The sequence below is a fragment of the Coregonus clupeaformis genome, chromosome 10, assembly GCF_020615455.1.
Source record: "Coregonus clupeaformis isolate EN_2021a chromosome 10, ASM2061545v1, whole genome shotgun sequence".
Taxonomy (NCBI): domain Eukaryota; kingdom Metazoa; phylum Chordata; class Actinopteri; order Salmoniformes; family Salmonidae; genus Coregonus; species Coregonus clupeaformis.
The window spans coordinates 64,474,619-64,618,797 of NC_059201.1; the positions used below are offsets into that span (position 1 = coordinate 64,474,619).

Genomic DNA, 144,179 nt, shown 5'->3' on the forward strand with positions numbered 1-144,179 from the left:
CCTACAGGGATCACCAGGCCCAGTGGGCCACCTGGGGGCAGACGTGAGTAACTCTTAAATAATGGAGCAATTGTAGGTGATGGGAAGGAGCAGAAGTCAAACCCGCTTTTCATCCCTGGTTGTGTGTAATGGGGGAGTGCAGGAATAAGAGTTAAGGAAGGTTGGGGTTTGGCGCTCGTAGGGATGGGCGAGTGTGGGGTGGGCTGGTTTGATGAGGTTGGTCAGAGGTAAAAAAAAAAATGTGACCTCTCTGTTCCTCAGTCACAGGGGATGTGTACTAAACCTTATCATAGTGATTTGTGTCAAACAGGTCAGCAGTCAACACTGCTTACCCTGAATGACGACAGTGTATATTTCACTCCCTTAGATACCAGTCACAGACACACACACGCATGTACACACAAACATACACGGAAATGGACAGTCACAAGATTCTCCTAAATCTCCCTGTAATGCATTTATCTGTCTCAGGAATGTGAGATCCTGGAGGTCATTCAGAAACTCTGCTGTAAGTATATCAAGTGCTCAAAATTCAGTCATACCTTAATTTGAAGGGAGTGGTTATTTTCCAGATGAACATTGTGCTGTGCTGAACATGTTCTTGTAGTGAAACAAAACTTTACTCAACATAGATTTAGAAGACGTGTCAGTGAGACTGAACACAGTCCCTACCTCAACTGCTAGAAAATGCCCCTGCACTAGTCATCTGAACACGTCTCCTTTAAAGGCTAAAATACGACTAATGCATAGTTTATCTTCCTAGCTAAACAGTTCCTTTGAAGCATAATTTATCCTGGGTTGAGTTTGGGACAAACTTTGTGAAAGAGATGCAAAACGACACACACACAAACACTCACACACACACGCAGGCAGGAAGGCACACATGCACACACACACACACACACACACACACACACACACACACACTCACTCACACACACACACACACACACACACTCACTCACACACACACACACGCACACGCAGATACACACACACACTCAGGGGGACACATCATTGTGGCGGTAGCTGTGGATGTAATGTAGATATAAGAATTCTGTAGTTCAGTGTTGTGTATGTTTAGAATGCAAGTGTTTTTAAATGATGTGGCTGCGATCAAAGACATCAGTCAGGGTGGATCTTGATGTAATGTCTTTGTTTTTCTCTTGTAGCGTGCTGTGGTAAGTTCCTGGACCCATACAAAGTTTTAGCTCTTAACATTTACACATGGATTTATTTTACATCCTTAAATGACCTTCAATTAAAATTTTCAAGATTCAATTTTACTCTGTATGCCAGCGAGAGACTCTGAGAGACACCAACTGACATCCACAGTATGTATTGTAAATAGTCACATAGATATACAGATGTAGGATCTTAAATTGAGACAGTTTGCTACAGCAGGAAAATAATCCTGCAGCAACAGGGAATGTGAATTATTATGTGGATTATAGTTAATGGGCATTTTTTGTAGGGGTAGATACATTTTTCATTAGGGCAAATCAAGTCTGACATTTTAAAGTGGAAATTACAAACATTAGAAGCCTTTTTAAACCTCGAATACACTACAAGTTTGCATTTCCTGCTGTGCAGAAACATTCTCAGCAACAAAAGAGTGATCAAATTAAGATCCTTCATCTATACTATTCATATGGTGTATGATGCTGAGAATATATCATGATATTATTATAATGATAATGTAACTGGCATTCACAGTGTGCGAGTGTGGTCCGGTGAAGCTCCTCTTCGTACTGGACTGTTCAGAGAGCTTTGGGCTGCAGAACTTCACCCTGGAAAAAGAGTTCATAATTCGAATCATCAACAAGATTACCAAGTTCAGCAAAGACAAGGTGGGTGAACGTTTGTCCTGACTTCCCTGGGTGAGAGAGGGGCCTTAACTAAATTGTGTTTCTCTGTGTGTGTTTCTGTTTGCAGAAGGAGCTAGGATCACGAGTGGGTGTAGTTCAGTACAGCCATGATGGCACCCAGGAGCTGGTATCTATGGAGGACCCCAAGATCACCACAGTAGCACAGCTCAAAAGGTTAAAAACATAACCAGATAATAGTCAAAAGTCCAAAGTATAGCAGTTACCTGATATCAGTTGACTGACTAACTGTTGTGTTTGATGCCCCCTACTTGCAGTGCGGTGATAAACATGCGCTGGATTCCGGGTGGTACATACACGGGAGAGGCGCTGGATTTTGCCCGGCAGGCATTTGGCAGCTCCCAGCTGGACGCCAAACCGCTGTCCTCCCTCTGCTCTGTGCCAAATATAATGGTCAGGGATGGCAATGGGACTGGGCAATGGGATGGGGAGAGTGGGCATTGGGCTGAAGGACATGTTTAGGTTGGGGGTGAAGAGATGAATGCAGGACTAAGGGTCCATTTCATTAGACATAAAGATAACCATCTCTCGCTCCTCCAAGTCAGCCATTTTGTGTCAAAGCCTCAGTATGTCCTCCATCTTGGCTCCTCAGGTGGTGGGCATTGGCATTGGAGACATCTTCAGACGGGCGTCCTACGCCACCATGCTGGAGGAGATCACCTGTCTGGGCACAGCCTCACCTGGACTCTACCTGAAGATTACAGAACATGCGCAGAGAGTGGAGGTGCCCTTCACTGCCAGGGTTGAAGATGTCCAAACGGGGCTAGCGGCTACGCGCTACATGGACGGGGCCACCGACTTACCGGCTGCCCTGGCATTCCTGTCCTCCACCCTCCAGAGGGAGGGCCGCTCCGTTGTTGCCAGGAAAGTGGTGGTGTTCACAGACGGCAGGTCTGTGGCCTCTGCCCGGGCTGCTATCCCCAGAGCCGCCGCCGCCGCCCTGGCAGAGAACACACAGCTGCTGGCCGTCACTGTGGGCGAGGGCTTTGATGAGGAGGGCGTGTGCCAGCTGGTGACGGGACAGGCGAACATGTTTGATTACCGCGTTGTGGATAGTCGTGTCCACCGAGTGGCGCTGTACAGTGACCTGGCCAGACGGGTTGTCATGCAGAGTCTGTCTAGAAAGCTCTCTAAAGCTCTCTGAAGCTCTCTAAAGCTTTCTGAAGCGCTCTAAAGCTCTGTAATGCTCTCTGACACTCTCTGAAGCTCTCTAAAGCTCTGTAAAGCTCACTGAAGCCCTCTGAAGCTCTTAAAGACCTCCCTGTTACTGAAATGTCTATGCATTGTCCTGTAGTGTCATGTATTAGACCCTTAAGAAATAAGATAGATATGGTGGGCATGTTATACTTTTTGTGTTTTCCTTCTGCCTTTGAGGGCCTCCTGCTTTGCATGTGAAATAAAATGAATATGTTTGTCATAAGAAGCACTTGGGTAGATTAATAAACATTACACTGTAAGTTTGGCGATAAGATTAACAGTTTTCTTTTGCTCAAATTTGCTGGATGTGTTGAAAAAGGTTTCAGAAAAGAAATCAAGGAAATATTGGACAAAAAACAAATTCTGAATACAAATCAATTTAGGATTTTCAAAATACATGCAGGCCAGCAGGGCCATTTAGTGAAAGAATGACCCAGACATGTCAATAAAATGCACTAGAGGGCAGTAGAGCAAAGAGGTCTGAGTAGATGAGCTCTACCACATACAGTTGGAAAATACTGCTATTCTGTTAGTGATAGTTGTTGTAGAAGGACCTTTTACAGATCTGTCCAAAAAGACACTAGCCTTCCCCTCGTACTCTGTACTTATCTGAGGGTGTTGTGCTACTGACCTCAGGATGTACCCAACTTCAGCACCATGGACAGAGTTAGAAAACCACCTGTTTGAAATCCCAGACACCAATCAGTATACTCATTCATTCCTTTATGAAATAGCATGTATTTACTCTGAGAAAAACAAGAAGCAGGGATCATGAAAACATTTTATTTTCTATAGCTGTGTTTTGTTACCGTGAAAATGAATCTGTAATGATCTGAAAATAGGGATAATGATCTCAGTGACTGTAATGGTCAGTGGGGTCCTCTATCTCAGAGAGCCACTTCTGAATCTCTTCTTCTCTGTCTCCTCGCTGCTCTTCTTCTCTGTTTCCTCACTGCTCTTCTTCTCTGTCTCCTCGCTGCTCTTCTTCTCTGTCTCCTCACTGCTCTTCTTCTCTGTCTCCTCGCTGCTCTTCTTCTCTGTCTCCTCGCTGCTCTTCTTCTCTGTCTCCTCACTGCTCTTCTTCTCTGTCTCCTCACTGCTCTTCTTCTCTGTCTCCTCACTGCTCTTCTTCTCTGTCTCCTCACTGCTCTTCTTCTCTGTCTCCTCACTGCTCTTCTTCTCTGTTGCCTGGATCCTCTTCATGTCATCCCTGCAGCGCAGCTCCTTCAGCTTCCTGTAGTAGACCCTGCAGCTGAAGCCCTCCATAAAGCTCAGGGTGATGTGTGTCTGCAGAGAGGACAGGCTGGGGTAGTACCACAGGCAGCTGGCACACTTATACAGCAGCTCCCCATTGAACTTCTCCAGGGCAGAGGAGGCTCTGAGGAAGCGGAAGTCTAGGTGGTCCGTGACCGACGGCTCCTTGGGCGCCACTGACCTACTGCCTCCCTTCCTCACTGTGTGTCTGTAGGAGATGTCTGCTGGCTTCAGGGGAGGGCAGAGAGCGTGAGGGTGTTTTGAGCCAAGTATACTAGTGGGTTCTGCTGCTCTTATTGCCTGAGCGTGAGAAGGACTCCACTGAGTACCTGGTGTTAGAGATAGAATGGGGTCCTGCTGTCACACTATGGCAATCCTGATTCATATTTACTGCAAATCAAATGGGATGTAAATAAATGTCATGATAGTGCTACGTTTGACAAAAATACTTCAAAGCGCTTACCTGTTTTCTTCCTTAGCCTTTCAGAGACAAAAGGTTATCTTAAGAACATTTGTGAGGACTTCATGTTTTTACAATAAATGGACCATGGAACCATTGAATAGAACCTAGCCAAGTGAATGGGTCTTGTGGTTTTGCAAATGTTCTAGAAATGATTGGAATTCCAAATTCCAAAAGCAATGATGTCATAATGATTTCTTTGTGTATGATGATGAACTTCAATCCATTCATGGTTCTGTTGATGTTATTAATAATAATATAAAAATGTATTAAACTTTTATAGTGCTATTCATTACATAAATAAATATCAAAGCGTTGTAAAGCAACAACAAAAAACAAGCAATTTAAAAACAACAACATAATTAATCATCATGAGTAGATCGACATCAAGAGATGGTTTAGTTTAGTTTATTAGGATCCCCATTAGCTAGCTACTGTGATGAGGTGGTGTTGAAGGATTCAGGCGCAGGAGGGTAAATCACAGAATAACAGGCTTTAATCCGCAAAATACAGGTTTACGCAGAAATGTGTCAAACACACTCCAGGGCACAAAACAGGTGCACTGGAAAATACAAGGCACACAGGAAAATACTCCCATCGAACAAAATACACAAGCTCCAACGAGCTTCACTAACCTTCACAATAAACAATCACCCACAAGGACAAGCGGGCAGAGGGAACACTTATACACAGACTAATTATGGGATTAGAACCAGGTGTGTGATAATGAGACAAGACAATTGTGATGATGATTGGGGCGGCAGTGGTTAGTACTCCGGTGACGATGAAAGCCGACGCCTGCCCGAACAAGGAGGGGAGGCAGCCTCGGCCGAAGTCGTGACAGTACCCCCTGAGGGGCAGATTCCGTGTCGAGAGCCAGACCCGATCCCCCGGTACGAAAACCGGGGCCTCACTGCGGTGACGGTCAGCATTGGCCTTCTGATGAAGCACGGCACAATGGAGGTGAACGTGGGCAGCGTCCCAAGTCTCCTCCGCGCGCTGAAACCAGTCATCCACCGCAGGAGCCTCGGTCTGGCTCTGGTGCCAGAACCGGTTGGTAACCTGAAACACATTGGAATGGTGTTAGGTTAGTAGAGGAGTGGCGGAGAGAGTTCTGGGCATATTCTGCCCATGGCAAGAGCACCGACCACTCCCCCGGCCGGTCCTGGCTGTAGGACCGCAGGAACCTACCCACATCCTGATTTACTCGTTCCACCTGCCCATTTGACTCGGGGTGGAACCCAGAGGTCAGGCTGACCGAGACCCCCAGATGTTCCATGAACGCCTTCCAAACCTTGGACATGAACTGGGGACCTCGGTCGGACACGATATCCTCTGGCACCCCGTAGTGCCAGAAGACGTGAGTAAACAGGGCCTCCGCAGTCTGCAGGGCCGTGGGGAGACCGGGCAGAGGAAGGAGGCGGCAGAACTTGGAGAAGCGATCCACAACGACCAGGATGGTGGTGTTACCTTGGGAGAGGGGAAGATCAGTCAGAAAATCAATACTAAGATGAGACCATGGTCGTTGTGGAACTGGTAATGGTTGTAGCTTACCCGTTGGGAGGTGCCTAGGGGCCTTACTCTGGGCGCACACCGAGCAGGAGGAGACGTACACCCTCACGTCCTTAGCCAAGGTAGGCCACCAGTACTTTCCGCTCAAGCAGCGCATTGTACGGCCGATACCTGGGTGACCAGAGGAGGGTGACGTGTGTGCCCAGAAGATCAGACGATCACGGATAAGAGCAGGCACGTACTGTAGCCCAGCTGGACACTGAGGTGGAGATGGATCTGTGCGTAATGCCTGCTCTATATCCGCGTCCATCGCCCATACTACCGGCGCCACAATGCAGGAGGCCGGTAGTATGGGGGTGTTGTCTCTGGGCCTCTCCTCTGTGTGATACAGCCGGGACAGTGCGTCTGCCTTCACGTTCTTCGTACCCGGAATGTATGATAGTGTAAAATCAAACCGGGTGAAGAATAGGGCCCACCTGGCCTGGCGAGGATTCAGCCTCCTCGCTGCCCGGATGTACTCCAGGTTACGGTGGTCCGTCCAGACGAGGAAAGGGTGTTTCGCCCCTTCGAGCCAATTCCTCCACACGGTCAAGGCTCGGACAACAGCCAACAGCTCCCGATCACCAACGTCGTAGTTCTGCTCCACCGGGCTGAGCTTCTTAGAGAAGAAGGCACAGGGGCGGAGCTTGGGTGGCGTACCAGAGCGTTGAGACAGGACAGCTCCTATCCCAACCTCAGACGCATCCACCTCCACTACAAATGGTAGTGATGAATCGGGGTGGGCCAGTACTGGGGCTGAGGTGAACAGACCCCGTAGTTTGCTGAAGGCCAGGTCAGCCTCAGCAGACCAGCGGAGCCGGGACGGCCCACCCTTCAACAGGGAGGTAATGGGAGCTGCGACCTTGCCAAAGCCCCTGATAAACCTCCGATAGTAGTTGGCAAAGCCAAGGAACCGCTGCACCTCCTTAACCGTGGTTGGAGTCGGCCAATTACACACGGCTGAAATGCAATCTCCCTCCATCTCCACACCTGAGGTGGAAATGCGGTATCCAAGGAAGGACACGGACTGCTGAAAAAACATACACTTCTCTGCCTTAGCATAAAGGTCATTTTCCAACAGTAGGGCCAGCACCTTGCAATTCCCACGGGGGGCCAGTATGAAAAATAAAAAAATAATGTATGCACTCACTAACTGTAAGTCGCTCTAGATAAGAGTGTCTGCTAAATGACTAAAATGTAAAATGTAACACTGACAGTTTGGTCCACTTTCCAAGATTATTCCGGTTAAAATATTGGTTTGGTGTGGGGGTTGTTTCAGACCCTAATCCACAATCTAGGGTTTAGATTATGGCTGTAGGCAGGAATCATGTACTGGTGACATCAAATCAAAAAATGTTGTAATTCTTTTTCTTTTTTTATGGGGGGTAGATCAGCTTAATATTGCAGATAGATTGTAACATCCATCAATGTAATTGTCTGCATCACTTCCAATCCCCCATGTTTTTATATACAGTGGGGAGAACAAGTATTTGACACACTGCCGATTTTGCAGGTTTTCCTACTTACAAAGCATGTAGAGGTCTGTAATTTTTAGCATGGGTACACTTCAACTGTGAGAGACAGAATCTAAAACAAAAATCCATAAAATCACATTGTATGATTTTTAAGTAATTAATTAGCATTTTATTGCATGACATAAGTATTTGATCACCTACCAACCAGTAAGAATTCCGGCTCTCACAGACCTGTTAGTTTTTCTTTAAGAAGCCCTCCTGTTCTCCACTCATTACCTGTATTAACTGCACCTGTTTGAACTCGTTACCTGTATAAAAGACACCTGTCCACACACTCAATCAAACAGACTCCAACCTCTCTGACTCCAGCTGTGTTAGGACATCCAGCTGTGTTAGGACATCAGGGATAAAATTGTAGACCTGCACAAGGCTGGGATGGGCTACAGGACAATAGGCAAGCAGCTTGGTGAGAAGGCAACAACTGTTGGTGCAATTATTAGAAAATGGAAGAAGTTCAAGATGACGTCAATCGCCCTCGGTCTGGGGCTCCATGCAAGATCTCACCTTGTGGGGCATTAATGATCATGAGGAAGGTGAGGGATCAGCCCAGAACTACACGGCAGGACCTGGTCAATGACCTGAAGAGAGCTGGGACCACAGTCTCAAAGAAAACCATTAGTATCACACTACGCCGTCATGGATTAAAATCCTGCAGCACACGCAAGGTCCCCCTGCTCAAGCCAGCGCATGTCCAGGCCTGTCTGAAGTTTGCCAATGACCATCTGGATGATCCAGAGGAGGAATGGGAGAAGGTCATGTGGTCTGATGAGACAAAAATAGAGCTTTTTGGTCTAAACCCCACTCGCCGTGTTTGGAGGAAGAAGAAGGATGAATACAACCCCAAGAACACCATCCCAACCGTGAAGCATGGAGGTGGAAACATCATTCTTTGGGGATACTTTTCTGCAAAGGGGACAGGACGACTGCACCGTATTGAGGGGAGGATGGATGGGGCCATGTATCACGAGATCTTGGCCAACAACCTCCTTCCCTCAGTAAGAGCATTAAAGATGGATCGTGGCTGGGTCTTCCAGCATGACAACGACCCGAAACACACAGCCAGGGCAACTAAGGAGTGGCTCCGTAAGAAGCATCTCAAGGTCCTGGAGTGGCCTAGCCAGTCTCCAGACCTGAACCCAATAGGAAATCTTTGGAGGAAGCTGAAAGTCCGTCTTGCCCAGCGACAGCCCCGAAACCTGAAGGATCTGGAGAAGGTCTGTATGGAGGAGTGGGCCAAAATCCCTGCTGCAGTGTGTGCAAACCTGGTCAAGACCTACAGGAAACGTATGATCTCTGTAATTGCAAACAAAGGTTTCTGTACCAAATATTAAGTTCTGCTTTTCTGATGTATCAAATACTTATGTCATGCAATAAAATGCAAATTAATTACTTAAAAATCATACAATGTGATTTTCTGGATTTTTGTTTTAGATTCCGTCTCTCACAGTTGAAGTGTACCTATGATAAAACTTACAGACCTCTACATGCTTTGTAAGTAGGAAAACCTGCCAAAATCGGCAGTGTATCAAATACTTGTTCTCCCCACTGTATTAATATATATATATATATATATATATATATATATATACATACATACATACATACATACATACATACATACATACATACATACACACATACATACATATACATATACATATACATATATATATATACATACACATATACACACATACACACACACATACAGTGGGGGAAAAAAGTATTTAGTCAGCCACGAATTGTGCAAGTTCTCCCACTTAAAAAGATGAGAGAGGCCTGTAATTTTCATCATAGGTACACGTCAACTATGACAGACAAAATGAGGAAAAAAAATCCAGAAAATCACATTGTAGGATTTTTTATGAATTTATTTGCAAATTATGGTGGAAAATAAGTAGTTGGTCAATAACAAAAGTTTCTCAATACTTTGTTATATACCCTTTGTTGGCAATGACAAAGGTCAAACGTTTTCTGTAAGTCTTCACAAGGTTTTCACACACTGTTGCTGGTATTTTGGCCCATTCCTCCATGCATATCTCCTCTAGAGCAGTGATGTTTTGGGGCTGTTGCTGGGCAACACAGACTTTCGACTCCCTCCAAAGATTTTCTATGGGGTTGAGATCTGGAGACTGGCTAGGCCACTCCAGGACCTTGAAATGCTTCTTACGAAGCCACCCCTTCGTTGCCCGGGCGGTGTGTTTGGGATCATTGTCATGCTGAAAGACCCAGCCACGTTTCATCTTCAATGCCCTTGCTGATGGAAGGAGGTTTTCACTCAAAATCTCACGATACATGGCCCCATTCATTCTTTCCTTTACACGGATCAGTCGCCCTGGTCCCTTTACAGAAAAACAGCCCCAAAGCATGATGTTTCCACCCCCATGCTTCACAGTAGGTATGGTGTTCTTTGGATGCAACTCAGCATTCTTTGTCCTCCAAACATGACGAGTTGAGTTTTTACCAAAAAGTTATATTTTGGTTTCATCTGACCATATGACATTCTCCCAATCCTCTTCTGGATCATCCAAATGCACTCTAGCAAACTTCAGACGGGCCTGGACATGTACTGGCTTAAGCAGGGGGACACGTCTTGCACTGCAGGATTTGAGTCCCTGGCAGCGTAGTGTGTTACTGATGGTAGGCTTTGTTACTTTGGTCCCAGCTCTCTGCAGGTCATTCACTAGGTCCCCCCGTGTGGTTCTGGGATTTTTGCTCACCGTTCTTGTGATCATTTTGACCCCACAGGGTGAGATCTTGCTTGGAGCCCCAGATCGAGGGAGATTATCAGTGGTCTTGTATGTCTTCCATTTCCTAATAATTGTTCCCACAGTTGATTTCTTCAAACCAAGCTGCTTACCTATTGCAGATTCAGTCTTCCCAGCCTGGTGCAGGTCTACAATTTTGTTTCTGGTGTCCTTTGACAGCTCTTTGGTCTTGGCCATAGTGGAGTTTGGAGTGTGACTGTTTGAGATTGTGGACAGGTGTCTTTTATACTGATAACAAGTTCAAACAGGTGCCATTAATACAGGTAACGAGTGGAGGACAGAGGAGCCTCTTAAAGAAGAAGTTACAGGTCTGTGAGAGCCAGAAATCTTGCTTGTTTGTAGGTGACCAAATACTTATTTTCCACCATAATTTGCAAATAAATTCATTAAAAATCCTACAATGTGATTTTCTTGAGAAAAAAAATCTCAATTTGTCTGTCATAGTTGACGTGTACCTATGATGAAAATTACAGGCCTCTCTCATCTTTTTAAGTGGGAGAACTTGCACAATTGGTGGCTGACTAAATACTTTTTTTCCCCACTGTACATACATACACATACATATCCTTTAAAAATATATATATATTCCCCTTTATTACTTTCCAACCCCGCCACCCTTTCCCCACTTGGAGTAAACTAGTGAACAACAACGCCTAGGCCTCTACTTCCAGCCCATACCCACTATCAACATTTTATGGACACAGTCAATTTTACAGTAATTACATTTTGTTTGTTCTTTCTCCTGAACTTCTTCTACTCTCAACCTCTCCGATCATTTTCATGATGTCCATCCGGTTTGCTTCTATATGCCATATCTTTCTAACTGTGCTCCTTCAAAAAAGCTCCCAACCTACAACCCATACACTTATTATGGACACAGCGTGCCTACATTATTAGTTATCTTGTTATTGTTTGTTGTTAGTTGTTATTAGTCCCATCCTTCAATTCCATTCAACACCTCCCATCTATCTTTTAACACCATCCATATAGGATTTCTATTTGCCATATATATTTCAACTGTACTGTGATGTCTTACAAAAGTTCTGAACCTTTCTATTCTCATTGTTTCTACAGATTGTGAATTGAAAATAAACATTATTATGTTATTGATCGATTGACTATGACTTTTCAGATCACCCAGTAGTGCTATCTGCAGGGTTAGCTCCAGGTAAATATTGCAATCCTTTAGCCATTCCTGGACCTGTGTCCAAAAACAAGCTACAAATGGACAGTACCAAAACAAATGATCTAATGATTCTGTCTCTTCGCAGCAAAATCTGCAGAGCTGGGAAGATTGTATCCCCCATATAAATAACATTCTATTGGTAGCAAGAATTTTATATAAGAATTTAAATTGAAAGATTCTAAGTTTTGAATCCGGTGTCATTTTGCGTATCAGTTCATAAACAAATACAAATTTTACATGACATCATTAAGAAGCAGTGGGCAGAGATATAATGTTATTTAATCTCCCCCTGGCTCCACCCATATGTAGGATGACAGCGCTTTGTGTTAGAGGGACTGTCACACATTGTGACTCTGGTGAAGATACACAGCAGACAGCACAGCATGGCAGCTTTTGTCTCGGTGAGTTCCTCTCTTCCAGGCATTTACACAACTTTGTTGACTCTCAATGCTTTGATACAAGCATTGTTTGCGAGTTGATCATTTGGGAGTTTGGTAACAGATTGTTGAATTGTGCTAAGTAAAGAATGTATACTTCATTTTATCGTTTCCATGGTGAATTGTAGGATTGTTTGATAGAAGAGGAAAATAATTGAGGCCTAGTCTTATAATTTAGCAATGTTTTTCTCTTTCCACAGAGACAACATATTACTGTAGGCTACTGTAACATTTTCTGAATGTATCATGTTATTCTTGCTTTATTTGCATATGACACAAATACTATGCATAGAACCAAAACATATAGTTATTATAAAAACGTAAGTTATTGTTTAATATTTTTATAAACTATGCTGAGGAAGAGTGAAACACTTTTCTCCGTAGAAATGTCATTTAAAAAATGGTGGCCAACGTAATGTGGTGATAGCCTTTAATCCAGTGTGCGACATACAGTGGGTTCATTTCATACCCCCCTCTAATTGACTTACTATGTTGTCCCACCTAGCTATCTTAAGATGATTGCACTAACTGTAAATCGTTCTGGATAAGAGTGTCTGCTAAATGACTAACATGTAAAATAAATAAGCGTGTCCTGGTTTAGAAGTAGGTCTATGATGCGCTTGATGCTCTCCAGACTCTAGAGAGCTGTCCTGATATCCTATTGGTGGAAGGAAGTAATTGACAGTTGGCTAGGGCCAACATGTGTGTTATCACTTCTGAATTTAGCCTTGTGTTCTTTATGGAGAGAGGCCTCTAGGGTCTTGTGTTACTTTTAACCAGGTCTACTGGACTTTAATTTTTACAGGGAGGAGCGTGGCCAGCTTTTAATTATTTGTTTATCATCCTCACCCACTTACTTTCCTCAACGTCCTTCTTTGAATGTCTTTGGGAACTGTCTCAGCATGTCTGTAATGTTGAATAGCTAACCCCTATGGCAGTCTCTTTTACATTGACCTCTACCCTTCCTTACCTCTCTCTCAGTTGGCCACGTGTCACCACTGCAGTGTATCTTCCAGACATGGCCTTGTCTACAGGGAGTCCATGGCGGCTCTATCCAGGAATGTCATGGCTCCCAGTTACACCAGGAGGCATAGTTCACTGGTTAGAACCCTGCCACTGAGAGCTAGGGGAAGACTTATCCCCCAGAGGCCTGTTGGGGAGGCCAAGCCTCACCCTAGAGCTCCAAGGTAAACCTCTTACTCTATTACCTAGTATTATAGAGATGTTTGGGTTTAATGGCGCATGTTTTGAATTGTTGAATTTAATAGAAGTCATTTACAGTGTATCTTTAATGTCACCGTTTTTTTTTTGTCCGTCTTTAAAATGGCATCAAACTTTTAAACTCTCTCTTCAAAGGCCCAATCCTCCAGAGTTCATTGCCGTATCTTCCACCAAGCCAGTCAGCGTGAAACATTTTGTATTTGTGCACCTAAGGAAGCTCTTTTCATTGGGTGACACCCAGAGGCGCAGAAAGAGTGGTCTGAAGCTTTCCTCCTGAAGTATTGCAACTATAATTGGATGGTAAACATCAATTGGCTTGATGATCCACAAGGTGACGCTCCAGTAATTCAGTTGGAAAAACAATTGGTGGAGGAGTCAGCAGGAAGATGCTCAACTGTCAAGACAAAGACATGCAGGTACTCAGACCTCTCTCACCTGAGAGGGATTGAAGTGTGGTGACTGCTGGCAGTATGGTGACTGCTGGCAGTATGGTGACTGCTGGCCTATACCTTTGGCAGGAGTCTCCATGGCGACCAGTAGGCATTTGGGTGAGATGGTTCTGGCATTTTCTTGATGACCAACTAAGTGTTGGATGGAATGCAAGGCAATATTTTTGCAACACTTTAGCTTTCTATATATTTATTGTTCTGAGGTATGATGTGCAAAATCAGACATACTATTTCATTTAGTCACATGGTAGAACACTTTTATCAGTATCAACTTTTAATGTGATTACGTTTTTGAAATATAATTGAAAGTCTGTAGAGTCATATCATATTGTTGCCTCCAGCTCAGGCGAAGAAGAAGCCATTGCGTATCCTGTTTAACAGTAAATTGTATTGGATTAAAGTGTACGCTTAATGACTGTATTATTATTGTTGTCAAATGTTGAATGCAATGTTCAGCAGTATAATATACCCGCTTGTTTAGAAATAATTATGAAATCAGAGTTCTATGCAGAAACTCATCTAATAAAGACTTTAAAGCTATTTGGATAAAAATACATGTTTTAGATGCGTTTCAAGTTTTGTTTCAAATTATTACTGAACCTACTCAGACACTAGGGGGAGACATAGGATAGATGCTAAAACATTGATTTGGCTCAACCAAAAACAAACGTGTTAAATGGTCCCCTGAGCCATGGCTGGCAGTTTTTCTTATTTTACTTGTCCAATAGCAATAAATATCTTCATTTTTACATGTTCAGAAATTATATTTAAAATTACATGTATTTTTAATTAAATGTTACAACAGGTGGCTGAAATATATTATCTCCCCAATTTCGTGATTACGATCTTGTCTCATTGCTGCAACTCCCCAATGGGCTCGGGAGAGGCGATGGTCGAGTTATGCGTCCTCCGAAACATGACCCACCAAACCGCGCTTCTTAACACTAGCTCACTTAACACGGAAGCCAGCCGCACCAATGTGTCGGAGGAAACACTGTTCAACTAACAATCGTTGTCAGCCTGCAGGTGCCCGCCCCGCCACAAGGAGTCGCTAGAGCACACTGAGCCAAGGAAAGCCCCCCCGGCCAAACCCTCCGCTAACCCAGACAATTGTGCGCCGCCCTATGGGACTCCCGGTCATAGCCAGTAATGACACAGCTTGGGATCGAACCCCAGGCTGTAGTGATGCCGCAACACTGCGATGCAGTGCCTTAGATCGTTGCGCCACTTGGGAGGCCCTTGAAATATAAATGTTGATCCAACTAAGGTCACCTTTGATGTTCAGAGAGAGAAGCAGGTATTAAGTCACCTCCTACCTGTAGGAAGAGAACCCCTAGTGAGCGTTTCTAATGCCACAGCATCACTTCCAGTAACTGGCTATAGAAATAACCTGATACCAAGTTAAGGGGATTACAATGTTTACAGACTCTGCACCTTTGGTCCCTAGAGGGTTGCCTCCCAGCATGTGGGGACCAATCTTATTAATCAGTAGACACGCACACAAACACGCATGCGCACGCACACACACACACTTGTATTGCCATCCTGATTGATCATTGGGAATGCATGCGGCAGTGGACATCTACATCTGACACCTCTGAAGTGGTTTCCATATCAGTGGATAATCTAATGACATTCTTTTTCCTTATCTGTTGCAATGGAATGGAACCCTGCGCCACTCGCAGCGGTCTAAGGCACTGCATCTCAGCGCTTGAGGCGTCACTACAGACCCCCTGGTTAGATTCCAGGCTGTATCACAACCGGCCGTGATTGGGAGTCCCATAGGGCGGCGCACAATTGGCCCAGCGTCGTCCGGGTTTGGTCGGTGTAGGCCGTCATTGTAAATAAGTATTTGTTCTTAACTGACTTGCCAAGGTAAAATAAAAAAACTTTACAAAACTACTCTGTTTACATAGTCCACGAGATGATGATGATCAGAAGTAAACATGTATTTTCATGGGACTAAAAGTGCTCAGATGACTTTTATATGTAGGCCTGTTTTATGCACTTTATCTTTTGACTTTCTTAGAACAACTGTGCTTACTCTAAGAGGTGACACAGCGATTGATTGTTTCTTTTTTAAGCCACTATGAGCATATATTTCCGAACAGAGTTTTAAAAAATTGCTTTTCAATGACTATTTCTCAAATACAAACCCTGTTTGACTATTCTAAGGAGATTCAAACTCTAGCCTTGGGAACAATAATGATCTTGAAGTATTGAGGTAATCTGTCAGGATTATGCTGCCAACTCAAACATCAGGGGGCAAACTCTACATGAATATGAATCAGTTAATCTCTCATAAACTCCTTACAGGCACCAAATACATGTAGTTACTGATGACAGATTCCCACCATATGCACCTTGTTAGAGTGGCTTTAGGAAGCATACTTACAATAAATTCAACGTCACTCTTGGAAAATGTATATAAAGTGCTGTTCAGATTTTCAAAGGTGGGGTCAAGTGTCTCAGAAAACCAATATGAGTTAGTGCTCACTATTTTGTGTTACAATCAGATGAACTCATGTGCCAAAAAGCTTGACAGTAAAACCAGAGATAGGCCATATAGCTAAATCAATAGCCTTGGCATGGCTTTGGTAAAACATTTTACATTTTAGTTATTTAGCAGACGCTCTTATCCAGAGCGACTTGTTCACAGATACAGCATCATACTTGTAGCACAATGTAATGACCAGACACTGAATCAACACAGCATCCTTGCTCTTTGTCACTAGCCCCTCCGGGATAGGCGTGTCGTACACGCTCATTTGTATTTTCCGCTCTTATCATTGGTCAAAGGAGACCGGCTAATGGATATGAAAGGAGAAGATAAACTGCCAATCAAAATAGGGCGGGTTATGCTCTGAATGTAAAAATCGCAACGTTAGGTTAGTAAAAATGCCAGTCAGGCGTGTTAGTGGCCGTGACACGTCAAAAAGGGGTATTTCGGTATTCGATATTCAAATTCTCCCAGAGGATAGGGGACAGAAATTTGGACAAATGGAAGAAGAGGCAAGTGAACAGATGCGACCCCTCTTGACATCAGTAAGTACCAAGTTGTGGTCACGTTTTTTGTTTTGTTAACCTTTTCTAAAGTTTCTGGAAATGACTTGTTAGCTTGGTGGCTAGCAGTTCAGTTGAGGGCGCATTTCTCAAGAGAAAGGAATGGGCACGAAATGGGGGTGGGGGTTCATTTACGCTTTGCCACCAAGGCATATCGAGATGGAAGTGACACTAAACTTGTAGTTAGCTAACTTACAGTAGGAAACAACGTCCTTGCTGTTACTTCATACGTGGTATAAACGTGAGACATAGGTATGCAAATATGTTTTCCTTCGTAATTGTTGTTGGGTACCATGTGTGTGCCAGGAAGTAGCCTAGCTGTCGTCGGTCTCTCTAGCGGTGATTCAGAGGCAAAATATGTTGAAACGGAGAGAAAAACGTTTTATTATTATTATTATAAGGACATGTGCGCGCGCCCGGGGTGGTCAGAGGGTATCACCTCGTGGACTCTCAATCTCTCTCTGTCTCTCATGTCTTCCCCTCTCTCTACCGTAGCTACAGGACGTTTAATATAGATAAAACTTATTATGGTACATGTCAGTGTTTAAATCCACCGTTTCATCACTATTGGATCCCTGACCTCAAATTATTTCGTTGAAGATACTGAGTTATCTGAAAGGCAGTTTCCCATGCTGTCCCCACAGGGGGATATTTCCATGTTCTCCTCCTGACATAAGAGTTCAGCAGTGTCATATTAATTCATTATTTTCTGTTGCAAAATGTTTTGCTACAGTGTGCCCTAATGAATAAGACCCTGATGATTGTGTGCAGTTGGGAGAGATGGACCATATCCGGGCCAGAACTTGGTCGAGTTGACTGGACCACATCATAGTAGTCAGTTAACATTACCTTTATGAATTATGAAACCTTTGTGCTTTGTGTTTTTTTTTTTTTAATTACATGAATTCATCAAAATTCACAAAGATTGACATTAGCTGATTAATATTCTCATAGAACAAAACATATATAAGATCTCCTAAGCCTGTGTTTGCAACAGATCCTTATTTTCGGTGTTTATGCAAAAACCGCAATTAATTTCCCCTATAGGCTTTGTCCAACGAACCAATGGCGGAGTTAGTGCCTACAGAAAGACGCAATTACTATTTCTCTCAGTACAGCCTCAAATGGGCTATAGACCAGAAAAGAGCCCAGCTGGTAACTTGGGGTTTTACCGCCACATAACCCCACTTGTACTAAGTAAGCCTAGGCCTAGATCATATGGTCTGTTGCAGACATGTCAAATCGCTAATAAAGAACAGGACCAGACTTGTTATAAACCTACACATAGCCTACACCTGGGTAAAAAAAAATTCATTAATTTTTTTTTTTTTATTGTCACATACACGGTGCAATTACAGTGAAATGTGTTGTTTTCAGGGTCACCCATAGTAGTAGAGCGCCTCTGGAGCAAATTAGGCTTAAGTGCCTTGCTCAATGGCCCGTAGACAGATTTTTCATCTTGTCGGCTCGGGTATTCGAACTAGTGACCAACGCTCTAACCGCTAGGCTACCTGAGTAGGTGTGGTGGGAAATTATAACCCCATTTCCCACACTTTGCCATGTGAATGTATGACGCAGCACCTTTCCTCAGATCATATATTCACCTGGTTTGAATATAGGTTGCTATTGGTACAGTAGACCGTTGTATAGTAAAACGATGCTGCCGATTACATGTAGTTTGTGAATGAGTATTGGAATCCACTGTGTTCTGCCTCCTTGGTGATGCTTTCTGATTACGTTTGTGGGACTGCACTCTTGTGACAACCTTATCTCTAGTGGGTCATTTGGAGAGGGCGAAAGGACAATTGAAAACAAACAAGGCCTAAACTTAATGTTAGGTTTACACAAAGCAACTTTCACACCACCTGCTCTGATTCTCCTCACCTTAGCACACATGCACTCCCTCACGCATACACCGCCGCAACTGCTGCTACCAGAATCTTATTATGTTTGCTGAATACTGCACAATGTAAACACTTGCCCCCTTCCCAAAAACACGTGTAAATATTGGACTATAAATTGTGCCTTCCTGTATTATACTTATGCAACAAAACAAACAAGAAATTCTACTGAGCCATTTACTTTGTTTGTATTGATGTATTTTATTTCTTATTATTGTTGTTGCATTGTTGAGAAGGAACCTGCAAGTAAGCATTTTGTTGGAAGGTGTATACAAGCCTTTTACAAACGAGGGGTCGCGACCCCATGCGGGGTCGCCTGATATGAAAAGGGGGTCTCGTGAGAATTTAAACCCCCCCAAAAATCGTCTTTGTATCTCAAAATCATAGTAATGTGCTTAACCTTACAAATCTAAATCAACCAGAGATTGCCCTTAGATCGTGGGAAAAGGCCACAATTGACCGCTGTGCTTGAATCGGAATGATTCAAGTGCAACAGTCAAGTAGGGCCTTTCGAGCTGTTGTGACCGAACGCTGCAGACGACGCATTCACGGGTCACTACGGAGGAGTTTTGGTTCCTGACTCAAAGGGAATAATACTCTGCCGTCTCCCTCAGCGCATTCAAACTCATGGTACCCTTCGCCAGCTCATATCTGTGTGAAGCTGGATTCAGCAGTGCTCTCGTTCATTAACACCACCAAATATCGATCCAGGTTGGATCGATCCAGAGATGAGGTGCTCACTGTTGACCACGGCCCCTGACTTTGAGAAGCTCTGACGCGACAGGAAGCCAGTTTTTTTTTTTTTAAGGCTACAGAGGACCACATCAAGCACACCCATCTCATTAGTGGTGGTGAGATAATGGTCCTTTCATGACAAGACAATTACATAATTATTTTCACATGGTTAGGGAATTTTCAGATATCAAAATGGGGTCGTGGACGAAAAAAGTTTTGGAACTCCTGGTATATACCATGTATATCCCGTGCATACGACTAGTAAAACTTGAAACTTGCATCCCTAATGAGTTTGGTCTGCCTCTGCTGCAGACCTGTTTGGCTGAGGTAGATACCATAGCAACCCAAAGACGCTTCCTTGCTGTGTAGACTCTGGGGCGTCAAAGCTTTTCTTATTGCGTGTGGAACCTGACCTGACCTCTACACGACACACAACAACATGACAGTGTGTGTGGGGCATGTTATGTAGTATCACTGTGATTGTCTTTAAAGTTTGAAGTGCTCAATGCTGTCACGTTCAAGACAAGGTTCCATTACTGACGCTGTCTGGACTAGACATTGAATTATCAGACTAACTCGATGGTAACTGTGAGATTTTTAGTAGTCTCAATCTCTTAACGTTGTTGATATGCAGACTAGTTACTAGCTAATTACCAGGCTCAAGGCTGCTTTATTACAGTGGGCATCATCTGTGATTGCTAATCCCACACTACAAACTTTACCCTTTACAACTCTGATTTGGGTCAAAAGTGTTGCTGTAAATGGGTGGGTAAGTGGGCACATGTAAAGCCCTTCCTAAAGGGAGCTTTGACACCAGGAAGCATCATTGTGCCTGTCTGGACACTCAGCAGCTCTGGTGCTGGCAGGGCTGAGCAGACAAAGGCAGGGGTAAAGCCAGCTGACTGGCACCAACACACTGGGAAAGTCAGCACTCAGTCCCACACACACTGGGGACTGGTGGACACAGTCATGAGCTCAGCAGGTTGAGGCCTACTGCAGTCTGGTGCTCCATTCTTTTACTTTTAGGTAGTGTGTGTTGTGGTGAATTGTTAGATATACTGCACTGTTGGAGCTAGGATCTGCTAAACATGTGTATGTGACAATTAAAATTTGATTATTAGAATCTCAGGTGCGCTAGATTAGGGTTGGAGTGAACCTACAGGACGGGAGGGTTTAGAGCCCTGCTTTAGAGACCTTATTGGGACAAATCAAAACCAAATGTTAGTCTATTAAAAGAGGTGACAAAAAAGTTTTTTTTTACTTTCAGAAGAGGGTGAATTGCACAGAATGAATTCCACAATCACACCTTTCCTATCAGATGTAAATGGGGTCTCTAATGGACTTTCTATGACTCACACAGACCTGCCTCATTCAGGATGTCACTATGATTGGAGGCTCAGAAAACTGCCTCTACAGGGACCCCTTGACCTGTTATTACACTGTAGCTGAAGTGGACATGTTCGTTGTTTCATGGTCTATTGAGTTACGTTTGGTGTATTAAGGTTAGGCTATGTTTCCCACGGCGGAGGCTGCTTTCTATCTGTCTCATTTGGTTCTTCCTCTGACTGTTTTCAGTTCCCTGTTGAGTACAGTGAGTCGTCATGCAAATTAGTCTTACTGACTTCCCCCTGTCGCAGACAGCATGCAAACACTCAGAACAAAGAGGGTGAGAGGGAGCAAGTCTAGGGTTTTCTGTACCACTCGTCAGCAAGTGACAGAACCTGTTAGTAGTCGATTCACACTATTTCAATTTAATCCTTTCCAGAAAAGTTTTTCTTTCAGGATGCATTGGCAGTGTTTAGACAGGCAGCTAATTCTGATCTTTTTTTCACTGATTGGTCTTTTGACTAATCAGATCTGAAAAAGATGTGAAAAGATCAGTGATTGGTCAAAGACCAATTAGTGGTGAAAAAAATCAGAATTGGGCTGCCTGTGTGAACGCAGCCATATTCACCCATGATATTTATTGCTCCTTTTTAAAAACATGTACTCTTTTACTTTTTCTGCATGGTGTTGAACGTCTCCCTCACACAGACTTAGTGCGTCCCTGCTATCAGGAACGGAATAATGAACCTATTGAGAGACTGGACCCTGAGGAACTCCATCTCTCTCTCTCTCTCTCTCTCCCTTTGCCTTCTTCCAAAGCCCCCCTCTTTTCATCTACCTCTTTAATGGCCAACCCCCGCCTTTATCTCTCCCTCTCTCTGAAGTGGAAAGACCGTGTGTGTAAGCCAGACTGAGATGGAGATTGGTTGATGGAGGACATTAGAATATCATAGAGCCTGACTGGATTGGTTGCTGAGCGAGCAGCCGGTTACTAGAGTGCATCGGTCTGTCTCCTTTTTTCCATGCACCTCTCACTCTTTCTTTCTCCACCTCTTCTCTCACTTGTGGGATGCTCTTTGGGAGATGCATAGATTCTGAAACGCACATAAGCACAGTGGAAGCTTAACACCTAGGATACACTTACATTCCTACCCATCCAGGGAGGGCAGGCAGTAAGAACAGAAGTAACCCTGCCTGCGGTGATTCTTCCCCGTTATGGAGAAGGGGGAAGGAGAGCATGTGCTGCAGACGGTAAGTCTATTTACGTCTGTGAGGAGAGAGGAAGAGCGATCGGGGGAGACAGGAAGCAAGAGAGGGGAAGATAAACAAAAGAGGTGGGTGGCAGTAGTGTGAAACGGAAAATAGTTTCTATTCAGCGTTTGGTAGGTTTTGCTACATCCTTGAGTCTACCTTTCACGGTTAATAAAATGCTTCACTACCCTTTTTTTTATTTAACATTTTATACTATGTGTGTGTGTGTTGTTTAACTATCCTTGTGAGTACCAGAAGTCATCACAAGGATAATAAAACAAGGACATTATGCTGGTCCCCATGAGGAAAAATGCTATTTTAGGTATAGGGTTTAAGGTTAAGGGTTAGGTAAAGATTTAGGGAAAATAGGATTTTGGAGGGGAATCAATTCTTTGTTCCCCACAAGGATAGCAATACAAAACCGTGTGTGGCCTCAATGTATTACTATATAGGCCTAGATTGCAATCTACAAGTAGCCAGGAGTTTACACAGTGGGTTCATGTTGGGTTTGTATCAATTTCTCTTCAGCTGGCTGTCCTAAAATGGAACCGGGGATCGAGTGAGAACAAGAGAGAAGCAGTTTGAGTAACTTGGTTGGTTTACTGACTAGCATGATACAGCACTTGTTTCACAGTGAATGGTTCAATCTGAGCCTTTGAGGATATGACAGGTTGTGAGTGTTTGCGCTCGCCATTTGTTCATATTCTGATATCTCAGATGGCTTGGTGGTGATGGTGTGTTTGTCTTTGCATGCCTTTTATATAATTATCCTGATCAAAGCTAGGGTTCTCCACCTTGGGTAGGTGGAAGGTTCTCAGAACGTTCAGATTAGGCATCAGGAGACTGTCATCAGTAAAGGGAAGGGAAAAGGGAACACCTGGTCAGTTGGCCAACTCGATGCATTCAACCGAAATGTGTCTTCCACATTTAACCCAACCCCTCTGAATCAGAGAGGTGGTGGGGGGCTGCCTTAATCGACGCCCACGTCATCAGCGCCCGGGGAGCAGTTGTTGGTTAATTGCCTTGCTCAAGGGCAGAACGGCATATTTTTCCAGCTTGCCGGCTCGGGGATTCAAACCAGCAACCTTTCGGTTACTGGCCCAACACTCTTAACTAACAGCGTAGCAGTACAGTAGAACGACTTTCATGTTTTCTTCCGCTGTTATTTTTATCAGAGTGGTTTAGACCTACAGTTTTGTGTATAGGCCTCTTTAGTGTTATTGCGAAATGGGTGTGTGTAGGCCTACATGATTTGTGTATCACCCAGGCCTACCCAGAGCGAATAAAGTGTCAGCAATAGCAGCACCGGTGGGTCGTAGCCTGGAGACAGAGCTAAAGAAAGCCCCATGGGTTGTCCTTCTGACTGCTTGACTGAAACAGAATAAAGGGATCTCACAGGGGACAGTATCTCATTCATAGGGTGTTACATACTCTCATAATATATATATATAAAAATACAAAACAGAAACCTTATTTACATAAGTATTAAGACCCTTTGTTATGAGACTTGAAATTGAGCTCCGGTGCATCCTGTTTCCATTGGTCATTTAACATTTAAGTCATTTAGCAGACGCTCTTATCCAGAGCGACTTACAAATTGGTCATCCTTGAGATGTTTCTACAACTTGATTGGAGTCCACCTGTGGTAAATTCAATTGATTGGACATGATTTGGAAAGGTGTGTGTGTGTGTGGTACCAGTGTGTGTGTGTGTGTGTGTGTGTGTGTGTGTTACCAGTCAAAAGTTTGGACACACCTACTCATTCAAGGGTTTTTCTTAATTTTTACTATTTTCTACATTGAAGAATAATAGTGAAGACATCAAAACGATGAAATAACACATATGGAATCATGTAGTAACCAAAAAAGTGTTAAACAAATCAAAATATATTTTAGATTCTTCAAAGTAGCCACCCTTTGCCTCAACCAGCTTCACCTGGAATGCAAGCCGATGTCCTATGAACGAGTGGCTGGTCCATTGAGGAACGTTAGCTACCTGTTGACACCCATTCTCAAACGGATACACCTCAACAGGGGCGGTACCACATCCTGAAATCGCTATGAATTCTGGATCTTGTGGTTTGCTTACAATCAGGGATTGTAGATGGTGAGATGCAGAAACGCTCGTATTTGCGTGTAATGAAGACATTTAAAAAAAATCTGACGGATGTTAATAACATATTAATGGACATATACAGTGAAAGCGCAGGGGAGAAATGTCCCTTTAACACGGGGAGGCAATGGAACTATTATGTAGGCTATACCAACTTACGGGAACTAACAATAAATTGGCAGTTGAATATGTGTTAGTAGGTCTACTGACGGTCGCCAGTGATGTTGGCTAATATTTAACATGACAAAAAGAAGAAACTGAAAGTCTGGGTAGCCTGTAATTAAGACATTCGAGAGGGCCCATCCCTGCAAGTTGAAAGGCCTTACAATACAAATTCTGCATAATGGCACAGTGTTTCATACACTTTCCTGTGGGAAAGTTGATATGCTTCAGTTTGCTGCGATTTGACTGGTTTCACATTTAGTCTCCAGCGATTTATAAGGTAAAATATATCTAAAACAAGTGTTATTTATATTTAAAATTCCATTTATCCAAACAAATTACTCATTTACCAATGCTCTTATCAATGGCTCTTATCAAGTTGTAAATTACAGTGACTAAAGAATTGGTGTTATTTCTATTGGGGGGGAAAAATCAAAGTAGATGCTTTTTCTACTTGGAAACGGTACGTTCGCTAGACCTTATTCATGGTTTCCTTGTGCGTAAAAGTGGTGGAATTATTAGGAAATTAAAGTCAAGGTCAGAATACGGCTTATCTGTAGACCAGTGGCGGTCGGTGCCGTTTAAGATGAGGGAGGACGATATAATTTTTTTGTTTTTATGAGCATGGCCTTATTTCTATTAACTGCATATTGGATGACTGTCATTCATATTCCAATCACCCAGCTCAATGTAACATAAATGGGTTTAAGCTACTACATGATACTCAAATGTTCTCTATACCAATCATGACGTTGCTACAACCTAGCCTACGAATGAAAGTTTACAAAGTAGGTGCACAGGTCGAGAGACATTTTAATAATCAAGGTGACAGACCGTGACACATTCAATACCGCCTTGCACACTCTTGCTTGCATCTAGCAGATCTAAGGTGTAATCATTAGTCCAACAGTTGCAAACGAGAGTTTCTATTGGACAAATCCAGTAATGTTTATCCCCGTTCTGTTTGCTTCTGTTTTAAGAAATGTTTTTCAACAGAATCGGCGGAATGAAACACCCCTGATCACCCGCAAACACATTTCACTTTCATAGTAGCCACATACAAACAGCATGATCACTTTTCTCGTTGTATAATTCCTTCTCGCATCTACGCGTTCTCCTCCTCGCACCTTTTTCCTTCGCTTGTGGACTTCATTGCACAACACAACCGCTGTCTGTGACCAGGCGAAAAATAGACTTTCCAAGCCAAACCTTCATACCATAATCGCTAACCACTACACACAGTCTACATCGTTGTCACCATATTAGCTAACGCCATAGTCAACATAGCTACTAGAACTAATGTGTTAGTAAACCTAATACAACCGTGCAGTTTAGCAGTTACACCAGCGGGCCCCGGGGGCATTAAATTAATAAAACCAAAAGCTTACCTTGACTCGGAAGAGTTCCATTGTTGGATAGCCAGCTAGCTAACATGGCACCCTCTCTGTTTGAGTAGGCTAAACTAGCTAGCTGCATTCGCTAGCTAACGAAGTGAAAATGAAAGAAATACAGCGAAATATATCTAGCTCTCTCTCTTGCTTCTCCTTCATTTTTGGAGAAATTAATTTGTTCAAATCTGTTTAAACTACTGTCTTAATCTCTACTTGAGTCAACTACTCACCTCATTTTATGCAGTGCTAGCTAGCTGTAGCTTATGCTTTCAGTGATCCTTAGATTGGGTGGACAACATCCTCCGGAAGTTGTCATAATTACTGTGCATGTCTATGGAAGGGGGTAAGAACCATGAGCCTCCTAGGTTTTGCATTGAAGTCAATGTACCCAGAGGAGGACGGAAGCTGTCCTCCGGCTACACCATGGTGCTACCCCAGAGAGTGCTGTTGAGGCTACTGTAGACCTTCATTGCAAAACAGTGTTTTTAATTAATTATTTGGTGATGTGAATACATTTTAGTATAGTTTTATCTAAAAAGGAGAACTTAATGTTTCACAATTTTTATTCGATCTCGACCCAAAACGAATAGCACGCTATTCTCATGCTTACGTTCAAGGTCAGAATACGCATAGAGAAAAGTGCATTAAAAAGGGCATTGCATTCCATTTACGCGCACTTAACTCAGGTCGGAATCGGGCCCTAACAGAATGACTGCAATTGAATTGGCTACAATGGGAATTCATAGTAGTCACAAACCAACTGTGGGTCACCTGCTACGGTCCTCCCTTCCACTGGCATACTGTTATGTTCAGCTCAACAGTTTTTTCTCTGTGTCTTGTGGTGGTCAAAGCACGAGTGTGAAAAACAGTCTGGACAACCTGTCTCTCTCTCGTTAATGTCACCTCTCCCGGCTCTTATTGACACCTACCCATGAGCCCCCCCCACCCCCCTTTCCATTTACTGTAACCAGCCCTCACCCACTGTGGACCGGATGTCCATGGATGTTGAAAAGTAGTTGAAATTTGGTCATTCCAAATCTCAACCAATCATATTTGTACAGTAGAGCACAAGACAGTAAATAAAAGTAGAGTCCAATTTACTGTACTGAACTACACTGAGTGTACAAAACACCATGCTCTTTCCATGAGACTGACCAGGTGAAAGCTATAAGCCCTTATTGATGTCACTTATTAAATCCACTTCAATCAGTGTAGATGAAGGGGAGGAGACAGTTTAAAGAAGGATTTTGTTAAGCCTTGAGTCAATTGAGACATGGATTGTGTATGTGTGCCATTCAGAGGGTGAATGGCCAAGACAAAATATTTAAGTGCCTTTGAACGGGGTATGGTAGGAGGTGCTAGGCGCACCGGTTTGTGTCAAGAAATGCAAGGTTGCTGGGTATTTCACGCTCAACAGTTTCCCCGTGTGTATCAAGAATGGTCCACCAACCAAAGGCCAATTTGACACAACTGTGGGAAGCATTGGAGTCAACATGGGCCAGCATCCCTGAGGAACGCTTTGGACACCCTTCTAGAGTCCATTCCCCAACGAATTGAGACTGTTCTGAGGGCAAAAGGGGGTGCAACTCAATATTATGAAGGTGTTCTTAATGTTTCGTACACCTGTATACTCTACTGTAATGTACTGAACTATGCTGTGCTGTACTGTGAACGCCAAACTTAGACGTCTATGATTGGTACGGATTTGGTCCGAACCAACCAAATTTGGTCTTGTTTGGGGGCAGAGCTTATTAAAATAATAGCCAGTGTTTTCAATAATACCCAAACATGCAAAGGAGGATACTACATTTTTCTACCTTTTTGTACCTATTAAGGATACATCCCCATGAAGAGAACGACAATTTATAATTCTGCTTTTCTGTATAGTACAGATCAGGGAGCCATGATGTCATTCTGTTACCGGGTGTTAATCCACTTCACTTACTGTAGTTATATTTAATCAAACTCAATGTGTCATATCATCGCTGACACCCCATTCTTTCTGCAGACGTCTTTTGAATATTAATTCAGAGTAGATATTTAATGTGAGTTTTAGGAAAAATAAACATTTTCAGTGGAATTTAGGGGTGTAACGGTACACCTATTCTTACCGAACCGTTCGGTACGGGGACCTCAGTTTGGTCCGCACTGTGAACCCGAATGAATACATACAAATGACTATTGAGTAAATCTGAGCTGAAAAAAACATTTCAGGCTATTCCATTAAAACAACTAGAGCCTATGCACATGTTGTAATCAAAATTCTAATCTTAATTTGCGCATTTCAAACTGTCCTTTCGTGAGGTGCAGCCGGGGACTAGTTCTGTACGATGGTGAGTGGTAGGGTATATTTAAACCTGAATTGGAGGATCCTCCATTGTTTAAATCACCAGTTTGGGAACATTTTGGTTGTAAACGTTAACAGTAAAATAATAAAACGTTAACAGTATCTTGTTAACCAGTAGCCACGCTCAACAAGACGAGCCTATGCAGCTGCCAACACCTTATACAGTGCATTCGGAAAGTATTCAGACCCCTTGAATATTCCAAATTTTGTTACGTTGCAGCCTTATTCTAAAATTGATTAAATAGTTTTTTTCCCTAATTAATCTACACACAACCCCATAATGACAAAGCAAAAAAAAATACAAGTCTGGGCTCAGGCTGGCTCCAATCAAGGACATTCCGAGACTTGTCCCGAAGCCACTCCTTCGTTGTCTTGGCTGTGTGCTTAGGGTCGTTGTCCTGTTGGAAGGTGAACCTTCACCCCAGTCTGAGGTCCTGGGCGCTCTGGAGCAGGATTTCATCAAGGATCTCTCTGTACTTTGCTCCGTTCATCTTTCCCTCGATCCTGAGTAGTCTCCCAGTCCCTGCTGCTGGAAAACATCCCCACAGCATGATGCTGCCACCACCATGCTTCACCGTAAGGATGGTGCCAGGATTCCTCCAGACGTGACGCTTGGCATTTAGGCCAAAGAGTTCAATCTTGGTTTCATTAGACCAGAGAATCTTGCTTTGTCATTATGGGGTAGTGTGGGGGTGTGTGTGTAGATTGCTGAAGATTTGTATTTATTTAATGCATTTTAGAATAAGGCTCTAACGTAACAAAATGTGGAAAAAGTCAAGGGGTCTGAATACTTTCCCAAGGCACTGTATGCCCAGTATACAGTGCCTTCAGTATTCCGGAGCAAGACGGAAACGCAAATACAACACAACATCGCCTCCCTTCTGCATTCAAGCAGCCCTTGGTAGCCTACTCTGACCGGGCCAAAGAAATTACAAGAGCGACAGGTAGGCTATGTTTATATTTTTTGTCTTTGGTTTATAGCTGTGGATATGCACCTCTGCGTTTGAGAATAGGGGGTTTCAGCACCTTGTGTAAGTGCTCGAGCAACGTTTACGAACTTCCCTCTTGCACCCATTTCAGCAAACGGGTAGGCCTAGTACCTGCTCTGTATAAGCAAGCCAAAGTTTTCAGTGAATTGGCCAATACACCCCGGAGTGGGAGATGTACCGTGCTATATACACTCCCCCTTTATGACAGCCACAAGTGCGCATCTGGCACTAATGGAGGCAGTGACATGGTGCGTTTGTAACCAAGATGGAAGTGAGAATTTGCCACATACAACTGGGAAAAATTCACACTCGTAATTTACTTGTGTGAAACTCGTCTTTAATCCTGAGCACCCACTTACATTAACATTTTAGTCATTTAGCAGAAGCTCTTATCCAGAGCGACTTACAGTAGTTGAGTCCATACATTTTTATTACTTTTCTCCCACATGATGACCTCTGATGTCACCCACTAAGGAAATGGCCTCTATAACAGCATTTTTGGCAGTTAAATGCTAAAACAATGTAAAAAAAATAATAAAAAGCAATCTATTAATGTGGATTTTGAACTCTATAATTTGGTTACAATCATGATAGCTGTACTTTTTAGTTAATGATTGACGCAGCTTGTTAGCCATTAGCCAATCAGCGTTACTCAACAAGTTCAAATCACATGAATGCATCCAACTGGTATTTACGACTTCACAACTGGTAAATTCCCACATGGTTACAAACGTAGCGTCAGAGTGGAAACTTGAGGCCCACCATACAGTTGAAGTCGGAAGTTTACATACACCTTAGCCAAATACATTTAAACTCAGTTTTTCACAATTCCTGACATTTAATCCTAGCAAAAATTCCCTTTTTTTTTAGGTCAGTTAGGATCACCACTTTATTTTAAGAATGAGTGATTTATTTCAGCTTTTATTTCTTTCATCACATTCCCAGTGGGTCAGAAGTTTACATACACTCAATTAGTATTTGGTAGCATTGCCTTTTTTAAATTGTTTAACTTGGGTCAAATGTTTCGGTTAGCCTTCCACAAGCTTCCCACAATAAGTTGGGTGAATTGTGGCCCATTTCCTCCTGACAGAGCTGGTGTAACTGAGTCAGGTTTGTAGGCCGCCTTGCTCGCACACGCTTTTTCAGTTCTGCCCACAAATGTTCTATAGGATTGAGGTCAGGGCTTTGTCATGGCCACTCCAATACCTTGACTTTGTTGTCCTTAAGCCATTTTGCCACAACTTTGGAAGGATGCTTGGGGTCATTTTCCATTTGGAAGACCCATTTGCAACCAAGCTTTAACTTCCTGACTGATGTCTTGATGATGCTTCAATATATCCACATAATTTTCCTTCCTCATGATGCCATCTATTTTGTGAAGTGCACCAGTCCCTCCTGCAGCAAAGCACCCCCACAGCATGATGCTGCCACCCCCGTGCTTCACGGTTGAGATGGTGTTCTTCGGCTTGCAAGGCATCGCCTTTTTCCTCCAAACATAACGATGGTCATTATGGCCAAACAGTTCTATTTCTGTTTCATCAGACCAGAGGACATTTCTCCAAAAAGTACGATATTTTCCCCATGTGCAGTTGCAAATCGTATTCTGGCTTTTTTATGGCGGTTTTGGAGCAGTGGATTCTTCCTTACTGAGCGGCCTTTCAGGTTATTTCGATATAGGACTTGTTTTACTGTGGATATAGATACTTTTGTACCTGTTTCCTCCAGCATCTTCACAAGGTCCTTTGCTGTTGTTCTGGGATTGATTTGCACTTTTCGCAGCAACGTACGTTCATCTCTAGGAGACAACGCATCTCCTTCTTGAGCGGTATGACGGCTGTGTGGTCCCATGGAGTTTATACTTGCGTAATATTGTTTGTACAGATGAACGTGGTACCTTCAGGCATTTGGAAATTGCTCCCAAGGATGAACCAGACTTGTGGAGGTCTACAAAAAAAAATTCTGAGGACTCTTTAGATTTTCCCATGATGTCAAGCAAAGAGGCACTGAATTTGAAGGTAGGCCTTGAAATACATCCACAGTTACACCTCCAATTGACTCAAATGATGTCAATTAGCCTATCAGAAGCTTCTAAAGCCATGACATCATTTTCCAAGCTGTTTAAAGGCACAGTCAACTTAGTGTATGTAAACTTCTGACCCACTGGAATTGTGATACAGTGAAATAATCTGTCTGTAAACAATTGTTGGAAAAATTACTTGTGTCATGCACAAAATAGATGTCCTAACCGACTTGCCAAAACTATAGTTTGTTAACAAGAAATTTGTGGAGTGGTTGAAAAACGAGTTTTGACTCCAACCTAAGTGTATGTAAACTTCCGACTTCAACTGTAACAATCCTGTCACAACAGACAATGACAGGAACATTGTGAATGGCATTTAATTTTCCTGCTGTACTGAATCGAACCGTGACCCCAAAACCGCAATACGTACCTAACCGTGGGTTTGGTGAACCGTTACACCCTTAGTGGAAATTGTTAAAAGTAGTCCTTGTGAATAGTTGTATGGTTTGTTTAACTTTGCAATCAATGTACATTTTTTGGCATACTTTTTAAAGTAACAAATCTGAGTCTCTGTCGTTCTGTTACTGTGGAATTGCCCAGACCCAGACTTGTCAGCCCTCCAGACATTATTCCCAGAAGAATGCTCTGCTTCCTGGGCCCTCCCCCTCCTATGGATTGCCTCACTGTTTGTTTTGGGCTACCATGGAGCCTAAAAAGGTGTGTGTTTTTGTGTGAGAGTAATGAAATGAAATGAGAAATGTAAAACCGACTAATAGTCGTCTGTCTTGATTATCAAAGCCATCTGTTGTTTTGGAGCTGGACTGTTTCCTTCTACATTGTTTTCTCAGCATGGACGCCTTGGACGGTTATGTGTTTGGAGGATTACACCGAGATGTCAGCGTTGGGTCACAGGGCACATGAGGACACTTTGGTTTCTGACTGTAGCTTATTGCTTTCACTTTCTCCCATTCTTCTCTGCAGATCCTCTCAAGCTCTGTCAGGTTGGATGGGGAGCGTTCCTGCACAGCTATTTTCATGTCTCTCCAGAGATAATAATAATAATAATATGCCATTTAGCAGACTCTTTTATCCAAAGCGACTTACAGTCATGCGTGCATACATTTTTGTGTATGGGTGGTCCCGGGGATCGAACCCACTACCTTGGCGTTACAAGCGCCGTGCTCTACCAGCTGAGCTACAGAGGACCACAGGAGATGTTAGATCAGGTTCAAGTCCGGGCTCTGGCTGTGCCACTCAAGGACATTCAGAGACTTGTCCCGAAGCCTCTCCTGCGTTGTCTTGGCTGTGTGCTTAGGGTCATTGTCCTGTTGGAAGGTGAACCTTCGCCCCAGTCTGAGGTCCTGAGCGCTCTGGCGCAGGTTTTCATCAAGGATCTCTCTGTACTTTGCTCCGTTCATCTTTCCCTCGATCCTGACTAGTCCCCCAGTCCCTGCTGCTGAGAAACATCCCCACAGCATGATGCTACCACCATCATGCTTCACCGTAGGGATGGTGCCAGGTTTCCTCCAGACGTGACGCTTGGCATTCAGGCCAAAGAGTTCAATGTTGGTTTCATCAGACCAGAGAATCTTGTTGGCAAGCGGGCTGTCATGTGCATTTTACTGAGTGGCTTCAGTCTGGCCACTCTACCATAAAGGCCTGATTGCTGGAGTGCTGCAGAGATGGTTGTCCTTCTGGACGGTTCTCTCATCTCCACAGAGGAGCTCTGTCAGAGTGACCATCAGGTTCTGGGTCACCTCCCTGACCAAGGCCCTTCTCCCCCGATTGCTCAATTTGGCTGGGTGGCCAGCTCTAAGAAGAGTCTTGGTGGTTCCAAACTTCTTTCATTTAAGAATGATGGAGGCCACTGTGTTCTTGGGGACCTTCAATGCTGCAGAAATGTTTTGGTACCCTTCCCCAGATCTGTGCCTTGACACAATCCTGTCTCGGAGCTCTATGGACAATTCCTTCGACCTCATGGCTTGGTGTTTGCTTTGACATTCACTGTCAACTGAGGGACCTTATATAGACAGGTGTGTGCCTTTCCAAATCATGTCCAATCAATTGAATTTACCACAGGTGGACTCCAATAAAGTTGTAGAAACATTTCAAGGATGATCAATTGAACCAGTATGCACCTAAGCTCAATTTCGAGTATCATAGCAAAGGGTCTGAATACTTACGTAAATAAGGTATTTCTGTTTTATTTTTAGTACATTTTCTAAACCTGTTTTCGCTTTGTCATTATGGGGTATTATGTGTAGATTGCTGAAAAAAACTAAACTTTTAATCCATTGTAGAATAAGGCTGTAACAAAATGTGGAAAAAGTCAAGGGGCCTGAATACTTTCCGAAGTGCACACTCATTTTGATTCTGGCTAGTGGTCTACCAGACTAGCATAAAACACCCTAAATATCCCTCCACATTGGATTTGATAGGTACAAAACAGTTAACAATATCACAGTTACAGATGGCTCAAATGCAACAATCTATATCTTCCCGATGATTGCCTTACATTTTGGGTGCAACAACCTACATTTAGTATAACCTAATGTTCAAAATCCCATGTAGCCTACCTTTTTTAACTGTAAAATTATTTATGGATTGATTTATTAGCACCCCAAACGTGGCACGTGGACTAATTTACTTCAGACCGGCTGCCCCCACAGTCGCCCCACATGCTGTTCATTTATATCACCCCCCCCAGCTCTCTCAGGACACACCCACAGCTAAAAATAAAAAATCATATTTGGAACACCCTCCTGAAAGCAGACGCAAATTGTGAACACACGTACTTGTACACACTCCACGCATTAGAGGACTATTTGGGCACCCACCCCATAGACTGTCTGCTCAGACCTGTAGGCCTATTTGTGTTCACTGCCACCTCGATTCCCTACTCAAACCACCCAGTCACCATCCAGTGATTTGAAGCAGGACTTGGGTGCTCTTTCGTTGTGGGGGGGGGGTTCCGCCACTCTGCGGAGTCTGCCAGCCATGGATTTCTGGGGAGATGTTGTCAATTTGAAGACCACCACAGCAGCCAAAGCTCCATGTGTGGTATGTGTGTTCTGGTCTGTATTGGGAATAGGCATGTGCTTTTTTCATAGTAGTGTGGTTTTTTAAAAAGTACTTAAGTTTTGAGAGCCTATTACTGTACCAGTGATGGAAGAGTAGGAACCCAAATAACAAGCAAACCATCTCCAAAAGTTAAACTCACTGAATTACTCAACCATCGTCTTTTAGCTATTTCAGTAGAAGCAGCACTTGCTAAATGGGTAGTTCTCTAGAAGTTCCCACCATATGGTTTAGCTACCAGGCCCAGCAACCGTACAACCGCTAAATGAAACTTTCCAGTTCATGAACTTGGCTATTAGGCCATATTGTTTCTATTCTCTACTGCAGAAAAATTCAACCTTTAGAAACCGTGGTGGTAGGAGGCTCCTACTGACTGGATTGTTGCTGCTTTCCAGAGCAGTAGCACTGGACCACATGGCATATTTCATCATCAGGAGGTAGCCTATCTGTCTATTTCACCCTGTATGTCAAATTCTATTTACAAGGCACTCCTTGGTTGTACAAAAACCTTTGGCAGCTATTTTTAAACTCTCATGTAGTGCCCTGAAATGGTGCACAGCGTCTAGACTAGCCCCGAACATGACTGGTCAGTCAGTGGCATATATCATATGTGACAGGAGGCTGATCTGCCTAGAAAGTTAGTGAAATGTTCCCAACTGCCACTTACTTTTTAATGTCGTCTGTTGAGTTGGTCTCTAATAAATAGACCTACTTCGGGTTCATTAGGTTCAGTCTAACTTTTCTTGGGTTCATGGTTGTTACAGAACAATTGTCCCTGGTTAGGAGGAGAATGCAGAGTGATGTAGAGACCGAGAGAGAGCTAGAGAGAGGGAATGCAAGCTGGAGAGATGGATAACACAAACTTGTAAAGTATGGGTAACTCAAATCTAAACACTGTATGTGTCTGTGTCGTGCTACTAAGACAGCCTGTCTTTGGACTCGGGGCTTGCTGGCCTGTGCCCAACACAAATATTTACCTCAGCGCTCACCCCCGCAGGTGCTGTCCAGCCGCCTAGGCTTTATTCAGCAGGGACATCCCTCTGTCTGAGTCATTCCCCTTGGCTATAGCGTTCAAAGGCCTTTCTCCTGTTTAGGCCTATAGAGTAGGCTACAATGTCTCTTATAATTAACCTATCGTAGCAGGCGTAAGAGAAACACCTGAAACTAGATCCCCTACATACTAGTCTTGACAGGAAGAGAAAGGTTCTCTTCTGCACTGTTCAACCAATCCAGTAAATGTGGAGGAGTTAAGATGGGAGTGTCACCTTGTTAACGTCCAAAAAGCGGAAGTCTCGTCACAGGCTCTTTTTTGGTCCATTTCCCCTGAAAACCAGAACATCCAGTTGTTGGGGACTCGGCAGAAGCTACTTTTAATTGGAATTCTATCCAATGGTAATGGCATCTCCTATATCAACTGAACGATGACAGTTTGGAGTTGTTCTTGTACGTGGTGTAGTTAGCCTATAGTGTATGGAAAATGCAGGGTCTTTCCCATGACTGTTTTAAGAGGCTATCAGAATAGACCTATGATTAGCCTATAGGCCTATTTCTTTGTTAGGTCTAGTCTTGAAGCAGATGAAGCTCTACTATTACACTATTGCCTGTGTGGTCTTAGTGAGATGGCTGGATTAGGGAGTCCTATTGAATTTGACTGCTGTGTTAAAAGGTGTAACCTAATAGGAAGTGTAAAACCAAGAACAGGAAGTTAACTTCACACTGCTCCAACTGCCACCCAATGTGACCTGTATTACCCTCTTCCATTGTGTATCTCTGACGCTGTGCTTTGTGGTCAATAGGATTGACTACGTAGGCCCTTGTTTTTTTTTAAGAGCCTCATTATTTCCTTCCTACCCTCTAGTGTCTAGGGTGTGTTGTACAATTCTATCAATGCTTAAAGATGCACTATGCAGAAATCGCTCTGCCATTTCCTGGTTGTTAAAATTCTAATAGTTCGCCTAATTTCAGTTTATGTGACAAAACAAGCAAGTATAGTGTAGAGAATCATTGTACCATCTAAACCGCTGTGAAATATTTTCCATAACCAAAAGTATTGTGTTTGCAGCTGGTGTACAAAACCGAAAGTAAAAGACGCAAAAACGAAACTGAAGAACGGGAAGCATAGAAATAGTGCACGTAGAACAGATCTACCACTTCTTAGACTTGCTTTTAGTGAGAATAATAGATCTATATCTCACATTTCTATGCGAATTTTTTCAGGTCGCACAAAAAGTTACATATTGCAGCTTTAAAACAACTTGCTCTTTGGGAACTATGAAGATTTAGGCTATTGAATAAATATCCTTTCTCTCTGCATCTCCACCATATGTACATTCCGTTCTCTTTTTGTGTTTTGTTGAAATCTGTCCACTGATTTGTATTTCTCCTTGTCGTCTCCAGGGGAACGATGAGGCGGTGGTGGACCTGGGGAAGACGAGCTCCACCATTCACACCAACTTTGAGAAAGAGGAGCTAGAGAGTAAGTCTGATTTTAGTGTTTATATATACACACAAAGTATCACATGTGCCCGGATCCTATTCATGTTGACAGTATACACCGAGTCCACACAGAGCAGTATCAAGGAAGCCCATGTGGAATTACATTGTTATATGGCCATGGGACAGAGGGAATTCTACAAATACATGCTCTCACATATACACACACACACGCCTGCACGTTTTTACTCATGCACTGTAATATCATGAAAAATCCAGAGTCACGTTTGTCTGGCTTGATCTGGTAATTGAGGTATGCATGATGTCCTCCCACATTCCACAGCTCTGACTGCAGTGGGGAAAAGAAAGGGGAAAAGCCCTGGCACAGTTTCTAGAGTTTATAGGGTCCACAATGGAATTTTAACAATTTATCTCCCACACACATTCATTTGCATGCATGCGCGCGCACACACACACACACACACACTGTAGCTGCATCCCCTCCCAAGAAGCTGCTTGGGGAGACCAGGCTTTGTGAGGTGAACTTGAACACAATAACTTGTAACCCCTGGCTAATGAGGTAGAGAACAGTGTAACTTGTAACCCCTGGCTAATGAGGTAGAGAACAGTGTAACTTGTAACCCCTGGCTAATGAGGTAGAGAACAGTGTAACTTGTAACCCCTGGCTAATGAGGTAGAGAACAGTGTAACTTGTAACCCCTGGCTAATGAGGTAGAGAACCGTGTGAGAATGTCATGCATTAGCTGCTCCTCCCCCCCACCCTAGTGCCAGCTCTAACAGCATTACTGTGGACTAGCCTGAAGCTCTGGCCTTCACTAATTTAATAGAGCCTGCTCTTTCACTCCCCCTTCATTCTCTCTCACTCTCTCTAGAACACTAGAACTCTATCTCACTCATTCACATAATCACACGGTTGGTACAGGCAGACCCAACCTCCATGTTCCCGTTCCGCTACTCTGTCCCTCTCTCCTCTCTCCTAACCTCCACACTTCTCTAAAGTTAATATCTGCTTGTGTTTTTTCTTATACATCATGATCAATGTTCCCCCCTAAGCTGTGTGCGGGTGCTCTGCTCCCCCAGGACTGCCTTGCAGAACAAATACCAGCCCGCGCAGAGACTCACGAGATTGAACTTCACTCTGCTAGTTTTCCCTGTTAGTTTACACCATCAATGTTTCCCTCTACTGTGGGAATTGTGACCAAATCAACATTTTTAAATGCAACATAACGAAACAAACCTAACTATGCAAGACCGTCTGTGATTGTTTTAGGCACATCGCATCAGAGGAGGATTCTATTGCATTGACCGGCACGAGTGGTCGTGAGTAGATGCGCTTGTTTTGAGATCAAAGTGAAGAGCCACGTGTGCACACAGTGCGTTATTAGCCCAGTTATAGCAATTTCTGGTCAGCAATGGGGAAGTGATAAGTGATTGCTTCCTACGAGCACAAAACGTATAAACATCTAGCCATCTTTGAAAAGCCAGTCGGGTAAAGAGCTTTATTATATTTTAATGGGGCAGTGATGTATTTTGAGACAGGCTTGAATAAGCTAAGTAGTCAATAGGCAGAGGGTAGCATACATTTTTGTCTGATTCTATGTTCAAATGTTATGGGATGCATTTTCTCCATAGTTTTTTTTAATGCTCGGGCACTGTGACGATTGTCCTATGTACTCCGTCACATAAAGCTTTTGATAAAGGACCAGACATGATTTACAGTTTATGAGAAGGACATTTATTGATGATAATAATGTGGGGCAGCGATGTCCTTTTTGTTGGTTGATCACCTGTGAACGAGAAGTAACAAGTGTTTGAGTTGGGAGCACCGGCTATTGGTTTTTGTTGTGAGTCTCAATGTGAATATCGGCTCTTTCTGGTCGTACTTTCAGTTATACGAAGTTCTAGCTACAATGTGATATTGTTTACTCATTTAAAACGTGAAGGTAGATAGTCAGAAATGTGTATGATTACCTTGTATGTCCTCGTTTTATTGACCAGGGTTCTGTTCATTTCCTGTTCAGAGAATTGACGGGGCAAATGGGGCTCGTTTGAGCGCATAGTTAATGAATGGTACGGGTGGTGCGGTAGGAGCTTAAACCCAGGGGACGTAAATTTCTATATCCCAGATAGTATTTATGCTCTAAAGCATGAGTTTAGCACAGTTATTGATGTGTGCTGGTATAAATGCAAATGTTTATCTGAACATGTATGGTACTGTATTTAATGTGCTTTGAATGTTAATTGACCAGATATGTGTAAGGGTTTCCCATTGTTCCGTTGCATCATGGGTATTGCTATAAGAAGCCTGTCCTCTCATCTTTGTGGGACGGGACAGGGAACAGGTCGGCATGCTGCTGGGTTTTGTTTGATCCAGTTTATTTTTGTAAATACTTGTGCATTTCGTCGGCTATTATCTTCACTTGCATGTAAAAAAAATCGGACTTGTTGCCTCTTCACTGTAAAATCCTACCGCCGGGTCTCTCAGAGCCACTCTGGTAGGCCTACATTATGATCAATGGCCACGGTAGCCTACTTGGCCACTGTTAAAACTGTAACTTAAAGCAGGTACAGCCTCAGTGTTCATAGTAAACGCATAACGTTCAAGTTTACGCTCAGCAGACCTGAAATTCGCTCAGTGCCGGAAAGAATTTGAGGCAGCGAACATTGATCATGAGTCTGCATAAGAACCTAGTCTCACAAGTCAGACGATTGTTTCCGAAATATGAAAGACTGTAAATTGTGGATTTATTTGTTGTTGTTTTTTGGTCTCTACTGGTTGTCCATAGTTGGAGGTAACAGGTGTTGATGGCAAATCAAACATCTGTATTGGCCACATGCTACGTAGACGAGGTGTAGACTAACAGTGAAATGCTTAATTACAGGCCCTTCCCAACCATGCAGAGAAAATATAATATAAAAGTAATAAATACACTAAATAATGATAACTTGGCTATATTCAAGGGACACCAGTTCCGAGTAGATATGCATGGGTACGGGGAAGGCCTAAATGGGAATTGATGTGCACTATGTCTCAGTGGAGACCTTGACAGCCTGCAGGAGACCTGAGCCCAGCCAGCGGCAGTGTTATGGAGACAATTGTTTATCTACTGTGTGTGTGTGGCCCAGGGACGACTCCTACTGCGCAGAACATTACAGCTGACAACCAGAGGTGCTAATGGAAACCACAGAGGAAAACCTCTGACCTGAATGTTATTTATTCCTAGGAATGTCCAGGGATACAATAAAGATGTTAGCTGGAAGCCTGGAACAATAAAGATGTTAGTTGTATTATTAGTGTTGTTGTGCATCTCTGTCATCCATGTAAACGAAAGGAACTAAGTACTTTTGGACAGGAAACCCTGCAGGGGTGTGCAGCTGAGTATCACAGTTGGACCTTTTTTAGATCATCCAGAGAGGAACTGGGTGGATTAGGTAGTGTTGTTCTCTATGTAATGCTCCCTAATGCTAGGCTCACAGCTCACCTTTAACACCCACAGCATGGGACACTTCATTTAGGGAGGTCACAACTTCTTAGGTCTTAGAGATTTATTACTGAAAAATCCAGGCATAAGAAGGGAACTCATTTAGGGAGGTCACAACTTCTTAGGTCTTAGAGATTTATTACTGCTAAAAACTCCCCATGGCTAATAATAGGAAAAACATTTTAAGACGCAGGCCCCCACTCACAAATACTATGTTTTTGTAGTTTTTTTTTTGGTATTAATTCTTTCCCCATTGGACTTAGTAGGCTATAACATATTACATGTCTGTAACAGGGGTGTGATGAAGACCCACCACGCTGTAGTCCTCACCTCCCTCCTGGTCCGTTTATCTGCTCTGTCCAGACTGACGTCAGTAGGATGCCATACAGACGGGTTTAACGTTCCCAGTGTGTTTATAAGCACAAAGAGCAGCCTGCACGTCCTGCTCCTTCTTTAGCCTTCTCTCCTTTCCCCATGTCCTGACCACCAGCAGTGAGCAGGGAGCAGCGGGTCTTAGGCAGGGAGCAGCGGGTCTTAGGCAGTGAGCAGGGAGCAGCGGGTCTTAGGCAGGGAGCAGCGGGTCTTAGGCAGTGAGCAGGGAGCAGCGGGTCTTAGGCAGTGAGCAGGGAGCAGCGGGTCTTAGGGAGGGAGCAGTGGGTCTTAGGCAGTGAGCAGGGAGCAGCGGGTCTTAGGCAGTGACTTCCTTTCTATCCATTCTTAGTTGCTGTCAAAATGGCACGTACTCATCCATTCATTTAACGCTTCAGGTATGGCCACTTGATACGACAGAAATTGAGAGGAGGATCAGAGGAAAGGTTTACCAGCATGTGTGACGCACGTAAACGACAAAGGGAAGACTTTTTTTTTTTTTGTGTGGGTGGGTTAGAGTAGGTTTCCATAATGTGGAGTCTGATGGTGACTCAGGAAGGCTGCAGTGTATGAAAACAACCACATTTGTCTCATGCAAGTTTGGGCCTGTGAAGAGAGGCGATCTAAAGATTGGAGAATGCTAAAATCGGACTATGTATGTTACGAATAACCATATTGACATTACCAATTTTTTAAATGCCGTGTGTATATACCCAGCCCTACTGCAGATAAGACTGTTAAACGTGATAGACTGTGATTGACCATGCCTCTCTCTACCCTGTCTCCAGGTCACAGAGCGGTCTATGTGGGTGTCCATGTTCCTCTGGGCAGAGAGACCAAACGGAGACACCACCGCCACCGCGGCAACAGACACCACCGCAAGAGGAGAGACCGCTCGGACCGTGAAGATGGACGAGAGTCTCCTTCTTATGGTAGCTAAGACTAGTTCCCTCTCCCACCTCAACGTCTGCTTTAGCTTCACTGTCCTCAGATCAGCTCTGTTGTCATATCTCCATTCTCCAGCCCTGTTTCCTATGCCAAACCTTTTCTGGGGTTTTCTGCTGATATTCTCTTTGCTGTACTACCTTACCCATCTTCCACACCTGTACCCCTGTGTTCCAGACACCCCGTCCCAGCGGGTCCAGTTCATCCTGGGGACAGAGGATGATGATGAGGAACACATGCCCCACGACCTGTTCACTGAGCTGGACGAGCTGTTCTTCAGGGACGGACACGTCTACGAGTGGAGGGAGACAGCCAGGCACGAGACACACCCTTCCTCACTACTCCTAGTGGATATTTCCTCATCAAACAGCTCCTTTAATCCTGTGTGTGTGTGTATAGGTGGTTAAAGTTTGAGGAAGACGTGGAGGATGGAGGGGAGCGTTGGAGTAAGCCCTACGTGGCCACGCTGTCTCTACACAGCCTCTTCGAGCTCCGCAGCTGCATCCTCAACGGCACTGTCATGTTGGACATGAGAGCTAACACTATTGAGGAGATCGCCGGTGAGCGTGTGTGTATGCATGTCTCTCTGCAGACATTTGACTGTTTTACTAGCTAGGTGTGTATGGTTGGGTGTGTGAATGAGAGAGTTTTGGCTATGAGTGAGTCTGAAAGTTGAATGTGTTGACCATGTAACAGTTGAATAAACCATGTAACAGTTGAATAAACCATGTAACAGTTGAATAAATCATGCGGTCTACCCTGTACCCCCCATAGACATGGTGATAGACAGCATGGTGGCGTCAGCTCAGCTGGAGGAGGGGTTGAGGCAGAAGGTGAGGGAGGCCATGTTGAAGAGACATCACCACCAGAATGAGAAGAAGCTCAGCAACCGCATCCCTCTGGTGCGCTCCTTCGCTGACATCGGCAAGAAACAATCTGACCCACACCTACTTGAGAGAAACGGTGAGAGCCCTCGCTGCACTTCTCCTTTTCTCTACTGCTCGCTATCCCCTCATTTCAGCTTTTCACTATTTTTTCTATTAAAGAATGTTTTATTTACACCCTTTTTTACTAAAGTTTAGCCATGTTTTGACAGATTTAATGTATGCACTATGGAGGTGTTTAAAAAAATAAAATAAAAAGTGGGTTGGGTCTTTAAAGAGCCATATGGTGTCAGTTGGCTGAGGTACAGAGTGACAAGACGATGGGCAGGCTCTGATTGGTGCATGGGTCTTTTGCTGGCATGTGATTTGCCCATTGTGACTGTTCTTGAACACTGCCGTGATAAGTCTGAGATGAGTTTGTTTTGTGCACTGGATTGTGTTTTCTCCTGGAAAGATGGTTTTGTGTTGAACTGTTGTAGTAGGCTAATAGTTAATAACTTATAACCAAAGTAAATCTGTGCACATGTCATCATGTAGCACTTAAATCACAGTTGAAGATTATTGGTCAACTTCCCCTTGCTTGTGATTGGTCCGTTTGAGTGACCTATAGTATATCCTTATTAAAGTGTGATATAACCGTGGGATTTATTTAGTTTTTGTAACATTGCACAATGGTTGCTAAACAGTGTTTTTGTATGTGTTCTGAACATGTTCGCTGCTGTTTGTGGGCGGTTGGCATTATGACAGATGTTAATTTGCCTTGACTTAATCTCTCCTGGTTTAGTGCGGCTTCATGTACAGTACCAGTCAAAAGTTGGGACACACCTACTCATTCCAGGGTTTTTCTTTATTTTTACTATTTTCTACATTGTAGAATAATAGTGAAGACATCAACACTATGAAATAATAGATATGGAATCATGTAGTAATCAAAAAAAGTGTTAAACAAATCCAAATATATTTGATTTGGACACCCAAATCCAAATATATTATAGTCCCACTAAGCCCAAACCAGATGGGATGGCGTATCGCTGTAGAATGCTGTGGTAGCCATGCTGGTTAAGTGTGCCTTGAATTCTAAATAAATCACAGACAGTGTCACCAGCAAAGCACCCCCACACCATAACACTTGACCTCTGTGAAGCATTTATTTGGGCTGTAATTTCTGAGGCTGGTAACTCTAATGAACTTATCCTCTGCAGCAGAGGTAACTTCCATTCCTGTGGCGGACCTCATGAGAGCCAGTTTCATCATAGCGCTTGATGGTTTTTGCGACTGCACTTTTTGCGACTGACCTTCATGTCTTAAAGTAATGATGGACTGTAGTTTCTCTTTGCTTATTTGAGCTGTTCTTGCCATAATATGGACTTGGTGTTTTACCAAATAGGGCTATCTTCTGTATACCCCCCCCCCCACCTTGTCACAACACAACTGATTGGCTCAAACGCATTAAGAAGGAAATAAATTCCACAGATTAACTTTTTAAGAAGGCACACCTGTTAATTGAAATGCATTCCAGGTGACTACCTCATGAAGCTGGTTGAGAGAATGCCAAGAGTGTGCAAAGCTGTCATCAAGGCAAAGGGTGGCTATTTGAAGAATCTCAAATATAAAATATATTTTGATTTGTTTAACACTTCTTTGGTTACTACATGATTCTTAATGTGTGATTTCATAGTTTTGATGTCTTCACAACCCTTGAATGAGTAGGTGTGTCCAAACTTTTGACTGGTAGTATACGTTCTATGTGATGTTTTGGGACGTACTGAATATGCCCCTGCTGTTTGTCTTGGACTTCCACTAACAAGACACTTCCAATGCCTGGGCTTGTTAGCATGAAGAGCATCGTTCCCAACACACATTTAGGATTTCTACCCTTCTCACCTTGATTTATTTTTCCTCTCCTTCTTTCCTGCTTTCCTTTTTCCATCCTGTCTTATCTCTCCTTTCCCAACTACCCTTGCCCCCTCTATAGGGAGTCTCTCCGCCTACTGCCCCTCCCTCCTGCGACACACCTCCACCACCCCTCCCTCCTCAAGGGAGTCCAGGGGGTCTCAGTTCCTCAACCACCTCAGCCGCCTCCTGCTCAGGGCCAGCACCCATTCCTCCCCCCTCAGCACCCCCCAGGACACCCCTCCCCTAGCCAGACACAGAGCCTTCACCCCTCCCTGCCCGTCCTCCACCCTTCCCTGCTCGTCCTCCACCCCTCCTCTGACTGACCCAGACCTAGACCCAGAGATTGGGTTGGCATCTGGGGAGGGCAAGAACTGGAGTATCCCCAGTGTGGTGGTCCATGCTCCAGATGGGGAGGAACTGAAGCTCCAGTCCTGTCTAGTCAATGACCACAAGGAGGAGTCTGAGGGTGCAGACCCCGCCCACCTGGTGCAGCTCCTCACCCCACCTCCAGCAGGTTCAATATCCTGCAAATAGCATGAAACCCTTCCTCACCTTACAAAATCTGACCCCTCTCCCTCTCGGTCCTTTACATTGTGTGTGTGTGTGTCTGTGTGTGTGATGACTTGTGAAGCACATATGTTTTAGGCTTAGTTATAGTGAAACACAGCAATTCTGGTCTTCATTTTGACAGTTCGTTGCAAAATAGATATATTTTGGTCTTTTAGTAGTAAATCTAGCTCTTTTTGCCCCCAGCGGTTCAACTCTACCATTGGTGATGTAGAGGCACCTTGAGAAGGTTCAAGGGAGGGTTTTGGTATGAAATAAACTCCCTTCTAGATGTGCTTGGTGGTACCACCTCAAGGCTTACTATAAAAACGGTGACGGCGTGCCTTATTTGGAAATGGTCTTGGTAAGTGGAGTGGGCCAATATATTTAGCATGAGGCTTCCTTGACTAGACTACTGACATTACACAAAATTAAAAAGGCAGTAAGGCACATTTCCGCATAAATCAAATTACATTTTATTTGTCACAATACAACAGGTGTAGACCTTAACGTGAAATACTTACTTACAAGCCCTTAACCAACAATGCAGTTTAAATAAAAATAGAGTTAATTCCAACGATTTTACTGAGTTACAGTTCATTTAAGGAAATCAGTCAATTAAAATAAAATACATTCAGGGCTTCCTGAGTGGCGCATTAGTCTAAGGCACTGCATCGCAGTGCGAGAGGCGTTACTACAGACCCGGGTTAATTCCCGGGCTGTGCCACAACCGGCCGTGGCCGGGAGTCCCATAGGACGGCGCACAATTGGCGCAGCGTCGTCCAGGTTAGGGGAGGGTTTAGCCGGTGGGGCTTTACTTGGCTCATCACGCTCTAGCGACTCCTTGTGGCGGGCCGGGTGCCAGTAGAATGGTGTTTCCTCCGACACATTGGTGCTTCCGGGTTAAGCTGTTTAAGGAGCATGGTTAGGCGGGTCATGTTTCGGAGGATGCATGACTCCACCTTCGCCTCTCCCGAGCCCGTTGGGGACTTGCAGTGATGAGACGATCGAAAAAGGGCACAAAAAAAAAGATACTAATTATGCCCTAATCTATGGATTTCATATGACTGGGCAGGGGCGCAGCCATAGGGGGCCTGGGCATAGGCCCACCCACTTGGGAGCCAAGCCTAGCCAATCAGAATGAGGTTTTCCCAAAAAAAGGGCTTTATTACAGACAGAAATACTCCTCAGTTTCATCAGCTGTCCGGGTGGCTGGTCTCAGACGATCCCGCAGGTGAAGAAGCCAGATGTGGAGGTCCTGGGCTGGCGTGGTCTGCGGTTATGAGGCCGGTTGGACGTACTGCCAAATTCTCTAAACGGTAGAGAAATTAACATTCAATTCTCTGGCAACCACTCTGGGGCACATTCCTGCAGTCAGCATGCCAATTTGCACGCTCCCTCAACTTGAGACATCTGTGGCATTGTGTTGTGTGACAAAACTGCACATTTTAGTGGACTTTTATTGTCCCCAGCACAAGGTGCACCTGTGTAATGACCATGCTGTTTAATCAGCTTCTTGATATGCCACAACTCTCAGGTGGATGGATTAACTTGGCAAAGGAGAAATGCTCACTAACAGGGATGTAAGCACATTTGTGCTCAAAATGTGAGATAAATAACATTTTGTGCGGTTCTCAGGAGCTGAAACATGGGACCAACACTTTACATGTTGCATTTATATTTTTGTGTGTGTACCCAAGACAAATCTGAGTTAATTTGACCAAGAGCTACTGCATACAGTGCATTCGGAACGTATTCAGATCCCTTCACTTTTTCCACATTTTGTTACGTTACAGCCTTATTCTAAAATTGAATAAATTATTTGTTTTCCTCAATCTACACACAATACCCATTTTAATGACAAAGCAAAAACAGGTTTTTAGAAATGTTTGCAAATAAAAAATAAAATAAAAACAGAAATACCTTATTTACATAGGGGATTTGAACTTACACCGCAAGGTGTCAGGAACTTGCCACCTTACCACTGTGCGCTAACTGTCCAGAGCCATATTTTCTCACGATGCACATTATTTTATTATCAGAGCATGCCAGTGGACTTCTAGTAAGTATGCTTTAGTGACAAAGTGTTGGGATCAGGTACAACTACGTTTACCCACCCCCAAAAATGAATATTTATTTATTCCCCTGCCACCCACAACTTCTCACCTGTAAATGTGAAGGGTTTGGGCAAAGGCTGAAATTGGAGTTGAGAGATACCCTTTAACAAAGTTTGGTAACTATTTTACATTAAGTTGCCCCCATGTTATTGTAATCCGGCACTATTACCACCATTACCACTGGCTAATAAATGATGTCATGGTTAATATGAGGCATGCTCCGGTTTCACACACACACACACACACACACACATACACACACACACACAGACGCTGCACAGTATTACGCAGAGTGCGTTCTAGAGCAAGTCCTAGTTTCAGATGGCAAGGCTCATAGACTGTAAGACGACAGGAGGTCCAAATACGTTTTTATAGCAAGAGGATGACGTGTGTGTGTGTGTGTCAACAAGTGCGTGTGTTCAGTTCAGTTTTTCCCAGCTTTAAATGAGCTGTCTAAGTGTCTAACTGGACCATGTGGTGTATCTTGGCTGAGTGGGCTGACTGATTCAGTAAGATGCAGGGTTTGACGCAGGCAGGCAGGGCCCCATTGGAACACATTCCACCATTAAAAACCTCTGAAACCGCTCTGTCCAACCACAACACTGAGAGGATGTATATGGATGTCTACCTAATTTATCCCCCCACTGTTTTGTTATTTCTACCATCTCTAATGGCTTTGTGTTGCATAAGTGGAGTTTCTCACCCAGCATGTGCTGAGCAGCTGCATGTCTGAACAATCTCTCAAACTCACAGAGTCACACATACATAGCCCCCTTCTCAGACACATACAATTTGTAGACGTACACAATTATACCAATCCCCAATTCATATCGGCCATACACAGTTAATTTTTACTGTTCAATTGACCACTGGTTTCTTCTACCCCTCCCCCATCCTCCTCCTCCCCTTGGGCAGGCCTCCTGGCGTCTCCCCAATCAGCTCCTGGGAACCTGGAGAACAGTAAACCGAGTGAGAGCCGCATCAACGGAGGAAGCAGAGAGAACAGCACTGTGGACTTCAGCAAGGTAACGTCTCCTCTCCTCCCACTGCTGTGCCTTGTGTAGACCCACCGCCACGAGGACAGAGAAGTAGAGCTCTGTTACCCGACCCGGGCCCGACTTTACATTTTAGTCATTTAGCAGACGCTCTTATCCAGAGCGACTTACAGTTAGTGAGTGCATACATTTTCATACTGTAACAAGTATTGTAGTTAACAGTAATAACTCATAGTTACAATGTAATAACAAGATAAACCTGGTAGTAATTGCGGTCTGTAATTACAGAAGTATAACAGCGAATGCTTGTTACAAATGGGCAGGTTTCCACTAAGTTCACTAACTTATACAGTACATTACATCACCCATTCTGACAACCTGGCCCTCATTTTCAAGCTTCTGGAAGTGCGACCCAAGTGGGAGAATAAATCCACTAGTACACCATGTAATATCTGCAGAAGTACAATGTAATTACTAGGTGTTACACTTAATTTTAACTAGCCAAATCCTGTGTATCTTGAGGGGTACTTACTTGTAATTATAGTGTACCGATAGCCAGTGCTGGAAAGTGCCCAATTGTCATACTTGAGTAAAAGTAAAGATACCTTAATAGAAAATGACTGAAGTAAAAGTGAAAGTCACCCAGTAAAATACTACTTGGTTTTAAATATACTTATGTATCAAAGTAAAAGTATAAATCATTTTACAGTCCTTATATTAACCAAACCAGACAGCACAATTGTATTTGTGGATAGCCAGGGGCACACTCCTAAACTCAGACATAATTTACAAACAAAGCATTTGTGATTAGTGAGTCCGCCAGATCAGAGGCAGTAGGAGTGACCAGGGATGTTCTCTTGATAAGTGTATACATCGGGTACGGGCCGAGTAGGGCCTATTTATTTATTTTTAATCAATAACTAGGGTTACGGGCATGGCTCGTGTATCACTAAATTGATCACTAACATTTTGAAGCTGAGCCATAGTCATATCTGACTAAGATCATAATGGTGCTTCAACCTCGTCAAATATAAGACATGAGAGATTATTTCACAGAAAATAATGTTCCTTGAGTTTTGTTAGCTGTTAGCTACTAATAATGTTCCTAGCTACTGTTAGCTACTACTCTAACTGCTGTCATGTCAGGTAGCTTAGTGGTTAAGAGCGTTGTGCCAGTAACCGAAAGGTCGCTGGTTCTAATCCCCGAGCCGACTAGGTGAAAAATATGTCTGTGCCCTTGAGCAAGGCTTCTTAACCCTAATTGCTCCTGTAAGTCGCTCTGGATAAGAGCGTCTGCTAAATGACTAAAATGTAAATGTCTCATCATTGACCTAGCAGAGCCGTTGCTATGGATACTCCCAGACTCGGAGCCACCGTGATCAGAGTGAGCTGCGTGCAGGGAGTGACTGACAGGAGCAGCTAATGGAGGAAGTTATTTCTGGTTTCGGTCAGGGCCGGGGCTTTAATTTGGTAAAAGCAATCGGGCCTGGGTAGGGCCTGAATGTCGACGCATAGGTAGGGCACGGGCTTAAAATTCATGCCCATGCAGGGCTCTACAGAGAAGTCAGACTGACTGCACAACCAGATGCAGCAGCTTTCACATGAAACGTATATTAAATAACCAATGATGTGTATAAACCCTGGATGACTGACAGGGGGCGCTGTTTTGAGACCACCTCGCAGCCATCTTGGTACTCCTCCATTTGTAAAAAATATTTTGGAAGGTATAGAAATGCATTTATTAATGTCTACATTAGTTTTGACATGTATATTCTATTATAGACTCCTTAATGCATACTTTTAAATGATATATTGAACTGAACATAATAATACAAATATACAGTACCAGTCAAAAGTTTGGACACACCTACTCATTCAAGGGTTTTTCTTAATTTGTACTATTTTCTACATTGTAGAATAATAGTGAAGACATCAAAACTATGAAGTAACACATATGGAATCATGTAGTAACCCAAAATGTGTTAAACAAATCAAAATAGTAAAAATAAAGAAAAACCCCTTGAATGAGTAGGTGTATATCTCTATCTCATTGGAAATAAAACATGGTGGCGCTGGAAACTGAACAAAGTGACTGGGTTCCATGGTTCCACTCCATGGGGGGGACTGATGGGTAGGTGAACAGTGTATTATGAGGATAGTGTTGTTATTATTAAAGGGGTGACATCGTGGATCCAGATTGTACCCCATGCTGAGTGTGTGAGCTGAGCTTGTGGTGTGATCTGAATTAAGTTGTGCCCCTGTCTGTATCCTGTTTGTCCCGCCCTCAGCAGACTTGCCACTGTAGTTGTGGTTCCCGGGGAGGGGGTGCCAGGAGGCCTGCAGTAAGTTGTGTAGTCCCTGGCTGTTCCATGAGACTGTTATACCGTGACGTGATTGTACATGACATGTTACTTGTCAGTGCCGTGTGTGTTAATGTGTGTGACCACAGTGCCGTGACTGTGTTGATCTATCTGTAGTGGTTTGACCGTGGTCCAGTGAGTCTGTTTTGATTCTCGTTTTTTGGCTTGTTTTTTGTGAAGCAGTACGGCTGTCAGAAGCACAGATATACAGTGCTATGAAAAAGTATTTGCCCCCTTTCTAATTTTCTCTACTTTTGCATATTTGTGATACTGAATGTTATCAGATCTTCAACCAAAACCTAATATTAGATCAAGGGAACATAAGTGAACAAATAACACAACAATTACATATTTATTTCATAAACAAAGTTATGCGACACCCAATTCCCCTGTGTGAAAAAGTAATTGCCCCCTTACACTCAACTGGTTGTGCCACCTTTTAGCTGCAATGACTCCAACCAAATGCTTCCTGTAGTTGTTGATCAGTCTCTCACGTCGCTGTAGAGGAATTTTGGCCCACTCTTCCATCCAGAACTGCTTTAACTCAGTGACGTGTGGGTTTTCAAGCATGAACTGCTCGTTTCAAGTCCTGCCACAACATCTCAATTGGGATTATGTCTGGACTTTGACTAGGCCATTCAAACTTCAAATTTGTTGCTTTTTAGCAATGTTCATGTAGACTTGATTGTGTGTTTTGGATCATTGTCTTGCTGCATGACCCAGCTGCGCTTCAGCTTCAGTTCGCAGACGGATGGTCTGACATTCTCCTGTAGAATTCTCTGATACAGAGCAGAATTCATGGTTCCTTCTATTAAGGCAAGTCGTCCAGGTCCTGAGGCAGAAAAGCATCCCCAAACCATCACACCACCACCACCATGCTTGACCTTTGGTATGATGGTCTTACTGTGGAGTTCTTACTGTGGAGTTTGGTTTTCGCCAGGCATTACTGGAACCATGTCATCCAAAAAGTTATAATTTTGAATCATCTGTCCATAGAACGTTCTTCCAAGAGTCTTGATGATCATCCAGGTGCTTTTTGGCAAACTTGAGTCAACTTTTTGGACGAGATGGGTCCCACTATGCCTGGCGAAAACCAAACTTTCCATTCCACAGTAAGAACATCATACCAAAGGTCAAGCATGGTGGTGGTGGTGTGATGGTGATCCAATGATCCAAAACAAGACAATGATCCAAAACACACAATCAAGTCTACATGAAAATTGCTAAAAAGCAACAAATTTGAAGTTTTGGAATGGCCTAGTCAAAGTCCAGACCTAATCCCAATTGAGATGTTGTGGCAGTACTTGAAACGAGCATGTTTTGAAAACCCACACGTCATTGAGTTAAACCAGTTCTGCATGGAAGAGTGGGCCAAAATTCCTCCACAGCGACGTGAGAGACTGATCAACAACTACAGGAAGCATTTGGTTGGAGTCATTGCAGCTAAATGTGGCACAACCAGTTATTGAGTGTAAGGGGGCAATTACTTTTTCACACAGGGGAATTGGGTGTTGCATAACTTTGTTTATGAAATAAATATGTAATTGTTGTGTTATTTGTTCCCTTGATCTAATATTAGGTTTTGGTTGAAATAAATATGTAATTGTTGTGTTATTTGTTCCCTTGATCTAATATTAGGTTTTGGTTGAAGATCTGATAACATTCAGTATCACAAATATGCAAAAGTAGAGAAAATTAGAAAGGGGGCAAATACTTTTTCATAGCACTGTAGTTCCTGCAGCAGCAGCACACATCTATGTGATTTATTAGGCTATGTCCTGTGTGATGTAATAGTCCAACCCCCAACTACCCGTTTTCACACATATCCTCAGTAACTGACCATGTTACCAAAACACACAACTTATGTTTTTCCACAGTTTATAACATTTGAGAATTTTGTGGTAATTTGGCCCAATTTGGCAAACAATAGCATCATAATGCAGTCATAAAAATCCTGGAAAAGTCATGGAATTTACAATGGTGTTTTCCTGGCCTGGAAAAGTTTTGGAAAATGATCAAATCTGAAAAGTCATGGAAATGTATTTTAATAATCTCTGTTAATGTAATTTCTTTAGGCACAGTTTTTAAATATTTTATAAATCACCGAAAAATCTACATATCAGCCAGGATCGGAATATGACACTTTAGTGCATCTGTGTGTGTGCATGTGGGCCATTGCTCAAGGAGAGGTCTATAAAATATGATAGAGAACAGACTAACTAGGTAGCCAATTCAAAACATATCTTGTAGCCTAGCTAGTTATCGCTCTAGTTAACTGTTCAGTGTTTCCCCTATATGATCTTTGATATATTGAATGAGCAAATTATTTGATAAAGGCATAAAATATATTTGTTTGTAATGTTTTACATCAAGGGTGGTCAACCATCCTCCAGGAGAGCTAATGAGAGTGCAGGCTTTAATTCCTCTAACAACACATATTTTAGGAATGAGCTGCTGAACCGAACCTTGATAAACTGACTCTGACGTGTTTGAGCAGGGCTTGATCAAAAGCCTGCACACCCAGCAGCTCTCCAGACTGAGGGTTGACCACATGTGTTATACAGTTGCCTAACAGGGATTCTACTTTGTGGGGGGTTAAGTGCCTTGCACAACGACAGGAGATGGTAAATGGGATCAGAGAGCAGCCTCCCAGTGTTGATACCACATTTCTGCCCAAAAACATATACGCCACCAATTGTTGGTCATAGGAATTTGGTTTAAACAATACAATTCAACTTCAGGAACATCCAAGCAGGTATTCTTCCTGTTTAACCCTGTGACCTTCGACCTCCCAGGTGGACATGAACTTCATGAAGAAGATCCCTCCGGGGGCGGAGGCGTCCAATGTGCTGGTGGGAGAGGTGGAATTCCTGGAGCGACCAATCATAGCCTTCATCAGGCTGTCCCCCGCCGTGCTGCTCACTGGTCTCACTGAGGTCCCCGTACCCACCAGGTAACACAGTATGCACACACACACACAGAGGCGTACACACACACACACACACACTTATCTGAATCGTATGACAGGCAGTGAGTTATTTTGACAGTGAAGGAGTTATGGCAGTAGATGACAATTTTGGAAAAATATATTGTGTGTTGAGGGGGGTGTGTGCTTGGATGGACTCAGATTCTATCCTGCTCTCCTATTGGTCAGGTTCCTGTTCCTGCTGCTGGGTCCGTTTGGGAAGGGTCCTCAGTACCACGAGATTGGCCGCTCCATCGCCACGCTGATGACAGACGAGGTGAGGAGCACTACAACACAGCTCTGGATTGGTCCAATTTCAACCTTGGCCAATCACCAATTGGTTCCATTTTCTGTGGTGTCAGAAGCAGTGACATTTCGTTTGAGAGACTGCTGTTGTTGTCCTGTGCCAGATCTTCCATGATGTAGCGTACAAGGCCAAAGACCGGAACGATCTGCTGTCGGGGATAGATGAGTTTCTGGACCAGGTGACCGTCCTACCCCCAGGAGAGTGGGACCCTACGATACGAATCGAGCCCCCCAAGAGTGTCCCATCTCAGGTGAGAGTTCTGGAAGAAGATAGTGGTTGGCTGGTTGCTGACTGCTGTTGAACATGTGAGACATGCCGATGGGTAATATTGTAAGAGAACTGTTGTGGCCATGGTGTGTGTACAGTACGGATGGTTAGAAAGTTGAGGGCTGTGCAGTAACCTGGCCTGGCCTTTGGGGGGTGTTTCTCTACACAGGAGAAGAGGAAGATGCCTTCCGTGCCCAACGGCTCTGCCCATAATGAGTCCTTCAAAGAAGACCAACACCAAGCAGGACCAGAGCTACAGAGGACAGGGAGGTGGGTCACACACACACACACACACACACACACACACAATGGGTTTTCTTTAAGTCCTTTTAGATGAAAAGGAGCTGCCAGACTGAGTGGTCACCTTGGCAGCTCATTATAAAAGCATTATAAACATGAGAGCTATTCAATAGAGGTTTGGAAAGCCTTTCATGTGTCTGCTGTAGAGGCTGAAGAGGTCTACTACAGCGTTTTCATCTAGCGCCACTTCACCAGTACTCCACAGCCCCACACCGTCTACACATCAAGCCAGAGCTAGTCACTAGTCACCAAGCAGGGTTAAACAGTCAGACCGTTCACTCTCCAATAATACTGAGACCACTCCATAGTGTATGTCTAGTTCATGAAAAATACAAAATATACTAGATTTCTTTCTGAATCCTTACTTTTACTAACTGGGCTTCAATTGTAGCTTATTTCATGGGAAAGTAGAGTTGTATATTATTAACCAGTAGATACTGTGTAATGTGGACCACTAGATACTGTGTAATGTAGACCACTAGATACTGTGTAATGTAGACCACTAGATACTGTGTAATGTGGACCACTAGATACTGTGTAATGTGGACCACTAGATACTGTGTAATGTGGACCACTAGATACTGTGTAATGTGGACCACTAGATACTGTGTAATGTGGACCACTAGATACTGTGTAATGTGGACCACTAGATACTGTGTAATGTGGACCACTAGTTACTGTGTAATGTGGACCACTAGATACTGTGTAATGTGGACCACTAGATACTGTGTAATGTGGACCACTAGATACTGTGTAATGTGGACCACTAGATACTGTGTAATGTGGACCACTAGATACTGTGTAATGTGGACCACTAGATACTATGTAATGTGGACCACTAGTTACTGTGTAATGTGGACCACTAGATACTGTGTAATGTGGACCACTAGATACTGTGTAATGTGGACCACTAGATACTGTGTAATGTGGACCACTAGATACTGTGTAATGTGGACCACTAGATACTGTGTAATGTGGACCACTAGATACTGTGTAATGTGGACCACTAGATACTGTGTAATGTGGACCACTAGATACTGTGTAATGTGGACCACTAGTTACTGTGTAATGTGGACCACTAGATACTGTGTAATGTGGACCACTAGTTACTGTGTAATGTGGACCACTAGTTACTGTGTAATGTGGACCACTAGTTACTGTACTGTGGTCCACTAGCTTAGCTGGTAGGAGCACTGTTACTGTGTAATGTGGACCATAGGTAGTGTGTAATGTGGACCACCTAGTATACAAAAGTAATGTGGACCACTCAAGTCAGCTAGTCACTAATGTGGACCACTAGTTACGTGTAATGTCAGACCGTTCACTGCTCCGATAATACTGAGACCACTAGATAGTGTAATGTGGCACTAGTTACATGTAAAATACATACACTAGATTTCTGTTGTGGATCCTAGTACTGTTACTAATGGGCCAATTGTAGCTTATTTCATGTGGACAGTAGAGTACTGTATAATGTGAACCAGTAGATACTGTGTAATGTGGACCACTAGATACTGTGTAATGTGGACCACTAGATACTGTGTAATGTGGACCACTAGATACTGTGTAATGTGGACCACTAGATACTGTGTAATGTGGACCACTAGATACTGTGTAATGTGGACCACTAGATACTGTGTAATGTGGACCACTAGATACTGTGTAATGTGGACCACTAGATACTGTGTAATGTGGACCACTAGATACTGTGTAATGTGGACCACTAGTTACTGTGTAATGTGGACCACTAGATACTGTGTAATGTGGACCACTAGATACTGTGTAATGTGGACCACTAGATACTGTGTAATGTGGACCACTAGATACTGTGTAATGTGGACCACTAGATACTGTGTAATGTGGACCACTAGATACTGTGTAATGTGGACCACTAGTTACTGTGTAATGTGGACCACTAGATACTGTGTAATGTGGACCACTAGATACTGTGTAATGTGGACCACTAGATACTGTGTAATGTGGACCACTAGATACTGTGTAATGTGGACCACTAGTTACTGTGTAATGTGGACCACTAGATACTGTGTAATGTGGACCACTAGTTACTGTGTAATGTGGACCACTAGTTACTGTGTAATGTGGACCACTAGTTACACCGTGGTCCTCTAGCTCAGCTGGTAGAGCACGGCGCTTGTAACGCCAAGGTAGTGGGTTCGATCCCCGGGACCACCCATACACAAAAAATATGCTAAATGGCATATTATTATTATTATTATTATTATTATTACTGTGTAATGTGGAGTAATTACATTCTGCCCAGTGAAGAAGATAGAGTTAATAACTGTATGGCATTAAGGGTGACATCACTTTAAAGTGTTTATGTAGGCTTTGAACATGCTGTACTTGACCCCTCTGAAACATGACCTGAAGAGGTCTGTACTGGAGGTGTGTGTGTGTGCGCCCCCGTCCGTCCGTCCATATTCCACCTGCCTTCTACACATAGTCTGTCCAGTTTAGAGTTGTCCCCAATACTAAAGGTGCAGAGATGATATCACATCTCTCTAGCAATTAAACTATTATTAAAACTCCCCCACTGGCTTCCCCGCTCTCTGTTTTTAAACTGCTCTCTGACGTCTTCTCCCTCCCTCTCTCCTCCTCTGTCAGGATCTTTGGGGGCCTGGTGATGGATGTAAGAAGAAAAGCTCCGTTCCTGTGGAGAGATATTAGGGATGCTCTGAGCCTGCAGTGCCTGGCCTCTGTACTGTTCCTCTACTGCGCCTGCATGTCCCCTGTCATCACTTTCGGAGGCCTGCTGGGCGAGGCCACCAAGGGAAACATTGTGAGTGATGTCACCAAAAAACTAATGGGAAATATTGTGTATTTGTCAACAGTTATTGATGAGTTTGTGATAGAAATGTTTAATTACTCACCATCTTTGTCTAATCTCCCCTCCATTCCACTCCCTCTGTCTCTCTCCTCTCTCGCTCCCTTCCACACCCAGAGTGCGATCGAGTCGTTGTTCGGGGCGTCTCTGACGGGCGTGGCCTTCTCCATGTTTGCGGGCCAGCCACTCACCATCCTGGGCAGCACTGGGCCAGTCCTGGTCTTTGAGAAGATCCTCTTCAAATTCTGCAGGTGAGCGTCCAGGCTACTGCTGGAGCCGTGTCCCAACTGTCTCAAGCACCTCCTCAGGGTTCGTATGGTCATGGAAATCCTGGAAAAGGCATAGAATTTTTAAATGGTGTTTTCCAGGTCTGGGAAAGTTTTGGAAAATGATCAAATCTGAAAATGTTTTTCAAACGTCATGGGAAAATTAATTTCTGTTAATGTAATTGTTTTAGGCACAGTTTTTAAGTATTTTATAAATAAATAAAAAATCGACATATCAGCCAGGATCGGAATGACACTAGCGCATCGGTGTTTGCGAGCATCACCTGCATAGTGCTAGACTAGTGGGCCGTTGCTCAAGAAGAGAGAGACTGTCGGACATTGCAGAAGCAGGTAGGCCTAGCCTATAAAATATGAGACAACAGATTAACTAGGTAGACAATTCAAAATATGTCTTGTATCCTCTAGTTAACTGTTTAGCTATTATTAGCATGTATTAATGTTTTAAAATATTTGTAGCCTACTATAGCCATTTGATCTTTTGATATATTGAATGAGCTAATTATTTCAAAAGGCATAAAATATATTTGTTTGTAATGTTTTACGTCAAGGGTGGTCAACCATCCTCCAGGAGAGCTAATGAGAGTGCAGGCTTTAATTCCTCTAACAACACATATTTTAGGAATGAGCTGCTGAACCGAACCTTGATAAACTGACTGAGATGTGTTTGAGCAGGGCTTGATCAAAATCCTGCACACCCAGCAGCTCTCCAGACTGAGGGTTGACCACAAGTGTTTTATACAGTTGCCTAACAGGGATTCTACTTTGTGGGGGGTTAAGTGCCTTGCACAACGACAGGAGATGGTACATGGGATGATAGAGCAGCCTCCCAGTGTTGATACCACATTACGCTGACTTTTTTATACATGCATAGAGACACCGCCAATTGTTGGTCATGGAAATTTTGATAAAAGTCATGGAGAAGTCATGAAATTCCATGTGTCAAAATGTGTATGAACCCTGCCTCTTTCTCTCCTTTTCTTTCCTTCTCATGTCTCCTTTCCCTCCTAAGAACACCTTCTCTTGTCTCCTTTCCCTCCTAAGAACACCTTCTCTTGTCTCCTTTCCCTCCTAAGAACACCTTCTCTTGTCTCCTTTCCCTCCTAAGAACACCTTCTCTTGTCTCCTTTCCCTCCTAAGAACACCTTCTCTTTGCTCCTTTCCCTCCTAAGAACACCTTCTCTTGACTCCTTTCCTTCTTGTCTCCTTTCCTTCTTTCATCTGGAAGGATTTGATGAGCAATATGATGGAAACCTATCCAGCCCAGCACTAAAACATCAGATTCAACTGTGGTCAACAACTTGAAAGTCTGTCCACATTGTAAGGCTACAGGGCTGGTGGGCCATCCCACTGTAAACCAGATCTGGAAATGGTGTTACTATAGCGCCATCTGCTGGTAAGGAGAAGACTGACACCTACACTCAACTGAAATGGAAGAGGACCAACCGTCTGTAATGAAATTGCGGTGTATTATGGTATTAGGCCCTAGTGTTCAAAGAGGAAAGATCATCCCAAGAGTTAAGATAAATTATCTTTAATCTACTGGAAAATAACTTATGTTCCCACTGGAGGTAAAATAGTCATAAACGCCCAGTCTAATATGCGGAATAAGCAGTCGTTCACCTCAATGTTATTTTTAATTCAGTCAATGATTTAACAACAGTTGAAAACAGTGGAAAACAATGCTACTGTGTATGTACACCTATGTCTCTGGCTGCTCTGGCATGGGGAAGAGGAGGGATGAAGATATATGTCTCTGGCTGCTCTGGCATGGGGAAGAGGAGGGATGAAGATCTATGTCTCTGGCTGCTCTGGCATGGGGAAGAGGAGGGATGAAGATCTATGTCTCTGGCTGCTCTGGCATGGGGAAGAGGAGGAAACCGCTGAAGGTGCTGTGGTGGTTGTCGTTGTCCCAGACCTGGGTGTTGGCCCACAGCACCATTTGCAGACTGTCTCCCTCCTCCAGCAGTAGAGCTGCTCCATAAGACGCCGTGTCGCTGCCCTCGCCGGACAGATTCTCGTGAGCAGCCAGAATGACTTGGCCACCGTGCTTATACAGCATGGAGCTCAGGGTGAAGTCCGTGGGACCGTTGGCCGTGAACCGGATGTAGTAGACTCCACGAATCAGGGCCGTGAATTCACCTGAGAGAACAGGGTTGTTTTTAACAGGGGAAGAATGAGGAGAGGGTTCAAGTGTGTGTGTGTGTGTGTGTGTGTGTGTGTATTACCTGTCTCTACGTTGTATGCACCACCAACATTTGTCAAGACCTTTTTGTAGACCAGCTTTTTGTTGAAGTTGCCTGTCTTTTGGAGTCCATCGCCTCCCAGTGATGCCGCGAACGCCACCTTAGGAATGTCTGTGGAATGCACATTTCATTCATTTATCAACACAATATTCCAAATCACACACCAGTGGTTCTCATTGTCTATGCGTCTACGCATGTGTGCAACCTCACCACATTCTTATCAGTTACAACACTCCACAGAACCGATGATGCATCTTTCTCACCTTTCAGTGCCTGCAGCTCTTTCTCCATGGATTCCATTCTCTCTTTCATAGCTAGAAACAATGAGAATACACTCACTTTCATTGTACAGAGATCTTTCTTTATACACACTCCCTCTCTTCCACTACACATGCATAGTGGCATTTCAGGCTTACACACACACACACACACACACACACACACACACAACCTAAATCGTCACAGCATAATTCATGTTTCCCAGGTCCATCTTACCGAGCACGCTGGCTGTTAGGTCAGACTTTTCCTTCAGCTCTGCCACAGTGTCCATGATCTGTCTGAACATGGAGGGTCCCCCCGGTGGGCTGAGCTGTGACCGACAGAGACAGGCAGGCCAGGGCCAGCAGTGGAAGGCTGCAGGGTGCCATTATCTCTCCCCTCTGTGTGTGTGATCAAAAGGGTCAGAGAGAAGAGGAAGACTGTAACCGGGTCCACTCTCCTGGGCTCTTTATAGAGACACACACACACACACACACACACACACACTGATGTTGCAAGCAAACAGATTCCCTGAGTCATTGCTTTTTCTAAACCTATTGCCGTTCTTCTATAAGGTAAATAGTGTATGTCTCCCCCCAGTATGGAAATCCAGACCTTGTTTACCTGGTCATGGTTCAAGGGTTGTTACTTATTCAGTTTTAGGATTCCTACTTCTGTAAGTTTGAAATTATTTCTCCTTTTTGTGACATATCAGGGTTGTGTAAGACCAATGCCAGTACTTTAAGTTGTCCATATTAGTTGTTTTAGTATTGTGTGTGGGTCTCCCTAACCCTCTGTCTCCCTCTCCCCTTGTCCAGTGACTATGACCTGTCCTACCTGTCCTTGAGGACCAGCATCGGCCTGTGGACGGCCTTCCTGTGCCTCGTCCTGGTTGCCACGGACGCCAGCTCCCTGGTCTGTTACATCACCCGCTTCACGGAGGAAGCCTTCGCAGCGCTCATTTGCATCATCTTCATCTATGAGGCCCTGGAGAAGCTGGTTCACCTGGGAGAACTCTACCCCATCAACATGAACAATGAGCTGAACAACCTCACCTTCTACACGTAAGAACACTGAGCTACAACCTCACCTTCTACACATAAGAACACTGAGCTACAACCTCACCTTCTACACGTAAGAACACTGAGCTACAACCTCACCTTCTACACATAAGAACACTGAGCTACAACCTCACCTTCTACACGTAAGAACACTGAGCTACAACCTCACCTTCTATATGTAAGAACACTGAGCTACAACCTCACCTTCTATATGTAAGAACACTGAGCTACAACCTCACCTTCTATATGTAAGAACACTGAGCTACAACCTCACCTTCTATATGTAAGAACACTGAGCTACAACCTCACCTTCTATATGTAAGAACACTGAGCTACAACCTCACCTTCTACACATAAGAACACTGAGCTACAACCTCACCTTCTACACATAAGAACACTGAGCTACAACCTCACCTTCTATATGTAAGAACACTGAGCTACAACCTTCTACATAGTTCAAAGGAAGTGTACTCTGCACATCCAAACTACCACAGGTGTTTAGTTAGAAGGTCAGTTCTAGAAGGTGAACGGTGTAGAGGTTAATGTTCCGTCTCTGTCTCAGGTGTCAATGTTCTCCGCCGGTTAATGCCACGCCTGAGATCCAGCAGGTCTGGAACCACAGCCAGGTCGCACCAGAATCAATTTCTTGGACCCAACTGGATGTCACAGTAAGTGGTGTGTGCAGGGGCGCAACATGTCCCCCCCCCCCACCCGATGTTCTGAAATTACATTTTTGTCCCGCCCAGTTTTATCATTGAATGTGATACAAAACTAGGCAAAGGTGTGCTTTAGGACCATGCGGACGCCGCCGAGCGGTAGGGTAGGCTGTTTGGAGTGTTTATTCTACTGGATAAAACATTTAAAAATAATGATGTCCCCTCCCCCACTTCTAAAACCAAAGTTGCACCCCTGGGTGTGTGTGTGTTTGCGTGCACGTGCTTATGGGGGGCGTCCATGGTACATTTTTATTGTTGTAATCTGTCTCGTACTGTTTTCCCATTTCAATAGTAAAATGTATTGATGTTTTCATGCATGGACATAACATTTATTTGGATTTTGACAACCCTCAACTCTCCCTTCCCCCGGTCTCTGTGTTGTAGGAGTGTTCTAGGCTGCGTGGGGAGTTAGTTGGGCCAGCCTGCAGCCACCACGGTCCCTACATCCCTGACGTCCTCTTCTGGTCCGTCATCCTTTTCTTCACCACCTTCTTCCTCTCCTCCTTCCTCAAGCAGTTCAAGACCAAGCTCTACTTTCCCACCAAGGTTTGGCATTAGAGTAGGAATGGTGTGTGTCTGTCAGGGTTGTTTACTAGTGAGTTTAGGCCCGTACCACCCTGCTCTTTCCCTTCGTTTGATCCTCTATACTTGAACCTTTACCTCGTTCTCACTCTCGGTCCTTCTGTGTTCCAGGTACGGTCGACCATCAGTGACTTTGCGGTCTTCCTGACCATCATGATCCTGGTCCTGGTAGACTACCTGGTGGGCATTCCCTCCCCCAAACTGAGTGTGCCTGACCGCTTTGAGGTACGTATTGGTTTCAAACAGTTAACTCTGAATTTTGTTTAGTTCGGGGCTTTAAATTGTTTTAAACTGTAAAAAAAAAAATCTAAATGGTTATATCTGAATATCTCAGATATTGGAAAAGGGTCCATTGAGAATTGCATACAGTACTCCTAGATACTGCTATTATTATTAGGGTGTTAGGTGACACGACAAACAATGGACGCTATGCGAGAATTGTAAAAAATAAGACTACATGTCAATGTGGTCATCAAAATACATCATAAATCATTTGAAAACATTAACATGGCAATTGTTAACCATGTCTAAAAATCACAATACTGAATGTGACATTTACGGGGTATAAGCCCAAATGTAAAGCAAGTGCCATGCTAAGAACGTTCAAATCTGTGGGACAGCCCATCTTGTGAATCCCGCGAAATCGGTGTGTTCATATTTGCTCTTGGTGGAAGGTATTCCTCAACCTATCAGAGTAAGATCGATGTTACATTGTATTGCTAAGAAGTATTGGAAAGTCCTGACTGTGTTTCATGGTCATCGGATGTATTTTCACTGAAATGTAAGTTAAAACGTTTTTCGCTTCGCTTCTGTCATTCAGCTGATTTCAGAGACATGGAAAAAAACATTGCAGGTTACAAAGTAGAGCTTCGTAGCTATGTTTATGGGTTGTCAGGGATTGGTCCAAATTAATGTTTTGCCGCCCCCATTTCCATGATTGCTAGCTGTGTGGGAATGCATGACTCAGTTTGCTGAGGCATTGAGCCATGTGAGAGGCAGCACTGCTCAGCAGTGGCTGTAATGTGCCAGTGGCAAATTTTGTGATTGGTTTTATTCTTTCAAGTAAAAACTCAGTGGCTACAGCCCGACAATCGATGAAAAACATAGTTAAATACCAGTGAATTAAAAATGTCCCATCTATCTTTCTATGCCTAGGCTAATTATTTTCTGCAGTTTATCTTCCCATCACCAAAGTAACTCATCAACACCAAGAATAACATTACAATGTAACCTAACTCCAGTGTAGGCCTACCTTTTTAGAAGTAAGCCATGTTATTACACTAGTAGCCTTCTGTGTTACAGTTCAGACTTAGTGTGTGTGTTGGTGGGGGTGCTGTGTGAGTATGAGGATGCTGAGAAGTGTTTGTCTATGTTAGGCTGAGTGTTGGGGTGGGTGTGTTAAGTATCTAATTTGCATAAAGTAATATAAAAAGTTGTATTATAATTTCATAAATGGTTTCAAATTGTTACTGTTTGCATAAAGCATTAAAATGTGTTAATAATATGACCACCCTACCTTCAATTATTGGGCTTAAATTACTGTAATTATGTATTCCTGCTAAATGACTAAAATGTAAAAAGAAATGTATTCCGTATTGCCTAATTAGCATACAGTGAGGGGAAAAAAGTATTTGATCTCCCTGCTGATTTTGTACGTTTGCCCACTGACAAAGACATGATCAGTCTATAATTTTAATGGTTTATTTGAACAGTGAGAGACAGAATAACAACAACAAAATCCAGAAAACGCATGTCAAAAATGTTATAAATTGATTTGCATTTTAATGAGGGAAATAAGTATTTGACCCCTCTGCAAAACATGACTTAGTACTTGGTGGCAAAACCCTTGTTGGCATTCACAGAGGTCAGACGTTTCTTGTAGTTGCCCACCAGGTTTGCACACATCTCAGGAGGGATTTTGTCCCACTCCTCTTTGCAGATCTTCTCCAAGTCATTAAGGTTTCGAGGCTGACGTTTGGCAACTCGAACCTTCAGCTCCCTCCACAGATTTTCTATGGGATTAAGGTCTGGAGACTGGCTAGGCCACTCCAGGACCTTAATGTGCTTCTTCTTGAGCCACTCCTTTGTTGCCTTGGCGGTGTGTTTTGGGTCATTGTCATGCTGGAATACCCATCCACAACCCATTTTTAATGCCCTGGCTGAGGGAAGGAGGTTCTCACCCAAGATTTGACGGTACATGGCCCCGTCCATCGTCCCTTTGATGTGGTGAAGTTGTCCTGTCCCCTTAGCAGAAAAACACCCCCAAAGCATAATGTTTCCACCTCCATGTTTGACGGTGGGGATGGTGTTCTTGGGGTCATAGGCAGCATTCCTCCTCCTCCAAACACGGCGAGTTGAGTTGATGCCAAAGAGCTCCATTTTGGTCTCATCTGACCACAACACTTTCACCCAGTTCTCCTCTGAATCATTCAGATGTTCATTGGCAAACTTCAGACGGGCCTGTATATGTGCTTTCTTGAGCAGGGGGACCTTGCGGGCGCTGCAGGATTTCAGTCCTTCACGGCGTAGTGTGTTACCAATTGTTTTCTTGGTGACTATGGTCCCAGCTGCCTTGAGATCATTGACAAGATCCTCCCGTGTAGTTCTGGGCTGATTCCTCACAGTTCTCATGATCATTGCAACTCCACAAGGTGAGATCTTGCATGGAGCCCCAGGCCGAGGGAGATTGACAGTTCTTTTGTGTTTCTGCCATTTGCGAATAATCGCACCAACTGTTGTTACCTTCTCACCAAGCTGCTTGGCGATGGTCTTGTAGCCCATTCCAGCCTTGTAGGTCTACAATCTTGTCCCTGACATCCTTGGAGACCTCTTTGGTCTTGGCCATGGTGGAGAGTTTGGAATCTGATTGATTGCTTCTGTGGACAGGTGTTTTTTATACAGGTAACAAGCTGAGATTAGGAGCACTCCCTTTAAGAGTAATCTTTGATTGAGAGGGGGTCAAATAACTCATTAAAATGCAAATCATTTTATAACATTTTTGACATGCGTTTTTCTGGATATTTTGTTGTTTTTCTGTCTCTCACTGTTCAAATAAACCTACCATTTAAAATTATAGACTGATCATTTCTTTGTCAGTGGGCAAACGTACAAAATCAGCAGGGGATCAAATACTTTTTTCTCTCACTATATTAAGTGCCTAATTTGCGTAATATAGCTTTTTACTTTTATTTGAATAATCTCTGTGTTCTACATCAGTCCTGAAAATGTCATTACAGTAGCTAGGTTTCCGTGGCGGCAGATTTTCATGCAAATATTCAAAAATCTGCAAAAGAAAATACGCACATTTTCCCACCAGTGGTGTTTGATGTGCGTGATGACGTAGTGCACACAAAATGTACCTTTTCCTTTTCATGTTCCGAATACAAATCTAAAGTTCAATGTGTTTCCATCGCATTTTCAACTCTACCGGTAGTTTTTCACAGAAACTGTCGCGTTAAATAGCAAATGTGCCTACTCTGGTCTTCGCACGTGTGCTCCAGCCAACAGCTCTGATACAGTATGGAAGGTAGTATTTGATACACCGCCGATTTTGCAGGTTTTCCTACATACAAAGCATGTAGAGGTCTGTAATTTTTATCATAGGTACACTTCAACTGTGAGAGACGGAATCTAAAACAAAAATCCAGAAAATCATATTGTATGATTTTTAAGTAATTAATTTGCATTTTATTGCATGACATAAGTATTTGATACATCAGAAAAGCAGAACTTAATATTTGGTACAGAAACCTTTGTTTGCAATTACAGAGATCATACGTTTCCTGTAGGTCTTGACCAGGTTTGCACACACTGCAGCAGGGATTTTGGCCCACTCCTCCATACAGACCTTCTCCAGATCCTTCAGGTTTCGGGGCTGTCGCTGGGCAATACGGACTTTCAGCTCCCTCCAAAGATTTTCTATTGGGTTCAGGTTTGGAGACTGGCTAGGCCACTCCAGGACCTTGAGATGCTTCTTACGGAGCCACTCCTTAGTTGCCCTGGCTGTGTGTTTCGGGTCGTTGTCATGCTGGAAGACCCAGCCACGACCCATCTTCAATGCTCTTACTGAGGGAAGGAGGTTGTTGGCTCAGTAAGACCTCTACATGCTTTGTAAGTAGGAAAACCTGCAAAATCGGCAGTGTATCAAATACTTGTTCTCCCCAAAGTATGAGAGCAAGACCTGTTTTTATTTGCCAAACATTGACCATCATGTCACCAGAATAAGACCCCCGCTATTTATTGGAAATGAGCATCAAGCTCCTCACCGTGCACTTTCACCAACTTGTGAAGTTCATCCTAACTTATTTCATCTGTAGCCTAATAAACTGCATGGTTTCCTGAGTCGTAGTGGGAGGACCACACACCATCTCATCGCGACTCCCAAGTTTACTTCGATATGACGATTATTATTTAAAAATTTGCACAGAAACACGTTTCCACCCCCATTTCTCGCATAATTAATTTTACCGAAACAAAAAGATCCCACCATGTCGAACGAACAAATTATCTGTCGGCATTTATAAAATTGTACCAAAACTGTATAACACTAAAACCAAAGTTTCATTTAGTCCCCTAACAGCCTGCTATTATACTGTACGTCAGGTTACCAACTAGATCAGTTAGGTGTATGTGCCAAGTTCACTAAACTATAACAGGCAGGAGCCTGTGTGTGTCTTTGTGCTTATCTGGGTCAGAGTAGTTAGTTTAAAGTATTTGTGTTGGGGCTCTAACAAACCTTGACACTCTGAATAGATAAAGAATGTCCTATATAGACTAGATAAGATAAATAATCATGTCCTGATTATCAATGGATTTGATTGAGTGAGATCAAGGTAAGGAAAATATTAACTCATTTATTTTGTCAACTTCCAGTTATAAAAAAAGAGAAACCTGGATAGCACTGGCCTAATTTTAGAGTATTATCAACTTGTTATTAGAGACTCTCTGGTTTACTGTATGTGTTGTGACGTTCTTTCCTGACCATGCCTGCTCCTCTAGCCCACATCTAAGAACCGTGGCTGGCTGATCTCCCCGCTGGGTACCAACCCCTGGTGGACCATGCTGGCTGCAGCCATCCCTGCCCTGCTCTGCACAATCCTCATCTTCATGGACCAACAGATCACCGCCGTCATCATCAACAGGAAGGAGCACAAACTCAAGGTGAGAGACAAAGACTAGAAGACAGAAACTAATATGTAGAGAGCGAGAGGGGTTGTGACAGAGGAAGACAGGCTGATATTTAGAGAGAGGGGGGGTCTACTTGAACCATGACCAGGTACACAAGGTCTGGATTTCCAGACTGGGGTGAGGCCAACACTATTTACCTTAAATAACAATGATAGGTTTAGAAAAATCAATGATTTGCTTTCAACATCTGCGTGCGTTTCGAGAGAGTTTGAGCTTGGGAGATACTAGTATCATGGACATCCTTTGCTCTGTATTGTGTCCTGGTTGGCCTCTCCTGACTGTCTCACCCCCTCCCTGGTTGGCCTCTCTCCTGACTGTGCCCCCCCCATCTAACAGAAAGGCTGTGGCTACCACCTGGATCTTCTGGTGGTGTCTGTGATGCTGGGGGTGTGCTCCATCATGGGCCTGCCCTGGTTCGTAGCAGCCACTGTGCTCTCCATCTCCCACGTCAACAGTCTGAAGCTGGAGTCTGAGTGCTCGGCCCCCGGGGAACAGCCCAAGTTCCTGGGGATCAGAGAGCAGAGGGTCACCAGCTTCATGATCTTCATCCTCATGGGCTGCTCCGTCTTCATGACCTCTGTGCTCAAGGTGAGATGAGACTCTGTTATAGACTGGTAGGATGTTCCAAATCAAGATGAGACTCTGTTATAGGGATCATTCTTGAATTGCGGTGGTAAATGCTGTCCCTTGACTTTGGTACCATGTAGAAAGACTAAAATGACATTTTTATATATATTTTAATGAGGGAAATAAGTATTTGACCCCCTCTCAATCAAAGATTTCTGGCTCCCAGGTGTCTTTTATACAGGTAACGAGCTGAGATTAGGGGCACACTCTTAAAGGGAGTGCTCCTAATCTCAGTTTTTTACCTGTATAAAAGACACCTGTCCACAGAAGCAATCAATCAATCAGATTCCAAACTCTCCACCATGGCCAAGACCAAAGAGCTCTCCAAGGATGTCAGGGACAAGATTGTAGACCTACACAAGGCTGGAATGGGCTACAAGACCATCGCCAAGCAGCTTGGTGAGAAGGTGACAACAGTTGGTGCGATTATTCGCAAATGGCAGAAACACAAAATAACTGTCAATCTCCCTCGCCGGGGCCCATGAGTCTCTCGTGGAGTTGCAATGATCATGAGAACGGTGAGGAATCAGGCCATAACTACACGGGAGGATCTTGTCAATGATCTCAAGGCAGCTGGGACCATAGTCACCAAGAAAACAATTGGTAACACACTACGCCGTGAAGGACTGAAATCCTGCAGCGCCCGCGAGGTCCCCCTGCTCAAGAAAGCACATATACATGCCCGTCTGAAGTTTGCCAATGAACATCTGAATGATTCAGAGGAGAACTGGGTGAAAGTGTTGTGGTCAGATGAGACCAAAATGGAGCTCTTTGGCATCAACTCAACTCGCCGTGTTTGGAGGAGGAGGAATGCTGCCTATGACCCCAAGAACACCATCCCCACCGTGAAATGGAAACATTATGCTTTGGGTGTTTTTCTGCTAAGGGGACAGGACAACTTCACCGCATCAAAGGGACGATGGACGGGGCCATGTACCGTCAAATCTTGAGTGAGAACCTCCTTCCCTCAGCCAGGGCATTGAAAATGGGTTGTGGATGGGTATTCCAGCATGACATTGACCCAAAACACACGGCCAAAGCAACAAAGGAGTGGCGCAAGAAGAAGCACATTAAGGTCCTGGAGTGGCCTAGCCAGTCTCCAGACCTTAATCCCATAGAAAATCTGTGGAGGGAGCTGAAGGTTCGAGTTGCCAAACGTCAGCCTCGAAACCTTAATGACTTGGAGAAGATCTGCAAAGAGGAGTGGGACAAAATCCCTCCTGAGATGTGTGCAAACCTGGTGGCCAACTACAAGAAACGTCTGACCTCTGTGATTGCCAACAAGGGTTTTGCCATCAAGTACTAAGTCATGTTTTGCAGAGGGGTCAAATACTTATTTCCCTCATTAAAATGCAAATAATTTTATAAAATTTTTGACATGCGTTTTTCTGGATTCTTATTTTTTTAATTCTGTCTCACTGTTCAAATAAACCTACCATTAAACTTATAGACTGATCATTTCTTTGTCAGTGGGCAAACGTACAAAATCAGCAGGGGATCAAATACTTTTTTCCCTCACTATATATATATATATATATATTAGTTTTGTTTTTTTACTAGTATATTGTGTTTCCCTCAGTTTTGTCATTGGTGTTACCACCTTGAAAATCACTGATTTATTAAGATATACAGTTGAAGTTGGAAGTTTACATACACCTTAGCCAAATACATTTAAACTCAGTTTCTCACAATTCCTGACATTTAATCCTAGTAAAAATTCCCTGTCTTAATTCAGTTAGGATCACCACTTTATTTTAAGAATGTGAAATGTCAGAATAATAGTGATTTATTTAAGCTTTTATTTCTTTCATCACATTCTCAGTGGGTCAGAAGTTTACATACACTCAATTAGTATTTGGTAGCATTGCCTTTAAATTGTTTAACTTGGGTCAAACGTTTCGGGTAGCCTTCCACAAGCTTCCCACAATAAGTTGGGTGAATTTTGTCCCATTCCTCCTGACAGAGCTGGTGTAACTGAGTCAGGTTTGTAGGCCTCCTTGCTCGCACACGCCTTTTCAGTTCTGCCCACAAATCTTCTATAGGATTGAGGTCAGGGCTTTGTGATGGCCACTCCAATACCTTGACTTTGTTGTCCTTAAGCCATTATGCCACAACTTTGGAAGTATGCTTGGGGTCATTGTCCATTTGGAAGACCCATTTGCGACCAAGCTTTAACTTCCTGACTGTCTTGAGACGTTGCTTCAATATATCCACATAATTTTCCTTCCTCATGATGCCGTCTATTTTGTGAAGTGCACCAGTCCCTCCTGCAGCAAAGCACCCCCACACCTTGATGCTGCCACCCCCGTGCTTCACGGTTGGGATGTTGTTCTTCGGCTTGCAAGCATCCCCCTTTTTCCTCCAAACATAACGATTTTCATTATGGCCAAACAGTTCTACAGTTCTATTTTCGGTATGACTGCTGCGTGGTCCCATGGTACAGATGAACGTGGTACCTTCAGGCGTTTGGAAATTGCTCCCAAGGATGAACCAGACTTGTGGAGTTCAAAAAATAATAATAATAATTCTGAGGTCTTGGCTGATTTCTTTTGATTTTCCCATGATGTCAAGCAAAGAGGCACTGAGTTTGAAGGTAGGCCTTGAAATACATCCACAGGTACACCTCCAATTGACTCAAATTATGTCAATTAGCCTATCAGAAGTTTTTTAAGCAATTACATCATTTTCTGGAATTTTCCAAGCTGTTTTAAGGCAGAGTCAACTTAGTGTATGTAAACTTCTGAGTTCACTATAAGTGAAATAATATGTCTGTAAACATTTGTTGGAAAAATGACTTGTGTCATGCACAAAGTAGATGTCCAAACCGACTTGCCAAAACTATAGTTTGTTAACAAGAAATTTGTGGAGTGGTTGAAAAACGAGTTTTAATGACTTCAACCTAAGTGTATGTAAACTTCCGACTTCAACTGTACAAGGACATTGAGCATTCCCTCTAGTGGCAAACTGCTATCAGGGGAGTGGTCTATATTCAAGAAAATTATTAGCCAATCGCACACACCCTTTTAGTATTATTGGTGTTACTACTCCAACTGGTGGCACAATGTTATCATAATGGTAAAAAATATTTAAAGTCATTAGTTTATTTAGAATTTTTTCCAAAATGCCATGCCCAAATGCCACCTTAATTCAAGAACAATCCATAGCCTAGAAGCTGGTGTCCAATTCTAAATCAAATCCTCAACATCCTTTCACTGTTTTGGAACATAATTTCCTTTCGATACCAAAAAGTGATGAGGAAAGGGAAGTATTATTTAGCACACTAGTGGTTTGTGGGTAAAGAAATTAGAAAAAGTTTAAAAAAAAAGTAGCTTCTGTCCCCTGTGTTGTCTTTCTAGTTCATGCCTATGCCAGTCCTAAAACGTAGCTTCTGTCCCCTGTGTTGTCTTTCTAGTTAATCCCTATGCCAGTCCTCTACGGGGTGTTTCTCTACATGGGTGTGTCCTCACTCAAAGGCATCCAGGTCAGTCTGTGTGGTGTTATGCCATGTGATCAGTGAGGTAGGTTTGCACTGCAGTGTCGTCTCCCCCCCCCAGTTGTTTGATGCCATGTGTTTGATGCCATTCCATTCGCTCAGTTCCAGACATTATTATGAGCCGTCCTCCCCTCAGCAGCCTCCTGTGGTCTGAACATGGTTGTGTTGTGGTTGTCCTCTCCTGTAGTTCTTTGACCGTATCAAGCTGTTCTGCATGCCAGCCAAGCACCAGCCGGACCTGATCTACCTGCGCTACGTTCCCCTGTGGAAGGTCCATGTGTTCACCCTGGTGCAGCTCACCTGCCTGGTACTGCTGTGGGTCATCAAGGCGTCCGCAGCCGCCGTCGTCTTCCCCATGATGGTAAGAATACGAATATGCTGTTAGTAGGGGGCTTTCTTAGCTAAAAACAGAAGTAGAAACTGAAGACAGAGAGAATATGTCAAGCAAAAAGACGGCGCAGAACTAGATTGTCAGGATGACGCCATTTTAACTAAGAATTAAAAGTACAACTCACTGATTTATTTTGGTCTCTCTAGGTGTTGGCCCTGGTGTTTATACGGAAGCTGCTGGACTTCTGTTTCACCAACAGGGAGCTGAGCTGGCTGGACGACCTGATGCCTGAGAGCAAGAAGAAGAAGGAGGACGACAAGAAGAAGAAAGCCAAGGAGGTGTGTCCAACTGTTCTTATGGACTAATGCAGAGAGCCGCCGCCGACGGTCCCACTGACACTTTCCCTCTGTTTCCATGGTTACAGGAGGCCCAGCGCATGCTGGATGTGGAAGAGGGCATAGCACACCCCTACGACGGGCCGGGCGTCCTCAAGACCCTCAAAGTCAGGTTAGTGGTTGGGGACAATTTTTGATGCAGTATATCAATGTCCTTTATACTTGGAGAAAGTCACAGCCCATTAACCATAGCCCATCAGTACTGTTACTCACTGGTTCTGTAATGCAATGTTGGAGGACTATGGAGTAGTATATTCATGTAACAGTTACAAGGGAAAAGTAACCCCTTTTGAAGCCCTGACCCGTCTCTTCCAAAGCAGGTGTGACAGCCGTGAGTTCGACATGCCACACGACGCAGAGGAGAGAGCAGGGGTTGGTCTCTCAGTCAGTCTCACCATGCACCCCTCATACAGCCACTCTCCCACCTTATGGTTAACTGCCCATAACCTCCTCGGACCGGTTTCATTCCACACCACTGTTTCCTCCCCTCTGAAGAGCCTATGGGAGTGGACAGCCTTCTGGAATGAAATACAGCCCTCGTGTTTGATTTGTGTTGTTTAACATGTCCTTCATTATCACAGAGTGGATGCATGACCCCCCTGACCCTCAATCCCATAACAACCACAAAGACAACCACCAGAAAAACAACCAATCACAGACTGTCCTTGCAGTCAAGCAACTATTATACTAAGTTGCTAATTTCCCTTAGTATTGCAGTTTATAATGGTTATGATAGATCGTTTTTTTAAGGGTCCTCTGTAATACTGTGTTGACTGCAGCCAAGCAAAGATCATTCATGAGTTTATGTTTCAGAAATGAGACCCACACTGGGGGTGTGTGTGTAGTGTGTCCTTGAAAATGTGTGTTTGTGTACGCCAGCTGAGGGTGTTGTGATGTGTGTGTTTCCCCTGCAGTTTGGACCCCTCTATGGTAAACATTTCTGATGAAATGGCCAAAACCGCCAATTGGAAATCTGTCTCCATGAACTCTGACAGTGCCAAAGCTCTGAAACATAGTGCCAGGTAGCTATAACTCCTACTCAGTATGGTTCAGGTGTTCATTCTTCCTCGCTGGCTGCTGGGGCCAAACCCAGAAACATGCTCCCATCTCGCTCAGAAAATCACACCATCTGATAATCATTTTTGACAAAATATTTAAACCAAAAAAGAAATACTTTTTCATTTAAATATTTTTGAAAATGCATTCTCAAACTATTTTAAATTTTACATTAATTTCATGCATGTCGATATGTCTCAATCACATGCTTTTAAGTGTGGAGGAATATTGATGAAACCTTGTATAAGGCTATTATTGCTTACTCTCAAGATTGGCGAGGGCCAGAGAAGGGAGCAAGTGTTCCCTTTTGGAATCCAGCCTCATGCTTCTATGCCTCCACCCTATTTTCCTATACAGTCCAGAAGTTGAACCCATACCTTTTCAATGACTGGAGAGCGTGAAGGCTAATTACAGTGAGGGAAAAAAGTATTTGATCCCCTGCTGATTTTGTACGTTTGCCCACTGACAAGGAAATGATCAGTCTATCATTTTAATGGTAGGTTTATTTGAACAGTGAGAGACAGAATAACAACAACAAAAATCCAGAAAACCGCATGTAAAAAATGTTATAAATTGATTTGCATTTTAATGAGGGAAATAATATTAAATAATAAAATGGTATTTGACCCCCTCTCAAGAAGCACATTAAGGTCCTGGAGTGGCCTAGCTAGTCTCCAAACCTTAATCCCATAGAAAATCTGTGGAGGGAGCTGAAGGTTCGAGTTGCCAAACGTCAGCCTCGAAACCTTAATGACTTGGAGAAGATCTGCAAAGAGGAGTGGGACAAAATCTCTCCTGAGATGTGTGCAAACCTGGTGGGCAACTACAAGAAACATCTGACCTCTGTGATTGCCAACAAGTGTTTTGCCACCAAGTACTAAGTCATGTTTTGCAGAGGGGTCAAATACTTATTTCCCTCATTAACATGCAAATTAATTTATAACATTTTTGACATGTTTTTCTGGATTTTTTTGTTATTCTGTCTCTCACTGTTCAAATAAACCTACCATTAAAATGATAGACTGATCATGTCTTTGTCAGTGGGCAAACGTACAAAACAAATACTTTTTTCCCTCACTGTATAACCACTCCCACCCACAATAGACATGCTATGAAGCACCAACTCGCAAATCAATAGTACTGTATGTATGGCAAATGTCTTAGAACTGCCAATATTTTCAAAGAAACCAAAGATAAGAGCATTTGGGTTCACCTGCGGTACGTTCAGTCTTACGATGTTGCATTTAAACAGTTTGCAACATTGCACGTTGTGTGGCAAAGGGGTTCATACTTAGTGTATTGGGTTGTCATTTGTTGAATGGGTTTGGAGGATTTAACTTACTGAAATTCAAGTTTAATTCATTAATTGTGAACAGATATCTTTAGATATAATTGGCATTTTTCAATGAATTAACTGAATTTCAGTGGTGGTGATGATGATGATGATGATGGAGTTGTTCTGTTCCCAGCCAGGCGAAGGTGTCCTGTGTGAAGATAAACTTGGAGAACGACCAGGGGGAGATGTATGGGGATGCTGAGACCTCCTTATGAACGAGGGACAGGAGGAGCAGGGAGAGTGCCACGTCTGCCCCTAGCCCACCAGATGGCGTTGTCCTCCCACACAGCAGGGGGCAGTGTCCTTAATGGCCCTGCCCGCTGCCCTAACAGCTGCTACCATACCAACGCCAAGGGGGCAGACAGACACAAGCAGTTCCACTTAGCCATGTTTCTTTAGTTCTTATTGTGAAATTAGTCAGAGGGAAATTTGTCTTTTAATTTGATCATCGTTTTAAGGTGAAAAAACATTGACTTTATATTCAGGTGTGCCTTTTTAAGGAACCACTGGGTCTTATTGGAATGACTTTCATCAGGCTTTTTACCAACATGTCCATAGTCTGTCTCTGTGATATGTTGTACAGTCTGTGCTCGTAACACTTCCTTCGAGTGCAATGCATTACGAATGCATATAGTGGCCTCTATCGCCCTTAGTGCATTATATTATAAGAGTTGCTGTAAGCATTTAAAACCTGTCAACTGTCCCCAGGTGGTTCATAGGAAGCGGTAGGCCTAACTGCAGTCCAGTAGGCCTAACTGCAGTCCAGTAGGCCTAACTGCAGTCCAGTAGGCCTAACTGCAGTCCATGCACTCAGGGTGGCTTGAGCACAACGACGGCACTCTTATCTGGCTCACTCTGAACAATAGACAGTTTGTTTTTAAATTACATTATGTTTGAGAAAGCAGGTGATGCTCAACAAAAGGTCCAAATACATTTAGAGCACATATTATATTTAATTTGTGTGTGTGTGTGTGTGTGTGTGTGTGGGCGCGCGCATGGGTGTGTACAGTAAAGTGTAAGAAACTGAAGAGCAGCTTAAGATGGCTTTTCACAATATCAGAGTCATGAAACCGTGATGTGTACGATGTGCTGTTGATTCAGATTATCAGTCATAGTAGGTTCAAAGGCTAAAATCTTCTGTCAAAATGAACATGACAGACCATAGCATAGCCCACAGTTTGCAGAATATTTCTTGAATTAATTGCCAAACATCTCTTACTAACCTTAAACAATCCCAAATTGGAAACTAACTATAATAAGATGAAGTTTCAAAAACAAAATGTTTTCACGTTTCTCGAAAGAGCGGTCTTGTTCTTTTGGAGTAATGGCGAGGGTGTTGCCTGCAGTGTCCATGTCCATACATACATAATGGTGGACTTGAAAGGAAGAAAATATGTATAGAGTAAGTTTATAAAACTGATGCCTTCTCCAGGGCAGGTTTAAAGCTGTTCAATAATGTTAGTGTACATGGCTGTGGTAGCCTGGGTTTAATCTAGTGTAGTGCACCTGCACCAAGGAAGTCTTACCGGAGCTGTAGCTACACTTGGTTATGATGACGAGGGGAAACCCACTTTTATCCAGTTAAACGGTTTACATCCAATGGAATATTTTCTGTTATGGGGTATATATTTTAGATTGTTTTATATTGTTGTTTTTTTAGCATTTTTATCTATATCATTACAATATGTAATGCATTTAATTTATTTTGAATTGGTCAATGTTGCAGAGTTTGGAAGGGGGCAGGAGGAGACAGCAGGGTCGTTGTTTGTTGCTGGCCGGTAATTCATGTTCTTTATTTCCTGTATTTATATCTGTGCACTTTAGAAACGCCTGCCGGGGGGTGGGGGCTATATGTACCTTTTTATATAAATGTATCTATTTAGATCAGTCTCAGGAACCAATGGGCTCAATGAGGCCCTTGTCTCTCTCTCTGTGTCTCTGTCTCTCTCTGTTACTCTCTCTTTCTGTCTCGCCCTCTCTCTCTCCCACTCACTGTCTCTTTCTTGCTCTCTCTCACTCACTGTCTCTCCCTCGCTCTCTCTCACTCACTGTCTCTTTCTCGCTCTCTCTCACTCACTGTCTCTCTCTTTCGCTCTCTCTTTCTCACTCACTGACTCCCTCATTGTCAATCTACTAGTGTTGCTAGAAGATGTTGCTGTGTTTCTCTCTGCCCCTCCCTTTCTTTCAGCTGTAAACCCTTGTCTCCTATTTGACACTGGACAACACTGTGATTGGTGGGTTTCTATACGCTCTTCTTCTATTGGCTGTTGTTCTGTTGTAGACAGATTTTTGTAAAAAAAAAAAAAAAAAAGTATAATCTTCAGTAATTTTTGTCCCGTGGATTTAGTGCTAATGAACAGCGATGCTTTTAGTTGATAATCCAATATGGATAGTGTTACTGGAGTCCTACTGGGAAAGGTGTCAATCTGCTGTTCATGGCTCTGGGATTTGAGTTTAATTCATGAGTTTGAATGATGTGAAATTACATTGAATTAGTTTTACTTAAATCTATAGTGTTATACAAATATCCACGCAATGCCCCTCACTTGAATAGGTGTTACACACCAGGTTATGAAACATTGGGTGTAAGTCGTACGGGGTGCAAGAATTTGTTTTGACTTCAATAAAGAGAGGAGACTCCTCAATTTCAATAATTGTGATGTGACTGACAGTTTCCATCTAAACACCTTGATGACACAAAAAAGTAATTTCAAGAAAAGGTGCATCAGTTCTCGTCATAGTATCCTATGATACAGTTTAGAAATGAACAGCTTTAACAGCTGTTCTTTTGCCCTCTGGGTAATAATGGGCCCCATACGTATGAATGTTTTGAAATTGACGTACGTACTTGTTCTTTCTGACTTTGCGCTGGCTTGGTGCGCATGATCTCTTGATAGTTGAGTACTTAAGCAGGCTGGGACTAGGAAACAGCCTACTGGGGAGCTTGTTAAGAGCTGTCCAAGGTGCCTTTTCTCAGCATCTTCCCTACGCTGTACAACAATAGAACACAGAATAAACTGTGCTATAGTACTGTTATGTGAAACTCAGAAACCAGTGACGACCACTGAGGACAGGCGATCTTTCAGCACCATGTGACTAGACATTTAATTCCCCTATCAAGTGGATCTGATTGGCCTCATTTTGACATTTGGTTTGATATCAGTGAAGTTTTTAATGATTTGTTCTTAAACTGTACAACAAATAGTATCTGTACTATTCTGATGAGGTTGGGAGGGGGAAACCGGGGGATAACTCAAATTAACATTTTTTTATGGAAATGAAGTTGTTAAAGGAAAGCAATAAAGGTTACTACATTGTAGCAGTATTTGTTGGCCTCAATCATTGACAAGTTGTTGTTGCTGCATTGCTTGGTGATAAACAGAAGTGTGATCTACACTAAAATTCCAACAAAACACAGCGCACATTGCAGACTGAAAGTAACCATTTTGATTTAAAGGGGCAATCTGCCATTGCCTCATCCATTTTTTGACTTTTTAAAATGAATATATCCATTGAGTCTTGAAGAATAACTTATAAATGCCTCATGCGCTTAGTTCAACGGTCATACCCCATCAGAAACCAAAAGCTTGTTTTAGTCCTTTGTTTGTAAACAATATAAATGTAACTGTTATAGCCTCAAAACATGGTTAAAACTATAATTTTGATATCATGGATGGTCAGTCCTTGTATCCATAGCTCTGTCCATGAATTTGAGTGGTTACATTTCTCCAGCCCCAATCCTCATTGAACAATAACAAACTGCAGATTGCCACTTTAAAATGCTGCAGCAGTCTGATTCCCTCTATTCTAGTGACTACATCTGGTTCCCCTTATTAATACCAAATAGGCTTCTCTGCACAGATTCAGATTTAAGTGTTCAGATGACAGTTTGGTTTGTGGTTCTTCTATGGAAATTGTGTGCACAATGATTTGAATGCTCATTTACTATTCAAAGTGACTGTTTGTGGTAAACTTTTTGGTGTTGATGGTAAAAACCCCTTAAAATAAAGCCCAATCACCACCATGTTATACTATAATATACTTCAACCTGGTAGACTAGGGGCACAAAAACGACAGTTGTGCCATGCATTATGAAGACAATGTTGCACAAGCATTTAAAACAGGTGGGGTCAACTCTGTTTCATTTTGTAATGTTAAACTGTTTCAAACTGAATTTCAACATCAAAGTGCCGACCATGTAGTAATGGCAACAAGCTATGAAATGGAATTGAATGTGTCATAGTGCAGGTGCTATGACCATTTTACTTAACAAAACCTTCCCTTTCTGTCACCTTTCACCCACACACACATCCCAGTCTTCCAGGCCTCTGTCTGCTTCCAATGCAAAGAGTTGTCAAATGTCAAGAGTTTGACTGTTAAATGTGTCTTAATGTGTTTCCAAGGAGGAAAAAGCAAGACAGTTTGACTAGAGTGAGTAAACTGCGGGAAGGTGAAGAGTGTTTCTGCCCGAAGGTAAGAGGATACTGACTGTCTTTTATGCTTCTACAAATATAGCATACCAATGTTAACTCTTTTTTTTTTTGAGAACTCAGTTATATTAAATAACTAGTGGATAATCCGTAATCATACTTAAATAAAAAACAATTAAGAAATATAATACATGAAAAGTAATGAACAAGAGCTCAGAATTAAGTTTTATTTGTATCACCTGTCTTTTTCAAAATGCTGAATTTACAGTACTGTTTCTGAATCAATGCATTTCTGAAGAGATACCTAAATCGATATAAACCAGCAATCAGCAGTTGAAACAACAAGGCCAGATCCCCGCCCCTGTTTCAGTAAAAAGCTGAGGGATGGGGCTGGAGAAATGTAACCACTCTCAAATTCATAGACAGAGCTATGGATGCACCATGCATGATATCAATATTATAGTTTTAACCACGTTTTATAGCATATAGTGTTTGTTTACATTTACTTTGTTTACAAACTTTGGAGTAAAACAATCTTATATTTTGGGTTCTGAATGGGGTATGACAGTTGAACAAAGCTCAAGGCATTTATAAGTTACAGTTGAAGTCGGAAGTTTACATACACTTAGGTTGGAGTCATTCAAACTCGTTTTTCAACCACTCCACAAGTTTCTTGTTAACAAACTATAGTTTTGGCAAGTCGATTAGGACAAGGTATAATCTTCGTAAATGATATCATCGGTAGGACTGGTGGAGTTATGTCGCACATGCAGCTAACAAAAACATATGGAAATGTCTGCTCTACCCAAAATTACAACCAAATAATTGCAGCCTTACCGCAAAAGTGGAAGAGGAAAGTTGAAGGGGGAGAAAGTAAGGAACTTGTCTGTCGGCCTTGCATTAAAGAACATAATTGGTTAAGGAAAACTGTGATAAATAAAAAAGTATATCAGTTTCACTTAAGGACCAAAGGATTGACAGCCGTCCCATATAGATTGCAAAATAGTTGGGAAGAGATCTTTGACGTACCGATCCCATGGCATAGTGTTTATGAACTGACACGCAAAACGACACCGGATTCAAAAATTAGAATCTTTCAATTTAAATTATTATATAAAATTCTTGCTACCAATAGAATGTTATTTATATGGGGGATACAATCTTCCCAGCTCTGCAGATTTTGCTGTGAAGAGATAGAATCATTAGATCATTTGTTTTGGTTCTGTCCATTTGTAGCTTGTTTTTGGACACAGGTCCAGGAATGGCTAAAGGATTGCAATATTTACCTGGAACTAACCTTGCAGATAGCATTACTGGGTGATCTGAAAAGTCATAGTCAATCAATCAATAATATAATAATACTTTTAGCAAAAATGTTTATTTTTAATTCACAATCTGTAGAAGCAATGATAATAGAAAGGTTCAGAACTTTTGTAAAACATCACAGTACGGTTGAAATATATATGGCAAATAGAAATCCTATATGGATGGTGTTAAGAGATAGATGGGAGGTATTGAATAGAGTTGAAGGATGGGACTAATAACAAATAACAACAAATAATAACAAAGATAGCTAATAATGTAAGCATACTGTGTCCATAATAAGTATATAGGTTGTATGTTGGGAGCTTTTGGGAAAGAGCACAGTTAGAAAGATATGGCATTTAGAAGCAAACCGGATGGACATCATGAAAATGATCGGAGAGGTTGAGAGTAGAAGAAGTTCAGGAGCAAAAAATAAAAAATATATATATATATAGATATAGATATAGATATAGATATAGATATAGAATTATTGTAAAATTAACTCTGTCCATAAGGTGTAGATAGTAAGTATAGACCGGAAGTAGAGGCCTGGGCGTTGTTGTTCACTAATTTACTCCAAGTAGGGAAAGGATGGTGGGGTTGAAAAGTAATAAAGGGGAATATATATATAAAAAATAAAATAAAACATGGGGGATTGGAAGTGATGCAGACAATTACATTGATAGAAGATGCAATCTATCTGCAATATTAAGCTGATCCATCCCCCCGAAAAAAAGAAAGAAAAAAAAGTCGATTAGGACATCTATTTGTGCATGACACAAGTAATTTTTCCAACAATTGTTTACAGACAGATTATTTCACTTATAATTCACTGTATCACAATTCCAGTGGGTCAGAAGTTTACATACACTAAGTTGACTGTGCCTTTAAACAGCTTGGAAATGTCCAGAAAATGATGTCATGGCTTTAGAAGCTTCTGATAGGCTAATTGACATCATTTGAGTCAATTGGAGGTGTAACTGTGGATGTATTTCAAGGCCTACCTTCAAACTCAGTGCCTCTTTGCTTGACATCATGGGAAAATCAAAAGAAATCAGCCAAGACCCCAGAAAGAAAAATGTAGACCTCCACAAGAAGCTTCTAAAGCCATGACATCATTTTCTGGAATTTTCCAAGCTGTTTAAAGGCACAGTCAATTTAGTGTATGTAAACTTCTGACCCACTGGAATTGTGATCCAGTGAATTATAAGTCAAATAATCTGTAAACAATTGTTGGAAAAATTACTTGTCATGTACAAAGTAGATGTCCTAACTGACTTGCCCAAACTATAGTTTGTTAACAAGAAATGTGTGGAGTGGTTGAAACACTTAGGTTGGAGTCATAAAACTAGTTTATGTAAACTTCCGACTTCAACTGTATCATTCATTTATAAGTCCAAAAATGTATGGAGCTACTGCAGATTGCCTCTTAAGTATGAAAATAATTAATTAATTAATGCACTTTAAAATATTCTTAATAGTGAGGCGTAAGGCTGGAATTCACTTGTCATTGAACAATTTGGGCTCAATCATTTTCACTAAGAGTATGTATGATATTGCCTATTTATGTTGAAACTAGCCGTATCCATCAACTGGCTACACACCTTTCTCAAATGACAGGACCTGTCAGAGATGCAAATTACTTCCTGTCCTCGCAGACCTGCCATGGCAACAACAGGAGTTGGCCTGCAGGCCTCCTGTTTCCAATGTTGTCTTTGCCAAAGCATATGGTCAAATTTGGGCTGAGGGAATTTGGTTGATATGTAAACAACCCACAGTGTGCCTAACCAAAGGTGCTACCTAAACGTACAGTACCTAAACAACCACAACCAACGGCCACATAAATATTAGATGACAGGATTGCTTTGCTATGTTTGTGTCCATTCACAGCCCAGTTACCTGCCAAGCTCCACGACACATCTCATCTGGCTTTAGCGGCCCTGGCCCTCATCACAACCATGGGAGTGGTGTCAGTGATTCTCCTGGTCCTGGCAGCCTTTGACTCAAGTGAGCCAATCCCATACAGTATCGACTCTGACTTGTTTTATGTCCTTTTACAAAGTTACTCTGTCATTAGAGGTGCTGTAAAGGTAGAGGGGAAGAGAAACTGGGTGCATCTCAATAAATACATATAATCTCCTTTGAAACATGGCGGAAGTGAATTCATCCACCATATACAGTAGCTATCCTGTCCTTTCAGATGACTGCATCCACCATATAGCTTTCACCTATCCTGTCCTTTCAGATTACTGCTTTCACCTATCCTGTCCTTTCAGATTACTGCTTTCACCTATCCTGTCCTTTCAGATTACTGCATCCACCGTATAGCTTTCACCTATCCTGTCCTTTCAGATTACTGCATCCACCGTATAGCTTTCACCTATCCTGTCCTTTCAGATTACTGCATCCACCGTATAGCTTTCACCTATCCTGTCCTTTCAGATCAGTGCAGATGAAGGAAAGGAGAATAGGAGAGGAAGCAATTTTAGACTATTGAGATGAGCCTGTTGTGTTGAATGAAGGGAAAACAGACAGGCCGATCAGGCCTGTAGTACGCCCCATCTGTCATCAACAGCACATAGTCACCTAAAATACAATTTCCTTTATTAGTTCAACAATATGGAACACAGACTCATAAGTCTTTTGACACATTTTAGGATTTTTGTTGATTAAATAATCTTATCCTGGAGCAGAATTGTTTTGATTGTATATGAAAATTGATGTTTCAGCTTTTTCTACCCCTCTTTAGCGTCCACAGCACTCTCTTTTCCTCATAGCTTTGGTAAAGAGTTCATCACTGCATTCCCGGAGAACATCGCCTTTTACCATCCCACTCAGCCTGACAACAGAGTTGTAATCACAGCCCTACATAGTGGCACCACGGTAACAGTTACCATGAAGGAACAGGGTTACACAGATACTAGGAACCTGAATGCAGGAGAGGAAGTTATGATTCAGACAGATATTAACAGGACGGAACTCAAGAGGTAAAAATTCTCCAACCAGACCCTGCATGTGACCAGCAACAACGACATCAGTGTCCTTGCCATCAGCCAAAGAGGCGAAAGCATCCAGACCATGGTAGTCCCACCGGTGGAGAGCTTGGGTACAGAGTACCATGTCCCCCTTATACCTGAGATGAAGCCCACTCAGCCTCAAATAGACCCACGTAACCGCTTGTTTAGTCTCATCATCATTAACCATAAAAAAACTAACGAGGTCACCATCTCAGGGCAAGCAGGTGAGGACGAGACGGTCTCACTCCAGCCGTTCCAACTGGTTCAACTCTGGCACAATAGATCACTGCCAGAGCCACACGTGTCTGCCGACCACCCCGTGGCGGTTCTGTACAGCCACCCATGTGCTACTGTGACTAACTGCACCTGCAGTTTTTTGTTCAACCCTCTGTACCCCGTCACAGCTTGGGGGTCAGAATACCTCGTCCACCCCTCTTTTGAGAACGGAGCTTTGAATGAAACTACTTTTTTGCTGACAACCAACCAAAGTGTGAGTTTACTCAGCGGACCCCCCACAGAGCTCCTCCAGCTGCAGTCTTCCCACGAGCTGCCCTTCAATCCCTTCCTCCCTGATGGCTCCTCCCTGGTCAAGACCTCCAGTCCTGTCTCCCTCGCCCTCCTCAGGCCAGGCCTGCTACTCAGCCTCATCCCAACGCATAGCTTCTCCTCCTGCTACCTCCTCCACTCCCTCAACGCCGTGAAGAACCAGGCCCTGCTAGTAGCCCCTACAGCCCAGACAGAGGGGGTGCATCAGGGGAACACCGCCCTGGACGTCACATGGACTCCCATGATGGGGACGGAGTACTCCTGGGCACTCGTTGACTTTGGAACAGAATACAGGAAGCATGTCATCTGGCATAGTTCCTCCAAAATGGCAGCTTACTACCTGGGAGAGACAAACGGCATGTTTTTTGGGAATCCAGCTGCCAGCCTCAGCACAGCTCCAGGTATGGTGTTGTAGAGGTTTCATTGAGTTGTATTGCTGTGAATTATATATCATTCATGTCTGTGTGTCTGTTGTATGCAAGTATTTTTCGAGTAATATATTGATCTCTCTCTCGTGTGTGTGTGTGTCTGTGTATGTGTGTACAGATTCTAAGGGCTGTCTGCTGAGGCCAGAGGTTGTGTCACTTGGGGATGAGCAGGGTGGCTGGCCAGAGTCTCTGAAGTACTGCCAAGACCAGGGCTACAGTCTGGTCAGCCTGAACACAGAAGACTTCCTACTTCACGTGACCAATAAACTGAGGGAGTCTGGGACCCAGGCTCAGGGACAGACACAGACACAGAGTCAGGGTCAGGTGTGGATAGGCCTCCGTAGGAGCTCACTGACAGGGCAGTGGTACTGGCTGAGCAAGGCTGCCGTGTCCTTCACTCACTGGGCCAAGGGCGAGCCAGGGACCCCCATGCAGGGCCAGTGTACCATGATGACGCTGGACCCCCAGGGAAACTATACCTGGAGCGACCAGAGTTGCTGTGAAGCTCTCCCAGGCGTCTGCTACAGAGAGCCACTACACTTCCCCCTTGAGTAGAGCTCTATACTTGACCACTTCTGAGCTTCAAGGTATTGATTGAAGCTCAATGTTAAATTAAAATCTCCCTACCATTACCGTGGGGAAAAAAAGTATTTAGTCAGCCACCAATTGTGCAAGTTCTCCCACTTAAAAAGATGAGAGAGGCCTGTAATTTTCATCATAGGTACACGTCAACTATGACAGACAAATTGAGAAAAGAAAATCCAGAAAATCACATTGTAGGATTTTCAATGAATTTATTTGCAAATTATGGTGGAAAATAAGTATTTGGTCACCTACAAACAAGCAAGATTTCTGGCTCTCACAGACCTGTAACTTCTTCTTTAAGAGGCTCATCTGTCCTCCACTCGTTACCTCTATTAATGGCACCTGTTTGAACTTGTTATCAGTATAAAAGACACCTGTCCACAACCTCAAGCAGTCACACTCCAAACTCCACTATGGCCAAGACCAAAGAGCTGTCAAAGGACACCAGAAACAAAATTGTAGACCTGCACCAGGCTGGGAAGACTGAATCTGCAATAGGTAAGCAGCTTGGTTTGAAGAAATCAACTGTGGGAGCAATTATTAGGAAATGGAAGACATACAAGACCACTGATAATCTCCCTCGATCTGGGGCTCCACGCAAGATCTCACCCCGTGGGGTCAAAATGATCACAAGAACGGTGAGCAAAAATCCCAGAACCACACGGGGGGACCTAGTGAATGACCTGCAGAGAGCTGGGACCAAAGTAACAAAGCCTACCATCAGTAACCCACTACGCCGCCAGGGACTCAAATCCTGCAGTGCCAGACGTGTCCCCCTGCTTAAGCCAGTACATGTCCAGGCCCGTCTGAAGTTTGCTAGAGTGCATTTGGATGATCCAGAAGAGGATTGGGAGAATGTCATATGGTCAGATGAAACCAAAATATAACTTTTTTGGTAAAAACTCAACTCGTCGTGTTTGGAGGACAAAGAATGCTGAGTTGCATCCAAAGAACACCATACCTACTGTGAAGCATGGGAATGAAAACATCATACTTTGGGGCTGTTTTTCTGCAAAGGGACCAGGACGACTGATCCGTGTAAAGGAAAGAATGAATGGGGCCATGTATCGTGAGATTTTGAGTGAAAACCTCCTTCCATCAGCAAGGGCATTGAAGATGAAACGTGGCTGGGTCTTTCAGCATGACAATGATCCCAAACACACCGCCCGGGCAACGAAGGAGTGGCTTCGTAAGAAGCATTTCAAGGTCCTGGAGTCTCCAGATCTCAACCCCATAGAAAATCTTTGGAGGGAGTTGAAAGTCCGTGTTGCCCAGCGATAGCCCCAAAACATCACTGCTCTAGAGGAGATCTGCATGGAGGAATGGGCCAAAATACCAGCAACAGTGTGTGAAAACCTTGTGAAGACTTACAGAAAACGTTTGACCTGTGTCATTGCCAACAAAGGGTATATAACAAAGTATTGAGAAACTTTTGTTATTGACCAAATACTTATTTTCCACCATAATTTGCTAATAAATTCATTAAAAATCCTGCAATGTGATTTTCTGGATTTTTTTTCCTCATTTTGTCTGTCATAGTTGACGTGTACCTATGATGAAAATTACAGGCCTCTCTCATCTTTTTAAGTGGGAGAACTTGCACAATTGGTGGCTGACTAAATACTATTTTTCCCCACTGTATATCTATGCCAATATGACCCCAATGCCGATGAAAATTCGCAAATCAACTTGATTGGAGTTACACAACACTCCCCGCCTCTCGTCATGAGCCGTCCGGCCGTTACAGAGAACCACATACCAGACTTTTAAAAGGGTTGTTAACATTAGGGGGTGAAAAATAATTGCCCAGACCTATCTCAATATCTAGGCACCAGCACAACTCAATGTTGACAATACCCCCCCACCATGTTTAATTCAACCTCACTCTCGTCCTGTTCCATTTCCTCCTCAAGCTCTTCCAAAGGTTCTCCTTTTTTTCTAGTCCATCATCTTCTCCTTCAGCAGATCTTCCAGAAGGCCTGTGTAATCCCCCACTCCATGTTTATTCATAATATGCTCCACTTTCTTCCTTATTTCCTTTTCCGCCATCTTCCCCACCGTGGCCTTCGCCCAACACCCGACCGGCGCCTTCCCGTGTGCTTATTTTCAATGATTAGGTGCTCTTATAGGGCCATATAAAATCCACGATATGGAGAATGCGAACGGAATCACGCAATCCAGACAACAAAACGGAATTCAACAATATAAATAAATGTATTGAACTTCGTAGAGAATCAACTAAATGTATTGACATGAACAGAATGCATCAGTGATTCGTATTTCCTGTAACTTCCTGAAGAGGCAACGAGAATTCCCCGTCTTTCTGTGCTGTGCGCTCAGCTACCACTTTGGATAGCCTTTAGGATGATATGTTAGGATGATGCTGAAAAAGCTTCTGGTAGATGGAAAGGCTTTCACAAAAACCTTCAAAATTAAAACCCTTTCCTGCAGTCAAATGACCAAATCGCCCTCTAGTGGCCTCATGGGTGGAATGTTATTAATATTTTTTCATAATTTAATCAACATTATAGAAATAAAGGTGTTTCTATGTCAAACGGTTTTGTAATTTTTCAGTCTTCTGTGATGTGTATAAAGTGTAATATTGGGATGCAAACTCAAAATGTAATACATTTCAACTCTATATCTGACATGGAACAGGTGTCTGTGTAGTACTGCTCGTGTCTTGGAGAGCCAGTGGAGACTGGAGAGACCAACTCTCAAGGAATACATCGTTGCCCTCATCCGTCAGATGCCTACGGTATAGCCCAGGGACACAATGTTTAATGGCAGGGTGGTGGATTGTGTTCCCTGAAATGCGTACACCAGCTGATTGACGGAGCCCCAGGCCTTCTCTATACACTTGTTTATCTTCTGGTCCCACTGGAACAGCCAGCTCCTCCGCTTGGCGATATCAGAGAAGAGCACCGTTGTCCTGTGAAACATTCGGATGACCACCTCTAAATCCGCGCATCTGCCGCACCAGTGCCGTCCTCTTGGTGTATCCCAAGTCATTTCCACCGAGGTGGATGACTAGGATGTCAGTGGGAGAAGTAGCACCTCTGCTGGCGCAGAACACTGAGCAGTTTGTGCCACTGTATGCCTTACTCTCTGAGCCATCCAATGTGACAGTCAATAATGTATGTAAATAGGCTACATGTTGATTATTTGTGTATTTTCCAGGAGCTTGCTCGATTGTCTTGTTAGAAGAGATCAGGGAATGTTTTCAAGTTTACTCTATATTGGCTTAAATGGGTTTCTGGTTTTTTACTTCCCTCTGGGAAATCAGCTTTTGATATTAAATAAATACTAATAACTACATTATTTCTGTTTCCATTTGTCATTATTGTGCATTTTTACTTGACTTGTATTGCTGTATTATGTTGTATTAATAATGTTGCGTAATCACCTTCCAGTGTAAAAACAAATAACTACATTTTAAGTGAGAAGTAGGCATTGGTCTGAAGCCAAAAAATAAAGGATATTCAAGAGCACCACAATGCCTATTCCACCCATGCTCTACTAAGGTTTTCCAGCACACAGCTTTGACCTACTACAGTAGCTATGTTGGTATATTGTACTTCAAACAATGTGTATGCAGGTTGCTTAGGATTCAAACCTTCTCAAACAGCCGAAATCATACTCTTCAGTGGAATAATGGACTTTACAGTGTCCTGCTATTAAAATAATATATACCATTAGTCTGTATGTATTTGTAGATATAGGTCTATTGTAAATGTGTATTATACCTTGGCATTGTTGAATACTCGTTTCTCATTTGCTTGAAGGGTATTCTAGAGTGCATTATTTCACTAACACACGGTATATCAGCACGGTAGAATTAAATGGCTATAGGTAATTCTTACATGTTCTATGTTTGAGCGATTTTTGGTATAAAAGGGATAATCAACTTGGGGCTCTATGCATTCTCTGTAAAATAATGCAACTCCATGGAAGGTTAGTTCCACTTCGCTAGTGCGTCGTTCATTATTTTCCATAGAACGCATAGCCCCTTGTTGATTATCCCGTACATATTGTAGCGTCACTATCTTTATTGCTAAAATAATACAAATACATGCAACTTTAAGCTACATATTCATTTGACAGAGGTAATGAACTGCCCATTGATCAGCACAGCAATTGATAAAACACAACCATGTTTGCAACACAGGCTTTTCTGAGCTTATGTCAATATAACACAGGTAAGCTAATGGTTACAGAAATCAGGAATGCAGACAGGCTCTATAGACATCTATATATGAGTGACTGTGTCCAACACACCACCACCTGGTGTTATGTTAGGCACCTACTGACCCAAAAAATATTTTATTAAACATATTTTTTCTCAATGACATATTGCTAAATAAAAAGGGTTAAGGAAATAAAGGCAGGCACCACTTAAAGTACTGGAATGGGAATGGTGGGGTGTGTGATTAATCCAATACTTTAACTTGTATGCAGTACAAATCACATTATTGTGGGAGTACCTTCTCTAAGAGTATGAATTAGGCTATTTGAGAAGGTTTGAATCCTAAGCAACCTGCATGCACAATGTTTGAAGTACAACAGACCAACATAGCTACTGTAGTAGGTCAAAACTGTGTGCTGGAAAACCTTGGTAGAGCATGGGTGAAATAGGCATTGTGGTCCTCATGAATTTCCTTTCTTTTTCGGCTTTAGACCAACGCCTACTTTTCACTTAAAACTATATTTTTTTGTTTATCATAAGATATACAGTGCATTCGGAAAGTATTCAGACCACTTTACTTTTTCCACATTTTGATATGTTACAGCCTTATTCTAAAATTTATTAAATGTTTTTTCCCCCTCATCAATCTGCACACAATACCCCATCATGACAAAGCAAAAACTGGTTTTTAGAAATTTTTGCAAGATTATTAAAAATAAAAAACGTAAATATCATATTTACATTTGTATTCAGACCCTTTACTCAGTACTTTGTTGAAGCACCTTTGGCAGCGATTAAAGCCTCGAGTCTTGGGTATGACGCTACAAGCTTGGCACACCTGTATTTGGGGAGTTTCTCCCATTCTTCTCTGCAGATCCTCTCAAGCTCTGTCAGGTTGGATGGGGAGCATTTCTGCACAGCTATTTTCAGGTCTTTCCAGACATGTTTGATCGGGTTCAAGTCCAGGCTCTGGCTGGGCCACTCAAGGACATTCAGAGACTTGTCCCAAAGCCACTCCTGCGTTGTCTTGGCTCTGTGCTTAGGTTCGTTGTCCTGTTGGAAGGTGAAACTTCACCCCAGACTGAGGTCCTGAGCGCTCTGGACCAGGTTTTCATCAAGGATCTCTCTGTACTTTGATCCGTTCATCTTTGCCTCAATCCTGACTAGTCTCCCAGTCCCTGCCGCTGAAAAACATCCACACAGCATGATGCTGCCACCACCATGCTTCACTGTAGGGATGGTGCCAGGTTTCCTCCAGACGTGACGCTTAGCATTCAGGCCAAAGAGTTCAATCTTGGTTTCATCAGACCAGATAATCTTGTTTCTCATGGTCTGGGAGTCTTTAGGTGCCTTTTGGCAAACTCCAAGTGGGCTGTCATGTGCCTTTTACTGAGGAGTGGCTTCCGTCTGGCCACTCTACCATAAAGGCCTGATTGGTGGAGTGCTGTAGAGATTGTTGTCCTTGTGGAAGGTTCTCCCATCTCCACAGAGGAACTCTAGAGCTCTGTCAGAGTGACCATTGGGTTCTTTGTCACCTCCCTGACCAAGGCCCTTCTCCACCGATTGCTCAGTTTGGCCGGGCGGCCAGCTCTAGGAAGAGTCTTGGTGGTTCCAAACTTCTTCCATTTAAGAATGATGGAGGCCACTGTGTTCTTGGGGACCTTCAATGCTGCAGAATATTTCTGGTACCCTTCCCCAGATCTGTGCCTCGACACAATCCTGTCTCGGAGCTCTACATACAATTCCTTCGACCTCAGGGCTTGGTTTTTGCTCTGACATGCACTGTCAACTGTGGGACCTTGTATAGACAGGTGTGTGCCTTTCCAAATCATGTCCAATCAATTGAATTTACCACTGGTGGACTCCAATCAAGTTGTAGAAACATCTCAAGGATGATCAATGGAAACAGGATCAACCTGAGGTCAATTTCGAGTCTAATTGCAAAGGGTCTGAATACTTATGTAAATAAGGTATTTCTGTTTTTTATTTGTAATAAATTTGCAAACATTTCTAAAAACCTGTTTTCGCTTTGTCATAATGGGGTATTGTGTGTAGATTGAGGGTTTTTATTTATTTAATCAATTTTAGAATAGGGCTGTAACGTAACAAAATGTGGAAAAAGTCAAGGAGTCTGAATACTTTCCGAATGCACTGTATATAAACTCTAGACAACTATACATTGTCTCAATCCAAAATTATTTAAACTGATAAGTCATTTTCTGGTGTTTATATTTTCCATTAATTTGGAGTTTAAGCATGTACTGTATCTGGATAAACTAATTCTGATGTCTCCGATCTAGGTCTTCTTCGGGCAAATAAATGGGATTTGTTTTGACTTGTTATTCATATTACATGTCCGACCCTTATTGGATCAGAAATTTTAAATATTTTTCATCTACTGTAGTTTTATGTTAAGTCTTTGATAAGGTACAACCTACTGTACTAATTGTAATACTGTGGAGTCAGGGCCAGAGTACTAAACGGGCAAGCAAGAAAAGGAGCATCAGTTGCCAGTGTTTTAAACACCTTGATGACACAAAAAAGTAATTTTAAGAAAAGGTGCATCAGTTCTCGTCATAGTATCCTATGATACAGTTTAGAAATGAACAGCTTTAACAGCTGTTCTTTTGCCCTCCGGGTAATTATGGGCCCCATAATGAATATTTTGAAATTGATGTACGTACTTGTTCTTTCTGACTTTGCGCTGGCTTGGTGTGCATGATCTCTTGATAGTTGAGTACTTAAGCAGGCTGGGACTAGGAAACAGCCTACTGGGGAGCTTGTTAAGAGCTGTCCAAGGTGCCTTTTCTCAGCATCTTCCCTACGCTGTACAACAATAGAACACAGAATAAACTGTGCTATAGTACTGTTATGTGAAACTCAGAAACCAGTGACGACCACTGAGGACAGGCGATCTTTCAGCACCATGTGACTAGACATTTAATTCCCCTATCAAGTGGATATGATTGGCCTCATGTTGCCATTTTGTTTTCAGTTTTTAATGCTTTGTTCTTAAACTGTACAATGAATGGTATCTGTAATATTCTTATTTTTATTTTATTTATTTTTTTGTCATTTAGCAGACGCTCTTATCCAGAGCGACTTACAGGAGCAATTAGGGTTAAGTGCCTTGCTCAAGGGCACATCGACAGATTTTTCACCTAGTCGGCTCGGGGATAAGAACCAGCGACCTTTTGGTTACTGGCACAACGCTCTTAACCACTAAGCTACCTGCCGGGGCAACATTAAAAAAATGTTTTATAATGGAAATGAAATTGTTAACGGAAAGCAATAAAGGTTACTACATTGTAGCAGTATTTGTTGGCCTCAATCATTGACAAGTTGTTGTCGCTGCATTGCTTGGTGATAAACGGAAGTGTTATTGTATCACTGATCTGCTAGTACACTAAAATGCATACAAAACATACAGCTCATTGCAGACTGAAAGTCACTATTTTGATTTAAAGGGGCAATCTGCCGTTGCTTCATTCAGTTTTTATTTTTTACTTTTAAATGAATATAGCCATTGACTCTTCAAGAATATAACTTAGAAATGCTTCATGAGCTTAGTTCAACTGCCATTCCCCATCAGAAACCAAAAGCTTGTTTTAGTCCTTTGTTTGTAAACAATATAAATGTAACCATGTTATAACCTCAAAACATGGTTAAAACTATAATTTTGATATCATGGATGGTCAGTCCTTGTATCCATAGCTCTGTCCATGAATTTGAGTGGTTACATTTCTCCAGCCCCGTCCCTCAGTGGTGGGGTGTCTGCTTTGTTGTTCGAAATGCATATTGCCACTTTAAAATGAAGCAGCAGTCGGTGTTGAGTCCCTCTATTCTAGTGACTACATCTGGTTCCCCTTATTAATACCAAATAGGCTTCTCTGCACAGATTCAGATTTAAGTGTTCAGATATTTGAGATTACTATTCAGTTTGGTTTGTGGTTCTTCTATGGAAATTGTGTGCACAATGATTTGAATGCTCATTTACTATTCAAAGTGACTATTTGTGGTAAACTTTTTGGTGTTGATGGTAAGAAACCCCTTAAAATAAAGCCCAATCACCACCATGTTATACTATAATATACTTCAACCTGGTAGACTAGGGGCACAAAAACGACAGTTGTGTCATGCATGATGAAGACAATGTTGCACAAGCATTTAAAACAGGTGGGATTGACTCCATTTCATTTTCAGTTATTTAAAATGATTTGAAACTGAATTTCAACATTATTTTTAAAGATATGTATTTCAACATCAGAGTGCCGGCATGTAGTAATGGCAACAAGCTATGAAATGGAATTGAATGTGTCATAGTGCAGGTGCTATGACCATTTTACTTAACAAAACCTTCCCTTTCTGTCACCTTTCACCTTTCACCCACACACACATCCCAGTCTTCCAGGCCTCTGTCTGCTTCCAATGCAAAGAGTTGTCAAATGTCAAGAGTTTGACTGTGAAATGTGTCAGTGTTTCCAAGGAGGAAAAAGCAAGACAGAGTTTGACTAGAGTGAGTAAACTGAGGGAAGGTGAAGAGTGTTTCTGCCTGAAGGTAAGAGGATACTTACTTTGTCTTTATGCTTCTACAAATGTAGCATACCAATGTTTGATAACTTTTTTTAAATAACTAAATCTTGTTAAATAACTATTGTGTATAAATCATCTGTAATAATGTTTAAATAAAAAAAATAATTAAGAAAGATAGTATATGGAAAGGAATGAACAAGAGTGCTGCTTATGAAAATGTTTATTTCTGAAGAGATCCCCAGGGCCGGCTCATAAGTGGTCACTTAGGGTCCCCGAACTCAGTCGGGGTCACAACTTTACTGTTGAGAGTTAGAATAGTAGAATACACAAGGTGCAAGCTCAAAATTTTGTTGTGCTTCAGCAGTTTTTCTCTTGTTTTGTCATTCAATTAGCCATGTCAGCTAACAATCTTTAGATTGGTAAGTTGGTCTAGCCAGCTATCTAAACTTGTAGTAATCATGGCCGAATACCGACCGGGCACGAAGGGCACATGCCCAGGGGTCCTGACCTCCAGGGGTCCTGACCTCCAGGGGCCCTGACCTCCAGGGGGCCCTGACCTCCAGGGGGCCCCCATTGATTTTGTTAGTCACTCACTCAGAAATCATTAACAAGGCATAAATCATGGCAAAATGTGTAGAATTACAGGAAATTAGCTTTAAAACTGCTAAAAATAAATCTCCACCCCATGGCAAAATGGGAAGAATTGCAGGAAATGTGCTTTAAAACTGAAGAAATGTCTCTGCTCCATGACAAAATTTGTAGAATTGCATGGAATTTCTTATAGAATTGCAGAATTGTCTCTCAGCCCCATGGCAAAATGTGTAGAATTGCAGGAAATGTACTTTAAAGCGTACATGTTTCACTCCGTTGTCAAAAGTGGTCCTCTGTAGCTCAGCTGGTAGAGCACGGCGCTTGTAATGGGTTCGAACCCCGGGACCAACCATACACAAAAATGTATGCACGCATGACTGTAAGTCGCTTTGGATAAAAGCGTCTGCTAAATGGCTTATTATTATTATTATTATTATTATTATTATTATTATTATTATTAAAAGGGGGGCCACTAAAACATTTTGCTCTCTTGGAGATACCTAAATATACACTGAGTGTACAAAACATTGGGACATCCAGCCAACTTGACACAACTGTGGGAAGCATTGTAATCAACATGGGCCAGCATCCCTGTCCATGCCCGACAAATTGAGGCTGTTCTGAGGGCAAAAGGGGGTGCAACTCAATATTAGGAAGGTCTACCTAATGTTTTGTACACTCAGTGTATATACTGTATTAACTTTAGTATTTAATACCCTGAAAAAAATCTTTTTTAAATAGTCTGAGGAGTAAGGCTGGAATTCACTTGTCACAGATAAATTTAGGCTCAATCGTTTTCAGTCAAAGTATTTATGCTACTGCCTATTTATGTTGAAACTAGCCTTAACCATCAACTTTGGCTACACACCTTTCTCAAATGACAGAACGCAAATTACTTCCTGTCCTCACAGACCTGCCATGGTAACAACAGGAGTTGGCCTGTAGGCCTCCTGTTTCCAATGTTGTCTTTGCCAAAGCATATGGTCAAATTTGGGCTGAGGGAATTTGGTTGATATGTAAACAACCCACAGTGTGCCTAACCAAAGGTGCTACCTAAACGTACAGTACCTAAACAACCACAACCAACGGCCACATAAATATTAGATGACAGGACTGCTTTGCTATGTTTCTGAATTTGTAACACATTAACAAACAATTTGCCTGACAGACCTTCTTTCCATTCACAGCCCAGTTACCTGCCAAGCTCCACAACCCATCTGGCACACCCCCTGCCCCCATCTGGCTTTAGCGGCCCTGGCCCTCATCACAACCATGGGAGTGGTGCCAGTCATTCTCCTGGTCCTGGCAGCCTTTGACTCAGGTGAGCCAATCCCATACAGTATCTCTCTACACGACTGTGTTTTATGTCCTTTTACAAAGTTACTCTGTCATTAGATATGCTGTAAATGCTGAGGAAAATACAAACTGGGTGCATCTCAATAAATACATCTCATCCACCATATAGCTTTGACCTATCCTGTCCTTTCAGATTACTGCATCTACCATATAGCTTTCACCTACAGTGAGGGAAAAAAGTATTTGATCCCCTGCTGATTTTGTATGTTTGCCCACTGACAGAGACATGATCAGTCTATAATTTTAATGGTAGGTTTATTTGAACAGTGAGAGACAGAATAACAACAACAAAAATCCAGAAAAACGCATGTCAAAAATGTTATAAATTGATTTGCATTTTAATGAGGGAAATACGTTTTTGACCCCTCTGCAAAACATGACTTAGTACTTGGTGGCAAAACCCTTGTTGGCAATCACAGAGGTCAGACGTTTCTTGTAGTTGGCCACCAGGTTTGCACACATCTCAGGAGGGATTTTGTCCCACTCCTCTTTGCAGATCTTCTCCAAGTCATTAAGGTTTCGAGCCTGACGTTTGGCAACTCAAACCATTTTCTATGGGATTAAGGTCTGGAGACTGGCTAGGCCACTCCAGGACCTTAATGTGCTTCTTATTGAGCCACTCCTTTGTTGCCTTGGCCGTGAGTTTTGGGTCATTTTCATGCTGGAATACCCATCCACGACCCATTTTCAATGCCCTGGCTGAGGGAAGGAGGTTCTCACCCAAGATTTGACGGTACATGGCCCCGTCCATCATCCCTTTGATGTGGTGAAGTTGTCCTGTCCCCTTAGCAGAAAAACACCCCCAAAGCATAATGTTTCCACCTCCATGTTTGACGGTGGGGATGGTGTTCTTGGGGTCATAGGCAGCATTCCTCCTCCTCCAAACATGGCGAGTTGAGTTGATGCCAAAGAGCTCAATTTTGGTCTCATCTGACCACAACACTTTCACCCAGTTCTCCTCTGAATCATTCAGATGTTCATTGGCAAACTTCAGACGGCCCTGTATATGTGCTTTCTTGAGCAGGGGGACCTTGCGGGCGCTGCAAGATTTCAGTCCTTCATGGCGTAGTGTGTTACCAATTGTTTTCTTGGTGACTATGGTCCCAGCTGCCTTGAGATCATTGACAAGATCCTCCCGTGTAGTTCTGGGTTGATTCCTCACCGTTCTCATGATCATTGCAACTCCACGAGGGGAGATCTTGCATGGAGGCCAAGGCCGAGGGAGATTGACAGTTCTTTTGTGTTTCTTCCATTTGAGAATAATCGCACCAACTGTTGTCACCTTCTCACCAAGCTGCTTGGCAATGGTCTTGTAGCCCATTCCAGCCTTGTGTAGGTCTACAATCTTGTCCCTGACATCCTTGGAGAGCTCTTTGGTCTTGGCCATGGTGGAGAGTTTGGAATCTGATTGATTGATCGCTTCTGTGGACAGGTGTCTTTTATACAGGTAACAAGCTGAGATTAGGAGCACTCCCTTTAAGAGTGTGCTCCTAATCTCAGCTCGTTACCTGTATAAAAGACACCTGGGAGCCAGAAATCTTTCTGATTGAGAGGGGGTCAAATACTTATTTCCCTCATTAAAATGCAAATCAATTTATAACATTTTTGACATGCATTTTTCTGGATTTTTTTGTTGTTATTCTGTCTCTCACTGTTCAAATAAACCTACCATTAAAAGTATAGACTGATCATTTCTTTGTCAGTGAGCAAACGTACAAAATCAGCAGGGGCTCAAATACTTTTTCCCCTCACTGTATCTTGTCCTTTCAGATTACTGCATCCACCGTATAGCTTTCACCTATCCTGTCCTTTCAGATTACTGCATCCACCATATAGCGTTCACCTATCCTGTCCTTTCAGATTACTGCATCCACCATATAGCTTTCACCTATCCTGTCCTTTCAGATTACTGCATCCACCGTATCACTTTCACCTATCCTGTCCCTTCAGATTACTGCATCCACCGTATAGCTTTCACCTATCCTCTCCTTTCAGATTACTGCATCACCGATCCTGTTTCAGATTACTGCATCCACCGTGATAGCTTTCACCTATCCTGTCCTTTCAGATTACTGCATCCACCGTATAGCTTTCACCTATCTTGTCCTTTCAGATTACTGCATCCACCGTATAGCTTTCACCTATCCTGTCCTTTCAGATTACTGCATCCACCGTAAAGCTTTCACCTATCCTGTCCTTTCAGATTACTGCATCCACCGTATAGCTTTCACCTATCCTGTCCTTTCAGATTACTGCATCCACCGTATAGCTTTCACCTATCCTGTCCTTTCAGATTACTGCATCCACCGTATAGCTCACCATCCTGTCCTTTCAGTTTACGCATCCACCGATAGCTTTCACCTATCCTGTCCTTTCAGATTACTGCATCCACTGTATAGCTTTCACCTATCCTGTCCTTTCAGATTACTGCATCCACCGTATAGCTTTCACCTATCCTGTCCTTTCAGATTACTGCATCCACTGTATAGCTTTCACCTATCCTGTCCTTTCAGATTACTGCATCCACCATATAGCTTTCACCTATCCTGTCCTTTCAGATCAGTGCAGATGAAAGAAAGGAGAATAGGAGAGGAAGCCATTTTAGACTATTGAGATGAGCCTGTTGTGTTGAATGAAGGGAAAACAGACAGGCCGATCAGGCCTGTAGTACGCCCCGTCTGTCATCAACAGCACATAGTCACCTAAAATACAATTTCCTTTATTAGTTCAACAATATGGAACACAGACTCATAAGTCTTTTGACACATTTTAGGATTTTTGTTGATTAAATTATCTTATCCTGGAGCAGAATTGTTTTGATTGTATATGAAAATTGATGTTTCAGCTTTTTCTACCCCTCTTTAGCGTCCACAGCACTCTCTTTTCCTCATAGCTTTGGCAAAGAGTTCATCACTGCATTCCCGGAGAACATCGCCTTTTACCATCCCACTCAGCCTGACAACAGAGTTGTAATCACAGCCCTACATAGTGGCACCACGGTAACAGTTACCATAAAGGAACAGGGTTACACAGATACTAGGAACCTGAATGCAGGAGAGGAAGTTGTGTTTTACACAGGTTGGAGGAGGCAGAACTCAAGAGGTCAAAGTTCTCCAACAACACAATCCAGGTGACCAGCAACAACAACATCAGTGTCCTTGCCATCAGCCAAAGAGGCGAAAGCATCCAGACCATGGTAGTCCCACCGGTGGAGAGCTTGGGTACAGAGTACCATGTCCCCCTTATACCTGAGATGAAGCCCACTCAGCCTCAAATAGACCCAGGGAACCATTTGTTTAGGCTCATCATCATAAACCATAAAAAAACTAACGAGGTCACCATCTCAGGGCAAGCAGGTGAGGACGAGACGGTCTCACTCCAGCCGTTCCAACTGATTCAACTCTGGCTCAATAGATCACTGCCAGAGCCACACGTGTCTGCCGACCACCCCGTGGCGGTTCTGTACAGCCACGCATGCGCTGTCGCAACTAACTGCACCTGCAGTTTTCTGTTCAACCCTCTGTACCCCGTCACAGCTTGGGGGTCAGAATACCTCGTCCACCCCTCTTTGGAGAATGGAGCTTTGAACGAAACTACCTTTCTGCTGACGACCAACCAAAGTGTGAGTTTACTCAGCGGACCCCCCACAGAGCTCCTCCAGCTGCAGTCTTCCCACGAGCTGCCCTTCAATCCCTTCCTCCCTGATGGCTCCTCCCTGGTCAAGACCTCCAGTCCTGTCTCCCTCACCCTCCTCAGGCCAGGCCTGCTACTCAGCCTCATCCCAACGCATAGCTTCTCCTCCTGCTACCTCCTCCACTCCCTCAACGCCGTGAAGAACCAGGCCCTGCTAGTAGCCCCTACAGCCCAGACAGAGGGGGTGCATCAGGGGAACACCGCCCTGGACGTCACATGGACTCCCATGATGGGGACAGAGTACTCCTGGGCACTCGTTGACTTTGGAACAGAATACAGGAAGCATGTCATCTGGCATAGTTCCTCCAAAATGGCCGCTTACTACCTGGGAGAGGCAAACGGCATGTTTTTTGGGAATCCAGCTGCCAGCCTCAGCACAGATCCAGGTATGGTGTTGTAGAGGTTTCATTGAGTTGTATTGCTGTGAATTATGCATATCATTCATGTCTGTGTGTCTGTTGTATGCAAGTATTTTTCAAGTAATATATTAATCGCTCTCTCTCTCTCTCTCTCTCTCTCTCTCGCTCTCTCTCTCTGTGTGTGTGTGTGCGCGTTTGTATGTGTGTGTGTGTGTGTGTGTGTCTGTGTATGTGTGTACAGATTCTAAGGGCTGTCTGCTGAGGCCAGAGGTTGTGTCACTTGGGGACGAGCAGGGTGGCTGGCCAGAGTCTCTGAAGTACTGCCGAGACCAGGGCTACAGTCTGGTCAGCCTGAACACAGAAGACTTCCTACTTCACGTGACCAATAAACTGAGGGAGTCTGGGACCCAGGCTCAGGGACAGACACAGACACAGACACAGAGTCAGGGTCAGGTGTGGATAGGCCTCCGTAGGAGCTCACTGACAGGGCAGTGGTACTGGCTGAGCAAGGCTGCCGTGTCCTTCACTCACTGGGCCAAGGGCGAGCCAGGGACCCCCATGCAGGGCCAGTGTACCATGATGACGCTGGACCCCCAGGGAAACTATACCTGGAGCGACCAGAGTTGCTGTGAAGCTCTCCCAGCCGTCTGCTACAGAAAGCCACTACACTTCCCCCTTGAGTAGAGCTCTATACTTGACCACTTCCCTTTCGGTAGGGCCCTTCATACATTATACTCACTAGATTCAAGCCCCCTTTATGAAGGGCATCGCATAATACATATTCTCTAGACAGCTATACTGTATGTCTCAATGCAGAATGATTTAAACTGAGAAGGAATAGTCTGGTGTTGATCTTTTCCATATTTGGAGTTGAGGCATATATCTGGATAAACTCATTCTGATGTCTCTGATCTAGGACTTCTTGCCAAATAAAAGGGAGATTGTTTTTACTTGTTATTCAAATTACAGGTCCAAACCTGATTGTATCAGAAATCTATGAAATAAAGCATATTTTTAATCTCTTGTTGTCTTATGTAAAGTCTTTGATAAGGTGTAACATATGAATTGAAATACTGAGGAGTTAACTAGATAAATGTTTTCCTTTTGCAAATGCTATAAATGGGTTGGTTGTTTAGCAGCAAAACCGACACGAAACAGACGTGGTTGGCTTAGACTCTTTGACAAAATGTAAACTATATTTAATGTCCAAATGTTTATAGCAAAACAAATACATTTGCACAATGAGCACTTGTCTCTCAAATACATTGTTACAGTTATTGGTTACCTAGATAGCGAATTTGAGCCATATTAGCATAGACAGGAAATCAGTCAAAACACCTCAAAACAAGACATGGTATCAAGAACAAGATAAAAACTTGCTCAACTACAGTACTATTCCCCACATGGCAGCTTCTTGTCCTTGTTGCTAGCTGTCTGACCATTCAGAATCATAACAAAGCACGGCTTCCGGCCACATCGACGCACGTGCATTTCCATGACGTTGTCAGCCAACCCATCTATGTCAATGGTGTTACATTAAATGTGGCATATTACATTAAATGACATTAAATGTGGCATATTTGTGTAAGAAGCTATGCTTCTGCTGTATTCTTTAAACCACCATAACCACAATAAATATACCCTCCTCACCTTTACATGTACAGCGGTTTTGTGTGTAGCCACCATTTTGAGGCTTGACAAATAGATTATCACAACATTTCAACTAATGAGTTAGATTCATAAACAATAAACTAATGATTTACAGTCTATTCATTACATATAAACCCTTGGTAGGGAATGAGGTGGGATCTAATTACACGCAAATGGGTCAAATAATGTATTGTTTATTGAAGGCAAATGGAAGAATGTATGAGAAGTTAAAACATTTGGATTAGTGTGTATGTGTGCGTGCGTGCATGCATATGCAAACAGTGTATCATTTGAAGCAGCATCTGAGCCATGCCGGGCCTCCTCCCTGTGGCAGCCAGACTACCATCCCCAGCAGCAGCAGCACCTTGAACCCCAGGGAGAGGGAGAGTAGGAGCAGAAGAGGAGGGGCCTCCCCAGAGACCTGCACCTGCCTGGGGGGCAGCACGTACAGGGTGACCTGGTCCTTCCCCAGGGGGTTGGAGGCACTGCAGGTGTACTGCTGCCCAGGGAGGACATCCCGGAGCTGGCTGGTGGTGTGGTGTTGCCCGGGGGACTCCTGGGAGAGGGGAGAGATGTCGGAGCCCTCCAGGAGCACGTCAGGCCCCAGCCACTGGACATCAGGTAGGGGGGAGCCCTGGACACGACACTGAGCCCTGTAGCCAGTGTCCTCACTACCCTCCACTGACAGCCCCAGGATCCGTGGGGCAGCTAACCATGAAAGCCATGGCAAACACAAACAGAGACACCCAATCATTACAATCATATCCATGAAATAAGCATGAATCCATCTACAATTAGACAAACGGACAAACACATATAGAATTGACATATTAGATTGCTTTTATGGTCTAAAACAAACTGTGTAGTACTACATTCTACAGTGTACTCATCATATACAGAATCCCCCTACCCTCCACTCTAAGCCGTGTGCCCATCTTATCCTCGTAGCTGCTGTGTGCGTGTCCGGGCACCTCCACGCGGCAGTAGTAGCGTCCGTTGTCCTGCAGGGCGGCACTGTTGATGCGCAGGGAGAGGTCGTGGTCTCGGGGGTTCCCCTCCATGCGGTAGCGCTGGTCCTGCTGGGGACTTGGCTGGCAGGTCCTGGCCCCGGTGGGAGAGGAGCAGTGGTAGAGCACCGTAGAGCCCTGGCCGTGGCCCAGCCGCCACACCACCTGCAGGGAGGAGTGCAGCGTGTGGTGGGGGTGGGTGAAGGAGCAAGGCAGCACCACCGGGTAGCCCTCCATGGCACGCACCTCCATCTGAACCTTCATGGACCAGCCGTCATCGTTAGAAGCAGCGCCCAGGGCTGGATGTGTCAGAACACATGCTATTAATGCTCAGGACAGATTGAGAACTGTAGTATGTTTAATCAAACTCAAACTACGGTTTAAAAACACATTCTGAAAACTGGAAGCATTCTGTATTCCTGTAAGCAAGATGTCAATCTGATAGTGGTGTCCAAATCGGTCATGCTTTGAAAATGAGAAAGGAATAACAGACTTAAAGAAAAAATAAGTTCACTTTGATCTAACTTTGCTTTCTGTGTTCCATTCACTTCTGAAAAAAAGCAGTGCAAAATTGCTGTATCTCTGAAGAGTGTGACCCCACAGTTTGTCTGACAAATATTTGATCCACATATGCTGTAGTCGCGAGTCAATCAGTGGCTTACTTACCTTCCATGAAACACAATAGGAGATTCACCATTCTGCAGAGTGACCGGGTGTCCATGCTAAGTCTGCTATGTTAAGGATAGAGTATACAGTGAGGATTCTATGTTTGTCTCCTCACCTGACTCACTGTTTCTCAGACACCCTGTCCTGTGACTGCCAGTCATTCCAGTACAGCTCATATGAGTTCCTATAGAGTATTTCCCTCATCTAGCACACTGTCCTATACACACAACACAGCATATACAGTGCCTTCACAAAGTATTCACACCCCTCGACTTTTTCCACATTTTGTGGTGTTACAAAGTGGGATTAAAATAGATTTCATTGTAATTGTTGGTCAACGATCTACACAAAATAATCTGCAATGTCAAAGTGGAAGAAAAATTGTAAAAAATACATTAATAAAAATAAATACTAATATATCTTGATTTGATAAGTATTCAAGCCCCTGAGTTAATACATGTTAGAATCACCTTTGGCAGCGATTACAGCTGTGAGTCTTTCTGGGTTTGAGTCTTTCTCTCTAAGAGCTTTGCACCTAGCAAGTTGGTTGTTGATCATTGCTAGACAGCCATTTACAAGTCGATTTCAGTCAAAAACGGAACATTCAATGTCTTCTTGGTAAGCAACTCCAGTGTATATTTTGCCTTGTGTTTTAGGTTATTGTCCTGCTGAAAGGTGAATTTGTCCGTTGGAAAGGATTTTGCCTGTTTCTTTTTTTTAAATCATAAAACCTCCCTAGTCCTCATAACATGATGCAGCCACCACCATGATTGAACATATGAGGAGTGGTCCTCAGTAATGTATTGTGTTGGATTTGCCCCAAACGTAACGCTTTGTATTCAGGACAAAGTTAATTTCTTTGCAGTTTTACTTTAGTGCCTTATTGCAAAAAGGATGCATGTTTTGGAATATTTTTGATCTGTACAGGCTTCCTTTTCACTCTGTCAATTAGGTTAGTATTGTGGAGTAACAACAATGTTGTTGATCCATCCTCAGTTTTCTCCTATCACAGGCCACTTTAATCACTGGCCACTTTAATAATGGAACACTAGTCACTTTAATAATGTTTACATACTGCTTTACTAATTCCATATGTATATACTGTATTCTATTCTACTGTATTTTAGTCTATGCCACTCCGACATTGCTTGTCCTAATATTTATATATTTCTTAATTCCATTCTTTTACTTTTAGATTTGTGTGTATTGTTGTGAATTGTTAGATACTACTGCACTGTTGGAGCTAGGAACACAAGCATTTCACTACACCCGCAATAACATCTGCTAAGTATGTGTTTGTGACCAATAAACTTTGATTTGATTTGATTTAAACTCTATAACTGTTTTAAAGTCACCATTGGCCTCATGGTGAAATCAGTGAGCGGTTTCCTTCCTCTCTAGCGACTGAGTTAGCAAGGACTCCTGTATCTTTGTAGTGACTGGGTGTATTGATACACCATCCGAAATGTAATTAATAACTTCACCATGCTCAAAGGGATATTCAATGTCTGCTTTTTCTTTATTTATACCCATCTACCAATAGGTGCCCTTCTTTGCGAGGCACTGGAAAACCTCCCTGGTCATTGTGGTTGAATCTATGTTTGAAATTCACTGCTCGACTGAGGGACCTTACAGATAATTGTATGTGTGGGGTACAGAGATTAGGTAGTCATTCAGAAATCATGTTAAACACTATTATTGCACACAGAGTGAATCCATGCAATTTACTATGTGACTTGTTAAGCACATTTTTACTCCTGAACTTATTTAAGCTTGTCATAACAAAGGGACTGAACACTGATTGACTCAAGACATTTCAGCTTCTCATTCTTAAGAATACTGAACAAAAATATAAACGCAACATGCAGCAATTTCAAAGATTTTACCGAATTACAGTTCATTTAAGGGAATTGGTCAATTTAAATAAATAAATTAGGCCCTAATCTATGGATTTCACATGACTGGGTATACAGATACTGTATGCATCTGTTGGTCACAGATACCTTAATTAAAAAGTAGGGGCGTAGATCAGAAAACTAGTCAGTATCTGGTGTGACCACCATTTGCCACATGCAAAGCGCGACACATCTCCTTCGCATAGAGTTGATCAGGCTGTTGATTGTGGCCTGTGGAATGTTGTCCCACTCTTCCATGGCTGTGCAAAGTTGCTGGATATTGGCGGGAACTCGAACACGTAATCGTACACGTCGATCCAGAGCATCCCAAAACATGCTCAATGGATGACATGTCTGGTGAGTATGCAGGCCATGGAACAACTTGGAAATGTTCAGCTTCCAGGAATTATGTACAGATCCTTGCGACATGGGGCAGTGCATTATCATGCTGAAACATGAGGTGATGGCGGAGGATGAATGGCACGACAATGGGCCTCAGGATCTCATCACGGTATCTCTGTGCATTCAAATTGACATCAATAAAATGCAACTGTGTTCGCTTTCCATAGCTTATGCCTGCGCATTCCATAACCCCACCGCCACCATGGGGCACTTTGTTCACAACGTTGACATCAGTAAACCACTCGCCCACACGACGCCATAAACGTGGTCTGCTGTTGTGAGGCCGGTTGGACATACTGTACTGCCAAATTCTCTAAAATGACGTTGGAGGCAGCTTATGGTAAAGAAATGAACATTCATTTCTCTGGCAACAGCTCTGGTGGACATTCCTGCAGTCAGCATGCCAATTACATGCTCCCTCAACTTAAGACATCTGTGGCTGTCACGATCGTCTGAAGAAGCGGACCAATACGCAGCGCGTGGAGTGAACATGATGACTTTATTAATTAAAGCAACCACGAAAAAACAACAAATGACGATACGTGAAGTCCTCTGTGACACCGACAGAACATACAACACTGGAACAATACCTTAACTTGGAACAATAACCCACCAAACAAAGGAGAAAACACACAGAATATATATGGCTCCCAATCAGAGATAACGAGCCGACAGCTGACACTCGTTACCTCCGATTGGGAGTCACATGGCTAAACAAGCACAAAACCCAAACATAGAAATGAAACAACTAGATCCCCAACATAGAAATACACCCAAACAAACGAAAATAAACAACCCTGGCTCAAATATCAAAGTCCATAGAGCCAGAGTGTCACAGTGGCGTTGTGTGACAAAACTGCACATTTTAGAGGGGCCTTTTATTGTCCCCAGCACAAAGTGCACCTGTGTAATGATCATGCTATTTAATAAGCTTCTTGATATGCCACACCTGTCAGGTGGATGGATTATCTTGGCAAAGGAGAAATGCTCACTAACAGGGATGTAAACAGATGTGTGTGTATGGAACATTTCTGGGATCTTTGATTTCAGCTCATGAAACATGGGACCAACACTTTACATGTTGCGTTTATATTGTTGTTCAGTGTATTTTGTAAAAATTTACATTATGGAGTATTGTGTGTAGGCCAGTAACGCAACATCTCAATTTAATCAATTTTAAATTCAGGCTGTAACACAACAAAATGTGGAAAAAGTACTTTCTAAAGGCACTGTAGGCCTATTATATTTCTCAATTCTCACTACGCTAAACGGAGGTCCTCAATTGTTCCAGTCTTAATGCTTGCTACAATAGATAGCAAGTAAAGAGGCTCAGGAAAAATATCTTCAATTCACAGATAGGCTTAAATAAATAATACACTTGCATGTTTAATGCAGTTTTGCTCAGCCAAGCCCTCATACTTATTTCACAGTAAGCACTTTTGTAGCTAAACAGGAAATGGCTATTCTCATGTCTTACATTTCACAACTCTGTTATCTGATTTGAGGCATTGTGGTGGTAGAAATTCCTCTGTGTGACTTCTCTTTCTTTCTCTCCAGTGCTAGTGGGCTACGTATATTTGATTACCTTTAGGATGTTGCTGGCTCAACTCTTCTCTCTCTTCTCTGTCATTACAGGTAGGCTAAACTCCTGTTTCAGGTATTTACATTCAGATTCAGTTTTTCATTTTGGTGAAACTTTCCTATTTAAGCTTTATCATTCTTGAATAGAAGTCAGTAATTCGGGAATAAAGGAATTATCCCTCTTTTTTATTTTAATATTGATGATTATATGTTTATACAGTTTCATAAGAGATCCTTTGTTGATCCTTTGGTTTCTGAAGTTTGTTTAAATAAAGTGCAACAGAATATCAACAAGGAGCAATATATTGCCAGTTGAACCAATTAGAATGCAATATATTGCCAGTTGAACCAATTAGAATACAATATATTGCCAGTTGAACCAATTAGAATACAAGTTTTTTAAAAACACTTGAGACCATCAGAAAAACAAACATGAAATATCCTTAATATGGTTGATTTCTATCATTTCTCTAACCATTTGTTAACTAATATTCCTTCCACTAGGCACCCTCTCACATCAGTGGTCCATGACAGTGCCCCCTGTAGTGAATGGCACCATAGGAGGAGATGTGGTCCTACCCTGCTCCTTCACCCATCCCCAGCAACAAGACTACTCCAAAGACATCACAGTTCAGTGGATTGCCAGACAATTCCATGATATGACCTTCTTCCAGTGCAAGGTGACAAATGTTACTAATGGGGGACTTAATGAATGTTCAGTCGCTGACCAATCCCAGCGCTTCTCAGTCAAAGGAGACCCTAAGCAGAGGGATCTCTCTCTCCTCATCAGAGATTTGGCGGTCACAGACAATGGAGTATACTTCTGCAGAGTGGAGCTGGACTTTTACTGGCTTAGTGGAAAATGGCAGACTCCCAGCGGCACACAGCTCAATATCGTGGGTAATGGGTCTCACTATGTTGTCAGCAATAAAATATTTTTTATTGAGGGTCTAGGAAAATGAAACGCTTTACCACAATGATACTCATGCAAGGTTTGTGCTTTGTCCCTAGCTAAGGCCCAGATTATCAGCCTGTTTTGGGTAGAGGCGTCCTCCGGCCCAGGCAACGGGAGCCTCAGGTGTGTAGTTGAGGGGAACCCACCACCCACCATCACCTGGTTCTCCTCCTCTAAAAGCAAAATAGACCCTGGCGTCAGCACCATAGAAACCCACCCATTTCAGTGGACCAGTTGTATCCCCTATTTCGCCCAGGAAGTGTACACCTGCATGGCAGAGAACAGCCTGGGGAGGGCAGAGAGACGGTTCCCCCCTGGACCCACTGCTCTGACTGTAGCCCTCTCTGTGTGTGGGGTCCTGCTTCTGCTGCTGCTCCTTGGGGTGGCTTTATTTTGCCTGAGAAAAAGAGGTAGGTGATTGATCCCTGTACAAAAATAAATACTAGTAAAGATATATTAAGATATTATATTTTAGGAGTATTTACAGATTCATGTACTATCCCTGGTCTTTTCCTAAAGGATACCTGAGATTCTGCAATTCAGAAAAGAATAAGCAGCAATCTGAGTTGTGCACAGATCCTGCTATAGGTAAGGGTTCTTACTCTTTTCTAGACTATCTGAGTCTTTGAATAGTATTTCTGATCTGTAATTATTTTTCCTCAGATGAAAGGGCGGGGTTTGAGTTGAAAGCCAGTTTTAAGTGGTAGGCTATTCAGAACATTTTTACATTTGAGTAATTAAGCAGACGCTCTTATCCAGAGCGACTTACAGGAGCAATTAGAGCCTTGCTCAAGAGCACATCGACAGATTTTTCACCTAGTTGGCTCATGGATTCGAACTGGCCCAACACTCAATCGCTAGAATAGCTGCAGCCCCGTTGTTCACTGTCTCCACACATATGCTTCCCTATGTACCACTCCATCAACTTTACTTGTTTCTGTCTACCGCCCACTCATTGACTATCCATTCTACACCCTCTTCTCGCGTATCCTTCAATCCCTGCCTGCTGTCTCAGCTATACCTCTGTAGAAGTGGGCAACAAAGATCGGGTCCAGTATCGAGTCTGAGCATAGCTCTTCATATCCTCTCATTCAGTCATAAACGTAGTGCGTCACAGCAGTTTACATTTGTACTTTTTACTTCCCTGTTTCTAAAGCTGTGGTCAGTGAATCCTCTATCTACGCCAATGTCTCAGAAATGGGTGAGTGGACAAGACCGTAAAATATTTGCTGATGGTTCAGATCTGTAATGTGTCACAGTTTCTTACTGTCGTTCTCTGCACAAACAGAAAGCCGACAGTCGTTGTATAAACATGATTCACCAGAGGATGGCGACGTGGAGCTAAATATGGTATACTCAACCATTCAACTGAACAACACCACTCAATGTAAGTACTCAATTATTGCAATTTTGCACCATGAATTCCATAGGTATACCACTTGAATGATCATACAAGCTCAGTCTGCTGAAGTGAAATTGCCCTGTTTTATTTTTAAGCGCCCCAAAGAAGCTCTCGAGTCCCCATACCAGATGAAGGTGAAAACGTTATATTCTTGACATAGTGCTTTTCTTGAAGTGACACAAGAAAGCATCATATTGCATAATACAGCTGAGACAGCACTGTCCAGCACTGTCCTTAACATGACATAACATGACATAACATGACATAACATGACATGACATGACATGACATAACATAACATAACATGACATAACATGACATAACATGACATAACATGACATAACATGATATAATGCCAGTGTCATTCCATTATTCTGATTATACTGTCCTTTGTCGTTTTAGGTGTCCACTATGCTATTGTGAACATAGGGTAAACAGCCGAGGCACAACAAGCAGTATGTAACTCTAGAGGTATGTCATACTGAAACTGACCTCCCTCATTCTGACAGACATTTCCCAAGACACCTTCAAAAGTAATCAATGAGAGTTTGGCAGTCAATCTTATTGCCATTGTTCGCAACATTGGGACAATTTGGTAGATTCCGTTTTTCTATTGTTATTCTTATGGAGGTGCAATTACATAATTGCACAAAAATGGTTATTGTAATTGTGTTGTTACTGTAATTGTACAAAAATTGTTACTCAGTCACAATTGTTATTGTTCTGGAGCGCAATTACATCATTATACTTCTGGGTTTCCTTTTACCAAAAAGTCAAGCGTTCCTTTTAAACACAAGTCACATGAACCCCAAGAGGAACGCAAGTGCAGTCACTCACCTCAACCACCACAGAACCAGCTGATACTATCTGGGCAAAACCTGAGTGTAGCTGTGGTTGATTGTAGTCAACCACCGGCTCTGCAAAGAACTCTGTAATCAAACTACTGAAGAGTTTTCTCATGTTGGTGTATAATAATCATAATAATACATAGTATTTATATAGCATTTTTCAAGGACCCAAAGTCGCTTGGGTCCATGTCTGTGTTCTTACCATGTGGTGCATCACATGGTTTACTAACCTCTGAAACTAAACGTCCCTGCAGGACCATGAAGCAGAAAGAGTGTGGTGCGTTTGTACTTGTAAATGTATTGGTTTCCTTTGGCTGCAGAGTGTTTATGATGTTCTCCAAGTGTAATGGAGGATCTAGTTCCTCTGGACTACATGCACAGAGTAACTCATTCAGGTTCTTAAGATTGTACAGCTGATGCATAAGACTGTTTGGCTCACCATGGTAATGTCCTTTTAGGGTGTGGTTTGGTCTCCATATCTGGCCTCACTTGCTCGAATGGAGACTAGGCCTACTGGTATGCGCAAGATAAATCTGCCACCTCAGTCAGAGAGTGTGTGTGTGTGTGTGAGTGGGTGGGTGTGCCTTTATGTGGTAAGGTTTTCTAAGCACTCTTTCCCATTCTGCTCTGTAGCAGTCGCAGGACCTGGTGACAGAGAAGAGCATCCTGCCCTCGTCTCCGTGGTAACAGATGTTTATGGATGGGGTGTGTCAGAAACAAAACCCTACTGCTGCAAAGCATCGAATAATGAAAAACTGCTTTCCTGATGGGGTTCAGTCTTGCTTCATCTCTATCCATTTTGTTATGTAACTTCATTGACTTGAGGATTTTTGTTGTTGTTGCAAGAACCAAATGGCCTAACATCTGTACTTAGTTGGTTATTTTTCATAAGTGTCTGTGGGTGCTCTTTTTTAACAGCTAATTTATAATGTATTCACATGAACAGATAGTGTGTATTTGAGGTTACAACATACTGTATATCGATGGAGGAATCATTTAAAACCAGCTACTTGTCACTAAAGTTATATGATAGTTTTCTATATACGTCAGTGTTGTGGGTCTGGGGTCTAATTAAGCAATAAGGCCCGAGGGGGTGTGGCATATGGCCCATATACCATGGCTAAGGGCTGTTCTTATGCACAACGCAACGCGGAGTGCCTGAATACAGCCCTTAGCCGTTGCGGAGTGTGTGGATACAGCACTTAGCCGTGGTATATTGGCCATATACCACTAACCCCTGAGGTGCCGTATTGCTATTTTAACCTGGTTACCAACGTAGTTAGAAAGTACAAATACATGTTCTGTCATACCCATGGTATATGGTCTGATATACCAACGGCTTTCAGCCAATCGGCATTCAGGGCTTGAACAACCCAGTTTATAATGATGTTTAAAGCATGAAGATGTAAATAATACACTACACTGAATCTATTTTAGCATGGCATGGGGTAGTCCCATTAGTGCAGTCCCCTTGGGATAGGATGGTGGGCCTATAGTTCAACACCTGTTAACATTTACATTTACATCATTTAGCAGACGCTCTTATCCAGAACGACTTATAAATTGGTGCGTTCACCTTATGATAGCCAGTGGGACAACCACTTTACAATTTTTATTTTTTATATATATTTTTCTAATTATTATTATTATATTAACCCCACATGGTTATATTTTATATGAACCCCACATGGTTATATTTTATATGAACCCCACATGGTTATATTTTATATGAACCCCACATGGTTATATTTTATATGAACCCCACATGGTTATATTTTATATTAACCCCACATGGTTATATTTTATATTAACCCCACATGGTTATATTTTATATTAACCCCACATGGTTATATTTTATATGAACCCCACATGGTTATATTTTATATTAACCCCACATGGTTATATTTTATATTAACCCCACATGGTTATATTTTATATTAACCCCACATGGTTATATTTTATATTAACCCCACATGGTTATATTTTATATGAACCCCACATGGTTATATTTTATATTAACCCCACATGGTTATATTTTATATTAACCCCACATGGTTATATTTTATATTAACCCCACATGGTTATATTTATATTAACCCCACATGGTTATATTTTATATTAACCCCACATGGTTATATTTTATATTAACCCCACATGGTTATATTTTATATGAACCCCACATGGTTATATTTTATATGAACCCCACATGGTTATATTTTATATTAACCCCACATGGTTATATTTTATATTAACCCCACATGGTTATATTTTATATGAACCCCACATGGTTATATTTTATATTAACCCCACATGGTTATATTTTATATTAACCCCACATGGTTATATTTTATATGAACCCCACATGGTTACCAATTCAACTGCAAAACCAGCTCTGGAACAGTTGTTAATCAGACATTAGGTTTGACTTTTAAAGTAATGTGAGCTTCTTGCTTGCTTGTGCAATATGGGTGGAAAAGTGTTTAAATTAACCTGGGACAAATACAATTCAGCTGTCTATGTAGTAAGGTGGTCTAATGGGTATGGGTCTATGGTGCAGGCTACAATGATATAGGGCCTAAAGTGTCGTTAACAATAGTAGGCCTAAATCTGATGAATTTCAAACATATTCAGATTGATAGCCACATGCTTAATCTACAGATCAACTTCAACCATCATGTGAACACTATTTAGGTGGAGATTTTAAATGCTTCATTATTAACATCCATAACACACGCGGTGCCGCATGCGGCTAGAAATGCGACCAATCGTGCGTGAGTGATTTGCGGACAATACGTGTTTTGATAGCCCTTTCTCTTGCAGTCAAGAGTTATTTGCAGTCAATGGGCGAGTTCACATGTTAGTCCATTCCATTGGTCCTTAAGTGAAATCACCACTCACCCGGGGCCATGCAAAACGAACTGGCCCATTGAGTAAAAGTTCAATTGTAGCTGTTGAAGTTGAAAAATTGTACTGTTTCCGGAAAACCCCACCCCAACTGAATCTCACCCTCAATGAAGTAGGGTTACCACAGCGGCAAAGTCCAAATTGGCTATATCGTAAAAACCCTACAATTGTGCTTTTTGGTCTTAATTTAAGGTTACGGTTAGGCATAAGGTTAGCAGTGTGGTTAGGGTTAGGTTTTAAATAATATTTTAAGAAGATAATTTGTAGAAACAGGCGGGGTTATGACTTTGTGGCTGTGATAACTAGTGACGACCATGAAGTAGACGAAGCCCAGTAGTAGCAGTTGCCTGTGTTTCGTGGACCACGGTAAACTGTAGTCTAGACTATTTACACTGTATTTGATTTATTTATACATATCAAAATGTCTCATACTGTTGTTACGACCACCACCACGACGACATCGTCTTCAGGCGGAGGTTTCTTAAACTTGGGCTATACTCGCTCTGGACAAGGATTACTGAAAATCGCCCAATTGGTAAGAGTTTTGGATCCGATATTTATACTGATATACTGCGCAGAATTATACTATTTTTTTGTACGTTTTTATTTTTTATGTTGGGTTTGGATTGTATTTTATATTGCTTACTGTCAGCTATCTTTGTGATCTTTAATCACAGTAATTGTTTAATCCAAAATGTGGAGAATGCACACAGAAGTTGAAGGTAAAGTGGAGCGAGGTGCGTAACAGAAACTCTGATTCATTCATATCCTAGGTGGCTTTCTCTGACTGGTAGCCTACGACTAGGCTATTACACAAAACATTAACATGCAAAACATGAATTAGGCCAATAATAGTGGAACCCAATAGCCTTTATAACATGAATTAGGCCTATACCAGTGGAAACCAATAGCCTTTATAAAAACTACAAGTTTAATGGACTATTAAAATATTTTAAATGACTGAGACAAGAATCTACACTGGGAGCTCCTCCCAAAGATTGACCGGTGCATTATCTCTCCATGAGGCAAAATGGCAAGTGGGAGGGTGATAACGGCTACAGTCAGATCAACATCCAGTTTTGACTGAGATGTCCTGTAATTGTTTGAAATAGTGGATGCAGGAACTTGTCCCACTGTGTATGGTGATGTCATATTGCTGTCATCTCTCAGAATGTCAGAATTTCGTAATTAATTACACACTTTATTACACCTTCATAACAAAGGTTGTGAAATCAGGGGTTTTATAACTTTGTCTGTTCTCCCCTCTTTAAATCTGTGTTTGGCACAGTAGAATACAGTAATTCAAATTATCTGGTTTGCATCTTCACTACTCTTATGTTACAGGCTTGCTTATTTATAGTCACCATCATCACCACAGCAATGATGTTGGTGTTTCAGAGGAAAGATGGAGGAAGCTGGTAATGGGTGTTATTTCCTATTTTCACGAAGTGTTTAATGGCTTTTAGCCTTAACGTCAATGTTGTTCCAAATACCCTGCAACTGCCCTACAATATGAAGCAATAAAGCATATTTAACAGCATGTGAAGGTGACATTTTGTGATAACTTTGAACATTAGCCATGTGAGAGCTGGGTTGTGTTGAAAACTTGGTACTGACGCCATAGATTCTGGATCTGGACCAATCTACTGGTACCAGAATTGCAGACCAGGATTCATTTTTAACACAGGAGTTGCAGTGTTGATGTGGTGCCAAAATGCTCCAGGATTCGAATCATACTGGGTCATGAAACCAACTTGTTATGTGTCTGTGTGTTTGCAGGTAGCCCTCCTGATTGCGTTCCTGTGTGTATACTGTGCACGAGGTTGGACTGATTACTCAGCCTTTCGGTACTTTGAGGTGGTGACGCTATGGTTCCTCATAGCCTTCCTCATCTTCTACCTCATGTATGTGTTCAGACTGCAGAGTAAGATCCCCTGTATCAACTGGACAATGACGGTGAGTGGCCCTGCAAACGACACACACACTGATACACACACACATTTACATGCAGACTCTCTTATCCAGAGAGACTTACAGTAGTGTGCATAATCTTTTAAAACTTTTTTTGTACTTTTTCCACAGACACACATATACACACACGCTTTACAACACTTATCTATACCTTTCATTGTTTCAGGAGTTCCTGCATTATGGCGTTGGGACCATCCTGGTCTTCATTGCCTCTGTTGTTGCAGCTGTTAAGAATGGAGGTGTGTCTGAACTAGTAGCTGGTTCGGTGAGTAACAGTTTTCTGGTGCTCCTTTCCAGAGCTGAGGAATGTTCATTCATTTTATCTATCCTAGTATCGCAGCATTTAGCTGTAGATATAATTGAGAGGCCCTGTTTGAAAAAATGGAACCTTATATCTAAGCTCTCCATTGTTTATTTCTGTTTGTTATGTGGCGGGTGTGTGGGATTCCCCTTTAAAGCAGACCAAATGGCTATTAAAGGGGAATGGAAACACTAGGCTTTAGAACACCAGCTAACTGTAACTGTAAATCGCCATATTGGCATTGTTGCATCACTGGCAGGATTTCCCAAAAAAGGCTGAATCCCAAAACTGTCTGAAAGACCATGAGCTCTGCGTGCATTAATGAGCTAAATTTGCTGGTTTCAAATCATATACGAAAACATGATACATATTTTGAAAGCTGAGAAACAGGCCTTACAAATTATATTACATACAATAGCACCACATCAATCAAATGGTAATCAGTTAAGAAAAATCTTATGAAAATCTATGTTTTTCCCCCAAACAACTGCCATTTACACAACTTCCTAATGAAGATAGAGAAAAATTAGAGCATATTGAGTCTTCTTTATTTAGTAACGATTGAAAAACTGAAATCAGAATAGTAATATGTTCTACTGTGAATGAGTTACAACCGTTTTAGTGAACAGTGTTATTTTTCTAGAATTCTATGGAATGTTCTGTTATCAGACACTTTCTTATATGGATTGTATATTAAACACAGATGTGCACCAAAACATATTACAAATGGCATTTAGTCTTACATATGATAAGCAAAGACATACACAAGTAATATAATATGAATAAATCAATATTGAAAAAACAATTGGAATTACAAAATATGATAAGAATACAGAATATAATAACAATAATTGGCTTTGAAAACTTCAATTTCTTCTGCACATACATTCCACTTGGCCTATAGTCTAATACAGGAAGAGTCAGAATGGGAACAAATTAAAAGCATGCAAGAGAAGAGAAATGACCAGTGACCATCTGAGCTACTGGGTGAAGACTAGGAGTCCCTTAACTAGTGGCTATGTCTGCAATGAATCACACTCACTGGAGTACCACAACCTAAAATAATTTTGCCTCCTACGACGCATAACTGCTTGCCCTTGCATTCTGGTGCAACACAAACAAATCACGTCATATCCTCCTTTCTATCTTTCCTGTAACAAATCCAACCATTTCTACAGTAGTCCTCCAGGACAATGAAGTTCACCTAGGCTGTGAGGGGGAGGGTGTGATTGTCCCTCGGCCCTGTCTGCAGCCTAAGCAGCATGTTGTCCAGTCTCTCCAGCCCCTATCTGGCCTTGACACTTGTCTAGCTAGCAAGCTACAAATCAAATCAGACACTAGCCAGTTGATTTTAGCTCTTAGCTAATGCCAATGACAAATGCTCTTCAAATTGTCAATATGAGCATTTTATTTTGTACAGTTTGCGAAGACAACATTAACATGAAAAAGACAAGAGAAGAGCTAGCTAAATCAACAAGTTAGCTAGCTAGTTGCCTCGGTTTGGCTGACTGTCTACTCGGCTTGTTATCAAAAGTTAATTTCACAGATTCCTTTTATCAATAGAAAAAAATACTCTAAAATGTAAATATAATAATTACCAACATAAAAATGAATTGCATACAGTTTCTTACCTTCATATTTTTGTCCTGATCTCAATGACAAAGCTATCAAAATGTTGAGAAACCTTTCAGGTCCAGTGGAGACAAGGCGCCTCCTGGTGTCAGCATTCACTTTCATCAGCTTGGGGACTTACAGCTGTCCCCTCAATGCTTGACAGATCACCAACATGTAGGTTTTTTATAGGGGGATAATAAGGCATCTTTCTTGTTGTCCTTTACAGGTATTTGGCTTCATCGCCACATTCCTACTGGCTGTCAGCATATGGACATCCTATAAGGTCACATGTGGTTCCCAGCCAACCAGTAAGTCTGAAATTCTTTGAAATCCTTATTGTGTTTTCCCTCAGACCACAGTTGCCTAGCGACATGTACCGAGCCTTTGAAAGAAAGACGCTCAATTGAAAGTGATTCAAATATAGCCTGTATTCAAATCATGAAATAGGTCCCCTTTTTACACTGGTGAATGATACAGTGGGGAAAAAAAGTATTTAGTCAGCCACCAATTGTGCAAGTTCTCCCACTTAAAAAGATGAGAGAGGCCTGTAATTTTCATCATAGGTACACGTCAACTATGACAGACAAAATGAGAATTTTTTTTCCAGAAAATCACATTGTAGGATTTTTAATGAATTTATTGGCAAATGATGGTGGAAAATAAGTATTTGGTCAATAACAAAAGTTTCTCAATACTTTGTTATATACCCTTTGTTGGCAATGACACAGGTCAAACGTTTTCTGTAAGTCTTCACAAGGTTTTCACACACTGTTGCTTGTATTTTGGCCCATTCCTCCATGCAGATCTCCTCTAGAGCAGTGATGTTTTTGGGGCTGTCGCTGGGCAACACAGACTTTCAACTCCCTCCAAAGATTTTCTATGGGGTTGAGATCTGGAGACTGGCTAGGCCACTCCAGGACCTTGAAATGCTTCTTACGAAGCCACTCCTTCGTTGCCCGGGCGGTGTGTTTGGGATCATTGTCATGCTGAAAGACCCAGCCACGTTTCATCTTCAATGCCCTTGCTGATGGAAGGAGGTTTTCACTCAAAATCTCACGATACATGGCCCCATTCATTCTTTCCTTTACACGGATCAGTCGTCCTGGTCCCTTTGCAGAAAAACAGCCCAAAAGCATGATGTTTCCACCCCCATGCTTCACAGTAGGTATGGTGTTCTTTGGATGCAACTCAGCATTCTTTGTCCTCCAAACATGACGAGTTGAGTTTTTACCAAAAAGTTATATTTTGGTTTCATCTGACCATATGACATTCTCCCAATCCTCTTCTGGATCATCCAAATGCACTTCAGACGGGCCTGGACATGTACTAAGCAGGGGGACACGTCTCGCACTGCAGGATTTGAGTCCCTGGCGGCGTAGTGTGTTACTGATGGTAGGCTTTGTTACTTTGGTCCCAGCTCTCTGCAGGTCATTCACTAGGTCCCCCCGTGTGGTTCTGGGATTTTTGCTCACCGTTCTTGTGATCATTTTGACCCCACGGGGTGAGATCTTGCGTGGAGCCCCAGATTGAGGGAGATTATCAGTGGTCTTGTATGTCTTCCATTTCCTAATAAATGCTCCCACAGTTGATTTCTTCAAACCAAGCTGCTTACCTATTGCAGATTCAGTCTTCCCAGCCTGGTGCAAGTCTACAATTTTGTTTCTGGTGTCCTTTGACAGCTCTTTGGTCTTGGCCATTGTGGAGTTTGGAGTGTGACTGTTTGAGGTTGTGGACAGGTGTCTTTTATACTGATAACAAGTTCAAACAGGTGCCATTAATACAGGTAACGAGTGGAGGACAGAGGAGCCTCTTAAAGAAGAAGTTACAGGTCTGTGAGAGCCAGAAATCTTGCTTGTTTGTAGGTGACCAAATACTTATTTTCCACCATAATTTGCAAATAAATTCATAAAAAATCCTACAATGGGATTTTCTGGATTTTTTTTTCTCAATTTGTCTGTCATAGTTGACGTGTACCTATGATGAAAATTACAGGCCTTTCTCATCTTTTTAAGTGGGAGAACTTGCACAATTGGTGGCTGACTAAATACTTTTTTCCCCCACTGTATATAACTTTGCATATTTGCTACAGTGGAGCTTTCTTTTGCAACGCAGATCAGGAGTTAATTCAGTTGCATTTCCTGTGCTGCCGGCTATTACAAGGGCTAGGAAGGGTTTTTGTTCTTAGTTGACTAAACTTTCGTTAACTAGTGTTTCCTCTTTCCCCATCTCTCACACTTCCTCTAACTGTAGGTGCTTCTGTGTAAAACGGATCTATCATTTCTTCCCCTGAAGTACCAAGATGACTCCATTGTCAGTGTGCTGTGCGACAGTCACTTCTTACCCTAACAACTGGCCCAGGGCCCTTTTAACAAATGTTGAACAATCAAAACTTCAGTTTAGCCTGAGACTGGTTTCACTTCAGGATAGTTACAAGTTAGCCAGTTAACTTTGCTAAACACTCTATTTTGTACAGTTTACAATAAAGCTTAAAGTAATTTCTCCTTCTTTGAGATACACCATCCTGACGACCGGTCAGTTGTTAGGGGTAAGAAGTCACCTGTGTGTGCTGTGAATAGCAAGCAGCTGTTGTTTCAGATAAGTGCCTCCAAAGTGTTTAAACTAAGGGCTAGGCTGAGACCCAGGCCAAACCATCCCTCCATCTTGAATGGTCGGTATTTGAATGTTTTGAAATCAAAAGAGGTCATATGCTGTTTTTCAGTGTTGCCCTGAAGCTTTTTAGAGTTAGATATGTCAATGCCACCCTGTTTACATTATTTATTTGAGAGCAAATGTTTTATGATGATAAAGTTTTGTGCTTTTATGTTCAAGCTTACTACTGTATGTCTGTCACAGTATTATAGGCTGCTTATGAGAATAATATAATCATAAAAAGGTCAACCTTTATACAGCCTCACAGTATCACTTGTATTTAAACATCTCTTCTTTATTTGATGCGTTTCAGTTTGTATATGGGTTTATATTTGAAACGTGCTTTTGTTTGACTGAAGTAAAAGGTAAACTCAACAGCATCCAAGTCTCTGAATCCTTGTTTGTTGAACATAAGACATTGAGACCATTGGAGGCTCCTTAGAGGAGAAAGGGGAGGACCATCCTCCTCAGTGAATTTCATAAAAATAAAAATAGTGAAACATTAAAATGTATTTTTTTTTGTTGATAAAACCTATACTAAATATATTCACGTCACCAAAAAAATTGATTAAAACACACTGTTTTGCAATGAAGATCTACAGTAGCCTCAACAGCACTTTGTAGGGTAGCACCAACTTTCAACTTCTTAACTTGTCTAAAATGCTAAAATGTCCAAAAATAGTCCAAATTGGTGAAGTGAAATGAAAAGAATTCAAAAAACTAAATAACGGAAAAGTGGTGCATGCATATGTATTCACCCCCTTTGCGATGAAACCTTCCATAGACTTCCATAGTAATTATGACAACTTCTGGAGGACGTCCTCCAACCTATCAGAGCTCTTGCACGATGAACTGACATGTTGTCCACCCAATCAAAGGATAAGAGAATTAATCTAGTACTGCAAACATAAGCTACAGCTAGCTAGCACTGTGGTGAGTAGTTGACTCAAAGAGAGAGAAAGGCAATAGTTGAACAGTTTTGAACAAATCGATTTCTTCAAAAATAAAGGAGAAGCAAGAGCGAGAGAGAGCTAGCTATATTTCATATTTTTTTATCTTTCACTTACTTAGCAAATGCAGCTAGCTAGTTTAGCCTACTCAAACACCCGGCTCAAACAGAGAGAGATGCTATGTTACCTAGCTGGCTATCCAACACTGGAACTCTTCCAAGTCAAGGTAAGCTTTTGGTTTTATTAATGTATTGCCACCGGGGCCCGTCAGTATAACTGCTAAAATGCTTGCTGACTGTACGCTGTACTGCAGGTTTACTAACGCATTAGTTCTAGTAGCTATGTTGACTTGACGTTAGCTAATATGGTGAAAACTATGTAGGCTGTGTGTAGCGGTTATGATATGAAGGTTTAGCTTGGAAAAGTTTTTTCGCCTGGTCACAGACAGCTGATGTGTTGTGCACTGAAGTATAAAAAGCAAAGGAAAAAGGTGAGAGGAGAACGCGTAGATGCGAGAAGGAATTATCCAACGATAATGCTGTTTATATGTGGCTGTTATGAAAGTGAACTGTGTTTTCGTGTGATCAGGTGTGTATTAATTCTGCCAATTCTGTTGATTATTTTTTTGTCCAATAGAAACTCATTTGCAACTGTTGGACTAATGATTACACCCTAGATCAGCTAGATGCAGGCAAGATTGTGCAAGACGGTATTGAATGTGACAATGTCTGTCACCTTGATTACTCAAATTTATCTCGACCTGTGCACCTACAGTATGTTGTAAACTTTCATTCATAGGCTAGGTTGTAGCAACCTCATGATGGGTATAGGGAAAATGTGAGTATCATGTAGTAGCCTAAACCTATCGATGTTACATTGAGCTGGGTGAATGGAATATGAATGACAGTCATCCAATATGCTGTAATAGAAATAAGGCCATGCTCATAAATTTTTTTGCGTCCTCCCTCATCTTAAATGGCACCAACCGCCACTGGTTGAGAAGTTGTTGAACATAAGACGTTTTCTCTCAGAGTTGTTGATACGAATAGTAGAACCTGATCCTTGACCTTCATGCACATGACTGTTTCTTATAGGATACTGTGTGTGTGTGTGTACAGTGAGGGAAAAAAAGTATTTGATCCCCTGCTGATTTTGTACGTTTGCCCACTGACAAAGACATGATCAGTCTATAATTTTAATGGTAGGTTTATTTGAACAGTGAGAGACAGAATAACAACAAAATAATCCAGAAAAACGCATGTAAAAAATGTTATAAATTGATTTGCATTTTAATGAGGGAAATAAGTATTTGACCCCTCTGCAAAACATTACTTAGTACTTGGTGGCAAAACCCTTATTGGCAATCACAGAAGTCAGACGTTTCTTGTAGTTGGCCACCAGGTTTCCACACATCTCAGGAGGGATTTTGTTCCACTCCTCTTTGCAGATCTTCTCCAAGTCATTAAGGTTTCGAGGCTGACGTTTGGCAACTCGAACCTTCAGCTCACTCCACAGATTTTCTATGGGATTAAGGTCTGGAAACTAGCTAGGCCACTCCAGGACCTTAATGTGCTTCTTATTGAGCCACTCCTTTGTTGCCTTGGCCGTGTATTTTGGGTCATTATCATGCTGGAATACCCATCCACTACCCATTTTCAATGCCTTGGCTGAGGGAAGGAGGTTCTCGCCCAAGATTTGACGGTACATGGCCCCGTCCATCGTCCCTTTGATGCGGTGAAGTTGTCCTGTCCCCTTAGCAGAAAAACACCCCCAAAGCATAATGTTTCCACCTCCATGTTTGACAGTGGGGATGGTGTTCTTGGGGTCATAGGCAGCATTCCTCCTCCTCCAAACACGGCGAGTTGAGTTGATACCAAAGAGCTCGATTTTGGTCTCATCTGACCACAACACTTTCACCCAGTTCTCCTCTGAATCATTCAGATGTTCATTGGCAAACTTCAGACGGCCCTGTATATGTGCTTTCTTGAGCAGGGGGACCTTGCGGTCGCTGCAGGATTTCAGTCCTTCACGGCGTAGTGTGTTACCAATTGTTATCTTGGTCACTATGGTCCCAGCTGCCTTGAGATAATTGACAAGATCCTCCCGTGTAGTTCTGGGCTGATTCCTCACCGTTCTCATGATCATTGCAACTCCATGAGGTGAGATCTTGCATGGAGCCCCAGGCCGAGGGAGATTGACAGTTATTTTGTGTTTCTTCCATTTGCGAATAATCGCACCAACTGTTGTCACCTTCTCACCAAGCTGCTTGGCGATGGTCTTGTAGCCCATTCCAGCCTTGTGTAGGTCTACAATCTTGTCCCTGACATCCTTTGAGAGCTCTTTGGTCTTGGCCATGGTGGAGAGTTTTTAATCTGATTGATTGATTGCTTCTGTGGACAGGTGTCTTTTATATAGGTAATAAACTGAGATTATGACCACTCCCTTTAAGAGTGTGCTCCTAATCTCAGCTCGTTACCTGTATAAAAGACACCTGGGAGCCAGAAATCTTTCTGATTGAGAGGGGGTCAAATACTTATTTCCCTCATTAAAATGAAAATCAATTTGTAACATTTTTGCCATGCGTATTTCTGGATTATGTTGTTGTTATTCTGTCTCTCACTGTTCAAATAAACCTACCATAAAAATTATTGACTGATAATTTCTTTGTCAGTGGGCAAACGAACAAAATCAGCAGGGGATCAAATACTTTTTTCCCTCACTGTATATAAATACAGTGGGGGAAAAAAGTATTAAGTCAGCCACCAATTGTGCAAGTTCTCCCACTTAAAAAGATGAGAGAGGCCTGTAATTTTCATCATAGGTACACGTCAACTATGACAGACAAAATGAGAAAAAAAAATCCAGAAAATCACATTGTAGGATTTTTAATGAATTTATTTGCAAATTATGGTGGAAAATAAGTTTGCCAATGAACATCTGAATGATTCAGAGGAGAACTGGGTGAAAGTGTTGTGGTCAGATGAGACCAAAATCGAGCTCTTTGGTATCAACTCAACTCGCCGTGTTTGGAGGAGGAGGAATGCTGCCTATGACCCCACTTTATAAAGTACACACTCTTAGAAAGGGTTCTGCGTCTGTCCCCATAGGAGAACCCTTTTTGGTTCCAGGTAGATCTCTTTTGGGTTACATGTAGAACCGTCTGTGGAAAGGGTTGTACACTCTTTTTCTAAGAGGGTGGATGGTATTATTACAGTTATGTTGTTGACAAAATCATGTTGTCTTCCCGAGTTTCAGGCTAATGTATGTTACTAATGTAAATGGAGGTGATATTTTAGATATTTTAAAAAGCTGTGCTGCTGCCCAAACATCTGGTCTCATGACGATCTGATATCAACCTACTCTATTGGCACAGAGAGCCCTGGTACAGAGAGGCCTGGCACAGAGAGGCCTGGTACAGAGAGGCATGAGCACCACTACCCCCCTGCAATATGGTGTCCATTACTGGCCTGTTGATCAAACCCTCCATGAAAAGCTCTGTTTCGGTTTCAGCTACATACACTTCAGGAGAAGGCAGACTAGTCCAGTCTGAGAAGGGAGATGGAAGGGCAGATGGGAGGGAGGGAGCAGTGGAAGAAGTGAGAGGTCTGTGGAGACATTGTTTGGGTTTGAGATGGGAGGGAAGGCTAGTAGGGGAACATTACTCACCCTGTGCTGGCTCCAGCAGCCCTGCTCTCCCTGGGGCCTCATTTGTTTACTTTTAGCAGCCCAAAGAAGCAGCTTCCTGTTCACCAACTGCATTTATTCTGATGTGCGTAGCTGACGGCTTCTATGAGCTTTATAGCTCCATTATCTGCCTCTCACAATATAAGCAGAGGGAATAAATTATTGTTATTTCATGTTATTCACAGTTTCATTAGTGGAGTTCATTTACATAATTCAAATAAGCATAAAGGACAATACTAATGCTGGGTTTAGGAGCTGGGGATAAAATACGTGGCAGGACTTTGGTCTCTACCCACCCATATAATACAGTATATTGTGACATTTTTTATACAAAATGTGTAAAACTGCATTTAAATGATAATAGGCTTTGGATTTAGAATAGCAAAAATGACCTCAGGGACAATCATTTTATGAATATCTTTAAGTGGTTGACCACTCCTTAAAAACGGTTTCTATAATGGTTGGGATTCCCTGAGCAATTCCTGTTGTCTCCTGAGTAACGTGCGCCCCCTTGTGGACTAACTGAATTCACACGCACGTTGAGGGGTCGGACTGTACAACACTTGAAAACAGAATTATCTCTGATACAGTAGAATTAATACAAGGGCTAAATAAGAGCACAGATATAGCTATATATAGCACACTAGCTACATCGAGGATATGTACAGATAAAGCTCTTAACCAGTAATCCCATGAAACGAAATACTTCAGAAAAGTGATGGCATTTATTCCATGGCGAATTATTAACACAATATAGATTTTTTTTTTTATTACAAAAAATGAACGCATAAAACATTGGCATCTATGAATATTACTAGTCATTATTAAGGCACAGGTTTAGATAAGGGACCAGATATGTCCAATTCCAAGTCAAACCCTCAACTCTAGCTATTTAATGTACTGTATATCTGATAGGATTTTTAAAATAGTGCACTAGTGTCACATTGCTTTCATCGACAACACCACATGAATTCAACATGAACCTTTTACAGTATTTGTCCTGAGTAAACACTGTTATTGTACTGTACTTGGATGGGAATGTCTTGCTTATAAGGGCTTTGTCAGTCAGGGGTCAACACTGATTATAACAGCTGTCACTTCTCAATTTATTTAACCTTTATTTAACTAGGCAAGTCAGTTAAGAACAAATTGTTATTTACAATGACGGCCTACACCGGCCACACCCGGACGACGCTGGGCCAATTGTGTGCCGCCCTATGGGACTCCCAATCACAGCCGGTTGTGATACAGCCTGGAATCGAACCAGGGGGGCTGTAGTGACGCCTCAAGCACTGAGATGCAGTGTCTTAGACCGCTGCGCCACTCGGGAGCCCATACTAATGTCTTATTATAGATTTCTACCCTATTACTTTAAACTAAACTATCACCTAAGACATTTCAGATCAGCCGCTGGATGAATCCAGCATATCATTTGTCTCACTGTTGATTGACTCAGATTGGGTTTAAGACATTTCTGACCGTATCCAAAATAACATGCTATTTATCAAGTAAGTAATTAATTGGCCAATCAAAAGAGGTCTCCATCAGTACAATCCCAAGATATTCTCTGAAACATATCGCTGACCTTACCTTTAAGTTTGCTGTAGAGTAGGCTACACAATAAGGTTGACTAAAATATGAACCTTGAGGTCTCATTCTAACCTGAAAGTCACTTAATTCAAGGTCACATGATTGATCAGAAGAAAAACTGAAAGCATAAAATCCATCCAGGACAATAAATAGTATATTTCCAATCTTCCATAACCCTGACCCCTCCCTACCACCAAGTTTACTTCTGAAATAAAGAAAAACACATACTACTAAAATACAAACTGCTGTTGAAAAGGCATACATCATTTAAAAACATTACAGATAGTCAATTACAGTTAAAGTTTCATTGATTGCTATATTTAAAATGTATCTATATAGTATGAACACCAATAAGGCACGTGGAGTTGGACTCGCAAAGACATACTGGGGAGTTTTCTTGCATGGACTGAAAGTTTGAAACCATAGAAATCAATGACTTTTGGGGAGAAATAGGTCTGTAAAATAAAATTACAGACATAGGGGCCCATTAAAAAAAGTTTCTGGCATGACTGTTCCCATTCCCTATTAAAGAGTTTAAATTGAAACATTTTCCCATTTGATTGTCATTCCTTAAAACTGGCTAATATATTATGTCCAGCCTTAAATACTGTAACTGTACTATCCGAAATGGATATGAATGTGTTGGGTTTGACTGTAAATAACTAGATAAAATATTGTTTTTTTTTGTGTGTGAGAAATTAGATACAGCATTTTGCATAGCTGGAGCCATCTTGACAAGATTAAGAAAAATATTACAGATAGTACAGATAGGTGCTCATCCCAGTAATGACAGTGAGTGGTAAGGCAATACAGTGATCTTATAATCTCATATTAGTCTATTCCAGGGCTCTCCAACCCTGTTCCCGGAGAGCTACAGTCATGTAGGTTTTCGCTCCAACCCTAATCTAGCACACCTGATTCTAATAAGTAGCTGGTTGATCAGGTTAGTTACAACTGGGGTTGGAGTGAAAACCTACAGGAGGATAGATCTCCAAGAACAGGGTTGGAGAGCCATGGTCTATTTTAATCAATGAGTGGTCCCATTCCAAGCAGGTCCATAGTCCAAGGGAATGAAATGTATACAGCACAGGCCAAGTCTCCAACAAAAATGGTCCCACTGCTAAGAATAAAACCTTTAAATCATATCTTTAAAATGCTGGAGATTTCTTTCCTGCTTTTAAGCAGATATAAGGTGGTCCTCTGATGGTCTTAGTGTGTTGCCTGTTTGCGTGTGTGTGTGTGAGAAAGAGATACCAGTGTTACACTCGTTTAGGTATCCTTGGGCCTAGTCTGCTTCATTCTGTTCCCTGTTGAGTTTCTCGGCCTCTGCCACGGGGGCCTCACCGTTGCTTGCGGCTTGCTGGTTGGTCCTTTTAAAAGGAAAACCCCTGGTCTTCACAAACCAGCCAGCATCCACCAGGAATGCCATAGTGGCCAGGAAGCCAAACGCCTGAAAATAAAAAAGTTATACATTATTACTAAGCATTAACATTAGTAAAACATATTGTAACTAAGAGTACAAAAATGACACTCTAAACAGTTTAAAACAAAATGGTTCTCCTTTCTATCTAAACCCAGCTTTGTTTGGGCTGGTATTTTTTGTCTTCAATTGAGAAAACACTAACCAGGATCCTGACGTATGAGGAAAGTCTGAGTAAAGATGTTAGTTTACCACAGCAGCATTCTCCAGGTCAGTTCCACCATTATCTGAGACAAATACAATGGAGGCGATGAGGAAGAATGCAGCCATCAAAGCCGTGTACACAAAGTCCTGCAAGAGACAGGTCAGCATGGTTATACACCAGCATACATTTAAATATGATTACAAGTACCCTCACATACACACGCAGGCTTCATGAAATGTCATTTTTCACAAAGTCTTATGAATGATAAACCTACAAAATGCCAGGAAAGTCAGTGGGCCTCATTTATCAACATTATGTGTACATTCACACACACACACACGCTGAGGACTCACCACGGCGGGCCAGTAGTTGATGCCCACTCTCTTGTGCAGGTTGGTAGCGAGGAGGACGAGGAGGAGAGCTGTGAAGAGGAAGGCTGTGCAGCTGACAAACTCAAAGAAGTAGAGCGGAGAGCAGCTCATGCAGGTCGTCACTACCTCTTCGAGAATGAAGGCCACGAACGACAGGAGCTGAGGACATAAGTCAAAACTAACTGATCTCCCACTGTTATCATGTACTACCCCAGTCTCAATAACAGATGGCACTGTTTACTACCAGAGTTAAATGGGAAGTTTTGTTTTGTCTCAGAGCAGGGTAGAGGTCATTTAGTGTCGTCAATCATGCTTGTGCATGGCTTAAGTACTGATGGACTCAGGATTCTGTCTCAACGCAATCTTTATATTCTGTGCCAATATAGTGTTTTCAAACTGAATTGCCATCAGTAGAGTTGACTATCATAGCCCTATGTAAATGTGGGTATATGAAAATGTCTAAATATTTCATGCAAAATTCAGAGTTGGACTTGGAGGAAGGGACAACTCTTTCATGTAATCTTCACAATGAGAGGATTCTTCTGGTGTGACCATCACAGTACTCTTAAAGCTCATCAGTGTGATGGAAGCACCAGATACTGGCTCTATTCATCATACTACACCACACACAATAGCTTTTTCATGTTCCCATTAGAACTGTGACCAACTAAAGGATCCACCCCTTTACAACACCCACAGACCCCATTTTGCTTTCTCAATATCCACTATTAATAAAGATTCCTAAGAAAGAAAGGGAAATACTGAAAATGTATATTTTTGTTTTCTGAAACCAAGAGACTGGACCACACAAGGCCAGCAAAACCTGACATTAACTGACTCACACGGTTAGTTTTTTTTTGTTTTCTTGGCGATTGTTTGGAAGGAACAGGGCAGGTCGGCTTCCTCAGGAATCAAGGTCAACCACTCCGCTACCATGCAGATAGCATATTACACTGAGGATCTGTCCTCACACTATTCAGACAGTGCTAAATGGGTACCTAAAACTAAACGAGACAGCAAACACATGCTCACTGTAATACGGTGCCAAGCATAATGTGCCATATGTGTATCTAGAAGAACAGTGGCTTAAACTGTACAGTTTGTAGGCCTTAGTTCCATATTACAAGGTAAAATGCACCACAGTCGGTTTCACCCCAGCCTTAGTGTTAATGAAGCCACAGCTCTACATTTCCAGGTTTACTACATGACCATATGGAGACAGTCTGACATCAACCCTGTAATAAAGACTGGGCCTCCTCCAGAAAGAGGACATCTTTCTGCAGTACCTTTAATACTTTCTTTACAGTCTGTTGTGTGTGACTGTGTGTGTGTGGACGTGTTTAACTATTCTTGTGGTGACCAGAAGTACCCACAAGAATAGTAAACGAACAAACATTTGACCAACTGTGGACATTTTGTTAGTCCCCACAAGGTAAAATGCTATGTTTAGGGGGTTAAGGTTAGAATTAGTGTTAGGGTTACTATTACATTAAGGGTTAGGAGCTAGAGTTAGTTTTAGGGTTAGGTTTTTGGGTTAAGGTTAGGGTAAGAGTACAGGTTAAGGTTTAGGGGTTAGGTAAAATAGGATTTTGAATGGGACTGAATTGTGTGTCCCCACAAGGTTAGCTGTACAATACTGTGTGTGTGTGAGAGTGTGTTCTATGAACACACAACTCCAGCAAAGTGTTGTTGCAAGAGAAAGAGTAGCACGTCAGAAAGAAGAAGAATCCAGGGTTCTGTGGCTTTAAGTGGGAAATGCTTTAAATTACATTTAATTCCACAGATCTTTATGTGCAATGAGCTTGCCAAGCATTCTTGCAATGTTGATCATATTTGGAGGAATCCATAGTTTCTCTCTCACACACACACATACACAGTCAGTGATAATAAGGTCAAACAGCAAGTCTTAAAATAACCCTGGTAATTACATTTTGCATCTGGCTGCTAATTTCATTTGCAGTGCACCGCTAGACACTAGGCGGTATTGCTAACACCTGGCTCTGATTAGCTTGACTAGGGACCCAGTGATCTGAGGAAGACAGAGCCCCGTCAACTCTGTCTGTCTCCAGACTGCGGTCCCACAAGAGAAACTCTGAATGAACTCAGATTTCCTGCTCCAGAAGGAGACTCAATTCCCCCAAAGAATTGCCTGGACTAAGAGCTCAAATCACAAACTATGGCAACTAGTAAACCTCCACCTCTAACCTGCTTACTCACAGGCCAACATAATAGTACAAGAGGTGCCCTCAACCAAATAAGCCCTCCATCCTGCCCGGAAACAGTTTGTTTCAAGATCTTGTTAACTGGGGAGAAATACAAGGTAGAAGCCATGAACCATGTGATTTGAATTCAATTGAAGATCACAAGATAACATTTCACTGCAGTTAGGAAGGCAGTCAAATAGTTGAAGCCTTGACAATGAGGTCTAGGAATAAGAGGAAGCCATTCATGATATCCAGTTCAAAATGTAGACATTTCACAACTCTGCCACTTGTGATGACCAGCGGGGCACAGAAAGGGGTCAAACATTAGTCAACAGCAGTCTGCTGTAGTAGCCTCACTCAATTCAACAGAATTCCAAGATCTGTCTTCTGCTTGTAAAGACACACCCCCTGAACATATGCACGCCACGTACACTTGTTGACTTAAGCACGACTGCTGTTTCATCAAGGCCTACACGGAGGCATCTCAATTGTCTAAAATGGTTTCCGACCCAGTCTCCTCTTTAATATGTAAGCTAGGTGATACGTCCAACTGTCCAATCGGAGTGCTGTTCCAGACAGGCTATATAGAGCTAAATATACAGGATCTGGTTTCAGCTACCCTCAATAGGATACAGCAGCTCCAGTGACTGATTTGGACTCTGAAATCTGAAGAAGAAAACGTTGCCGTCTTAGGCCTGACGATCAGTTAAAGGTTCCTGAGGGTCATCTCTGCTGACAAATACCCCACCCCATCATGAAGGGGATGTGGGAGGACAGGGTGTGGTCTGATGAGTGCATCATCACCAGCACTGATGCAACTGTTCTATAGAACAGTCTGACTCACAACATTTAAAGGAACAATGAAGAACAACTGCTGACAATGGTCGCACCCTGAGAAGGCCACAAAAGTTATGGTTTACAAACTTGCCTGTTAATTGTGGGATGTTTTTGTGGGATAGACAGCCCACAGTTTCTGGGAGCCAGATCCAGTTACATACAAAACAATGAAATGGTAGCATTTGAAAAATCTGCATATTCTATGTCTATTTACTACACGCAGACTATCCACTTCCAAGGAACTTGGTATCATAACTGACAAGGGAGCTAGGTGTTAATACTTAGACATTTTACATACACACTTGTTCATCTGGTCTTATGTCTGGAGCACAAAGTAAACGTGATGACACCACTAGGTAAAATGTCATATTGCCACCAGAGTTGATCTAACCCTGTTTTACTACTCGGTGCCATCAGAAAATACAGATAGATAGACCAGAAGGTTGTTGTCTTCCTCTCCTCTGAAATACACTGAACAAAAATATAAACGCAACATGCAACAATTTCAAAGATGTTACTGAGTTACAGTTCATATAAGGAAATCAGTCAATTGAAATAAAATTCATTAGGCCCTAAATCTATGGATTTCACTTGACTGGGAATACAGATATGCATCTGTTGGTCACAGATACCTTTTTTTTTTTTTGTGGCAGCATGGATCAGAAAACCAGTCAGTATCCAGAGCATCCCAAACATGCTCAATGGGTGACATGTCTGGTGAGTACGCAGGCCATGGAATAACTGGGACATTTTCAGCTTCCAGGATTTGTGTACAGATCCTTGCGACATGGGGCCATGCATTATCATACTGAAACATGAGGTAATGGCGGCGGATGAATGGCACGACAATGGGCCTCCGGATCTCGTCACGGTATCTCTGTGCATTCAAATTGCCATAGATAAAGTGCAATTGTGTTCATTGTCCGCAGCTTATGCCTGCCCATACCATAACCCCACCATGGAGCATTCTGTTCAAAACGTTGACATCAGCAAACCACTCGCCCACATGAAACGTTGACATCTGTGGTAGTGAGGCCAGTTGGACGTACTGCCAAATTCTCTAAAACGACATTGGAGGCGGCTTATGATAGAGAAATGAACATGCAATTCTCTGGCAACCGCTCTGGTGGACATTCCTGCAGTCAGAATGCCAATTGCACACTCCCTCAAAACTTGGGACATCTGTGGCATTGTGTTGTGTGAAAAACACTGCACATTTCAGTGGTCTTTTATTGTCCCCAGCACAAGGTGCACCTGTGTAATGATCGTGCCATTTAATCAGCTTCTTGATATGCCACACCTGTCAGGTGAATGGATTATCTTGGCAAAGGAGAAATGCTCACTAACTGGGATGTAAACAAATTTGTGCACAAAATCTGAGAGAAATAAGCTTTTTGTGCATATGGAAAATGTATGGGATAGTTTCTTTCAGCTCATGAAACATGGGACCAACACTTTACATATTGTATTTATATTTTTGTTCAGTGTAGTTTCATTTTATGCTTGAATTAAGATTTTGCCCAACAGTGGAACATTGAACAACAACAAAACGTTGTACAATAACATTATCATAACACTATGATAGAACATTACTTACCACTTGAACCACCTTTATCACACATCTGAATTTATCCAAATTATCTGTTGGTACAATGAACCACTTTTTGGATTTGTTCTCTGAAACGGTTGTTGGACTGTACACTGCATCCGCTGTAGCCATGGTGTGACTGAAATGAATAGATTTTAAGAAATAATTACAACCACAATAAGACTGCAACTATGTACTTCCTGTTACATTTTAGGCCTATCATGTATTAAAAGTATCACACCAGCGGCAAACTACAGAGCGAAAGCGAAAGCGTGGCATTTTGTTAACTTCAAAAGACACACGATAGATTAAATAATTTTGAGTTAAACTCATCGCCAAAACTCATCGCCAGTCTAGATACCCTAGACTGCATCAAATACTGACATGAGTGAGAACATACAGCCTGTCCCACGATGTAATAAAGATTAAATCAAATTGAAAATAAAACTAATGAAGGCTATAGCCTAAGCAACAAAAAAAAGTATAAACGATGGACTCACGTGTCAAGTTTGGAACAATCAACTGAATAGGTATGACTTGACGAGCGATATCGTATTTCCACGACTTTCCAATGCGAAGCCCTTTGTTGTTGCGTTCTTGTTTAAAGCCTGGACCCACACTTCCGCAAATGAACGGATGATCTCAACCCCTGTAGTTAACAGTAGAGTAGCCTAGCCTATGGGGGGTGATATGTGCCAGAATTAAGCCTTGGCAACCGTAACACCGTGTGGCTGTCGCCTACCATTGAACGTCTGACTGACATGACATCATACCAACGCCTTACTAACGTCTGTGTGACGCCTGCTTGTTAATGAAAGTCATAAGGTGCATAGTTTATATTTATATTAATTAAATCTCAACCATAAATGTTAGAAATGTACAATTTTTCCCATGCAAGCCGACATTCAGAAGTAGCAACTTTGAGCTATAGTGTAGCCTATGGCTTGTGTATTTCCTGTTATGGCTAATTGCCAAGAAAATATTATGTCCAATCTATAGGTAATCTGTCTTTCCCTCAACACCTCATGGCATGTTATGTTGTCTTTTCTGGCTGTATACAGATCTTAAATGTTGTTAGCCAATCACAGACGGTATTGTTACCAGTTCCCAGTAGCCTACATCAGACAACCAATAAGAGTTGTGTCCATGGCTTTCAGTCGAATAGAGGAGTTCATAGGCTTTCCCAGAAGGTCCGTGCAATTCGGAATCCTTGGGAAGTCCCTACCTCAATCAAGTATAAATGTAAAATGGTTAAGTTTAGTGTTAGTTAGTTATAGTTTAGGGTTCAGGGTAGGGACATCCCAAGGAATCCGAATAGCAGTGACCATTCATAGAGTGAGAGACAGGGCACGGTATTTGAGAGCTTGGCAGCCACACAGACATTAATTACAAGCCGCAGACGCGATTTTCGAGAGCGTCTGCCCCAGACAGTTTCTGTAGAGATGATGAAAATTATTGTACTTGATCCGATTGAGGAGTAAGTAGGCTATATTTAAGTTGTGATATCGTTAGGAAATATTTAGGCCTACTGTGTTGATAAGGCAAATTTGGTTTATTTGAAAAGAATTACTTTTTGTTGATAACGAGTTGATAATGTATTGTCGAAAGCACGTAGGCAATATTATTTACTGTCGATAGGGGAGTAGGCTAGTGTACAATAATAAAGTAATTTGATGTGCTAGTATTATTTATTTCATGGATGAATTAAATTGTAAATAAAAATATACTATAGGATATATACATATTTAACATTGTAATACACTACCCCAACATGCCATTGTACTATAGGATATATACATATTTAACATTGTAATACACTACCCCAACATGCCATTGTACTATAGGATATATACATATTTAACATTGTAATACACTACCCCAACATGCCATTGTACTATAGGATATATACATATTTAACATTGTAATACACTACCCCAACATGCCATTGTACTATAGGATATATACATATTTAACATTGTAATACACTACCCCAACATGCCATTGTACTATAGGATATATACATATTTAACATTGTAATACACTACCCCTACATGCCATTGTGTGCTGGAGCTATGGGTTTATTTTTCCACTGTCACTAGGCCTACACATTCACACTCGAACTGAATTGAATGGGGGATGCATAACTACTTCTCACTGAAGAAGGGAACGAGGTATGACATACAACTTCGATCGAAGACCTTAAAATCATGTCTGACAAGACCAATGAAATCATAACGGTATCCTAATATAGTGTGGATACAGGAGTATTTTTATTTTTATTTAACCTTTATTTAACTAGGCAAGTCAGTTAAGAACAAATTGTTATTTACAATGACGGCCTACCAAAAGGCAAAAGGCCTCCAGCGGGAACAGGGGCTGGGATTCAAAATAAAAAACTACATAAAAATATAGGACAAAACAAATATCACGACAAGAGAGACACTACATAAAGAGAGTAGCCTATTCTACAATAATGTAACTGTATGTGCTTGTATTATTTATCTAATTGATAAATGAAATTGTAAATGTGGATGGGTACGCTACTTCATTCAATGATTATGGTATTGTACAAGGTAGATACAGGAGTAGCCTATAGTCTACAATAATAATGTTATTGAATGTGCTATAGTATAATTTATTTCATTGATTAATGAAATTGTAAATGGGGATGGGTAGGCTACTTCATTCAGTGAATACCGAATGTCTCGCTATCTCTGGGAGTATGTTAATGAAGGCTTTTCAGCTGTTGAACTATGGCAAGGTCGAACTAATTTCTAAATCTATCTTTCTTTTAGTCAAGAAGTGATGAGCCAGAGCAACCAATCAGCGTCACTGTAGCTGTTCTACCCACCACCCACACTGCTCTCCATCCACAAGCAACCACATCCTCTTCTCCTGTTCAATTAATTTGCCACCACACTGAAAAGGACTGTACAGTGAGGGAAAAAAGTATTTGATCCCCTGCTGATTTTGTACGTTTGCCCACTGACAAAGACATGATCAGTCTATAATTTTAATGGTACGTTTATTTGAACAGTGAGAGACAGAATAACAACAAAATAATCCAGAAAAATGCATGTCAAAAATGTTATAAATTGATTTGCATTTTAATGAGGGTGTCACGAATTCCGCCGAGACTGCTCCTCCTCCTTGTTCGGGCAGGCTTCGGCGTTCGTTGTCCCCGGAGTACTAGCTGCTACCGCTTGATGTTCTCTATGTTTGTTTGGTTTTGTCTTGTTGGTGCACCTGTTTCGTATTATGTATTGATTAGGTCACCTATAAGTTTCCTTTGGTTTTGTTTGCAGTTGTGTGTTGTTGTCCGCCTGTCCGCTGGTGAATGTTAATTGTTTTCTAGTTGTTAGTATTTTACGCACGATTTGCGTAATCGCTCGCCTCCTGTGTTTTGAGGCCCGTTATTTTGTATTTGTCTTTGTGACAATTAAAGTCGTTTTCGACTAAGCTTCTGTGTCCTGCGCCTGACTCCAACACCGCATCCACATCAGCTTCTGACAGAGGGAAATACGTTTTTGACCCCTCTGCAAAACATTACTTAGTACTTGGTGGCAAAACCCTTGTTGGCAATCTCAGAGGTCAGACGTTTCTTGTAGTTTCTTCAGGTTTGCACACATCTCAGGAGGGATTTTGTTCAACCTCATGATGGGTATAGGGAAAATGTGAGTATCATGTAGTAGCCTAAACCTATCGATGTTACATTGAGCTGGGTGAATGGAATATGAATGACAGTCATCCAATATGCTGTAATAGAAATAAGGCCATGCTCATAAAAAATGTTGCGTCCTCCCTCATCTTAAATGGCACCAACCGCCACTGGTTGAGAAGTTGTTGAACATAAGACGTTTTCTCTCAGAGTTGTTGATACGAATAGTAGAACCTGATCCTTGACCTTCATGCACATGACTGTTTCTTATAGTATACTGTGTGTGTGTGTGTACAGTGAGGGAAAAAAAGTATTTGATCCCCTGCTGTTTTGTACGTTTGCCCACTGATCAGTCTATAATTTTAATGGTAGGTTTATTTGAACAGTGAGAGACAGAATAACAACAAAATAATCCAGAAAAACGCATGTAAAAAATGTTATAAATTGATTTGCATTTTAATGAGGGAAATAAGTATTTGACCCCTCTGCAAAACATTACTTAGTACTTGGTGGCAAAACCCTTATTTGCAATCACAGAGGTCAGACGTTTCTTGTAGTTGGCCACCAGGTTTCCACACATCTCAGGAGGGATTTTGTTCCACTCCTCTTTGCAGATCTTCTCCAAGTCATTAAGGTTTCGAGGCTGACGTTTGGCAACTCGAACCTTCAGCTCACTCCACAGATTTTCTATGGGATTAAGGTCTGGAGACTGGCTAGGCCACTCCAGGACCTTAATGTGCTTCTTATTGAGCCACTCCTTTGTTGCCTTGGCCGTGTGTTTTGGGTCATTATCATGCTGGAATACCCATCCACGACCCATTTTCAATGCCTTGGCTGAGGGAAGGAGGTTCTCGCCCAAGATTTGACGGTACATGGCCCCGTCCATCGTCCCTTTGATGCGGTGAAGTTGTCCTGTCCCCTTAGCAGAAAAACACCACCAAAGCATAATGTTTCCACCTCCATGTTTGACAGTGGGGATGGTGTTCTTGGGGTCATAGGCAGCATTCCTCCTCCTCCAAACATGGCGAGTTGAGTTGATGCCAAAGAGCTCAATTTTGGTCTCATCTGACCACAACACTTTCACCCAGTTCTCCTCTGAATCATTCAGATGTTCATTGGCAAACTTCAGACGGCCCTGTATATGTGCTTTCTTGAGCAGGGGGACCTTGCGGGCGCTGCAGGATTTCAGTCCTTCACGGCATAGTGTGTTACCAATTGTTTTCTTGGTGACTATGGTCCCAGCTGCCTTGAGATCATTGACAAGATCCTCCCGTGTAGTTCTGGGCTGATTCCTCACCGTTCTCATGATCATTGCAACTCCACGAGGTGAGATCTTGCATGGAGCCCCAGGCCGAGGGAGATTGACAGTTATTTTGTGTTTCTTCCATTTGCAAATAATCGCACCAACTGTTGTCACCTTCTCACCAAGCTGGTTGGCGATGGTCTTGTAGCCCATTCCAGCCTTGTGTAGGTCTACAATCTTGTCCCTGACAGTTTGGAATCTGATTGATTGATTGTTTCTGTGGACAGGTGTCTTTTATACAGGTAACAAACTGAGATTAGGAGCACTCCTAATCTCAGCTCGGTACCTGTATAAAAGACACCTGGGAGCCAGAAATCTTTCTGATTGAGAGGGGGTCAAATACTTATTTCCCTCATTAAAATGCAAATCAATTTATAACATTTTTGACATGCGTTTTTCTGGATTTTGTTGTTGTTATTCTGTCTCTCACTGTTCAAATAAACCTACCATTAAAATTATAGACTGATCATTTCTTTGTCAGTGGGCAAACATACAAAATCAGTAGGGGATCAAATACTTGTTCCCTCACTGTACATACATACGTCTGTGCCCATCTCATTGCAACATGATCCATCCAAGGTCAAAGCTGAATGCCTAAAATGTGAGAAATGTAAACAAGATGCTACAGTAGTGTGTGTGTGTGTATGGATGGAGTTCCAAGAAAATACATGAGTAGATGGCAAAGGAGATAGTGATGAGAGTGAGAGCATACAGTATGGAAATAAAGACCCCTTGGGATCTAAAATGAGTGTGGGGTGCGCTCTTCTGTCTCCCTTTTGTCTGTTTGAGGATACTACAGTCACCCCTGGTGGAGGTTCTTGGAACACTGCTATTTAAGTCTGATCAGAGGTTGACGAAAATCTTCAAAGGTGGTGGTGCTATGTTGCGTGTTATCTTGAATACCAGGCAGATGTTTGAGGACAGAATGAAATGGTGTAAACTTAACAGGCTAAACTTGTTGAGTACACTCTTTGAGAAAGGGTTTCCAACAGGGTTCTTTGGCTGTCACCAAAGGAGAACCCTTTTTGGTTCCATGTAGAACCCTCTGTGGAATGGAGCCCAAAAGGGTTCTACCTAGACACAGAAGGGGTTCTACCTAGAACCAAACAGGGTTCTCCTATGGGGACAGCGGAATAATCATTTTAGGTTGTAGATAGCACCTTTTTATCTGAGTGTAGGCCTATATTGCAGTGGTGGTTCCGTGGTTTTCTGTTAAAAAATATATATATATATATGTCATTGATGGTGGGAAGTTAAGATAATCAGAAATACTATGAAACATCCCCACCTTTAGCACACATTTGCAAGCAGGTAAAGTAACCTATGTGTGCTGAGGCATGTTTGATCCCTCAACATTGACAGGACCGACAAAAAAAGACATGCACATGCAAACAAAAGATAACATGAGTCTAACTTGCACCTTTATGCAATTATTAGGAGACTAGATACAAATAGCTAATCCTGGCTACCAATGTTCTAGCATTAATTTATTGAGGCAAGCAGATCAGAGATGTCAAGGTGGTACCCAAGCATATGCCATGTGTATATGTGACACACACAAATATGTATGGTCATATTTTTTATGTTTTATTTTGTTAGTTATTTTATGGAGCCATCCGTTGTATCATTTTATAGGCCACCCAGGTATTTACATTTAATGTATGCATATGATTACTGCCGCTAGGGGGAGCTGTGACGTCAATGGAGGGCGTTAGTGAGATTGTGAGGTCTTGGAGGCAGTGTTGACAAAATCGACTAGCAACAAATCTAGCGACTTTTTCTGGTGTTATTGGATACTTTTTGAGACTGACGTGAAAGCACGTATCGTTCTTACTCTTCTCAACGAGCAGCGGGTGCTGCCGTGGGCCCCACCCCCGTCCCAAAGCACTCACAGGCGGCCCAGTCCTTGCGCAGCAGTCCCTCCCAGCTGCAGTCAGAGCAGGATATGTTCACCCCTCCGCGTCCAGACTGCAAATGAATCGCGCATGCGGGAAGCCGCCACTGGCTGATCCCGCCCTGGCTTACATTCAGGGCGGGATGTAAATGTAAAATGTTCTTGGTCTAAAACAAATCACTGCATTTGACACACACAGCCTCAGTCACTTACTCACCTCGTCCACTGTGTGTGTGCCTCTCTGTGACATAAGCTAAACATCTAGCTGGCTAGCTCATCATGTCTCAGTCTAAACTGTACACTAAAAAATACAGAAAGGAGTGGGAATCAAACCCGGAATTCAAAGGCTGGTTGAAGCTGTTTATTGGAGATGATACACGGGCATACTGCCTGTATTGTAAGCCTGATTTCTACGCCAAACTTAGTGATGTAAAAAAAACACATGACAACTCAAAAACATACTCAAAAGGCAAAGCCTTATAACAGTTCCACCCAAAACAAGCTGCCATTTATGGTTTAAAAAATTGGCTCTGCAAAAAAGGCTGAGGCCACCATGGCATTAGTTATCGCTGAACACTGTTCCATGCTGGCATGTGATCACATTGGAGAAGCATGTAGAGCTGCTTTCTCAGACTCCACTGATGCTACCCACTTCAAAATGCACAGGACAAAGTGCACAGAAATTATTAATGGTGTTCTAGCACCATAATTTCTGAAAAAGTTGGTCGCAGATGTGGGTGACCAGCGTTTCAGCCTCCTCCTCGATGAGTCCACGGATGTAAGTGTTCTAAGTACCTGGGGGTTGTGATAAGGTACTTTAGTGACACCAAGCAGACAATTGTATCAACATTTCTGGGGCTTGTTGAGTTGGAGGGAGGAGATGCCAAATCTATAGCCCGTGCTGTTGTGGCTTTCCTCGAGAAGTGTTGTCTTAAAAAAGAGAAACTCCTGGGGATATGGACTGACAATGCCTCTGTTATGACGGGGATTAACAATGGGGTCCATAAAGTGCTGAAGGAGGAGTATGGCCTCAAAGATCTGGTTCTTATTCGCTGTGTGTGCCACTCGCTGCAGTTTGCTGTAAGTCATGCTTCCAATGACACCATCCCCCGTAGTGTGGAGTACTTGGTACGAGAGACTTGTAACTGGTTTTCAGTGTCTCTAAAGCGCAGGGAGGCCTACAAGGCCATATATGAGACCATCAACTGTGGGGAGAAACCTTTACAGATAACCAAGGTGTGTGCCACACGTTGGCTCTCCATTGAACACGCGGTTTCACGCATTTTGGACCAGTGGGAGGAGCTTAGGCTGCATTTCGCAGTCACCAAGTCCAGTGAACACTGCTACATAGTTTTATACTCCATGTACAGTGATCCTCAAAACATATTGTATCTGACTTTTTTGAAGTTAGTGCGGGGTGAGGTACAGTTGGCCATCAAGGCTTTTGAGGGAGAGCAAGTAGATCCTCTTAAGCTACTTGACAGCTTGGTTAGCCTGATCAAGTCTGTGAGCAGCAGGGTGCCTAATCCACTGGCAAATGTTGATGTACTCAAAGAGCCAATAGATGGATACATCAGTCCCAAACCGTACCTTGGTTACCTTTTTGAGTCAAAGGCAGCTGAGCTCCACCTTGCGCCGGAGGATGAAAACAATGTCCGAAAGCAGTGTGTAGCCTTCACCATCTCCCTCACTAATGAGTTGAGGGTGAGACTGCCGGACAACATCGAAACATTGCAGTACATGTCAGTTTTCAATGTGGACGAAACTCTAAAGCACAATAAGAGCCCTGGAGAAATATAAAAAATAGCCAAGCTCCTTGGCTAAACCCTGCAGAGATAGACAAGATTGTCCAGCAATGGCGTGCCATCCATCTTAGTAAATGGAATGAGACAAAAAACACACTGGGCTTCTAGAGTGAGATTTGGAAGTTCAGGGATGCAGCTGATATCAACCCGGTTCAAGAACTTGCCATGGCTGCTGTGTCTGTGTTGTCCTTGCCACACTTGAATGCTGAAGTCGAGAGAGTATTCAGCCAGATGAGTGTGGTAAAAAGCAAACTTAGAAATCGGATGTCCTTGCAGACCCTTAACTCCATCCTGTACATTCAATATGGACTGAAGCTGTCTGGTGAGGCTTGCTATGAGCACCAGCTGCCTGATACTGTTTTGCAGCTTTTTGGCACATCAGCTGCTTACTCATTTAAGTCAGCTCCCTTAGTTGCTGAACCTGCCATAGAGAGCCTTGACCAAAAATGACGATGGCCCACTCTTTCTGTGAGCCAGCACAGCCTGTGTGTGTGTGTGGAGGGGGGTCAAAAAAATAATAAAAAATAACCTGAATTAGGGCCAGACTAGTTACCATCATTTTCTCACATTGCCATTGACAGTTTTTTCTAATGTCTCTTTTTGGTCCATTTAGATTGTTAATGTAGATTGCATACAAAAAAATGTTTAAAATGTTATGGTTAAAAATGTTCATGATTTACTGTGACTTGTTGTAGGCTCCTAAGTGGACCATAAGGTTAAAAACCAAACCAAACTTAAGAAAACTCAATTTAAAAAATAAAAACTTTTTAAAAACCCAGAAGTAACTCCGCCAAAAAACAGGAATCGACAGAAGAAAGTTCATTTGTAGTTCTAAACATATTTAGGGTGTTTTTTACTCACTTTTTGTCTCTCCCACAATGTTATTCCTCTTTCCTACAGCGTCCATCACAATTACATGCACATGGCCAATTATGCAAATTAGGTGATGACGTCATTTAGCGACTTTTAGGACAGCCGATAGCTACCAGTGTTGCCAATTTGGCGAGTTTTCAGACCCCTCTAGCGACACATTTTCAAAAAAGCGACTAGCGACAAATCTAGCGACTTTTTCTGGTGTTATTGGAGACTTTTGGAAACTCTGACGTGAAAGCACGTATCGTTCTTACTCTTCTCAACGAGCAGCGGGTACTGCCAATAGCTACTTTCCTTACTGAGGAGTTGGCAACACTGCTTGGAGGTTTCTTCTTCAATCTTGGAGAATGACTACTACTGAAAACGAACGTTTCTCCATCTTATCATTTTACCCTATTAATTCAGGTATGTAGTGTGCAATATGACTCTAAAAATATTGAGGTAACATGGTTAATTACATATGAGTTTGGTGATGTTTGAAGGCAATTGAAGGGAGTTTCAACCGAGTGAAAAACTGGTTGGTATTTTCCCCATTGTAGGTAATGGAGTTTGGCTAGGTTGCTAATGGTAAGAGAAGGGATTAAGATAGCGTCCAAACTTTCTGTACTTTTTTTCAACAACGTTTTAGATCCAATTTGTTTTATTTTCTATGAACAAAGGCTCAGTTTACTTTAGGTAATACATGATATGTAAATATGTGATGTCACGATAAAATGTGTTACTGTTCATATTTGTACAAAAACAGCATTAACTGTTCGCTAGCTTGATGCTAACCAAATTTAGCTTGGCTAAGCGCTAGTTAGCTCTAGGCTAGTTGGTTTCAGTCAGTGTTAGCTTACATGTTAGTGGTTAATAATGTAATGGTTGTAGCATTGTTACGCATAGGCCTCCAGTAATGTATAGTTTTTTTTTCTCGAAATTGACACTGATAGTACAGTAAGTTATATATAATGTGAATGTGTAGTATGGTGACTCCAGGTTTGGATGAACAGACCAACAGGACTGCCATGGGCAAGTCCCTTGACGGGTACCAGGAATGGTGGGACTGGGAGGACAATCTGAAGGTAATTATCTTTGCACACAACAGCAGAGTACTCACCCTGTGCCTGCTGTACGGATGGGAGCCGCAGCTGTTTACTGAGGTAATTGTAAATAAAATTATTGCATATACTGTAGTATAACAAATTTGTGATTGACTTAGTGTTTGTCTATTGCTATTTTTGTATAACGTACTTTGAGATCACTGAAACTCCACCTGATGTGGTGGAAGTTGTCAAACCAGATCAGAATGCCTTCGAGGACCACCTTCAGGCATGGGCTGAGAAGGATGTGGAGGTTTTTGACCAGGTAAAAATTATTGTCCGCTGTTAATTTCTTTTCTGGCCTTCCAAGAGATATATATATACACACAGTGGGGGAAAAAAGTATTTAGTCAGCCACCAATTGTGCAAGTTCTCCCACTTAAAAAGATGAGAGAGGCCTGTAATTTTCATCATAGGTACACGTCAACTATGACAGACAAAATGAGATTTTTTTTCTCCAGAAAATCACATTGTAGGATTTTTAATGAATATATTTGCAAATTATGGTGGAAAATAAGTATTTGGTCAATAACAACAGTTTCTCAATACTTTGTTATATACCCTTTGTTGGCAATGACACAGGTCAAATGTTTTCTGTAAGTCTTCACAAGGTTTTCACACACTGTTGCTGGTATTCTGGCCCATTCCTCCATGCAGATCTCCTCTAGAGCAGTGATGTTTTGGGGCTGTCGCTGGGCAACACGGACTTTCAACTCCCCTCCAAAGATTTTCTATGGGGTTGAGATCTGGAGACTGGCTAGGCCACTCCGGGACCTTGAAATGCTTCTTACGAAGCCACTCCATCGTTGCCCGGGCGGTGTGTTTGGGATCATTGTCATGCTGAAAGACCCAGCCATGTTTCATCTTCAATGCCCTTGCTGATGGAAGGAGGTTTTCACGCAAAATTTCACGATACATGGCCCCATTCATTCTTTCCTTTACACGGATCAGTCGTCCTGGTCCCTTTGCAGAAAAACAGCCCCAAAGCATGATGTTTCCACCCCCATGCTTCACAGTAGGTATGGTGTTCTTTGGATGCAACTCAGCATTCTTTGTCCTCCAAACACGACAAGTTGAGTTTTTACCAAAAAGTTATATTTTGGTTTCATCTGACCATATGACATTCTCCCAATCCTCTTCTGGATCATCCAAATGCACTCTAGCAAACTTCAGACGGGCCTGGACATGTACTGGCTTAAGCAGGGGGACACGTCTGGC

The 144,179-nt window shown here is 42.5% G+C and overlaps 5 protein-coding genes and 1 pseudogene across 5 annotated transcripts; 3 read left to right on the plus strand and 3 right to left on the minus strand.

The window, feature by feature from the left end:
* Positions 1-22,009: 22,009 nt before the first annotated feature.
* Positions 22,010-76,614, plus strand: LOC121543266 (sodium-driven chloride bicarbonate exchanger-like). Its single transcript, XM_045223191.1, has 27 exons — positions 22,010-22,220; positions 36,717-36,795; positions 41,413-41,556; positions 41,747-41,885; positions 41,969-42,129; positions 42,344-42,532; positions 44,429-44,863; positions 47,928-48,037; positions 50,299-50,349; positions 53,163-53,320; positions 53,522-53,609; positions 53,743-53,889; positions 54,076-54,176; positions 56,832-57,006; positions 57,169-57,302; positions 60,658-60,903; positions 61,463-61,568; positions 62,001-62,162; positions 62,310-62,423; positions 67,197-67,358; positions 67,722-67,973; positions 71,425-71,493; positions 71,693-71,866; positions 72,043-72,174; positions 72,261-72,343; positions 73,146-73,253; positions 74,757-76,614. The coding sequence occupies exons 1-27, from the start codon at positions 22,185-22,187 to the stop codon at positions 74,836-74,838; spliced, it is 3,837 nt and encodes a 1,278-aa protein (XP_045079126.1). The 5' UTR covers positions 22,010-22,184; the 3' UTR covers positions 74,839-76,614.
* Positions 58,309-60,631, minus strand: LOC123491638 (annotated as a pseudogene).
* A 24,202-nt stretch (positions 76,615-100,816) lies between the features above and the next one.
* LOC123491690 (sialic acid-binding Ig-like lectin 15) lies at positions 100,817-103,030 on the minus strand. The gene is made up of 3 exons (XM_045223342.1): positions 102,976-103,030; positions 102,213-102,608; positions 100,817-102,010 (listed from the first exon to the last, which is right to left on the minus strand). The coding sequence occupies exons 1-3, from the start codon at positions 103,028-103,030 to the stop codon at positions 101,589-101,591; spliced, it is 873 nt and encodes a 290-aa protein (XP_045079277.1). The 3' UTR covers positions 100,817-101,588.
* A 3,770-nt stretch (positions 103,031-106,800) lies between these two features.
* Positions 106,801-111,604, plus strand: LOC121543265 (sialic acid-binding Ig-like lectin 15). The gene is made up of 9 exons (XM_045223310.1): positions 106,801-106,907; positions 107,358-107,753; positions 107,865-108,218; positions 108,328-108,396; positions 108,965-109,009; positions 109,097-109,195; positions 109,306-109,344; positions 109,613-109,681; positions 110,692-111,604. Exons 1-8 carry the CDS (start codon positions 106,865-106,867, stop codon positions 109,642-109,644), a joined length of 1,077 nt encoding a protein of 358 aa, XP_045079245.1. The 5' UTR covers positions 106,801-106,864; the 3' UTR covers positions 109,645-109,681; positions 110,692-111,604.
* An 812-nt stretch (positions 111,605-112,416) lies between these two features.
* Positions 112,417-119,877, plus strand: LOC121543264 (CKLF-like MARVEL transmembrane domain-containing protein 7). Its single transcript, XM_045223192.1, has 5 exons — positions 112,417-113,497; positions 114,742-114,918; positions 115,100-115,198; positions 117,075-117,156; positions 119,099-119,877. Exons 1-5 carry the CDS (start codon positions 113,384-113,386, stop codon positions 119,110-119,112), a joined length of 486 nt encoding a protein of 161 aa, XP_045079127.1. The 5' UTR covers positions 112,417-113,383; the 3' UTR covers positions 119,113-119,877.
* Positions 119,878-126,658: 6,781 nt separating this feature from the next.
* LOC123491639 (CKLF-like MARVEL transmembrane domain-containing protein 6) lies at positions 126,659-133,001 on the minus strand. Its single transcript, XM_045223193.1, has 5 exons — positions 132,847-133,001; positions 132,356-132,485; positions 127,700-127,876; positions 127,394-127,492; positions 126,659-127,171 (listed from the first exon to the last, which is right to left on the minus strand). Exons 2-5 carry the CDS (start codon positions 132,476-132,478, stop codon positions 127,007-127,009), a joined length of 564 nt encoding a protein of 187 aa, XP_045079128.1. The 5' UTR covers positions 132,479-132,485; positions 132,847-133,001; the 3' UTR covers positions 126,659-127,006.
* Positions 133,002-144,179: the final 11,178 nt, after the last annotated feature.

Excerpts from the sequence above, each read along its gene's own strand:
- LOC121543266 (XM_045223191.1), top strand. The coding sequence starts at position 22,185 with ATGGAGAAGGGGGAAGGAGAGCATGTGCTGCAGACG. Across the intron at positions 57,007-57,168 it reads AGGCCACCAAGGGAAACATT|AGTGCGATCGAGTCGTTGTT; the intron begins GTGAGTGATGTC and ends TTCCACACCCAG. Across the intron at positions 71,867-72,042 it reads CCGTCGTCTTCCCCATGATG|GTGTTGGCCCTGGTGTTTAT; the intron begins GTAAGAATACGA and ends TGGTCTCTCTAG.
- LOC123491690 (XM_045223342.1), bottom strand. The coding sequence starts at position 103,030 with ATGGACACCCGGTCACTCTGCAGAATGGTGAATCTCCTATTGTGTTTC. Across the intron at positions 102,609-102,975 it reads CCTATTGTGTTTCATGGAAG|CCCTGGGCGCTGCTTCTAAC; the intron begins GTAAGTAAGCCA and ends TGACACATCCAG. Across the intron at positions 102,011-102,212 it reads CACACGGCTTAGAGTGGAGG|CTGCCCCACGGATCCTGGGG; the intron begins GTAGGGGGATTC and ends TTTCATGGTTAG.
- LOC121543265 (XM_045223310.1), top strand. The coding sequence starts at position 106,865 with ATGTTGCTGGCTCAACTCTTCTCTCTCTTCTCTGTCATTACAG. Across the intron at positions 108,219-108,327 it reads ATTTTGCCTGAGAAAAAGAG|GATACCTGAGATTCTGCAAT; the intron begins GTAGGTGATTGA and ends CTTTTCCTAAAG. Across the intron at positions 109,345-109,612 it reads AGTCCCCATACCAGATGAAG|GTGTCCACTATGCTATTGTG; the intron begins GTGAAAACGTTA and ends TTGTCGTTTTAG.
- LOC121543264 (XM_045223192.1), top strand. The coding sequence starts at position 113,384 with ATGTCTCATACTGTTGTTACGACCACCACCACGACGACATCGTCTTCA. Across the intron at positions 114,919-115,099 it reads GTATCAACTGGACAATGACG|GAGTTCCTGCATTATGGCGT; the intron begins GTGAGTGGCCCT and ends TCATTGTTTCAG. Across the intron at positions 115,199-117,074 it reads CTGAACTAGTAGCTGGTTCG|GTATTTGGCTTCATCGCCAC; the intron begins GTGAGTAACAGT and ends TGTCCTTTACAG.
- LOC123491639 (XM_045223193.1), bottom strand. The coding sequence starts at position 132,478 with ATGGCTACAGCGGATGCAGTGTACAGTCCAACAACCGTTTCAGAGAAC. Across the intron at positions 127,877-132,355 it reads TGATAAAGGTGGTTCAAGTG|CTCCTGTCGTTCGTGGCCTT; the intron begins GTAAGTAATGTT and ends TTATGTCCTCAG. Across the intron at positions 127,493-127,699 it reads TCAACTACTGGCCCGCCGTG|GACTTTGTGTACACGGCTTT; the intron begins GTGAGTCCTCAG and ends TGTCTCTTGCAG.